This window comes from Bufo bufo, chromosome 7 (genome assembly GCF_905171765.1).
Source record: "Bufo bufo chromosome 7, aBufBuf1.1, whole genome shotgun sequence".
Lineage (NCBI taxonomy): Eukaryota > Metazoa > Chordata > Amphibia > Anura > Bufonidae > Bufo > Bufo bufo.
The window spans coordinates 222,912,272-223,034,167 of record NC_053395.1 but is presented as its reverse complement, the minus strand read 5'-3'; the positions used below and the strand labels follow the sequence as shown (position 1 = coordinate 223,034,167).

The 121,896-nt window shown below is 47.5% G+C and overlaps 2 protein-coding genes and 1 long non-coding RNA gene across 4 annotated transcripts; 2 read left to right on the top strand and 1 right to left on the bottom strand.

Moving 5' to 3' along the window:
* Positions 1 to 1,113: 1,113 nt before the first annotated feature.
* LOC121008623 (probable hydrolase PNKD) lies at positions 1,114 to 47,819 on the bottom strand. Its single transcript, XM_040441283.1, has 9 exons — positions 47,628 to 47,819; positions 23,230 to 23,345; positions 20,993 to 21,105; positions 10,215 to 10,273; positions 8,897 to 8,989; positions 7,726 to 7,889; positions 3,144 to 3,230; positions 2,334 to 2,449; positions 1,114 to 1,881 (listed from the first exon to the last, which is right to left on the bottom strand). The coding sequence occupies exons 1-9, from the start codon at positions 47,771 to 47,773 to the stop codon at positions 1,708 to 1,710; spliced, it is 1,068 nt and encodes a 355-aa protein (XP_040297217.1). The 5' UTR covers positions 47,774 to 47,819; the 3' UTR covers positions 1,114 to 1,707.
* Positions 47,820 to 73,260: 25,441 nt separating this feature from the next.
* On the top strand, positions 73,261 to 103,648 carry TMBIM1 (transmembrane BAX inhibitor motif containing 1). 2 transcript variants are annotated; one of them, XM_040441285.1, is made up of 12 exons: positions 73,261 to 73,403; positions 90,217 to 90,564; positions 90,888 to 90,976; positions 94,670 to 94,734; positions 95,415 to 95,468; positions 95,548 to 95,598; positions 97,457 to 97,496; positions 99,860 to 99,897; positions 101,307 to 101,394; positions 101,694 to 101,789; positions 102,767 to 102,820; positions 103,350 to 103,648. In XM_040441285.1, the coding sequence occupies exons 2-12, from the start codon at positions 90,246 to 90,248 to the stop codon at positions 103,494 to 103,496; spliced, it is 1,041 nt and encodes a 346-aa protein (XP_040297219.1). In that variant the 5' UTR covers positions 73,261 to 73,403; positions 90,217 to 90,245; the 3' UTR covers positions 103,497 to 103,648. The 2 variants fall into 2 exon arrangements, with proteins under 2 accessions (XP_040297219.1, XP_040297220.1); XM_040441286.1 differs by having other exon boundaries at positions 73,297 to 73,431.
* A 106-nt stretch (positions 103,649 to 103,754) lies between these two features.
* LOC121008631 lies at positions 103,755 to 104,695 on the top strand. The gene is made up of 2 exons (XR_005780612.1): positions 103,755 to 103,967; positions 104,023 to 104,695. It is a non-coding gene; the product is annotated as an uncharacterized LOC121008631 (long non-coding RNA).
* The last annotated feature ends 17,201 nt before the right edge of the window (positions 104,696 to 121,896 follow it).

Sequence of the window (121,896 nt, the reverse complement as noted above, 5' to 3'; positions counted from 1 at the left end):
GTAGATACATATATGATACCAGCCAGGGATGCTCAACCTGCGGCCCTCCAGCTGTTGCAAAACTACAACTCCCAGCATGCCTGGACAGCCTAAAGCCATTGGGCATAGTTGTAGCTGGAGGGCCGTAGGCTGAGCATCCTTGTTCTAGAGCTTCCTGCAGACAATGCAACAGACGTAATGTAATTGTAACGTACACATGGATTCTGGAGCAATTGGAAATGTAAAGGCTTGTCAAGGCTTTCAAGAAATAAACAGCGCCGCCCCTGTCCACGGGCCGTGTCTGGTATTACAGGTCGGCCGTATTCACTTTTACTGGCATGATACAATCCAAAGACAGGAGTGGCGCCGTTTTTTTCAAATCCTGGACAACCACTTCAAATTTCTGTCGGTAGATGCACTTTTGGGCTCGTACACCCTAAAACACAATTACAGTGACCAGTATTTATTCTCATCTACGATTCACATTTTAGGGAAGAACGTACGACGAAAAACACTATATTCCCCCCACCCCAAAATTCACCCAATGTAAGGGGCCACTAAACCTGAAGATGGCACCTTATAAAAGTACAGCAGTATTATAAGGGAAGCTCTCCCCTATGGGTGTAAATATCACAGGAGACAGGTGGCGGAGTAGTAATCATGGGGGGCAGGGCCGGGATGAGAACAGGGGACAAGAGACTGCAGTGAACCAAACAGAGAATATCAATTGGCTGACAACAGAAAGAAATAACTTTCAGGGATGAGACAGACTATAGGTTAAAGAGGACCCGTCACCTCTCCGGATATGTCTGTTTTAATAGCTTCATGCATTCCCCTTGTAATAACAATTCTGGAGCATCTATTCTTATGGCTCTATGTTGTGCCGTTCCTTTATTATTTCTACTAGAAGTTATGAATGAATTGCTATCAGTCTGCAGTAAGGGTACAGAGGGGCGGTAACATGTTGGGGGGGTGTCCCTGCACAGACTGACTCTATCCAATCAGTGCTGCCATTTTTAGACTGTGCAGACACACCCCCAACTGGTTACCGCCCCTTTGTACCCTTACTGCAGACTGCTAGCAATTCATTCATAACTTCTAGTAGAAATAATAGAGGAATGGTACAACATAGAGACGTAAGAATAGAGGCTCCGGAATTGTTATTACATGGGGAATGCATGAAGCTATTAAAACAGACATGTCAGGGGAGAGGTCCTCTTTATGTGGCAGGGGGGATATTTAAAGTAATGTATATTACAATATAGAATTATCTACTTTACTGGGTGTCAAAATATACTAAAATTCTACACCAGGGGCAGCCGTAGCGCTAGGCACGCCCTTCCAAGAGGATCCAGGTTCCTTCTCTCTCTTTAGTGTCCTGAAGAAGCCACTTCGGTCACATATGGTGGAGGATGCGGACACTGCCGTACATCCATTACACGTGCAGGCATCACGCCAGCGCCGCATCCCACAGTCCTCTGCACCACCCAAGTCTTAGTGTTTCTTCCTAGAAAATAATACACTACTGATCTGTGCCAAAACAAACAAACCAAAAAACTACTAATACACAAATGTGAAGATCTGCCGAGGTTTTAGTCTTGCGCAGTCGCGGTCTCAATCCTCCTTTCTACGGACAGATGGGATTATTAGGGGACAAAGTGAAATCCGATCCTCCAGACGCACAGTTTCCAGTTCGCGGTCCATTTTCCCAGCGGGGAAGTCAGGTGATTATCTGCCTTTAAATAGGTCTTTCCTCCTTCGAACTTCTTCTAGGACCCGAGAACGGAAACGACTCCACTCCTCGGCAGCTCCTCGCTGGAGGTCGAGGGCCACATGCAAGTCCCTACAGTGAGTGCGCAGGAAGGGGTTGTACTCCTTCTCTTCTCCGAGGGTCGACGGACACTGGAGGCACAAAAAAAGTCCATCATTAGTGTCTGAGCAAAGTAACATCTCGAGTTACATCCAGAGCAGCAATCAAAAATCTTCTGGCTTCCTTTTAGCTACAATTTTCTGCTGGTTCAGTGTCTGCACAAAGCATGGCGGACTATGGAGGCCAGCAGAATTCTGAATACAGCTCTGGTTGTGACTAGAGAACAACATGATAGATCTTGAGGCAAATAGACTTAGCTGGATCCTAAAAACAAGAATGCCCCCTATAATGGGGATCACAACAACCCCTCCCCACTTACCTAAACCTACCAGCAGTTCTCCAATCTACAGTCCTATATCACACATGGGACTATAGAGACGTCTCAGTCCATCCTATGATACTTAATATTGGACACATGCACCTTACTGACCCTGTAAAATCTCCAAAAATCTCAGCATCCCCCCCTCGCGCCTCTGTTACCCACCGTGCATTTCTTCTCCAATCTCTGCTGAACCACCCACTGGAACTTCTTGTCCCGCACCGCGTTATCAGGCTCCACCACGGCGGCAAACATGAGGTTGTCTGCAGCGTACTCATGACCTGGAAGAGGAGACCAATATCAGGATCACACTTTTTGCTTTACAATGCCTCACCGTCTTCCACATCTCAGCTTGCTGCCAGTGAATTGACCTGTACCGATGTAGTCCTGTTCACACAGCCAAGTTCAAAACTGTGTGCACAACTGCATTTTTCTGCAACAGATCTCCAAATTAGTTGCCTCGCCATTAAATTCCGTTTTCTGGCAGTCACCACTAGGGGGAGCTCACTGCATACAGACTTCAATGAGCTCCCCCTAGTGGCAACCGCAGGCAGACCAAGTTCTGCCATTTATCTCTACAGCTGTGGAATGGATTCGGCGGTCTTTTAAAAAAAATAAAAAATAATATTGGTGGCCCGTCCATTATACAGATCCATAATAAAAATTAATTAGCACTTCAGTTTGCATCCAAATATGAAAAGGAGTGTAAAAGTGGAAGATACAATATAAGGGAAAATGAAACAGTAAGATCTGGAGACTGATCTTTCCTATAACGTGATGGTCATATGGTATTTTTTTTTAAGTTGCTGTCATGTTATACTTTGACCACTAGGTGTCATGAAAGCTCTATGTTTCTTTTCTGGATTTTCCAGCCCAGACAGATTATCCAGACTCTTCAGAGCCGGGAATATTCAGGACAGAATCTTCCATAATGGGCATTTTTGTTCAGAACATTTAACCCCGCAGTGCACCCACCAGGCCAGAGCAACGTGCTGTCATTCAGAGAGGCCACAGTATCCAGAGATGCCAGCATGGTGCCCGCCGAGCCCTCGAACATTCTCCCTGCAAAGACACAAACAAAAAAGGCGGCTGAGCACAGAAACCTCACACGCCCCGACGTCCCGCATCATAACAAAGGGAAAGCCAGCAGTTTTTATAAAGCAGATGGGAATATTGCTGCCACCACTAGCACCATCATGGGGCTTGTCACCCAGCTTTTCTAGAGACAGATCTATGAATTGTACATTGACATTTTTATTCTGCTCGTCAAGTACTAGACACAAGGGCTACATAATGCCAGCCATAGAGATTTTCACTCCCCCTCCCCCACACAGAGGCACAAGAGGTGCCACCCAGCTTTCCCAAACTCCTGAACCAACCAAGCAATGCAATGATATATCGGCCATATTCCACTTCATTGCTACACAGATCTGGAATTCAGGATCCTGAGAAAGTTGGGTGGAAAGGACTTCAGTGCTGTCGAAGCTGCCATGTTGGTGGTCACCCAGCTTTCCCGGATATTACATTTGTCACCACCTGACGGCAGAATCTCATTCTCCAGGTACCTCAGAGGGGAGAGCGTCTACAACAAGATCATGGGAGGCATCTGAAGCCGTTCCCTGCTGACAATAGCTGGGTCAGCGCACAGCAGGACGGATCGGGGGTCTCCATGGCAACGGCAAGAAATGTCGGATTTGTCAGGGTTTTGTCCTGGCTTCCTATGGCTAAGGTTTCATTGAATCCTCGGGCTGACGATTCAATTTGCGTCTCCACATTCCTTCACGTAATCCGCGGCTAATGATCCCTGCGCGGAGACAAAGGAGTCGCAGACGCATATCGCCCGCTTCTACACATAATGGCCGCCTGCGCCGTGTCTGGAGACGACGGGAATTAAGTAAATTAGATACGTGGGCGTCTTCCTCCAGAAAAAAAAGCAAAGTAACAATGTAACAAAATATAAGTTCCTATCGTATCTCCCACCTAAAGGTCCAGGTTCCTGATCAGCGCATTTTCCGTAAGAAATACGGAAGTTTAGGAATGTGGCGAGGCTGACAACTCTTCGGAAGATCTTCCGCTTCCACATTTATTCAGTGCTGAAACTGAAAATGTGCCTTTCAGGAACCTGGTAAAGCTGGGGAGAACTCTCTCGCAGAGATACATTGTGTTACATAGTTACTTTAGTTGAAAAATAAATAAATAATAATGCAACATTTCAGAGGACGGCCCCCAGCTTTCTGTGCTATGCTCCCAGTCTGTCGCTCCCTGTTGTCAGCCATGTCAATGTCATTTATAGCTTCTTGTTGTCAGCGATGTCAATGTCATCTATTGCTCCCGGTTGTCAGCAGCATCATGCTGAGGAAAGACAACGGGATGAGCGACAGGAAGCGCAGAATCCTCCCTGCCCCCCATGATCACTACGTGCCGAGACCTTTATATCATACGGGGGGAGTGCTCCTCTTAGAACGCTGCTGGGCTATTATAAGCCGTCGTCTTTGAGGTTACTGTCCCTTTAAAAGTCAGTCACTTAAGTGGCAGCTGAAGTGTTTTTCTTCTCGCTGCCCCGAGGTCAGTGGAGACGTGGCAGCCATGGGAACATCAAGACGGATTAATCCCGACCTCGATTCCACTGAAGGAAGGGATTAGGATTTACGTCCGAGGCAAAAACAAGCTGCAGAAATAACCCCCCTGAGCCGCCCCCTAATCTGTGGGAGAGGGTTATGAAAAAATACTAAAAAAAGAGTAACAAGAAAAAATTACCTAGTGTCAAACGATGTTAGCTCTGCTACATTACAAAACCGCTACAGCCAATCATTCCAGTTTATCTACTGGAGCTTGAGATAGTCTGCAATCCGAACTCCTGTCACAAGAGAGGATCAGGTAGCCGAGCGGTCTCTACTCCATGCTTTACACTGCAGCACTTCTTCTCCAGCGAGGCACATGGTGTGCAGGAATTCAGTGCACGGAGAGGTGATTTCTATTACAGCCAAAGACCAAATGATTATAAACGGCAAGTCGCTAAATCTCCAGTAGATGGCGGCACACAGACTGAGGGGAGGAGCTGCAATAAGGAGGAGGAGCCTGGAGATCTCTAACCATCAGAGCCCGTGATTGGGGTTATAACAGAGGACGGGGAAGAGGGGAGGAGAGGGGTGCAGCTGAAACCTATGACTGGCTGAGAGTACAGCAGGAAGAGCCCACCCCCTGTGTAAGAATGGAGGACCTCCAATGTCCCTGCACCGTGCGCTGCATGGAAAAAAAAGCACAAAACCAGACATCTGCCAGAATTCAGGGCAGCAGAGTGCGGCGGGCTACAGGAGCCCACTTAGGTTTCAGGACGGTCAGAATAAAAGGGCTCGTCCAGGAATCTAAAAACATGGCTGCTTTGATCCAGAAACAGTGCCACCGCAGTCTACAGGTGGAGTGCGGTATTACAGCTCAGTTTACATCAGTGGGGCTGAGCTGCAGTACTGACACAAGCTGCGGACGCTGGAAGAAAGGAGCTGTGTATTATTAATCCTGGGCTAGTAGATTTGCAGAATTTTCACAGCATTTGTCGCCCTTAACAATAAAGAAACCCAATCCTCATCGGGCCCCGAGGCATTACCGATCCCCAGTAATCAGATTAGGCGCGCTGCCTGCTGGCACAAACTGCGGTGGAGCCGGCGGCAGAAGAAAAGCACTGGAGACGTTCCAAGTGTCCGAGCACAGGAAGCCTGAGCCATATTATCAAAGTGTACATGAAATAACTGCATGTAATGAGGAGCTGCGACGCCTCCTGCTGGATCAGGTGCTGCATTACATAGGACTGACCTGCATGCAAATATCGACACGTACGGTCAACGTTCACAACCTGCAGGGCGAAGCCAGAGTAGCAAATCACTGACTGATCAGTACATTCTCACACAGAATACCCACTGCTACCACAGCTGCTGCAGAACCTCCTTCCAAAAAAATAATGCAGTAGCAGCTAGTGTGTGCGTCCTGCAGTCATACACTGGCCCAGCTGCTGCAGAACATCTTTTCCAAGAAGAAAAGAGGACTTTGTGTCAATCACTGTAGATGTGCTTGGACCGCCCCCCCCCCCCCCCCCTGGAGAGAGGCGGCAGCGGCCGGACCGCGCCCCCCCCTGGAGAGAGGCGGCAGCGGCCGGACCGCGCCCCCCCCCTGGAGAGAGGCGGCAGCGGCCGGACCGCGCCCCCCCCTGGAGAGAGGCGGCAGCGGCCGGACCGCGCCCCCCCCTGGAGAGAGGCGGCAGCGGCCGGGCCGCGCCCCCCCCTGGAGAGAGGCGGCAGCGGCTGGACCGCGCCCCCCCCTGGAGAGAGGCGGCAGCGGCTGGACCGCGCCCCCCCCTGGAGAGAGGCGGCAGCGGCTGGACCGCGCCCCCCCCTGGAGAGAGGCGGCAGCGGCTGGACCGCGCCCCCCCCTGGAGAGAGGCGGCAGCGGCTGGACCGCGCCCCCCCCTGGAGAGAGGCGGCAGCGGCTGGACCGCGCCCCCCCCTGGAGAGAGGCGGCAGCGGCTGGACCGCGCCCCCCCCTGGAGAGAGGCGGCAGCGGCTGGACCGCGCCCCCCCCTGGAGAGAGGCGGCAGCGGCTGGACCGCGCCCCCCCCTGGGGAGAGGCGGCAGCGGCTGGACCGCGCCCCCCCCCTGGAGAGAGGCGGCAGCGGCTGGACCGCGCCCCCCCCTGGAGAGAGGCGGCAGCGGCTGGACCGCGCCCCCCCCTGGAGAGAGGCGGCAGCGGCTGGACCGCGCCCCCCCCTGGAGAGAGGCGGCAGCGGCTGGACCGCGCCCCCCCCTGGAGAGAGGCGGCAGCGGCTGGACCGCGCCCCCCCCTGGAGAGAGGCGGCAGCGGCTGGACCGCGCCCCCCCCTGGAGAGAGGCGGCAGCGGCTGGACCGCGCCCCCCCCTGGAGAGAGGCGGCAGCGGCTGGACCGCGCCCCCCCCTGGAGAGAGGCGGCAGCGGCTGGACCGCGCCCCCCCCCCTGGAGAGAGGCGGCAGCGGCTGGACCGCGCCCCCCCCTGGAGAGAGGCGGCAGCGGCTGGACCGCGCCCCCCCCCTGGAGAGAGGCGGCAGCGGCTGGACCGCGCCCCCCCCCTGGAGAGAGGTGGCAGCGGCCGGACTGCATCCCCCCTGGAGAGAGGAGGCAGCGGCCGAACCGAGCCCCCCCTGGAGAGAGGAGGCAGCGGCCGGACCGAGCCCCCCCTGGAGAGAGGAGGCAGCGGCCGGACCGAGCCCCCCCTGGAGAGAGGAGGCAGCGGCCGGACCGCGCCCCCCCCCCCCCCCCTGGAGAGAGGCGGCAGCGGCCGGACCGAGCCCCCCCTGGAGAGAGGAGGCAGCGGCCGGACCGAGCCCCCCCTGGAGAGAGGAGGCAGTGGCCGGACCGCGCCCCCCCCCCCCCCCCGGAGAGAGGCGGTGGACCGCGCCCCCCCTGGAGAGAGGCGGCAGCGGCCGGACTACGCAAATTATATATAATTTTTTTTTATTTTAACAGTAAACTATCTTTAAAATACTTCCAGGTTTAATTACCACCAAACCAAACAGATAGACTCTGACGTACCGCAGCCGGCGAGGAAGAGGAGGTCCCCAGAGAACAGACAATCCGGCCCGTCTCCAGATTTCCCATCCAGCACGTAAATCATGTGACCAACGGTGTGACCCGGAGTGAAGAACGCCTGAAACTGCAGCCGCCCGATCGTCAGCTGGTCCCTGTCAGACAGAGGGCTGAGAAGAAAGAAGGGAGAGAGTCAGAGGGCACCACAGAGGAAACGCGCGGAAAAGGGGGAGGATTAAGGGCCTGGGGCGAGCGTCCAGCAGCCGCTTCTTTCAGGGGTCACTGATTCTTGTTTGCTGCATTTTTACACAGAAGTTTTCTCAAAGTTGGCGTCACGGCAGCCAATCAGAGCGGAGCCGAAATGTGCACCGCTCTGGAAATATAAAAGCTGCACTGTGATTGGCTGCTATCGCTGATCACCAATATGGCCGCCACTACAGATCCCAGGAAGGCTGATCACTAAGTGCGTCAGGGATTTTTGGGGAAAATTCTGGGAGTTACTGAAAGCATTAAATGGTGAATATTTCTTAATGGTTCCTATTGTAATAAATAAATAAAAAAGGGACAAAAATAAGTCCTAAAAAACTTTATGCAACAGAATAAAACCTAGCAGCCACTCTGCTGGGACCGCAGCCAGCCGCCATGACACATCTAGTGACTGAACCCCTCCCTTCACCTCCGAGGCTGTGCTCACATGTTGGGTTTTCTGCCGTGGTTTTTCCAAATTGCATCATATTTGCTCCGGCTTTGCAGCAATCTCGAAAAAAAAACTGCAGTAAAACCCGCACCACAGTGTGAACATGATCCTAGGACTGTGAGCCCCTCCCAATAACCTGCAACTATTTAAAGGGATATTCTAATTTTAAGCATTTATGGCATATTCTGCAGATAAGACAGGAAAGCCATATTAAAAGTGTCGATGGCGTGGTTAATGCATATGCCATGACGGACCCCCACCGCTCCGGAGAGTGAAGGAGACACAGCGCTAGTGCATTTTCTATGCACAGTGGATGGCGACGCTGCAATACCCTGCAAAGCCAGGTGGTAGGGGGAGGCGCTGTGCTGAACCAACTCCAGTCATTCTCAGAGATCGGAGCCCCGCCAAACATAAAGGGGGAGGGGGTCACATCTCGGTGACTGGAGTCCATATGGACCAAAGAGACAGAAAATTCCGTACTGCGTCAGTTCTGGAATGTCGTCACAGGAATTCCCGTACACCCGGCAGGTTCGGTACAGCTTCTTCAGAGCTTTATTGCCCCCGCTGTGATCCCTGAAATAAGAAGACAAAAAAGAGCAAACGATTTAGAGGAGGTGAGTGGACAGATCCTAAAAAAGGGTACCTGTCATCAGCCACAATGTTCCCAGAATTCTCCCCCCCCCCCATGCCGTTATTATATCCCATCTCCAGGGACTGACACCCGCTCCTCTTGCCTCATTATTATACGGTGCTCTGGCCCTTTAAATCTGGGGGGGGGGGTGGGAGAATTGATTTAACGCTGAGTAAAAAGCTAAACTCCTGTGTGTGATGCGTTACATGCAATGGGAGCCGCTGTCTGGATCTTCCCTAAATTCCCCTTATCAGTGACGGTAAATGAAGCGGAACGACTGGACTTTCTGGTTCCAGGACGCTGATCATTATAAACCTATTATTTAGGAAAAATCCCAATTGCTGACGGCTCGACTGCCGGGAACAGATCCTGGACCCGGGATGCATCATTTATTACTCCACAATGGGAAATTGGGAAATGAGGCGCCTGGGTTCTCCCCTGCGGCTCACAGCACGGCTCAAGTATTTCAAGTGGAGGGTTCATGGGATAATGTAAGGTGTATTCAATAAAGAGAGTCCAGGCCTGTGCCAGGGAGGGTGCGGCAAGCGGGCACGGTGCCAAGGCATAGAATTCTCATAAAGTAAAAGGGAAAAGTCAGCAGGGGACACCCGCCAGCGCCAGGGACAGGCCGCAGGGGACACCCGCCAGCGCCAGGGACTGGCCGCAGGGGACACCCGCCAGCGCCAGGGACAGGCCGCAGGGGACACCCGCCAGCGCCAGGGACTGGCCGCAGGGGACACCCGCCAGCGCCAGGGACTGGCCGCAGGGGACACCCGCCAGCGCCAGGGACTGGCCGCAGGGGACTCCCGCCAGCGCCAGGGACTGGCCGCAGGGGACACCCGCCAGCGCCAGGGACTGGGCGCAGGGGACACCCGCCACCGACAGGGACTGGCTGCAGAGGCAAGAGAGCCCTTAAATATACAATACTGCCAGTGCTACATGCAGCCATGCAAAATAATACATTTCTGGCAGCCACCACTAGGGGGAGCTCATGCATACAATGCAGTACTGAAGCAGTGTACCCCGTGATGGCATCAACTATAAAGACAAGATGACATTTTTTTCATCTAGTAGAAGTTTACATGGGAACTCAAGGATTTACATAAAAACAAACAAATAAAACTATAGAAATAAATTAAAATCATTATAAACTCTGGTGATTCGTACCAGTGTTTATGTGTACACAAGATGGCTTCCAGCATCACGCCTTCCCGCTCCACGTAGTTCTGTAAAAAAAATAAATCAATTAGGATTTTATATTATTTATGACTACCGTATATTAGTATCCGTGGACTTAGATCCAAATTCAATTCGTCATGAAGCTGAATCTCCGTGCGCTTCGTGGTAACAAATCAGTTTTTCCTAAATCGGTGGCTGAAAATAAAAAAAAGGACACTCCCCTCATCCACTTGCTCGCGAAGAGGCCGTCCGCTTCCATCTTGATTAAAGAAAACCCGCCAAAGGACCTGCGGCGAACGAGATGACGTCTTCACACTCACTGCAGGTCCTTTGGTGGGTTTTCTTCAATCAAGATGGGAGCAGACGGCCTCTCCGTGAGCAAGTGGATGAGATTTTTTTTTTTTTTTTAAACCCCTGAAAGGCTTAATGGGAGTCACAGATGCCACGTTCAGTGTTGAACGTGGCATCTGAGGGGTTAAATGACGAGGGGGTGGCACCGTCGTCGTTCCTTATCAATGCGCCCGCTCCATACAAAGGAAAGCGATTCGGCACAAAGTAATTCGTCCAATTTCTTGTTGAAGTTCGGTCTAATTTTTCGAGACTTCGCTCATCTCTGGACTATATTACTATGTCCCTTTAGTGCAGAGGCTCCTACAAAACTATTAACCCCCATCCCCAAAAATTTTTTATTTTAATTTAACTCTGATACGAAAACAGTCAAGTCCTTCTTTTGTCACCTCTCACATCCTAGTTTTGCAGCGATACAGGGAAATGGATACAAATCAGATTTGCCATTCAGGACTCTAGGAAAGTTGGGTGGCGTAGGATTGGCATTACACCCAGCTTTCTAAGAAACGGGTGAAGAAAATATTTCACCAAAGAGGGGGTCTCTGGGGCGACCTGATATCGTGGCTATATTCGGCTAGGAGGTGGGGTGCTCTTAAATTGAAAATTTTTATACTTGCTCGGACTGATTGACAGATGAAATGCAGCCCTTTAAAATCGCACCCCTCACCCCAAAACATCCATTAGCGGGGGAGCACATCAACGGCCGCTTTCATCGCCATCTCCTGTCTGGTGCTCCATTGATCTCAGCCTCCTTTCATGTGCTGCTCGGTGGCGGGCCTCTTCCTGCAGGAGATGTCTATGGCTTTGTGTTTATACTGATTAAAATTCTGGGAGAGGCGGCAGCATCTTCCCGTCCAAGAATAACAGCGGAGCCGGGGTGTCACTCAGCCGCTCCAGAGATCACAGCGCAGGAACAGGTTCATTTAGGGGAAAAAAACAAAAACCTTGCCGCTTCCTCCCCCAGCGCTGGAGACAATATCCAGATTACCGCACGCAGGATGATACATTTCATCAACTCGTACGGTAACAACCCGCAACAATACATGACGCGCTGACAGACGCGGCACATGATTATTCCTGCGCCTTCACAGAGCTCTGAATGGTAGGGGATGTTCCCAAGGTAAATCCTCGGAACGAAGACAATGGCATCTGTTAATGCAAAAAGCGTTAGTAATAGACTCCATTAGTGCGACAACTTGAGAACTTTCCTCAAGTTGAACCCATTACTGGCATTAGTACAGATGTAGCAGAGCCAACTCTGTAATTATGTCGATATCGCCAGTTATTATGTTCTCTACATGAAAGGAACAGTACAGCGGCACCCCAGCACTGCTACATCTGTAAGAGGACTGCCCTATTCCTGCCATCTGCAAATGTAATACTAGGTAAGTATCAAATAGAAGCACCATGTACGTTTTCAAGACCCTGCTGCAAGATGCGTTAACCCAGGCATGGTGGCCTCAAAGGAAGGCTGAGTATAGCTATGAGACTCTTTTACACGATCGGATGCCGTTTGTGGAATCCTTTGAGTGAAAGAGAGCCAAGCCCCATTCAGGACAGCAGAGACACGGAGTGTAGCTGGCCAGCTAAAACCTGTCCTAGGTTGCTGATATAGCTTATATGTTTAAACAGCTAGACCTGCCAATAACCTTAATACAGTTCCTATGTTTGTGTGTTAAAGACAAAAGCAGAGTTATTTACAGTGACTTCATGTTTGGATGTCATATAACTGTTATATATATTGTGTTCACAGAAGCAGAAAAGATAATATGTCTTTAAGATTCATTATATAATGTAAGGTAAGCTCAATGACACAGCAGAAACAACATAAAGCAAAGAGTTAAACTGTTGTTGCTGGGCAGGAGGAGTTTTGACCAATCAAAGCCAGCCTCACACACAGCCTGTGTGGGGAAATCCCCCTAGAAGGAGCTGCTAGAATCATTATTCACCAGAGAGAGAAGCTGAACAGACATTCACTCCACTAAGAGCTGTGTTTTATGGAAGCAAAGAGGCCAAAATAGGTATTTAAAGCAGTTATATAATGTTCCTACTGTTAATATAGTGATTAGAACTGTATACTGAACCAGTTATATGTGTGTTTACTTACAGTTCCACCAACTGCAAACTACAAATACCATACAAACAATTGCAACCATTCAAATTCCATATTGCAATCCAAATTGCATAATACCATACCAGATCATACTCAACCAATCTGCAAATAGTTACTGTTAACTGCATACTGCAAATTGCGACCAAATTCAGCAAGTGAACTATTAGTTAGACCACAGATATACCTCTCAGAGAGATCATAAAGTGCTTAAATAACTTACAGTGAGAGTACAGATACTCAACAGAGAAATATATCCACCATTTTATGTTGAATGACAAGATTGAACAGTTGAACCACCATCTTATGCATACCGCCATTTTGTGAAATCTTTTCAACACGTGTTATGTACATGGACTATCTGCTGCGGAGGCGGCAGTGTTATATATGAAGAAAAGTTGAAGTTAATAAAGAAGTTATTTCAAGCATTTGATGTGCTCTTTAAACCTACTGTTTCTATAGAACGGCGCTAGAGGAATTACAGAGTAATAGCCAGTCTGGTTAGACTAAGAGTCAGAGATATCAGAATTCTTCTAATGCCACAGCGCAAAAGGCACTTCATAGTGCTGCGCCTGCCACACGCAGCATTAACATGACTGATAATGCTCTTTGCCTCTCTGTGATCTTTTTACTACAAAATCACAATGAGATAAAGTTGTCACCGTGATTTTGTAGTAAAAAGATCATAGAGAGGCAAAGAGCATTATCAGTCAAGTGAATGCTCCGTGTCTCTGCTGTCCAGAGCGGGGCTTGGCTCTCTTTAACTCAGCGGATTACCCGCACGGCATCCACTCGTGTGAAAGAGCCCTTACTGATCTGACTTTCCCCAAAGGTAAAGCAGTATCTTGCAGCCACTTATCTCCCTCCATAAAAATAATATATCAGGTTGGCATCGCCGACTATCATGTCAGGCCAGCCCGAATCTAAGCTACAGCTAGACACTATGATACAGAAGATACAATGTATCACCGCCCCAGGACAGGATCTTCCGTTGGTTCATAAAACGTCAGATTCTCGGGAACTATAGAAGATAAAATCTAAAAAACACTGCACTTCTACTACTTAATAAAGAGAACAATGAGTCATTGGATCTGGAAGAAAAGCAGATAAGAATTGCCCAACCTCTAGTCTTAGCGGTTTGAATATAAAGATTTCTGGGAAAAACATTACTAAACAGCTAAAAAAAGACCATTAACCGCATCAAGTATCAACCCATCTGTGCTCCTGCATTTCAGATTCTTGGCAACTTCCATCTAGAAGGGTTTTCAACCTTTTAAGAAGTCAAAAACTAAATAACCGAACCGCTTCAATGAAGCATGAAAAAACACAGATGGATGAGGCAAAAACCATTTACTAAATAGGGTACTATTTCATATACCGGTATTCATTCCATCCTATAGTATATATTTACTAAACCAATACTACTTTCTATAATCCCTCCCCTCATGAAGAATATAACTACTATAATACTGGCTCCTATGTACAAGAATATAACTACTATAATACTGCCTCCTATGTACAAGAATATAACTACTATAATACTGCCTCCTATGTACAAGAATATAACTACTATAATACTGCTCCTATGTACAAGAATATAACTACTATAATACTGCCTCCTATGTACAAGAATATAACTACTATAATACTGCTCCTATGTACAAGAATATAACTACTATAATACTGCCTCCTATGTACAAGAATATAACTACTATAATACTGCTCCTATGTACAGGAATATAACTACTATAACACTGCTCCAATGTACAAGAATATAACTACTATAACACTGCTCCTATGTACAAGAATATAACTACTATAATACTGCCTCCTATGTACAAGAATATAACCACTATAATACTGCTCCTATGTACAAGAATATAACTACTATAATACTGCTCCTATGTACAAGAATGTAACTACTATAATACTGCTCCTATGTACAAGAATATAACTACTATAATACTGCTCCTATGTACAAGAATATAACTACTATAATACTGCTCCTATGTACAAGAATATAACTACTATAATACTGCTCCTATGTACAAGAATATAACTACTATAATACTGCTCCTATGTACAAGAATATAACTACTATAATACTGCTCCTATGTACAAGAATATAACTACTATAATACTGCCTCCTATGTACAAGAATATAACTACTATAATACTGCTCCTATGTACAGGAATATAACTACTATAATACTGCTCCTATGTACAAGAATATAACTACTATAATACTGCTCCTATGTACAAGAATATAACTACTATAATACTGCTCCTATGTACAAGAATATAACTACTATAATACTGCTCCTATGTACAAGAATATAACTGCTATAATACTGCTACTATGTACAAGAATATAACTACTATAATACTGCCTCCTATGTACAAGAATATAACTACTATAATACTGCCTCCTATGTACAAGAATATAACTACTATAATACTGCTCCTATGTACAAGAATATAACTACTATAATACTGCCTCCTATGTACAAGAATATAACTACTATAATACTGCTCCTATGTACAGGAATATAACTACTATAATACTGCTCCAATGTACAAGAATATAACTACTATAACACTGCTCCTATGTACAAGAATATAACTACTATAATACTGCCTCCTATGTACAAGAATATAACCACTATAATACTGCTCCTATGTACAAGAATATAACTACTATAATACTGCTCCTATGTACAAGAATGTAACTACTATAATACTGCTCCTATGTACAAGAATATAACTACTATAATACTGATCCTATGTACAAGAATATAACTACTATAATACTGCTCCTATGTACAGGAATATAACTACTAGAATACTGCTCCTATGTACAAGAATATAACTACTATAATACTGCTCCTATGTACAAGAATATAACTACTATAATACTGCTCCTATGTACAAGAATATAACTACTATAATACTGCTCCTATGTACAAGAATATGACTACTATAATACTGCTCCTATGTACAAGAATATAACTACTATAATACTGCTCCTATGTACAGGAATATAACTACTATAATACTGCTCCTATGTACAAGAATATAACTACTATAATACTGCTCCTATGTACAAGAATATAACTACTATAATACTGCCTCCTATGTACAAGAATATAACTACTATAATACTGCTCCTATGTACAGGAATATAACTACTATAATACTGCTCCTATGTACAAGAATATAACTACTATAATACTGCCTCCTATGTACAAGAATATAACTACTATAATACTGCTCCTATGTACAAGAATATAACTACTATAATACTGCCTCCTATGTACAAGAATATAACTACTATAATACTGCTCCTATGTACAAGAATATAACTACTATAATACTGCCTCCTATGTACAAGAATATAACTACTATAATACTGCTCCTATGTACAGGAATATAACTACTATAATACTGCTCCAATGTACAAGAATATAACTACTATAACACTGCTCCTATGTACAAGAATATAACTACTATAATACTGCCTCCTATGTACAAGAATATAACCACTATAATACTGCTCCTATGTACAAGAATATAACTACTATAATACTGCTCCTATGTACAAGAATGTAACTACTATAATACTGCTCCTATGTACAAGAATATAACTACTATAATACTGCTCCTATGTACAAGAATATAACTACTATAATACTGCTCCTATGTACAAGAATATAACTACTATAATACTGCTCCTATGTACAAGAATATAACTACTATAATACTGCTCCTATGTACAAGAATATAACTACTATAATACTGCTCCTATGTACAAGAATATAACTACTATAATACTGCCTCCTATGTACAAGAATATAACTACTATAATACTGCTCCTATGTACAGGAATATAACTACTATAATACTGCTCCTATGTACAAGAATATAACTACTATAATACTGCCTCCTATGTACAAGAATATAACTACTATAATACTGCTCCTATGTACAAGAATATAACTACTATAATACTGCTCCTATGTACAAGAATATAACTGCTATAATACTGCTACTATGTACAAGAATATAACTACTATAATACTGCCTCCTATGTACAAGAATATAACTACTATAATACTGCCTCCTATGTTCAAGAATATAACTACTATAATACTGCTCCTATGTACAAGAATATAACTACTATAATACTGCCTCCTATGTACAAGAATATAACTACTATAATACTGCTCCTATGTACAGGAATATAACTACTATAACACTGCTCCAATGTACAAGAATATAACTACTATAACACTGCTCCTATGTACAAGAATATAACTACTATAATACTGCCTCCTATGTACAAGAATATAACCACTATAATACTGCTCCTATGTACAAGAATATAACTACTATAATACTGCTCCTATGTACAAGAATGTAACTACTATAATACTGCTCCTATGTACAAGAATATAACTACTATAATACTGATCCTATGTACAAGAATATAACTACTATAATACTGCTCCTATGTACAAGAATATAACTACTATAATACTGCTCCTATGTACAGGAATATAACTACTATAATACTGCTCCTATGTACAAGAATATAACTACTATAATACTGCTCCTATGTACAAGAATATAACTACTATAATACTGCCTCCTATGTACAAGAATATAACTACTATAATACTGCTCCTATGTACAGGAATATAACTACTATAATACTGCTCCTATGTACAAGAATATAACTACTATAATACTGCCTCCTATGTACAAGAATATAACTACTATAATACTGCTCCTATGTACAAGAATATAACTACTATAATACTGCTCCTATGTACAAGAATATAACTGCTATAATACTGCTACTATGTACAAGAATATAACTACTATAATACTGCCTCCTATGTACAAGAATATAACTACTATAATACTGCCTCCTATGTACAAGAATATAACTACTATAATACTGCTCCTATGTACAAGAATATAACTACTATAATACTGCCTCCTATGTACAAGAATATAACTACTATAATACTGCTCCTATGTACAAGAATATAACTGCTATAATACTGCTCCTATGTACAGGGATATAACTACTATAATACTGCTCCTATGTACAAGAATATAACTACTATAATACTGCTCCTATGTACAAGAATATAACTACTATAATACCGCTCCTATGTACAGGGATATAACTACTATAATACTGCTCCTATGTACAGGGATATAACTACTATAATACTGCTCCAATGTACAAGAATATAACTACTATAATACTGCTCCTATGTACAAGAATATAACTACTATAATACTGCTCCTATGTACAAGAATATAACTACTATAATACTACCTCCTATGTACAAGAGTATAACTACTATAATACTGCTCCTATGTACAAGAATATAACTACTATAATACTGCTCCTATGTATAAGAATATAACTACTATAATACTGCTCCTATGTACAAGAATATAACTACTATAATACTGCTCCTATGTACAAGAATATAACTACTATAATACTGCTCCTATGTACAAGAATATAACTACTATAATACTACCTCCTATGTACAAGAGTATAACTACTATAATACTGCTCCTATGTACAGGGATATAACTACTATAATACTGCTCCTATGTACAGGGATATAACTACTATAATACTGCTCCAATGTACAAGAATATAACTACTATAATACTGCTCCTATGTACAAGAATATAACTACTATAATACTGCTCCTATGTACAAGAATATAACTACTGTAATACTGCTCCTATGTACAAGAATATAACTACTATAATACTGCTCCAATGTACAAGAATATAACTACTATAATACTGCTCCTATGTACAAGAATATAACTACTATAATACTGCTCCTATGTACAAGAATATAACTACTATAATACTACCTCCTATGTACAAGAGTATAACTACTATAATACTGCTCCTATGTACAAGAATATAACTACTATAATACTGCTCCTATGTATAAGAATATAACTACTATAATACTGCTCCTATGTACAAGAATATAACTACTATAATACTGCTCCTATGTACAAGAATATAACTACTATAATACTGCTCCTATGTACAAGAATATAACTACTATAATACTACCTCCTATGTACAAGAGTATAACTACTATAATACTGCTCCTATGTACAGGGATATAACTACTATAATACTGCTCCTATGTACAGGGATATAACTACTATAATACTGCTCCAATGTACAAGAATATAACTACTATAATACTGCTCCTATGTACAAGAATATAACTACTATAATACTGCTCCTATGTACAAGAATATAACTACTGTAATACTGCTCCTATGTACAAGAATATAAGTACTATAATACTGCTCCTATGTACAAGAATATAACTACTATAATACTGCTCCTATGTACAAGAATATAACTATTATAATACTGCTCCTATGTATAAGAATATAACACTGCAGTGAATTTGCTCTTTAAAGGGTTTCTATCACTTCGTATGACATATTTAGCTGTCAGACACTAGCGATCTGCTAGTGTCTGCTCTGGCCAACCATCCTACTATAATCACTTGTGGGGCAGCGGTTTTGCTAAAAAACTAACTTTTATAAATATGCTAATGAGCCTCTAGGTGCTATGTGGGCGTCATTAGCACCTAGAGGCTCCGTCTACCTTCATACACAGCCGCCGCCCAGCGCGTCCCTCCAGCCCGCCCATGTCCTCCTCCGTGTGACGCAGCGGCCGAATTCTCGCGCATGCGCTGTGCGCGGCTGTATTCGGCGCATTTGAGATGTCTGAGCTCGGAGCGGTCAGACATTCAATGCGCATGCGCGGATGTATTCGGCGCATGCGCATTGAATGTCTGACCGCTCCGAGCTCACATCTCAAATGCGCCGAATACAGCCGCGCACGGCGCATGCGCGAGAACTCGTCCGCTGCGTCACACGGAGGAGGACATGGGCGGGCTGGAGGGACGCGCTGGGCGGCGGCTGTGTATGAAGGTAGACGGAGCCTCTAGGTGCTAATGACGCCCACATAGCACCTAGAGGCTCATTAGCATATTTATAAAAGTTAGTTTTTTAGCAAAACCGCTGCCCCACAAGTGATTATAGTAGGATGGTTGGCCAGAGCAGACACTAGCAGATCGCTAGTGTCTGACAGCTAATTATGTCATACGAAGTGATAGAAACCCTTTAAGTATGAAAAAAAAAACATTTTGAAATCTGTTTTGACATTTACTTCTGCCTCCCGATTACCACACGACAGCCGTTGTCATCTGCTCATCACATAACACATGACTCTCAATCACTGGGGGCAATGTTATCTCTATAAACATCCTGTATTGTTATTTGTATGGTGCTGATTAAATCACTATTGTCCTAGACTCAATGCCATGAATTTTCCGGCATATAAGGGGTTAAAACAATTTGCAGAAACAATGCAGATTCTTTCAATCCTCTACTGAAAACATAGCCGCTCACTTTCCCTTTTTGTTACGCCGCGTGTGATTTTCCGAGCTCTGAGCTTTGAACTCTATTGTTTTCCAAGCCCCTAAAGACTGGGATTGAACTGATATTAGAGAGAAATCCCTGTCTGGACTCAACCCAAACCTCACTGTGGGTGCAACCTCAGCACCTCGAGCAGAGAAAGGGCAGAGAGCAGCGAGGGCCGGACAGATGGACGCACCGATATTAATTCCCTGGCGTCCTAACATATGAAATCATTTAAATGGACTGTACGTGCCGTCATAATCCATAAATATATAACTTTAAAAAAAACATACTCTCCATTCACATCCAGAGCTGCTTTCAAAATTCTACTGGTTAGCTGTAACTATATAACTGAGCTCCCAAAATGCACTGGTCTCAGGTAACAGTTAAAGGGGTTTATCCAACCCCTATAATGACCCCCCAGTGCCCGGGCCCCTCGTATACATTATACTTACCTGCATCCAGGAACCCGCGTCGCTCCGGATCCCTGCATGGCATCTCCCCATAGCTCAGATTAAAACATCCGGTGACAGGGGGAGAGAAGCCAATAGCAGGCCGCGACGGGGACGAGCCTCCCTAGCATCGCAGGGAGATGCAGAGGTGGCCGTGCAGGGATCCGGAGCGATGCGCATGCCAGGCAGCAGGTAAGTATAATGCATACGAAGGGCCTGGGCATTGGGGGGAGAGGGTCATTATAGAGGTTGGATAACCCCTTTAAGTAGTAGAAATCTGAGTTTGGCTGTGCCTCCTGAGGAAATTCTGCAATCACAGTTTGTGGACATGAGCATGCCTGTTAAAATGCCTCTCAAACTTACCTGTACAGCAATGGGGTCAGACGGGTCCACTGCCACCGCCAGGTTAGATGTCGTGTCGATGACCAGGTAGCTGTAGTTATCAGACAGTACAGGGATGGGCACCACTTTAACACCTTAGAAACAAAGCAGGTAGAGGAGGGTTGGTCACATAAGAAAAGTCTGAATTTATAGGCTGAATGTACGTAGATTAGGAACCGCCATGGGCACGGTGCATATGCCTTCATATCCCTACACCAGCTTCTCCTTTTTTATAATACAAATTATTACTTCTCTTTTTCCTCTAGGAAAACATAACCGTTTTACAGTTTTGTTCTCTTATTAAAGGGGTTGTCTGGGATGCGCTCCTTTGCCCTGCGCTGGATCACGCAGGGCAAGGGCTCTTTTATTTACAATAACACACTGCTGGGCGGAGGCTTCCACCCAGCAGTGTGTTCGGTGACGTCACCAGCTCTGATGGGCTGCTTTATAGGCTAGGGCAGCGCTAAAGCCCACCCATCAGTGCCGGTGATGTCACCGGGCTCACTGCTGGGCGAAAGCCTCCGCCTGGCAGCCGTCACCGGAACTCGCAGGGCAAAGGAGAGTATCGGAGCATGAACTGCTCCAATGCTCAAGTCAGGGGGGCTGGCTGGGTGAAAATGGGGATATGTCCAGGTTCACCCCTTTAAAGGGCAAATTATTATGTCAATCAAATATGAGAATTTTGTATCAATAGAATTAACCACTGTATGTCCCTTCATGCGTTAACTGAACGGTGGGCAAAGTCCTAACTATAGAAATGATCTCCAAGGAGTGATTCGGCTCTATGAACACAGGAGTTATCCAGTAATTTGTCTCTCTTGGATGTTCCTGACTACTGGATGCTCTTACTACATTGACGCATGTTGTCGCCCATCTTATTTTGTTCTGAATAGAGGCTATGGAAACCATTTAGGTTATTACTGTTTACCTTAAGCCCCTTTAAGAGCGCTGCTCTGATGGCTCAGTCTGCAGCCCTGGTCTCCTGACAGCTCAAATTACGATGAAACTGTTAAGACTTGGGCTTAAATGAGTGTTTATGAGCTGTTAGAAAACCAGATATAAGGGTTACAGATTGAGCCATCAGAGCGGCTTTCATGATGTGAATTGCAAAAAAAAAGTGCAAGGATTCTGTCTGTCGCAAGCGTCTCCAAAGGGAGAAATGGCTTCACCTTAACCTTCTGAGCTAGGAGGCTTCACAAGTGAACAAGTGCCTACTCCTACCCAAAGTTTAGGGTGATGCATATGTGCTCCGGCATAGGCTTGACTCCAAGGGTCACACATACCTTCTAAGGCACAACATACACTTCAGACTTTTATTACTGGCTCCGATCCAGTGGCGGCTCCGATACTTAGTAACCTCTAATAAATTAAATGTTTCAAAACAATGTGTGAAAGGACATCAAAAATCCTCCAGCGCCACTGAAACCACAGCACACACCGCCGGCTGCACCCCGGCCTCATCTCCACACAGTGCGCTGCACGGTTCACAGACCGCCCCGGCCCTCGCTGTTTACGTGAATTGTTTTTCAGGTTCTACATTAATCATTAACCTCACATAACAGGCAGGCAAATAATGTCCGAGCTTTACATACCAAGCATACCCTCAGAGCATACGATGCAGAAATGTTGCAATCACCATCCGCCGGTGGGACAATTAATTTTACAGTTAATTTTGCAACTCGAACGTGACTTTGCAGTTTTTGGGCTTCCTCTGCATGTAACATAACTGAGGAGGGCGACGGTGCACCGGCGTATTATAGGGGTTGTCTGAGAGGAGGGTCTGCTTTATTACGGAAAAACAGCACCACTAGGACCCCCAGCTTTCATGAAATGGGGGACCCCTACCCTGCAGGGCCTTCTGAAATGAATACAGAAGAAGGTCGAGCACGCACACTGCTTCTCCATTCATCTCTATGAGACTCCTGGAGATAGCACTCAGCTATTTCCATCAGGTGTGGGTGCTCAACCTGCAGCTCCTTTCATTTTGGGGGAGCTCTTCGGGGTATGGGGACCCTGTTCTTGTGACTGGTGAGTGTCCCAGCACTTAGGATAGTGGCTAACTACATATTACCGGAATACCCCTTTAAGGTGATTAACATGCAACAAACTTTTACACGACAGTCAGCATCACATTCGCTACGACCAGGTGGCAGCACTGATGTGATGAAGGGAACATTCATAAAGCTCCTCTGTATCCATACACCGCAACCATTACCTACCACTAAACACTATGGCTTGGGTGGACGAGTGCCCCTGAGGGTAGCGCTCTCGGGCCTTCTTCAGCTGTCTCTTGTAGAACAGATAGCCAAGTCTGGTGCGGGTGTACAAGCCATACCTGAAACGGACAGAAGGACATACGTTAGAGCGCATCTCATCATTGGATTCAAACATACTTTGTGTTTCCATTCATTAAACATTTTCAAGATCTCAATCTTGCTGCTGGGCTGTTACAATGTATCAGTATCACCTGAGCGATATGGCTTCCTCAAACAGCTGAGCGGTGTGGGACCCCCACGATTACATACTGATGTCCTGTCCGGAGTATAGGCCATCAGTACAAAAAAGGTGGAAAGACCCTTTAAATATATCAACCGAACAAACTGCTGTCTTGTCCTGGACTTCCGGCTTACAGCTCTAACTCTAAGCTGATACATTGTAACAAAACTTTGGCGTGAGTAGAAACTCACTATTATGTCTGATGAATTCTGCTTAGATGAGCTCATAAGCCTCAGGTTAGTCCTGATCCTAGCACCCCCACCGATTAGGCTGCGGATCCCATGCAGTCACTCCTTTGGGGCTGTGATGTCACATCCATCGGTCTTTCGGTAGCTCAGTCCCATTCAAGTGAAAGGGACTGAGCTGCAATTCCCAACACAGCCACTATACAATGTGTGGCGCTGTGCTTAGTATACAGCACTTGCTCAAGTTCTGCAACCCCTTCCAAAAGTTTATCTTAGTCTGACCCCCTCCGATCCGATACTGATTATCTATACCGAGGACAGGCCATCAATAGTGTAAATCCAGGTCCTAAGCATGAGCGCTTCTGACGGCCCCGTGTTTCTGGTCTCTGCAGTTATCCAAGTGCAGATGAACAAATGAAAAAAATAAAATAAATCTGAACACTCGCGGTATCATCAAAAAATCTTTACATTGACACGTGTTCTGCAGCCGCCCCCCCTTCCGGCCAGCGACATACATGTACATGTAGCAGAGTGCAATGAGTCTTCTTTTCCTCTTATCCTCCAGGGGAGAGGGGGGGAAGGGGGCGCAGCGGTGCAACATCCCGACCCCTGCACAATGTTATATTGTGACGGGGGATGTGATGCGTTATGCAATTGTTCAATTGTTTGGCTCAATGAAGGAGAAATGTGACGGGGACGGAGGCCGGCTCGTTCCCACGCAGCTGCACAATGTGTCACACAATCCCGCGCGTCGTACGGATCCCGCACAAAGTGACATGAAACCCCAAAAAACACTTTCTGTAAAATGCAATACTGTAGGCAACTTTCTGACAGACTTCATTCCTCATCATTTCCTACATCTCTGCTTGCTGTTCCAGAATAGTCACATTCTCATCTAAATCCAGAGGCTGAGCTCTGTATACGCCTAAGGCCCCTTTCACACGAGCGAGTTTGTCTAAGGGTTCATTCACACGTCCGCAAAATGGGTCCGCATCCGTTCCGCAATTTTGCGGAACGGGTGCAGACCCATTCATTTTCAATGGGGCCGGAATGTGCTGTCCGCATCCGCATTTCCGCATCTGTGCTTCCGTTTCCGCAAAAAAATAGAACATGTCCTATTCTTGTCTACAATTGTGGACAAGATTAGGCATTTTCTATTATAGTGTCGGCGATGTGCGGTCCGCAAATTTTGGAATGTTCAGCTCACAGAGAACCATCTACACTGGATACAACTGTAACAAACCATCAGCTGTGAAAACTGTTAGGCCCCTTTCACATGAGCGAGTTTTCCGCGCGGGTGCAATGCGTGACGTGAACAGTCGTGTGAAAGAGGCCTTTTAGGCCTGTAGTGGTTTTAAAAACTCAGCAAAAATGTTTCCTTTCGCTGACATGCAGCACAGATCTTGAAAAAGTTGAGGAACTGTAACATCAAGCTGGAGAGGCTTTTACTGTAAAATAAAATATTTAAAAAAAGACAGAAATTAGACGATTTTATATAGATAAAGTTTATGTTCTGCAACTTTCTACAGATCTCTACTTGCTGTCACTGAATCGCAACAAGCTTGTTGACACCTACTGGGTGAACCTACATATCAGCGGCCCATGGTGGATCAGTGCCCTCTTTTAATCAGCTCCTCGTACTGTAGATGCGAGCAGGATGTTTATTTCAGTACAAGAAAGTCAATTTCCATCCACTGAAAGCAAGCAGAGATCTTGAAAAAGGTGAGGAACTGAAACTGAGACTAGATTAGAAAACTGCAGAATTTCAGATTAAACAGAGTTAACGCTACTCTGGCAAGAAAGGGTTAACTTGTGTCAAAAATCAGTTCTGATGTTTCAAGGGTACAGATGAGAAACGCATGGGACTGGGGAGAAATCTGCGCTCGGCGGCGTCTGGCTGCTCGCCATCTCATGGCGGTTCCTCCGCCCCCCCCCCACAGGATTTAATTAACACGAAATTTCAATTACTATTTTGCAGATAACGTCCCTGCAGGAAGAAAACGGAGCGAGCAACACAGCTCCGGGGAAAAGCTGCCAGGGAACAGGCAGAGGCCATCACGTCTGATGCTGCAGAGCTGCGCTCCCTGCAGACACAGCTCTGTATGTGTGATGTGCCCCCCTCCCCCACCATCTAAACCCATGCAAGCAATATAATCCGAGCTGTAAGATACTTTACCGTGCAGAACGAGGAGCATGCGGCAATCAGACATCTGGCTGGGTTTCTATGACCAGGTTGCGGAATGCGGGGCTTCAAGGGAGGCTCCACATGTGAACAGGGTTCAGTCGCTAAATACTCCGCTTTCTACATCTAATATAGTTGCATTGAATTGCATTCTCCAGTCACAGTCAAAGCTGCACCCAGAATCCTCTTGGTTGCCTCTTAAGCACTGTGCACACTTCGCAGGTTGGAGTCGCAGCAAATTAGCTGCAAATAGTGTGGACCCTGCCTTAAAGGGCATCTGTCAGCAGTTTTGTGCCTATGACACCGGCTGACCTGTTACATGTGCACTCGGCAGCTGAAGGCATCTGTGTTGGTCCCGTGTTCATATGTGCCCGCATTGCTGAGAAAAGTGATGTTTTGATTGTATGCAAATGAGCCTCTAGGAGCAACGGGGGCGTTACCGTTACACCTAAAAGGCTCCATTTTACCAGCAAAAGCTGCGCCCTACTTCGCTTGCTTAAGAGGGTCCGATGTTATGACGCATTCACGGCCTGGCCCGGTCAAAGTGAAGAGACCCCGGCAGTTGCAGAGAGAGTTGAGACTCTCTCAAGTGTAATGGTAACGCCCCCGTTGCTCCTAGAGGCTCATTTGCATATGTTAAAACATCATTTTTCTCAGCAATGCGGGCACATATGAACACGGGACCAACACGGATGCCTTCAGCTGCCAAGTGCACAGGTAACAGGCATAAAACTGCTGACAGATGCCCTTAAAAGCTTAGTGCTGTGCACACTACATCTCCTCCAATGCATCGCAGCAGGACAATCTTTGTGAAGACAGGGGAAGGGGAATGCAATGATTAACGGAGGTCCGGCAGGCCAAGGGTTAAAAGAAATGCACAGAGAATGTTGAATGCAGCTTTGGGAGTGAGTGGAGTACAAAGACTTGGCAGCAGTCACACAATGTAACCTCTCATCCATCTACTTCTGACAGCTTGCCCCTCTATGGATGACGGAGTATCTCGCCGCCCTGCCCACATCCGGACCTGGGCATCCCAGAGCCGGGTACAGCGCCAAGGCTCGAGGCGACGGGTGTTACCGGACTGCAGTGGAAGGAGCTGGCAATAAACAATGTGCCCATCACAAAAGAGGGTCCCAGTGCCAGCAATGAAAAAAAACAAAAAAAACACGTAGCGGCCGCAGCGGGCACAGGTTCCCTGGGTCCAGGATGTCGCTGCTTAACATATGGGAAGGGGGGGGGGGGGGGGAAGGGTCCCTGGTACATAAAAGCTAAATTACTATGCAACTTTCTAATATACTTTGTGCGTCTAGTATCACCATTTCAAAGATCTCTGCTTGCTGTCAGTGAATTGAATAATCAAGTACACAGACCTACAGTAGTCCTGCTCACCCAGAGGCAGTTTGTTACAGTGTATCAGTGCAGTGTGGACGAACACACGTATCCAAACCACGGCCACGTGCAGCTGCATGTTTTTGCCACGTGGGCTTGGCTTGGCCGCGTGCAGTCGGTCGCACTGTGTGGTCTCACCCTTAAATCGTTTAAAAACCTAAAAATTAAAATTAAAAAAAAGTAAGGCGCAGCTTTTTTTTTTTTTTTTTTTTTTACCAGAACAGCCCTTTAAGAGCCAGACATAACAGTAAAGGTCACGGCCATTAAACTGATCTCCAAAATGGGGGCCCGCACTCTTTGTATAGCCAGGGGCCCCACAATGCGCTCTCCCAGGGTTAGACACCAAGTCTCGGGGCGGGGGGCTCTTCATTATACTTCCCCTGAGATTTGGAAAGGCGCCGCTCCCCCCCCCCCCCCCCCCCGCCGGCAGCAGACGATTTCTGGAAGCGTTTAGGAGTCATTATCCGCGCACAACGAGTGACAGGAGATAAAGCGTTATCACCGCGGCCCAGGGCTCATCTCTTCTCCACACAAGCCGCTTATCGGATTTCACCAGCCATTAACTCTTAAGGTTACCTGCAAACGGGTACAGGCGGTCTTACAAAAATTCTGTGCGGATTTCACGCGGTCAGTTCAAATTGCAAAAAAGATTTGGGGAGATTTATCAAAACTGGTGTAAAGGAAAACTTTAGGCTACCTTCACACGGGATCCGTCACGGATCAGCAAAAACGCTTCCGTCATAACAATACAACCGCCTGCATCCGGAACGGAACAGATCCGGGTGTATTAGGTCTTCTATAGCCACGACGGATCCGTCTCTAAAACTATTGGAAGTCAATGGGGGACGGATCCGTTTTCTATTGCTCCATATTGTGTCAGTGAAAACGGATCCGTCCCCATTGACTTCCATTGTAAGTCAGGACGGATCCGTTTGGCTTCGCATCGCCAGGCGGACACCAAAACGCTACAGGCAGCGTTTTGGTGTTCGCATCCAGAGCGGAATGGAGGCGGAACGGAGCCAAACTGATCCATTCTGACCGGATGCATTCTGAAAGTAGCCTTATTCTATCCGCGATGGGGACGCAACCAAACGAAACGGAACGCATTCTGGTGCACTCCGTTTTGTCCCGCATTTCTCCCGCTATTGAGATCCTATGACGGATCTCAATAGCGGAAAGGGAAAGCGCAGGTGTGAGAGTAGCCTTAGTTACCCACAGCAACCAATCAGATTCCATCTTTCTCTTTGGAAAATGACAGGATCAATCTGATTGGCGGCTGCGGGTCACCAAGTCCGTTTTCCTTTGAAACGGTTTTATATAAATCTCCTCCATAGGGATTCAGTGCGATTTTACAGCAATAAACCGCAATTTGACTGAACAGACCTTTAGAAACATTGGGGGTCATTTACTAAGCGCACCATGCCCCTTGGTTTGGCGTAAAAAAAGTTGCAAGACCACGTTTTGATACTTTTTTTTAATGCCTGTGTCTTGTGCCGTCCTCACGCCTTGCGAGTAGCGGGGCTTGGCTGGAGCCAGGTCTGGAAGCAGCTGTACAAGTGGAGTGAAACGCGCTTCTGTCAGGGGCGGGGGTGTAGTCTTCACTCCTAATCGATGGCGAGATGCCCACCTCGGCTTTAAAGATTGTATTAGGGAAGTGCACAAATAGCAATTCCATAGTTGTATAAGAAGGACTCCCCAAGTGGTAGAAACCTGCAGAGGACAGACATCGTCTCCACAGTCCCGCAGGTGAAGGCAGCCTGTATTCTGTGCTACCGTCATAAGAGCGGGGCGGCGCCATTTATGCAACTCCCTAGTAGATCCAAATTGGGAGCCAACATTAAGCATTGGGTGCCTAAAATCACAGCGAGCGGGGGCGCGGACCTGCAGAAAAGAAGGCAGGGCAACGACCCAGGAGGTCATGATCCAAAAAGCAGCCAGTGTAGAGGGGGCTCCGCGCACACGTGGAGAGGCGCTTCCGTGTACTTTTGGGGGGCGATTCTCGGCAGAGCGGGTGCGGGGTATAAGCGGTCACATGACTTGGCCTAATCTGATTTTGAATGTATCGCTCTCTCATGACCTGAGTCGGGAGTCGCCGCCGTGTAGGTCTTCAGTCCGGCCTCGGGGAACGGTCGGCGGTATTTTCTTTGGGTCCCGCGCGGCCGTTCTTATCGGGATTTCATTGTCCTACATGTCCTGAGGACGATGAGCTCATAATTACTTCAGCTAAAAGCAACACGGAGAACATGGGAAAGGAAGATAAGCAAATGAGGACGACGAGAGGATGACATAATGGACGGAAATTTAACGCCTCGGCGTCCAGCGGGAGCCCTTAAAGGGGTCTTCTGATTAATGCAACTAACGCCTGATGACTAGATATCAAAAATCTGGCAACTTTCTAGGGCACTCCGGGGGGTAAGCGGAATTTTGCGTAAAAATTTGCCACTGTCTTCAACATATGCCTCTCGTCTCTCTTATCAAAATGAGCGGGAGGGCGAGACTTTACTATACGGAACCCAGAAACCGGAGCTCACGACCGCCACACACCTGCTTTTCTAGCACACTGCTATAAGTCTGCCGCACCTTATTCCAGCGCCATTCAATGCATCCCCCTTTTTGAGTTGTAATTTTTTACCCTTTTCAGGATCTCTGCTTGCTGTCAGTAATTGGAAAATGAACACTTCTCACAGGCAGCAGAGACTTCGCTACAATTGTATCCAATCAATGCATTCCTCTATCCCAATAGAAGATTGTACAAGGGGATGACTGTTCAGGTCTAGTCATCCAGTAGCTGTAGGTAGGTGGCACCCCAGGATACAACTTACCTGGCTCTTAGATTTCAGCTGCAGGTCGGAATTCAATAGGCGAGAGCTCATCTCGCGGTGGCATGTTACTCCTAGATGCAGGTTTCTAAACCACGTCGGGCGCGGATCTGATGAGTTCTGGAATTATGCACAGCAATCTGAATAAAAACCCTGCGGTGTGAACAGACCCTTAGGGCTCATGCGCACGACCGTTGCCTCGCCGCGGCCGTATAACGGCAGGTCCTCAATACATGGGTCACCGGCCGCGTGCATTTCGCATCACGGATGCAGAACAGAACGGAACCACGGAACGGAAGCACTACGGAGTGCTTTCTGGGGTAACGTTCCGTGCCTCCGCACCGCAAAAAGAAAGATAGAACATGCTCTATCTTTTTGCGGAAGGGAGGGAGGGATCACGGACCCATTCAAGTGAATGGGTCCGCGATCCCCATGCGGCTGGGCCACGGTCAGTGCCCGTGCATTGCGGACCGCAATTTGCGGTCCACAGACTCCACAGCACGAGCTCCACACAGTCGTGTGAACGGGCCCTAATGCTGTACGGAAACAGTTTTAAAAACGAAGTGTTTGAACAAAATCGACTTCGGATCTATGATCCGAAGCTCAAATCGCTTAAAGCTACTTTCACACTAGCGTTAGAAGAATCCGGCAGGCAGTTCCGTCGCCAGAACTGACTGCCTGCCTGATCCGGAAATCCGTTTGCAAACGGTTATCATTTGTTTCCGGATCCATCTGACAAATGCATTGAAGTACCGGATCCGTCTCTCCGGTTTCATCTGGAAAAAAACGGATCTGGTATTTATTTTCTTTCACATTTTTAAAGGTCTGCGCATGTGGCAATTTCATGAACACTTGGTACCGAATCCGGCATTAATACATTTCAATGTTCCGGAATTTTGGCAAGCTGCGGTATTTTCTCCGGCCAAATACCGTAAAAGGGACGGAACGGAAGACATCCTGATGCATCCTGAACGGATCGCTCTCCATTCAGAATGCATTAGGACAAAACTGATGCGTTTTTTTCCGGTATTGAGCCCCGAGGACGGAACTTAATACCGGAAAACGCTAGTGTGAAAGTACCCTAAGCCTACTGGTTTACTTTTCATCATTTGCAACTTTTTTTGTACTAAAAGTAGCTCTTTCCTGGAGACAGGTGACTTTGTAAAAATGTTAATTTTTTAAAGTAAATTAGACCAATCGAAGTGAATAAGAACCTGTCATACTGAAAAACAACCAGTAGAGGTCAGACTAAGGGCCCATTCACATGGCTGTATGAACGGAATTTTGCGGAACGGGTGCGGACCCATTCATTTTAATAGACCGTAGTTCTGTTCCGTGGCCCCGCCAAAAAAGATAGAACAATTGCGGACAAGAATAGGCATTTTCTATGATCGTGCCGGCCGTGTGCGGTCCGCAAATTGTGGAATGCACACGGGGCGGCATCCGTGTTTTGTGGATCAGCAAAAAACTATAGTCGTCTGAATGACACTCCTCGTCTATTTCATCAACGGCTGTGCGATAATAAATACTCAGCGAAAGAAAGCCGAATGAAAACCGCCAGTCTAAGTTTATGGGAAAAACAGGCGCGCTTGATAAATGTTTTTATTTTCACGCATCAGTTCTGCGTTGCGTGAAAAAAGCAGCATGTTGCGTTTTTCACGCAGCCCCGGCCCCATAGACGGGAATGGGGCTTCAGTGAAAAACGGATGTAACCTGGATACAGTCCGAGTGCAAAGCGTTTTTCACTTATGGTTGCTCGGAGATGTTGTTTGTAAATCTTCCGTTTTTTTACGTGCGTGAAAAATGCATCAAAACGCATTGCACTCGTGTGGAAAATACTGAACGCAATCGCAGACAAAACTGACTGAACCTGCTTGCAAAATGGTGCGAGTTTCACTAAACGCACCCGGACCTAATCCGTCACGCTCGTGTGAAAGAGGCCTAAAAGCGCAGTCAGCACAGCTCCAGAACCGGCCGCAGCACGCGCAGACTGTCACTATCCTGCGCACACCTGCCGAGGCTCCGGCGGAGCTGCTCGACACAAAGAGGAAGAGTTTTACTGTATTGCAGGAATTAACCTTTGCCCTCGGCGGCTCTGTTAATCGCTCGTTTGTTTCAGAGCAGGAAAAACAGATGATATAATCGCTCCTGGGGCCATAACAATGAGAGGCGGAGGCGGCCTCCGCACACAGGTGCGCCGCGCTGGAGACGCACACCATCACCTCCTGTACGGCATGTGGGTTGTCGCCCAGCTTTACCAGACCCCTGAAAGGCAGAGGCCGCACAGTCCAGACTCAGTACGGGCTCTGGGCACCAGGGTTTGACTCCTGTAACGTGGAGAGGAAACACTGGCATCGCTGTACAATCAGCCTCACAGGCGCGTACGTTCTGTGCTCACAGCGCAGCGAGCGCCAGCCTGTAATTAAATCTCACTTGGCACAGCCAACCCCCTGATCAGACCGATGACAGATCAATCTGCTGCCTCATCCGGCCCCTAAACCTCCGCTGCTACATTTAATGATCAGGGAAGGGGAGGCGCAGCTCTGAAGATAGGAATACAAAACAAGGTCGATGCATTTGACCAAAGGCTTCACTGTAAGCAAACTGGAGTCCAATGGACCGACTGTAACTACTGACTGCAGCTCTGGAGTATAATGCAGGATGTAACTCAGGATCAGTACAGGATAAGTAATGTATGTACACAGTGACTGCACCAGCAGAATAGTGAGTGCAGCTCTGGAGTATAATACAGGATGTAACTCAGGATCAGTACAGGATAAGTAATATAATGTATGCACACAGTGACTCCACCAGCAGAATAGTGAGTGCAGCTCTGGAGGATAATACAGGATGTAACTCAGGATAGGTACAGGATAAGTAATGTAATGTATGTAGACAGTGACTGCACCAGCAGAATAGTGAGTGCAGCTCTGGAGTATAATACAGGATGTAACTCAGGATCAGTACAGGATAAGTAATGTATGTACACAGTGACTGCGCCAGCAGAATAGTGAGTGCAGCTCTGGAGTATAATACAGGATGTAACTCAGGATCGGTACAGGATAAGTAATGTAATGTATGTACACAGTGACTGCACCAGCAGAATAGTGAGTGCAGCTCTGGAGTATAATGCAGGATGTAACTCAGGATCAGTACAGGATAAGTAATGTATGTACACAGTGACTGCACCAGCAGAATAGTGAGTGCAGCTCTGGAGTATAATACAGGATGTAACTCAGGATCAGTACAGGATAAGTAATGTATGTACACAGTGACTGCACCAGCAGAATAGTGAGTGCAGCTCTGGAGTATAATACAGGATGTAACTCAGGATCAGTACAGGATAAGTAATGTATGTACACAGTGACTGCACCAGCAGAATAGTGAGTGCAGCTCTGGAGTATAATACAGGATGTAACTCATGATCAGTACAGGATAAGTAATGTATGTACACAGTGACTGCACCAGCAGAATAGTGAGTGCAGCTCTGGCGTATAATACAGGATGTAACTCAGGATCAGTACAGGAAAAGTAATGTATGTACAGTGACTGCACCAGCAGAATAGTGAGTGCAGCTCTGGAGTATAATACAGGATGTAACTCAGGATCGGTACAGGATAAGTAATGTAATGTATGTACACAGTGACTGCACCAGCAGAATAGTGAGTGCAGCTCTGGAGTATAATACAGGATGTAACTCAGGATCAGTACAGGATAAGTAATGTAATGTATGTACACAGTGACTGCACCAGCAGAATAGTGAGTGCAGCTCTGGAGTATAATACAAGATGTAACTCAGGATCAGTACAGGATAAGTAATGTAATGTAATGTATGTACACAGTGACTGCACCAGCAGAATAGTGAGTGCAGCTCTGGAGTATAATACAGGATGTAACTCAGGATCAGTACAGGATAAGTAATGTAATGTATGAATACAGTGACTCCACCAGCAGAATAGTGAGTACAGCTCTGGAGTATAATACAGGATGTAACTCAGGATCAGTACAGGATAAGTAATGTCATGTATGTACACAGTGACTCCACCAGCAGAATAGTGAGTGCAGCTCTGGAGTATAATACAGGATGTAACTCAGGATCAGTACAGGATAAGTAATGTAATGTATGTATACAGTGACTCCACCAGCAGAATAGTGAGTACAGCTCTAGAGTATAATACAGGATGTAACTCAGGATTAGTACAGGATAAGTAATGTATGTACACAGTGACTGCACCAGCAGAATAGTGAGTGCAGCTCTGGAGTATAATACAGGATGTAACTCATGATCAGTACAGGATAAGTAATGTATGTACACAGTGACTGCACCAGCAGAATAGTGAGTGCAGCTCTGGCGTATAATACAGGATGTAACTCAGGATCAGTACAGGAAAAGTAATGTATGTACAGTGACTGCACCAGCAGAATAGTGAGTGCAGCTCTGGAGTATAATACAGGATGTAACTCAGGATCAGTACAGGATAAGTAATGTAATGTATGTATACAGTGACTCCACCAGCAGAATAGTGAGTACAGCTCTAGAGTATAATACAGGATGTAACTCAGGATCAGTACAGGATAAGTAATGTATGTACAAATATATTCTACTTTTTACAAAAGATCAGATACATGAAGCAGGTAATTAACCCACAAATGACCTATAATGACACTTACTAGTGAGCATTGGGTTGATAGACGCAAAATGTCATATAAAACCCACCCATTGGCGACTGCGATGATGAAAAGGAATCTTTCAAACAAACAGTCTTTGGTCTTTTATTTATGCTCAGATGCTTTGTTCAGATCACGTAAAACTTAACTACAATCCACCTGTTGTGTTCTTATCGAGAATACAGGAACTCTTTAAGCAGCCATATCCTGAAATTGTTCCCGGCCACACAGCGGGGTCCGTCTGTACTTGACCTCGGTGCCTCCTCCCTCCCTGATAAAGAATCAGCCAGTACTGAAAACATCGCTTTCATGTCAGATATCAAACAACTGTGCGGCCAAAACCCCAATACACAAGTCTCGCTCTGTTCTCTCTGATATCAACCGCAAAACACTGTACAGACACTGTGCGGTAACTGAGGAGAGCATGTTACACAATCCCATCATGTGCTACATCTACAGCACACAGCGAAGCTCTGCAGAACCATCAACTGCTACTCAATGGATTATTATACAGATGAAAAGGGCAACCAAAGATATGGAAATACTGTTCTTCATGTAGGTCCATACACTAACCATAGGGGGCAGTATTATAATAGTTCTATTCTTGTACATAGGAGCAGTATTATAGTAGTTATATTCTTGTACATAGAAGCAGTATTATAGTAGTTATATTCCTGTACATAGGAGCAGTATTATAGTAGTTATATTCTTTTACATAGGAGCAGTATTATAGTAGTTATATTCTTGTACATAGAAGCAGTATTATAGTAGTTATATTCCTGTACATAGGAGGCAGTATTATAGTAGTTATATTCTTGTACATAGGAGCAGTATTATAGTAGTTATATTCTTGTACATAGGAGCAGTATTATAGTAGTTATATTCTTGTACATAGGAGGCAGTATTATAGTAGTTATATTCTTGTACATAGGAGCGGTATTATAGTAGTTATATTCTTGTACATAGGAGGCAGTATTATAGTAGTTATATTCTTGTACATAGAAGCAGTATTATAGTAGTTATATTCTTGTACATAGGAGGCAGTATTATAGTAGTTATATTCTTGTACATAGGAGCAGTATTATAGTAGTTATATTCTTTTACATAGGAGCAGTATTATAGTAGTTATATTCTTGTACATAGGAGCAGTATTATAGTAGTTATATTCTTGTACATAGGAGGTAGTATTATAGTAGTTATATTCTTGTACATAGGAGGCAGTATTATAGTAGTTATATTCTTGTACATAGGAGCAGTATTATAGTAGTTATATTCTTGTACATAGAAGCAGTATTATAGTAGTTATATTCTTGTACATAGGAGCAGTATTATAGTAGTTATATTCTTGTACATAGGAGCAGTATTATAGTAGTTATATTCTTGTACATAGGAGGCAGTATTATAGTAGTTATATTCTTGTACATAGGAGGCAGTATTATAGTAGTTATATTCTTGTACATAGGAGGCAGTATTATAGTAGTTATATTCTTGTACATAGGACCAGTATTATAGTAGTTATATTTGTGTACATAGGAGCAGTATTATAGTAGTTATATTCTTGTACATAGGAGCAGTATTATAGTAGCTATATTCTTGTACATAGGAAGCAGTATTATAGTAGTTATATTCTTGTATATAGGAGGCAGTATTATAGTAGTTATATTCTTGTACATAGGAGGCAGTATTATAGTAGTTATATTCTTGTACATAGGAGCAGTATTATAGTAGTTATATTCCTGTACACAGGAGCAGTATTATAGTAGTTATATTCTTGTACACAGGAGCAGTATTATAGTAGTTATATTCTTGTACATATATTGTAGTATTATGGTATATTCTTGCACATGATATCCAGTGAAGCTGCCCTTCAGTCTTCTTGTATGTGAACTCTATGGGCCAGATATATCATTAGGCTAAGTCACTTTTGTGGAGTCAAAAAGTCGCAAAAAAATGCGCAAATCAAGATTTTGCGACTTTTTTGCGACTTTTTGAAGGCAAGCGCTAAGCACTCCAGTTTTGAGAAAATGGGCGTTTTGGCTTATGCAAATGATTGGCAAGTCAAATTTACTATAGCGACTTTTTAAAAAAGTCGCAAAAAAGTCGCAAAAAAGTCCCAATTTCACTCCAGCGAGGACCATGCTTATCTTATGAGACTTTTTAATAGAACATGCGACTTTTTCATGAAAACGTGCGACTTTTTCATTAAGATGTGCGACTTTTGTAAAGCTGCTTACTGACGGATAAACTGCTACCGTCAAACCACATTTATTATAGTCTTAAAGGGCCGATCATAAATCTGACTTGGCTAAAACTGACTTTAGCCATATGTGAAAGTGGAGTGAGCTGTCAGAGTAATGATACATCTGGCCCTATGTTCCTCCATCTGTAAGTGACAGTCAAGTAGTTACAAAGTCACTGAACACTTCCTGTAGATACTAATGGTCACTGGATACTTAATAACAGGGCATCAGGCAGAGCATTCCCACTCATGTTAATGACAGGTCCAGTCACACAGGAATCTGGAGATCGACGTTCAGTCACCACCAAGTGTTATGTGTTTCGTCGTCACTCGGACTTCTCACCAAACTACCACCTTACATCACTCCTGCTCATCAGGAAATATCATGGTCAGTTATAACCCCCCTCCCCCACACGTCACCACCAGGGATTGTCTGCAGTGTGCACTTGTACCTGTCTAGAAGCTTACACATCGGGGACAAGAAGTCGTCGGACCCGCGCCACTGGACCAGAGCAGATGCGCGCTTTTTTTTTTTACTTTAGGTACTATAAGTTATGGCTGCTGATCCAAGTAGCTGCGCAATCACAGAGGCAGCAGCCGGGTACATATGCCCATGCCACAGAACGACTAGGAAACGGACAACGCATGAAGATGTCCGCTCACTGCCCCCCCCCCCCCCCCCCCGCTGCCCCCCCCCCCACCGTGACCTTCCGAGACTGCGGCTTCATCCCCCATCACAGAAGATGAGCGACGACGGCAATCAGAGGAAATCCCATTCTGCGGTTTCATAATGATTTCCAGAAGTTTTCAACAAGTACCAAAAATTCACCCCGCTATCCCCCCCCCCCCCATATAGACGACTACCAATAGCATTAATACACAAGAAAACCAGCACTTTACACAGGAAAAGTCCATTAATTCAGCAACCGAGGGTCCAGAAATCCTGCTATTCTAAGCTGTAATAAAAACGTCGTGGAAAGCAGTGTGCATCTCCAGCGCAAGGGAAGTACATGCCGTACAGAGGAGCATAAATGTCCAATAAACCAGCACCTCCGCTGCTCTTCACATGCCGGATTATCAGAACACGGGTATAATGCGTCAAAAAGATCTAAGACGAGGAGCCTGCCGGGTCTTGCAGCCATAATATGCATGCTCAGAGCATTCTCCACCGCGGGCATGATGTCACCACCTGCATGGTTGCAAAACAGCTCGAAACCTTTAAGTCCTGCCCCGGGACCACCACCGAAACACCTGGGAAACTCCCACAAAACACCGACTTTTTGGTTAATCTGCACAAACCCCGCTCCCTCCTGTAAACTGCTGGCAACTACTCCCACTGCGGTACCGACGCTCGGTAAAGCGGCTACCGATCCGTACAAGTGGATGAGACGAGGAAAAAATCCACAGCGGAAACCGACCTGCGGGGCGCATTTTTGCAGAAATCTATCATGTATTTCACTCGTTTTGCAATAGTTAGGGGGAAATCCCTGACAAATCTAGGGTTGCATCGGGTATTGAACTATTGATACTTTTGTACCCAGATCGATTTGATACTGGGAACTGCCATTTTACGATACTAGGCTGCGCTATTGCGCGCACCATGTTATCCTGAACCGTCCCAGTGGAGAAGGAGGGAGTCCCTGACCACTGCCCCCGGTGAGAACAGAGAGGAGGAGGGGAGGAACCGTGGCCACTGCGCCACCAATTAATATAATTTATGCCTGAATACAAACGTAGGCTGCGGGTGTCGGCCATAACAATACCCGGCCTCTATGACTGCGTGCTGCGAACCGTGGCAATTAACCCTTCAGGTGCAGCACCCCTCCCCTCCTACTCCCCCCTCTTCTCAGTATTCGGGCTCATGCACACGACCGTATGTATTTTGCAGTCTGCAAAAAATACCGATGACGTCCGTGTGCATTCTGTAATTTGCGGAATGGAACAGCTGGCCCTTCATAGAACAGTGCTATACTTGTCTTGTCCGTAATGCGGATAATAGGACAAGTTCTACGGAAATACGTACATAAGGAAACGGAATGCACATGGAGTAACTTCCATTTTTTTTGCGAGCCCGTTGATGTTAATGGTTCCGCATACGGTCGGCAAAAAAAAATAACAGAAGGGACACGGAAAGAAAATACGTTTTTTTGTGCATGAGCCCTTATATTAATTGCCCCCCATCCACAGTTTTAGGGCTCGTTCAGGCCGTGCAATAGACGGGCACCGTCCATGGGGCAGGCGCATGGGAATCGCAGACTCATTCATTTTAATGGGTCCGCGATCCTTCCATTCCGCAAAAAGATAGATCTTGCTCTATCTTTTTGCGGTGCGGAAGCACGGAACAGAACCCCAGGAAGCACTCCGTAGTGTTCCGTTCCACATCTCGGGATTTGCGGACCCATTGAAATGAATTGGTCCGCATCCGTGATGCAGAATGGCCACGGAACGGCAAATGCAGTCCGCAATACGCGTTAGTGTGAACAAGCCCTTATAGTCATTGGTGGCAGTGGCCCCGGGGTCCCCCCTCCTCATCCATTAGTGGTGCTTAATTATTTTCGTGTGGTATCGAATGGTATCGAGTATCGCAATACTTTATTATGGTATCGAAATCTAATCAAAATTTTGGCATCGTGACAACCCTAGACAAATCTGCACCAAAATTCACGCATGAGGATTCTGACACTATTCCACTATTCTAAGGCCTCCTGCACACGGCCGTTTTTTTTTCCCCGTTTACTGGCCGTTTTTTGCGTTCCGTATACGGAACCATTCATTTCAATGGTTCCGCAAAAAAACGGGATGTACTCCGTATGCATTCCGTTTCCGTTTTTCCGTTCCGTTTTAACATAGAACATGTCCTATTATTGCCCGCAAATCACGGTCCGTGGCTCCATTCAAGTCAATGGGTCCGCAAAAAAAAGGAACACATACGGAAATGCATCCGTATGTCTTCCGTTTCCGTTCCGTTTTTTGCTGAACCATCTATTGAAAATGTTATGCCCAGCCCAATTTTATCTATGTAATTACTGTATACTGTATATGCCATACGGAAAAAACGGAACGGAAAAACGGAACAGAAACGGAAACACAACGGAAACAAAAAACGGAACAACGGATCCGTGAAAAACGGACCGCAAAACACTGAAAAAGCCATACGGTCGTGTGCAATAAGCCTAACTCTGTGAAAAAAAAAAAAGAAAAAGATAAACCCGCCCTCGTGGCCGTACGATAAACAAAATCCACACCAAAAAACCCAGAAATAAGGCATCCGAGACCCGCCCAATGGTGGCCTCGTTGCAGCCAATCACAGCATGCCTTTCATGCCTTGTACAGGCAGATCAGACTGGTTGCTATGGGCAACAAAGTGAATTTTCATAAATGAAACATTGTAGCTTTTCTGGCAAAATAAACTCTGCAAGTTCTGAACTGGTAAAAAAAAATGGAAAAAAAATAAAACCTGCTGTTATGTCACAAAATGTTGACTTCGCTCCCATCATGAGCTCTATGACTGACAGTTTTAGCTTTTAAGGAAGTAAAAAAAAAAAAGTTAAGAACGGTGAGCGATTGAAACAAGAAGAAAATCTGTTCCTTTAAGGGGTTTTCCAGTGTCATGTAAATACAGCTTAATCCCGACAGACGGGAACGCTCTGCAACTTTCTAACAGGCTTTGAATTACTCACTTTTTTCAAGTTCCCTGCTTGTTGTCAGTGATAAAAAACATTCTTATTTATACCCGGAGATCAGGAGCCCCTCTGATCTCGCTACAATGTATCAGCGCAGGTAAACGCTGGAGAATTGTGCCGCTGTTGGGTTTAATCCACAGAGGCCTATTTACTAACACACTGTAACACACTGCAGCTGTGCGATGTAAACAATACTGTGTTCCCATTCACTGACAACAAGCAGAAAACATGAAATTTGTGAGGAATTGAAACAGTAGGGTAGAAATTCTTTGCTGAAATGTATATGCACCGATGATTAACTCTATACAGGCTCCATGATGGTTTTACATGACTGACTTAGGTTACGATGAGCAATAGAAACACGTGACATCCCGCTGCAATCTACCGCCATCACAGAGCTGCGCTTGAGGTTTTCTTCTCTATTCAGGTCTAAAGTAGGGCTGAAACGATCATCCGATTAAATCGAGTAATTCGAGACAAAAAAATCCTCGATGCTAATTTTTTGCATCGAAGATTCGTTTGTCATGTGACCACGGAGCGGGAGTGAAGCGCTTGCTATTACTCCCGCTCTGTGGTCTCCCGCTGCGCTTGGAATACTCACCTTTCCAGCAGGGGGCCTCCGGACACGCCACAGCACGTCCACACGTGACCTGGCGCGCTGCGTGATGTCAGGCACAGGATGGAGTGTCGGCGGCGCCCCTGCTGGAGAGGTGAGTTGGTGAAATCGAGGGGGTGGGGGCGCGACTAAGGCCGGGCGCCCGGAGTGCACAGCGTCATAACAACCAATGTCCTGTGCAATCCAGGTGTCAGGAGGAGCAGGGCAGCAGAGACTATGGCCCAATGGGAAGGGGGGGGGAGACTATGGCCCAATGGGAAGGGGGGGGAGACGACGGCCCAATGGGAAGGGGGGGGAGACGACGGCCCAATGGGAAGGGGGGGGGGAGACGACGGCCCAATGGGAAGGGGGGGGGAGACGACGGCCCAATGGGAAGGGGGGGGGGGGACGACGGCCCAATGGGAAGGGGGGGGGAGACGACGGCCCAATGGGAAGGGGGGGGAGACGACGGCCCAATGGGAAGGGGGGGGGAGACGACGGCCCAATGGGAAGGGGGGGGGGAGACGACGGCCCAATGGGAAGGGGGGGGAGACGACGGCCCAATGGGAAGGGGGGGGAGACGACGGCCCAATGGGAAGGGGGGGGAGACGACGGCCCAATGGGAAGGGGGGGGAGACGACGGCCCAATGGGGGGCGGGGAGACGATGGCCCAATGGGGGGCGGGGAGACGATGGCACAATGGGGGGGAGATGATGGCACAATGGGGGGCGACGAAGACGATGGAGTGTCGGCGGCGCCCCTGCTGGAAAGGTAAGTTGGTGAAACAGAGGGGGTGGGGGCGCGACTAAGGCCGGGCGCCCGGAGTGCACAGCGTCATAACAACCAATGACGCTGTGCAATCTGGGTGTCAGGAGGAGCAGGGCAGCAGAGACTTTGGCACAATAGGGGGGTCAGATGATGGCACAATGGGGGGAACTGATGCACTTGGGCTGATCGCACAGTGGGGAATGAAGGGTGGTGGGGACTGATGGCAGGGGGTCTAATGAGTTTTTGTAAAGGAAAACAGTCTATTAATGCATTTTTTTCTTATTAGATTACTCGATTATTCGTAAAAAATTATCGATAGAATACTCGATTACTAAAATAATCGTTTACTGCAGCCCTAGTCTAAAGCTAAAACCATTGCATTGTGGGAGCTCAGATACCAAGAAAGTATTAGTTCACAAATCTGACAACTTATTATTTAAAGAGGACCTCTCTCCTCTCCTGAAATGTCCCCATGTAATAATAATTCTGCAGTGTCTATTCTTATGACTCTATGTTGTGGCATTCCTCTATTATTCCTGCTACAAATAAATTGGCAGCAGCTTGTAGTAAAGATACTTCTGAGTGTTAGGCTACTTTCACACTAGCGTTCGGGTGTCCGCTCGAGCGCACCGTTTGAAGGGGCTCACGAGCGGCCCCGAACGCATCCGTCTGGCCCCAATGCATTCTCAGTGGAGGCGGATCCACTGAGAATGCATCCGCCTGCCAGCGTTCAGCCTCCGCTCCGCTCAGTGAGCGGACACCTGAACGCTGCTTGCAGCGTTCGGGTGTCCGCCTGGCCGTGCGGAGGCGAGCGGATCCGTCCAGACTTACAATGTAAGTCAATGGGGACGGATCCGCTTGAAGATGACACAATATGGCTCAATCTTCAAGCGGATCCGTTCCCCATTGACTTTCAATGTAAAGTCTGAACGGATCCGCTCAGACAACTTTCACACTTAGAAAATTTTCTAAGTTTTAATGCAGACGCATCCGTTCTGAACGCTAGTGTGAAAGTAGCCTTACCAGTACTGTTGAATGTCCACCACAGTCCCTCCTGCGCCCCCCTCTCCGCCGCAGTCCCTTCTGCGCCCCCCTCTCCGCCGCAGTCCCTTCTGCGCCCCCCTCTCCGCCGCAGTCCCTTCTGCGCCCCCCTCTCCGCCGCAGTCCCTCCTGCGCCCCCCTCTCCGCCGCAGTCCCTCCTGCGCCCCCCTCTCCGCCGCAGTCCCTCCTGCGCCCCCCTCTCCGCCGCAGTCCCTCCTGCGCCCCCCTCTCCGCCGCAGTCCCTCCTGCGCCCCCCTCTCTGCCGCAGTCCCTCCTGCGCCCCCCTCTCTGCCGCAGTGCCTCCTGCGCCCCCCTCTCCGCCGCAGTCCCACCTGCGCCCCCCCTCCGCCGCTGTCCCACCTGCGCCCCCCTCTCCGCCGCAGTCCCTCCTGCGCCCCCCTCTCCGCCGCAGTCCCTCCTGCGCCCCCCTCTCCGCCGCAGTCGCCACTGACACTATTCTCGGCATAATTTACTGTTTGCACTGGCGCACCTTGTACGGTGCATTCTATGAATGGACACTTTGAACGCAAAAAAAAAAAAACAACATCACATACGAGAGAGCTATGAGAAGACTGGTCCTAGGAGCTTACAATCTGATGGCATGCAGCTGTCAGCCGATGGTTTACCCCTCCACCTTCCTGTACAAACGGGTGTGATTATTTTAGCAACCAGGTTTTTCTATTGCCACAGTGCTTCAATAATGAAAGGTGAAGCAACTCTGCAATCTGATTGAACTAAAAATCTCCTGCCGTTTTGTGTTTTCAGCTCCTGTGCAGACCGATGTGTGTGGACCCCCACCAGTGACAAAGTGATGGCATGTCTGGGCGATATGCCAGCAATTGATAAGAACAGAAAACCCCTTTATATGCAGAGGATTCTGTAGAAAAGGTTTTCAGTTTCTGGGTGTAAACGAAAAGGGTTCTATTCATCGACAGCAAGCGGTTCAATGAAACAGTACAGAAGGGCAAGTATTCTTTTGCTACAATATAAAGTTTAATCAAAGTACGATTAGAAAGTCTGCCACTTTATTATAAGCTTTGCCTTCCTTCCAATGTGCTCAAGATCTCTGCTTGCTGTCAGTGAATGGGAAGATTTGTTCTTCACATCCAGATTCTGAGAAACGGTCCTGCTGCATTAAGAGGTGTGCTCTGAGGCACTGGATCTACCTGCTGGGTGAAAACAGGGCACAGTATGGATGTGGACAGCTACAGTTCCCATTTACTGACAGCAAGCAGAGTGTAAACGACACCCAATTTCCTTATCTCGGATATGGCCTACAAAAACCACACAGAGGAGGCGGGTGTTCTGAGGCTCTCACACCACTGCTGAGTCACGGGAGGTGAGAACATAGCTCTGCAGAGGGTGCTGACAACACCTCTCATCATTTCACGGCAGATCATTAGCAACGAAGCCTCACGAGCCCTGGGAAGGTTCATCTCTGATTTGGCTGGTTAACCCTGTGTGAGCCAAAGAGGAAGTGAAAATCCTGCCAGGTTGGTTTGTATCAACACATCCGAGAACCAAACCACTCTCCTATCTGTTCATCCTGAGCCTTCTGGTTCATGAACACCAGAACTACAGGGAAAACAGGATTCCATCCAGGCCATTTATTAATCCCAAATGGCACAATGGTATAATACAGGATGTGGGGGATTCAGCCAGCACAACCCTGTATGCAGGTGCACATATGGCGAAATACACATACAAACGCAAAAACACAGATGCAACCAGCACTCTGCAACCAGCACTCTGCAACCAGCACTCTGCAACCAGCACTCTGCAACCAGCACTCTGCAACCAGCACTCTGCCCTGCCTCTATGCTGGATGTTGAATGAGGCATTGGTGTACATTTTGGCCAAAGCATAATAAGCCACTCACCACGTCAAGGTCGCCTCCATGAGTGGTCCCTAACACTGGTACCTACCTGTTATGGGCCATGACAGCCACACAAAGTCCAGGGAGCGCAGGTACAGCATGAACGCCAGGCACACTCTGCTTTTAACCCCGTCCGGTGCCGTGACAGCTGTATGTACACAGTGACTGCACCAGTAGAATAGTGAGTGCAGCTCTGGAGTATAATACAGGATGTAACTCAGGATCAGTACAGGATAAGTAATGTAATGTACACAGTGACTGCACCAGCTGAATAGTGAGTGCAGCTCTGGAGTATAATACAGGATGTAACTCAGGATCAGTACAGGATAAGTAATGTATGTACACAGTGACTGCACCAGCAGAATAGTGAGTGCAGCTCTGGAGTATAATACAGGATGTAACTCAGGATCGGTACAGGGTAAGTAATGTAATGTATGTACACAGTGACTGCACCAGCAGAATAGTGAGTGCAGCTCTGGAGTATAATACAGGATGTAACTCAGGATCGGTACAGGGTAAGTAATGTAATGTATGTACACAGTGACTGCACCAGCAGAATAGTGAGTGCAGCTCTGGAGTATAATGCAGGATGTAACTCAGGATCTGTACAGGATAAGTAATGTAATGTATGTACACAGTGACTGCACCAGCAGAATAGTGAGTGCAGCTCTGGAGTATAATACAGGATGTAACTCAGGATCGGTACAGGGTAAGTAATGTAATGTATGTACACAGTGACTGCACCAGCAGAATAGTGAGTGCAGATCTGGAGTATAATACAGGATGTAACTCAGGATCAGTACAGGATAAGTGATGTATGTACACAGTGACTGCACCAGCAGAATAGTTAGTGCAGCTCTGGAGTATAATACAGGATGTAACTCAGGATCAGTACAGGATAAGTAATGTATGTACACAGTGACTGCACCAGCAGAATAGTGAGTGCAGCTCTGGAGTATAATACAGGATGTAACTCAGGATCAGTACAGGATAAGTAATGTATGTACACAGTGACTGCACCAGCAGAATAGCGAGTGCAGCTCTGGAGTATAATACAGGATGTAACTCAGGATCAGTACAGGATAAGAAATGTAATGTAATGTATGTACACAGTGACTGCACCAGCAGAATAGTGAGTGCAGCTCTGGAGTATAATCAGTGGATATCCCATTCTGACTCTCACCCCCAGTTCACACACGGCTGTGGTTTCACAATCATGGTGTGACATGACAATGCGCTCTCTGTCTGGCAGATCATCGCTCCCTTCTCATATTAACCCTTCAGTCTGCTGCTCCGGACATAGCCAAGTCTTGCTGATGACTACAGGTCTGGTCATCCCATGAGTCAGGCTCAATACTGGACAATCTGCAGAACATTGCGATCCTAGCAGTCACCTAGAAGAACATCTCATTCTGCAGAACATTGCGATCCCAACAGTCACCTACGAGAACGTCTCATTTAGAGATGACTCTCCTGCATAACGGGACGGATTCGTTTTGCAGCCCATAGACTTATATTATGACTGAATGAATAACGGAATACCTCTAAAGGCGTTCCGTCATAGAATCGCGTTATGGTCCGTGGTAACGCAATTCATGTTTTGCCAATAAACAAATCGCAAACGAATTTCATAAGCGGAATTCGCTCATCTCTAATCATCACCACGGCCATTAAAAGCAACGGCAGCATCTTACCAGCTGCCAGGAGATAAGGCTGGTTCCTGACATTCTGCAGAACATTGCAACACTCTTATTAGTGTTTCCAAAGGCAGCAGATTTCACCTAATGAAAAACATGTATTCTGCAGAACATCGCAATGTAAAACCTGCCGCTTATCACTGCCTATCAGCGTTCTGCAGAACATTACACCATATCAGCTGTCGGTGTCCAGCACGGCGTGCACGTATAAGCCGCAGAACGTTGCTCTTTGATGGACTACGGCAGCCTAACACTACCTGAACGCCATCTGCAGAGCATCGCTCCATTCTATAGCCCAGTACTGCCAGAATGCAATCTGCATGCATCCCGCAGAGCGTTACTCCTCACGATCAGACATACGTTGCTTGGCTATATTCTGCAGAACGTCGCTCTTTACTACCGGTTACATCGGACAGAGCGTCGCACCATACTGATCGCCCTAGCTCAGCACTGTTTACATGCAGGCAGAGCATCGCGCCTCGGCTCAGCAGTCAAGCATCAAAACAAGCAATTACCCAATATTTCACGCATGATCCTAAGGAAGTGGCGGGGGAGGAGGAGGAGGGGGGGCACCCCTCTGCCCATCGCATTCACCACTAGACCCTAAAATCTGCCGCTGATCTGGGACAATTGGCGCCGTGACGCCGTCCGTCCGACGCGATGTGATGCAATATAACTGCGTTCACACAGCGCCATCCAAAGCGATTTTTTAATGAAGACTGCGGCGATAAAGGTTATCGTATCGCCATGACACGTCCAACGTTCCATTTTTTTTTTGCCTAAAAATTATTATAAGGGAATAAATAAATCAGGTGATTACGCCAATATTTTTCAATTTAACCCACAAAAAAATTTAAATAAATAAACTGCGGCAATTAACAAAACATCGCAGCAGAATTCAGCAGCAGCAGCATGCAGTGATCTGTGACCCGCCGGGCGGACCTTGACCCCACAGCTCCCATCCTCCCCCCGCACTCACGCGATCCTGAAGAACGGCTTCTCGGTGCGGGCCATGAGTGCCCGCGGGAGGCAGGAGCAGCCCGGGAGCCGGCGGAGCAGCAGCGCGAGCCCGCAGCAGGAGCAGCAGACGGCGGCCGCGGCCAGGAGCAGCAGCAGCGCCGGCATGACACTCCTCCTCCAGGTGACCGCGCCACGCCCACTCCCAGGACTCGCGGAGCCACGCCCCTCCCCCGGGCAGAGAGTGCGGCTCCCGGCGGCTGGAGAGAGAACGACCTCTGGAGGACAAAAGTGGTAAACACGTGAATGGGCGACTGCGGCTATTATTATTATTCTCAGGGTCGATGATGATTCTTATATTGATTATTATTTTATACATTAGTGAAGCACGCCCCCTGAAGTGATTTACATAACCACGCCCCAGCGAACGCTTCTGCTACAGCAAGTCTGCTTCTGTATGAACTGTGTGATGATGGCGGCCTCTAGTGGTGAAAGTGGGTATAAACCCGCACTAATTATTATTGTATTATTATTATTATTATTATTTATCATTACTATTTTTATTATTATTATTATTATTATTATTATTATTACTACAGTTTGTAGTAGTATTATTTATATTATTATTTCAGTTATTGCAATTATTAGTTTTTATTATTGTTTCAGATATTGGCATGGCACAGGACTTTTATGGTAGCGCTCACCTTTACTGTTCCAGACAGTCATTCTTCTAGATGTCTCAAGAGAGTCTGAATGGGGCTTCATCAGAGAAAATAAATAATAATTCCTGTGCTTCCTGCAGATTGTCAGTCTGCCCTTGTTCAGGGACCGGGTTTGGGGTGGCCCCAACACTACGCTGGGTCCCTCGGACACCGTTGAGGTGTCACCATGTGTTGCTGCTCTCTGGAAGGGATGATAAAGCAAGGTGCACCCCAATGGGAAATAAGTCCAGAGAGTCAGGGTCTGCAGTAAACCAGGGTGCTTCTTTACTGGACGGATTCAAGTGCAAAACAATACAATCAGTGCACTGAGCTGGCTCCTCCTGGGCAGAAGAAGGTTCTGTCCTCAGGAAAGGCCTGAGCTAGCTGTCCCTCTCTCTCTTTCAGAAGGCTGGTACCCTGGGTCTGTGGCTCAGTGGTCCGGCTGGTTCCCTGGTCAAAGGGCTGGTGAACCAGGGTCTGTGTGTCACGGTATTGTTGTTGTTCGACATGACACGTGTGCCGTGCATGTTGGCTGCCAGGGGCAACGTGTTGTTGCAGCATGTTTTTAGCTTCCTCCTTTCTCCTGGTTCTTTCCCTGTCTGGTACTGGTGGGGTTAACTACCTGGCTGGGTGTGGCCACTAGGGGTTCATATTGCCTGTGGCTTTCAGGATGGAGTCAGTTGTACTCCAGCCTTTGTTGGTGCTGGAGCTATGCTCCTGTCCTGGGTGTTCTATCTGCCTACCTAGTGGGACATCGATGTCTTCCCGTTTTCTATGTCCCTTCACTCTCAGTTTTATGGTATTGTATTGTTTATGTATGAATGGGTGTTGTGATGTCTTGTTTGGTGCTTCATGTCTGGTCTGTCTATGGTGTATGCTCAGTCCTGCATGGATTCTAGACATCTCCCTGTGTATCTGTGCCTTTGGTGAGAGAGCCCCAGGGTTCCCCAGAGGGGGAACTACAAATCAGTAAGCAGCTCTGCCTGGTGCCTTCATGCATCCTGTCCGCATGGGGGTCCAGGCAGTTACTGGTGTGCTGGTTCCTATGTTAGGTGTTTGTACTGTGTCCTGTTTGGTGTGTGGGCTCCAGTGCATATGCACGGGTTCCAGTCGTGGGGCTGAGGCAGGTGTGTTGTTCTGGTTCTTACCTGCCGATCCAGTAGCTGTTCACGGTCTCCTCTTTTCCCTGCATCTAGGCCGCATCTTGAAGAAACAGGTTGTCTCACGCCCTTTTATTATCTGTAGGGATCTTCAGGGATTCCAGGGTCCGAGGTTCCTGGGTATGAGTCGTCCTACCATCTGGGTCCGCTCATACGGTGTGAGGAGTCAGGGCCAGGATTAGGGTGGCTGTAGGAGGTGACCTTCTCCCTTTTTCCCGTCTCCAGGCCTAACTGTTATCTCCGTTTCCCTACGGTGTTCGGTGGGGAGTTTCCCCCACTCCCCACCGTGATACTGTGACTCAGTATCCCAGTCTGAGCGGTATCTTCTAGTCACTAGTGCAGACTGGCAGAGTCTCCTCTTCCAAGCAATGGTCCCTAACTGCATAACACTAGGGGCTCTGACTGCTCTCCTTTATATATAGTTTCTAGCTGAACTAGTGAGTGAAGTGGAGAATCACAGCCTAAACAGAAACAATGTTGCGATTTCAGCCTGTCATAGACTTGAATTGAGTCTCAATACAAGTCAATGGGAATGACTAAACAGTTTCCAGACAAAAACAACTCCCTAGACAGAGCTAAACCAGACAGTCAAAAAGTCACTGTGTCATGGCGCGGTGTGGGTGGTAAACTCCACACCGAATACAGGAGGGAATGGAAAAGGTACTAGGCCTGCAAACTACGGAAAGGTCACCACCTAGTGATTCCCTAAACCAAGCCCTAACTGCTATCAGTATTGATAGAGATGTGAGTATCATTCTATATTTTGTATCTCTAGGACTGAGTAACTGTATGATTTTTAAGTAGTTGCTTTAAGCTGCTTGTTCCTTATCTTAACTGCCTCCCCTCCCCCTTTACTTCAAGCTGTCTATTTGTGCAACACTGAAGCAAGAACGGAGGGGGATCAAAGCTGCAAGAGGCCCCTGACTTCTCCCACAGATGTGTGAAGAGTGATGTATAGACTGTAGAAGAATGCTTGAGCCAATTACTTAGCTAGATGATTCACACATATATTCAGTGCCTAAAAAAAAAGCACCTCCTTGAAGTGTCATATATGACGTAAGCAGTATTAATGTTAGTATGACGCCATTATACCATGGCGCCGGTGCACAGATGTTTACATTAATTCACATACCAAAGTTTGTAAGATAGTGCACAATGCGCAGACTCCAAGTGTTATCTCTTTTTTTCTTATCTCTTTTTCCTTCTTAGCCAATTAAATAATGGCAGGACGACCCCCCCCCCCCCCGCCCCCCGAAGATGTAAAAACTGCATTACTCATTGTAATAAACATAGAGACTGTCTTTAAACTGCCTTTGTGTCAGTGTATGTGTCACGGATGATGTTGCAGATAGCTGGAACTTATGAATAAACGTCCGACTGGCTTGATCCCAAACTAAGGAGCATATAGGTGAGCCCTATAAAACCCTAAGAGCTCTCCCTGACTGCTATGCCCATGCAAGGGTCTGTATGGTAGACGATTGCATGCCCCACATACCTAAGACTGTGTGACACCTGAAAACCCTATAATAGTGAGGGGACACGACCACCGGCTTCCTGCACTTAATACGGAGGGAGTCAGGGTCACCTAGAATCAAGCCAGCAAGGAAACACAATACATGAAAAGCCTTATCTGAGTAAACAGCAGCCGCAGCCTCCAGCAGTGAACACTTCATCCAGGAAGTAGTATAAACCGCAAAGTGAGGCAGTATAGGAGGGAATATAAAGGGAGACGATTAGTCTAAAAATGGGTGACACCTGGGAGAAGGAAAGGAGATGACAAAGTGAAACCAAAACAAAGAACATCATGCAAGAGGTAGAGAAGGACGTCTGCCAGACCTTCTCACAGAACTGGCGGTGACAGTATGTTTCTGCCACGTGTGGATATTAACCCCTTGCGGTACCTTGATACCTTGATTTGGAGCACCAGAGTGTATCTTAAATGCTTCAAGTGGAACCAGCTTCAACAGTATGAACAGACCTCGATGGTAGGAATGTTCATACGCAGGAACCTAGAGCCCTATTTAAACCTGAAGGGCCCTGGAAATAGTGTCAGGACAAAAGAGGACCTGTTCCTTCCCAGCTGAAGGAACAGGAGACTCCCTGAGGCCTAATACCCAAAAAAATGTGAATATGACAAACTAGAAATAGGAAAAAGACACTTGACTCCGAAGTACGCGGATTAGCAGGAACTCAGAGGAGAACCAAATACCAGCACTTCCACAACCAGAAAGGAGCTATCAACCACAGAGCATGAAATAGAGGAGTTGGAATGACCACTTAAGCTACACCTGAGACAAGAGGTGTGGTCATAACCAGCAACACAGAAACAAGTGAAACCAAAGAGGCTGTCAGATCACATCACGTGCCTCCAGTCTCTTAGATCTTCTGACCCCTGTCACGGGAGAGACCGTGACACACTGTGTCTGTTTTTTTCCCTCCAAAACTCAGCTCTGCATAGTCCCTTAAAGGCTATGTACACCTTTGGGGGCATTTTTTTAAATTATTATTGCATTGTACTTATTTGGAGCTAAAAATAATTTTTTCAATTGGTCTCTATTAAAAATATTGAGCCCTTTTCTCTGTACAGAGCTGAGATGCTCTACTAGCAGGATCTGAATTTTTTCTCTCTCCTGTCAGGCAGCTCAGCTGACGGCTGCTTATCTCTGATCTCTGACCTTATAAACACTCATTATAGCTCAATCTTTTTCTTACTGATAAGAATGTGGCTTAAATAAGTGTTTATGACTAGAGATGGCCTTACGGTTCACCCTGTGGTCGTTTCACAGCGAACTTTGCTCGTTCGCGAATCACCGAACATGCGAACATATGGAGATGTTCACATGTGCCATATTCTTTTCCATTGCGCCCAGTGGTGTATCTTGGTTTTGTGCTGCCCTAGGCGAGACTAAACTCGGGCACCCCCCAATATAAATTTGACCCCCCCCCCCTTCCTGTCAAGGCCAAACCCCTTTCTCTCTAAACCCCACCCCTTCCTATGTGCCATCCACAGATCCCCCTCCCCTAAACAGTGCCATCCACAGATCCCCCTCCCCTAAACAGTGCCATCCACAGATCCCCCTCCCCTAAACAGTGCCATCCACAGATCCCCCCTCCCCTAAACAGTGCCATCCACAGATCCCCCTCCCCTAAATAGTGCCATCAACAGATCCCCCTCCCCTAAACAGTGCCATCCACAGATCCCCCTCCCCTAAACAGTGCCATCCACAGATCCCCCTCCCCTAAACAGTGCCATCCACAGATCCCCCCCTAAACAGTGCCATCCACAGATCCCCCTCCCCTAAACAGTGCCATCCACATATCCCCCTCCCCTAAACAGTGCCATCCACAGATCCCCCTCCCCTAAACAGCTGTTATCACCTGTACTTTGACAAAGACACAGAGTAGTGTCGAAACGCTCGTCACATATGGGTGACGAATAAAGAAAGCTTTTCTTCATTATTGGAATTACGGAGTGCTGGTCTTTCTATTGCAAGTATCTGGGGAATCAACCTATCGACCGTGCACCTGGACCCCGACTGAAGCACAGTGCCGCCCACTCGTTCCTAATTGACTCCCCCCTAAACAGTGACATCCACAGATCTCCCCCTAAACAGTGACATCCACAGATCTCCCCTAAACAGTGCCATCCACAGATCTCCCCCCTAAACAGTGCCATCCACAGATCCCCCTCCCCGACGCTCACAGGAGCACATTTATAAACTAATCAGTAACTTTAACTTTAATCATTGCTCATTGCTGATCTCTTGTTGTATTTATAGTATAAATAGGCAGAGTCATCACTAGACGACTCACGCCTGTTTATGAATATAAATTATTGAGATTACCCAAAATAGCAATAATTAATATTTCCCTTAACAGCTATCGATAGGTGGGTGTGATATACTGAGGGGTGTGATATACTTATAATATACTTTCAAACATAGAAAGTATATAGTGCATTTGTATTGTGCAACAGTTGTGTGCGGTTCTGCTGCGATATCGCAGCTATATAGAGGGACAAGCGCTATTGGAAGAACTATTTGCAACGGGTGTGATATACCTGTTGCCCCCCAAAAAAACTGATTGAGGCCTGCGATACACCTGTTTCCGCAAAATACTGATTAAGGGGTTTGATATCACTGCTTCCACAAAATACGGATTGAGGGGTGCGATATACCTGCTTCCACCAAATATTGATTAAGGGGATTGATATACCTACTGTAACGGATCTCCTGGAACCCCAACCTGGTACCTCCAGTGCTTCCCGAGGACTCCAAGCACTCCGCTCGACACCTATACCACCACAGGAACCGCTCAGATGCCACAAACACAGTCAAATCGCCATGGGGTTTAAGTTTTGCATGGGCTGATGAGAGGGCCCATAATCCTGGGGCAAGAGGCTGGCAACCAGGCCCCTCCAAAACCAGGTGGCGAGGTTATTTTTGCCACACATCTCCCCCTCCCAGGGAAGACTAACCAGATACCCAACCTCACGCCGGTCGGTACCTGAGTTAGTCTGGCAGCCCACCCACAACCAAATACTGGACCTGTTGAATTTGGTAGCCTGTCTCTGTCCAGTGAGTCCACCAAGGTTATGTTGGTAGCTGGTACTCCCGGTCTCTGTGTTGCTCCCTGGCTTGGAGTGGAGGTTGCTTTGTGGGCAGGGATCAGCGGTACTCTGCCCTGGTGCCAGCGTTACCATGGAAGAAGCCTGGTTGGAGCCTGGTTGTTGGAGGGGGAGACCGACTGTCTCCCCTTTGGATACCCAGCTCTGCTGCTGGAGGGGGAGACCGACTGTCCCTACCCCCTGTGCTGTAAGTGCAGAGACCACGGTCCCATCTGCACTGTTGTGGGGCTTACTGTCTCCCCCTGGTGCGTTAAGCTGTTGCTGGGGAGAGGGGTTAACGAGCTCCTCTCCCATACATACTTCCAGCCGATAGGGAGGGCGACCGACCGTCTCCGCTCCCAATACAGTGTCCTGCTGCTGGAGAAAGGAGACTGGGCTCTCTATTCCCTGCTGGACACTCTGCTGCTGGGGGACAGGACCGACTGTCTCTGCCCCCTGTAACTCCGCCTGCCGCTGGGGAATGGAGATTGGGCTCCCAATTCCCTGCAGGAGCAGTGGAGAGACCTCGGTCCCATCTCCACCGGCCACCTGGGGTTCTTCCCAGTAAACATACCCAATATCCTCCCAGCTGAAGGTCTCTGGACCTGGGTCTGACACTCTGCTCTCCTGCTGAGCCTTCTCACTGGAGTGGGACAGCTGCTGGTAGCCCTGTTCCAGCTCCATCTCCCGGGTCACCAGGGGGACCAGGTCCTGCTCAATCTCATGAGTGTCGTCCCAGTCATACCTGCTCTCCCGCCACTCAAAGAGGTCCCTGAACCGGGCTTGTGTAGGGCTCCCAAACTCCAGCTCTGAAAAAGTCTCCCATAACAAGCCAGGACCATCAAACTCCTCTCTCTCCGGCTTGTCATGCTCAGCTGTCCTGGGTAGGTACTGTGCCCCATACCACCAGAGCGCCTGGTAGGCATCTTCCAGCCACAGCTCCTGCCATGCTAGGAGTTCCAATTCCTTTACCCATTCCTCCCGGGGCTGCTCTCCCAGGAAGGGCATCTGCAGGGCTACTCGCTTCTGCAACCGCTGGTCTTCCGTGGGGAGTCTCTCGTCCCGCATATATTCCACAATACGCAGTACCTGGTACCAGATGCCTTTGCAGACTGCATCTCGGTCATCCATGACACCCTCATCGTACTCCACTGCTGTTTCCATTCTGGTGCTGTCAGGGTCGCTGTACTAGGACATGCGTTGCCCTCAAATTGTAAAATCCATGGAATGGTCTCTCCTGTAGCTGTCCTTCTGGCTGTGGGAACGATCCCGCCGCTTGCCACCAATGTAATGGATCTCCTGGCACCCCGACCGGGTACCTCCAGTGCCTCCCGAGGACTCCAAGCACTCCGCTCGACACCTATACCACCACAGGAACCAGGAACAGGAACAGCTCTTACAAGAGCTAGGAGTAATAGCCAGGGGAGTATACACGTATAGCAATCCCCACACACATGAGACGAGGCTCTATGTTGAGTGTAAAACAGGAACACTTTATTGAGGGCTACCCGCCCGTATTTATGCAGGTCCCCATCTGGTGTACACGCCCCTAGGGGACCAGAAGGAAGACTGTGACACAGGACAGATACGTAGCACTCAGGATACACAGACACAACACATCCCCACAATGCATCATGGTTTCCTCCTCTCTGCCCTGGAAACATCCGAGGAGCAATTCAATTATCTCTCAGGACAAAGGGAAATCACCAATACACATGTGGGAACAACAGGACAGGAATCACCACCCAAACACACAATGTCACACCCTCACAGCAAACACAGACATTTAACATATTCCCAGATAGCTCAAGTCTGAGTGCATATCATTAGGTGAATAGCACTCAGAATACACAAATACAATAAAATTAGCTATCTGGGTACCATCACATAACATACAATACAATTACACAGACAGATGGTTCTGTCACACACCTCAAAACCCCACATGTCCCCATATGGCTTGGATCTGAGCGTTCAGATGCCACAAAAACAGTCAAATCGCCATGGGGTTTAAGTTTTGCATGGGCTGATGAGAGGGCCCATAATCCTGGGGCAAGAGGCTGGCAACCAGGCCCCTCCAAAACCCAGTGGCGAGGTTATTTTCGCCACACACCTACTTCCACAAATTACTGATTAAGGGGATTGATATACCTGCTTCCACAAATTACTGATTAAGGGGATTGATATACCTGCTTCCACAAAATACTGAATAAGGGGTTCGATATAACTGCTTCCACAAAATACATATTGAGGGGTGCGAAATACCTGCTTCCACCAAATACTGATTAAGGGGTTTATATTTACCTGTTTTCACAAAATACTGATTAAGAAATTGATATACCTGTTTCCACAAAATAATACCGATATAAGACCAACGTTGATGCCCATACCAAAACTACAATGAGTCAATACAACACATGTTGCGGCAATATAAAGGGGATCAACTATTATAGAGTACAAAAAGGTACCAGCTCCTTTAACAAAACAACGACCTACAAGAATCGAAGCCAAAGGTACAGATGCAAAAAAGTTTTATAAACTTTATTGAATAACATGATTACATACATATAAGACTTTACGTTAAAAAGAAGTAGCAGCAGGAAAAAAACACCATCCCGGTGGTACACTACATGAAAAATAGTGGTATAGTATATATGCCAATCGCAAATCTCTGAATATTCTCCTGTATGAATATGTTCAATATCCCTGAATGAGACAAGAAAGTCACTACCAGGGAAGTGACCACAGTCAGAACTGCAAAAGGTAGCTGGACCATGTGGAAACTAGTGTAACCATGGCACCTTGCAGAGTGCTGACCAAAAACAATAATGACATATATCAGAGAGACTTACCAAACAAGTAGTGTATCCGACCTGGGATGGTGGCTTTTTCCTGCTGCTACTTCTTTTTAACGTAACGTCTTATATGTATGTAATCATGTTATTCAATAAAGCTTATACACTTTTTTGCATCTGTACCTTTGGCTTCGATTCTTGTAGGTCGCTGCTTCCACAAAATACTGATTAAGGGGTTTGATATACCTGCTTCCACAAAATACAGATTGAGGGGTTTGATATACCTGCTTCCACAAAATACAGATTGAGGGGTTTGATATACCTGCTTCCACAAAATACAGATTGAGGGGTGCGATATACCTGCTTCCACAAAATACAGATTGAGGGGTTTGATATACCTGCTTCCACAAAATACAGATTGAGGGGTGCGATATACCTGCTTCCACAAAATACTGATTAAGGTGATTGATATACCGGCTTCCACCAAATACTGATTGAGGCCTGCGATATACCTTCTTCCACAAATACTGCTCTTCTCTAGGGACTTTGTCACAGGGTAATTTTGAAAATGACAGGCAGAGGAAGAGGCAGGCCGTTCCGAAGGGGTGGTAGGGGTCGGGCAGGTGCACCAGGCCGGAGCCTAAGTGGGAAGTTGGAGAAGGTGCGTGCGATTACGTCAAAGGACGCACTAGAGTTGGTTGAGTGGCTCACTCAGCCTTCCGCTTCTACACCCTCCTCATCCTCTGTATCTGCACCCTCCTCACTCTCTGTTGTGTGCACCCCCAAAGACACCACCACCATAGCGTCTCCACTTGAGTCAGAGGAATTATTTTCCCATCCATTCCCAGACCTTACCGATGCGCAGCCATTCTTGGCATCAGATGAGGAAGAGGAGGTAGCAACGGTCTCCACCCAGCGGTCTGACGGTACCCAGATCAGCCCAAGGAGGGTGGTCCCCGCTGTTGCATCCTACTCAGAGATCTCTGTCAGTGGTGGTGAAGGTGACGATGACGTGTCGATGGACGTCACGTGGGTGCCCACAAGAGAGGAAGAGGAGGGGAGTACAGAGGGAGAGACGGAGCAGCAGATAGGGAGGAGAAGGAGGAGAAGCAGGCAGAACTCGCAGTGCACAGGAGGCAAAAAGCAGACGGAAAATGTATCTGGAGCAAGCCATCCACCATGCACGGTCACATCTGGCACTCCCAGGACGCCGGCACATGGCTCTGCAGTGTGGGCTTTTTTCAACATGTCAGCTGCTGACAATAGTGTTGCCATCTGCAGCCTGTGCTGTCAACGCATAAGTCGTGTTAAGCCTAACACTCACCTAGGGACGACCGCCTTAAGAAGGCACCTGGCCTCCCGTCACCGAGCCCAGTGGGAGCAACGCCGTCAGAACCCACAAAGCCACACCCGGCGCTCCACAAAGCCACACTCCAGGCGCTCCACGTCCTGCCTCTTCTCCTTCTCCTCTCTCCTCCCATTTGTCCTCCACTCCACCTTCCACCATACCGTCGTCGCGTTCATCTGGCAGAAGGCAGGCTTCCGTGGCCCAAATGTTCGAGCATAAAAAGTTGATGACGCCGGATAACCCTCTTGCCCAATGGCTGACCGCTGGCTTGTCGGAACTGCTAGCCCGCCAACTACTGCCATATAAACTGGTGGACTCAGAGACCTTTTGAAAATTTGTGGCCATTGGCACACCGCAATAGAAAGTCTCCGGAAGGAAATATTTCTCCCAGAAGGGCATCCCAGAGCTATATGGCCACGTTCAGGGGCAAGTGAATGTATCTCTGGCACACAGTGTCGGTGCCAAGATACATCTGACCACAGACACGTGGTCTAGCAAACACGGGCAGGGAAGGTTCATAACTTTTACTGCCCACTGGGTGAAGCTTCTGACGGCCGTCAAACATGTTCTTTTCCCCACTGGTATCAGCACTCCTTCCCATTCGGCCCAGGTGCTTTTAATTAGCAGGAGTCTGCATAAGGGTATACATTCAAACTCTCAGTTGGGGTTCCTGAGAGTGTGTAATAGGGTAAGTTTTACACCTGTTCGCATGGTGCAGTACTGCGCGACGGCCATTTTTGCTTTGGTGCTGTCCTGGTGGGTTGGTGGGGCCCAGTGCCAAGGTGGTTTTGCCAGACAGTGGGGCGCTGTTTGACCACTGGGTCCTGCTGCCCGCTGGTGGTCGCCGTGCAGTGCTGCACCAAATTTTGGTTAGGGTCCCATTCAAAGAGGCAACCTTGTCGTGGTGAGTGGGCCTATGCTTTTTAATCAAATTGTATACTATTGCCTCATGTACAGTATTTAGCATAGAGGTAGGTATACGATATATGGCGCTGAGAAGTGATGTTAATTATGCTGAGAAGCAGTTAGATAAAAGCATAGTATTGAGGATGTGCGATCCAGTTCTTTTTCTTATATTTTATATTATGTAACCCGTGGTACCCGTGTGGATTTGGTGTTACCGCCACGGATTGCATGCAGGCCTGCCTCTTCTTCTCCTACTCCATCCTCTGTCTCCTCCTCGGCTGACTCCTTCTTTTCCGCTGTGCCCCCCCAAGCTCCCCAGAACCTATTTGACGTGCCAGGTGAGACGTGGCCATGCTGTGCTGCGGCTGTTGTGCCTGGAAGCCAAGAGCCACACCGGTCCTGCACTCCTTTCAGCTCTGCGGTCACAGGTCGATCAGTGGCCGACCCTGCTTAATTTGACAGTTGGTAAAGTGGTGTGCGACAACGTTGCCAATCTGCTGAGCGCGCTGAAACAGGGCAAAATGACACACGTGCCGTGCATGGCACACGTCCTGAACTTAGTCGTGCAGCGATTCGTTGCCAAATACCCCGGGGTCCAGGACGTCCTGCGGCAGGCCAGGAAACTCTGACCATTTTAGAAGATCTTACACTGCCATGGCTCACCTTGCTGATGTTCAGCGGTGACACCACCTGCCCGTCAGACGTCTGATTTGTGACTGCCCGACGCGCTGGAACTCCACCATGTTTATGCTTGATAGGCTGCTCCAGCAGCAACGTGCCGTTAACAACTACCTGTATGAACTCTGCGGCAGGACAGGTTCTGGGAGCTTGGTTTTTTTCCCACTTCGCCAGTGGCTCCTCATGCGCGACGCATGCAGACTTCTGCGGCCATTTGATGAGATCACCAAAATGGTCAATCGCAACCAGGGCGCCATCAGTGACATCAAACCTTACGCCTTCTTTCTGGAGCGTGCATTGTGTCCTGTCATTGATCAAGCCGTCGAGGAGCAGGAAGATGAGGAAGTCGCAATGCTGGATGAATTCCCAGGAGGAGCTAATCCATCTGAGACAAGTCAACAACAGGAGTCTGAAGAGGAGTCAGAGGAGGATGGTGTCTGGGGGGAGGAGGAGGAGCAAGAAGAGCAGGCTTTGAGGGGGACTTTAAACTTTTCTGGGATCCCTGGTGTTGTCGGTGGCTGGAGGAAGGAGACAGAGGATGACATTCTCCTGGGCGATGAGCAGGAGCCAGGGCGCTCCACCGCTTCCAATTTAGTGCAAATGGGGGCCTTCATGCTCCAGTGTTTGAAGAGGGATCCCCGTATTAAAAGCATAAAGGGCAAGGACCAGTACTGAGGGGCAACATACTTAGACCCCCGGTACAAACACAAAATGGCGGACATGTTACCAGCATCACAGAGGGCTGTCAGTATGCAGCATTTCCAGGCCTTCCTGTGAGAGATGCTGCATTGCGCTGGCAGAGGAATTTCCACCCACAGAGAAACAGTTGCGGGTACCAATCCTACCGCGCATGCAAGAAGAGGGCGGTTTGAAGATGTGTTGGTCACTTCGGATATGAGATCATTCTTGCAGCCAACCCATCGACAGCCGCCCTCCGGATCCAGCCTCAGGGAACACCTGGACCGACAGGTGTCCAACTATATCGGGTTAACGGCCAATGTGGACGCTCTGAGAAGCAAGGAACCCCTGGACTACTGGGTGTGCAGGCTTGACCTGTGGCCAGAGCTGGCACAATTTGCCATGGAACTCTTGGCTTGCCCCTCGTCGATTGTCCTGTCCGAAAGGACGTTCAGCGCAGCAGGGGGAACGTGACCGATAAGCGCACTCGCCTAGCTCACAACAGTGTGGACTACCTCACATTTCTAAAAATGAATGAGGCATGGATCTCGGAGGAATTCAGCACCTGTGACGACCACAGGTAATTGAATTTCCTCATGCCAGCCCACACATATCCACCACCACCCAGAACAAAGAATGGTCCTTGTCTTATGTATAAAAGGCCTTTTATACGTCACGGATCAGTGGATCCGTAAAAATCATACGGACATCTGAATGCAGCCTTACAGGGGGGTGATCAATGACAGGGGGGTGATCAATGACAGGGGGGTGATCAGGGAGTCTATATGGGGTGATCACGCCCCTGTAAGGCTCCATTCAGATGTCCGTATGTGTTTTGCGGATCCGATCCATGTATCAGTGGATCCGTAAAAATCATACGGACATCTGAATGCAGCCTTACAGGGGGGTGGACAATGACAGGGGGGTGATCAGGGAGTCTATATGGGGTGATCACCCCCCTGTAAGGCTCCATTCAGATGTCCGTATGTGTTTTGCGGATCCGCTCCATGTATCAGTGGATCCATAAAAATCATACGGACATCTGAATGCAGCCTTACAGGGGGGTGATCAATGACAGGGGGGTGATCAATGACAGGGGGGTGATCAGGGAGTCTATATGGGGTGATCACCCCCCTGTAAGGCTCCATTCAGATGTCCGTATGTGTTTTGCGGATCCGATCCATGTATCAGTGGATCCGTAAAAATCATACGGACATCTGAATGCAGCCTTACAGGGGGGTGATCAATGACAGGGGGGTGATCAGGGAGTCTATATGGTGTGATCACCCCCCTGTAAGGCTCCATTCAGATGTCCGTATGTGTTTTGCGGATCCGATCCATGTATCAGTGGATCCGTAAAAATCATACGGACATCTGAATGCAGCCTTACAGGGGGGTGATCAATGACAGGGGGGTGATCAGGGAGTCTATATGGTGTGATCACCCCCCTGTAAGGCTCCATTCAGATGTCCGTATGTGTTTTGCGGATCCGATCCATGTATCAGTGGATCCATAAAAATCATACGGACATCTGAATGCAGCCTTACAGGGGGGTGATCAATGACAAGGGGGTGATCAATGACAGGGGGGTGATCAATGACAGGGGGGTGATCAGGGAGTCTATATGGGGTGATCACCCCCCTGTAAGGCTCCATTCAGATGTCCGTATGTGTTTTGTGGATCCGATCCATGTATCAGTGGATCCATAAATATCATACGGACATCTGAATGCAGCCTTACAGGGGGGTGATCAATGACAGGGGGGTGATCAATGACAGGGGGGTGATCAATGACAGGGGGGTGATCAATGACAGGGGGGTGATCAATGACAGGGGGGTGATCAGGGAGTCTATATGGGGTGATCACCCCCCTGTAAGGCTCCATTCAGATGTCCGTATGTGTTTTGCGGATCCGATCCATGTATCAGTGGATCCGTAAAAATCATACGGACATCTGAATGCAGCCTTACAGGGGGGTGATCAATGACAGGGGGGTGATCAATGACAGGGGGGTGATCAGGGAGTCTATATGGTGTGATCACCCCCCTGTAAGGCTCTATTCAGATGTCCGTATGTGTTTTGCGGATCCGATCCATGTATCAGTGGATCCGTAAAAATCATACGGACATCTGAATGCAGCCTTACAGGGGGGTGATCAATGACAGGGGGGTGATCAGGGAGTCTATATGGGGTGATCACCCCCCTGTAAGGCTCCATTCGGATGTCCGTATGTGTTTTGCGGATCCGATCCATGTATCAGTGGATCTGTAAAAATCATACGGACATCTGAATGCAGCCTTACAGGGGGGTGATCAATGACAGGGGGGTGATCAATGACAGGGGGGTGATCAGGGAGTCTATATGGGGTGATCACCCCCCTGTAAGGCTCCATTCAGATGTCCGTATGTGTTTTGCGGATCCGATCCATGTATCAGTGGATCCGTAAAAATCATACGGACATCTGAATGCAGCCTTACAGGGGGTGATCAATGACAGGGGGGTGATCAGGGAGTCTATATGGGGTGATCACCCCCCTGTAAGGCTCCATTCAGATGTCCGTATGTGTTTTGCGGATCCGATCCATGTATCAGTGGATCCATAAAAATCATACGGACATCTGAATGCAGCCTTACAGGGGGGTGATCAATGACAGGGGGGTGATCAGGGAGTCTATATGGTGTGATCACCCCCCTGTAAGGCTCCATTCAGATGTCCGTATGTGTTTTGTGGATCCGATCCATGTATCAGTGGATCCGTAAAAATCATACGGACATCTGAATGCAGCCTTAAAGGGGGGTGATCAATGACAGGGGGGTGATCAATGACAGGGGGGTGATCAGGGAGTCTATATGGGGTGATCACCCCCCTGTAAGGCTCCATTCAGATGTCCGTATGTGTTTTGCGGATCCGATCCATGTATCAGTGGATCCGTAAAAATCATACGGACATCTGAATGCAGCCTTAAAGGGGGGTGATCAATGACAGGGGGGTGATCAATGACAGGGGGGTGATCAGGGAGTCTATATGGTGTGATCACCCCCCTGTAAGGCTCCATTCAGATGTCCGTATATGTTTTGCGGATCCGATCCATGTATCAGTGGATCCGTAAAAATCATACGGACATCTGAATGCAGCCTTACAGGGGGGTGATTAATGACAGGGGGGTGATCAATGACAGGGGGGTGATCAGGGAGTCTATATGGGGTGATCACCCCCCTGTAAGGCTCCATTCAGATGTCCGTATGTGTTTTGCGGATCCGATCCATGTATCAGTGGATCCGTAAAAATCATACGGACATCTGAATGCAGCCTTACAGGGGGGTGATCAATGACAGGGGGGTGATCAATGACAGGGGGGTGATCAGGGAGTCTATATGGGGTGATCCCCCCCGTCATTGATCACGCCCCTGTAAGGCTCCATTCAGACGTCCGTATGCGTTTTGCGGATCCGATCCATCTATCAGTGGATCCGTAAAAATCATACGGACCTCTGAATAGAGCTTTACAGGGGGGTGATCAATGACAGGGGGGTGATCAATGACAAGGGGGTGATCAGGGAGTCTATATGGGGTGATCAGGGGTGATCAGGGGTTCATAAGGGGTTAATAAGTGACAGGGGGGGGTGTAGTGTAGTGGTGTTTGGTGCTACATATTACTGAGCTACCTGTGTCCTCTGGTGGTCGATCCAAACAAAAGGGACCACCAGAGGACCAGGTAGCAGGTATATTGGACGCTGTTATCAAAACAGCGTCTAATATACCTGTTAGGGGTTAAAAAAAATCACATCTCCAGCCTGCCAGCGAACGATCGCCGCTGGCAGGCTGGATATCCACTCGCTTACCTTCCGATCCTGTGAACGCGCGCGCCTGTGTGCGCGTGTTCACAGGAAATCTCGCGTCTCGCGAGATGACGCATATATGCGTGACTCTGCGCAGGGCTGCCGCCTCCGGAACGCGATCCTGCGTTAGGCTGTCCGGAGGCGGTTAAAAGCCATCTTCCATTCATCCCCTTCCTTGATTCTGACCACTAACTTGGAGAACACCTTGGCACCAACAATCTGGTTAAACAAATCAGGAATCAAAGGAAGAGGGTAAGGATCATGGACAGTAATCCGATTGAGCTCACGGAAATCCAGACATGGCCGAAGACCTCGGTCCATTTTTTTAACAAAGAAAAACCGTGCTGCCACAGGAGACTTGGAAGGTCGTATGTGTCCTTTAGCTAAACTCTCGGCAATATACTCTCTCATGGCCGTTCTTTCGGATCTAGAAAGGTGATACAATCTAGATTTTGGCGATTTAGCTCCGGGAATAAGGTTGATAGGAGGACAATCATATTCTCGATGCGGAGGTAAATCCTGGCATCCACTCTCAGAAATTACATCGGCAAAATCAGATATAAAAGAGGGTAATGTCTTAGTAGTTAAAACAGAAAAAGTTGCATTCAGACAATTGTCACTGCAATAATCACCCCAATCCAGAATCGTCTAGCTTGCCAATCGATGGTTGGATTGTGCTTGCTTAACCACGGTAATTCCAGAACCACAGAAGCAGGGAGACCCTCCAACACAAAACACGAGATAAAATCCTGATGAAAGTCACCCACTCTTAATCTGATATCATGCACCACTTGAGATAAAGACTTCTGAGTTAGAGGTGCAGAATCAATAGCAAAAATGAAAATGTTTTTCTCTAATGCACTCGGTGACAACCCGAGCATAAGGACGAACTGAGCATCAATCAGGTTCACCCCGGCCCCGCTGCCGATAAACACCTCAATCCCCACAGTTTTTGACTCTAGCGCCACCTCAGCAGTCAGGAGAAATTGGGTAATTCCAGCCAAAGACAAATGCACATTCTCTGACTCTCCTCTCACCGCTACAAGAGTCAGATGGGAATTAAATGTCCCTCTTTTTTCTTTTTGCCATAGAATGTGTGGACATACTCTGATAAAATGTCCCTTCTGTCCGCAGAAAAAACACACTCCCTTCCTATTACCAGTATGCTGAAAACTCACTGAAAAACTGCTGAAAACTCACTGAAAAAAGTGGCCTGAACGGGTGGAAATGCTCCAAACCTAGACACTGTAGCGTGTCTATAACGTATGCTTAAAGCCCGATCCAAGAGTAGCTCCCCCTAACTGCATAGGTTCGTCCCCAGACATAAACCCAGGAGTATCTTCACCCAAAGTGTCAGAGGAGGACGATACAACATGTGATAGTACGTCCTGAGAGTGGGGGCGCCTAGATTTTTCTCTCAGGCGTCTATCAATGGGTATAGCCAGAGACATGGCAGCCTCCAGAGACACTGGGGTTTCATGAAAGGCCAAGGCGTCCTTCAGCGTCTCTGATAACCCTTGACAAATGGCTATGGAGGGCAGAATCGTTCCACTCCATATCCTTAGCACGCCTCCTAAACTCGCAGCAATATATCTCAGTGGAACGATCACCCTGACGAAGGCCGCGCCGCTTGGTTTCGGCCCGGGATGTCTGATCCGGATCATCATAGATAAGACCCAAAGCTTTGAAAAATGTATCTACTGACCGGAGAGAAAAAGCCCATGAATGCGCATCCCCCTTAAGCAAGGAAATAACCTCACCGACCGCTGTTTCTCATCCCCAGATGAGTGTGGACGTAGCCTAAAATACAGTTTGCACGCCTCCCTAAACAAAATGAAATTATCACGTCCCCCAGAGAATCTGTGTGGGAGAGCAACTTTAGGCTCCAGATAGGCCTGGTCTCCACCACCACCACCAGGACCAACAGCCTATGGTCTCTGTATCTGCGAGACGGTTGTGCAGAGGTCAGCTACCTCCAAAGATAGCCCCTGCAGCTGACCTGCCAGTGGAGCAATAGGATCCATGGCTGCACACAAACAAACAAAAAGTTTATTATGAAGCAACGGGGAAAAGGCAGCCCTGAAGGAATCACACTGCCAGACTTTTATGACATCTGTTTAATGTGCCAAACCGTTGCCAACATGTTTCACTGAATTGTGTGAATCTGGTTCTTTGAACTGTTCTAAATGTTAATTTCTTAAAATGACTAATAAAGACGTAAAAAAATAAATAAAACAAAATTACGGTTTTGGCGGTTTATAATGTCACGCTTCAGTGTGGGAGGGAAACACCACACCGAACATAGGAGGGAAGGGGAGAACAAGTAATCAGGCCTGAGAACTAGGGAAGGAAGATGGACACCTCCTAGTGAAAACCCTAACCAAAACCCTGACTGACTACCAGTATGAACAGACCCTAGAGGTAGGTGAGTTCATACACAGGAATACCTAGAGTCCTATCTAGCCTTATAGGACCCTGGTACTAATGGCAGGGATGAGACATCCTGTTCCTCCAAAAGGAAGGACAAGCAGGAGTCTCCTTCAGGCCTAATACAAACAATAGGGAAATGCAACACACAGAACCCAAACAAAATACAAAAGGCAAAGGGAAGACTTAACTTCAAAGAGGCTATGGAAGCACCAGGAACTCAGCCGAGATCCAACCACAAACAATCCACAGGCACAGAAGCTATAAACCGCACAGCATAGTGGGAGAAGCAGCTATAAATAAGGAAAGTTAAAAGACCATATTAGCAACACCTGGAGGCAAGGGGTGCGGCCATTACCAGAAACAACACAGACGCCTATTGATCCACAAGGAAAACCTGTCAGATCAAACCACGTGTTGCCAGTCTCACCGATCTCCTGCCACTCACTGTCGCCAGGACGTCCGTATGACTCGCTATGTCCGTGACACTCTCCTCATGTAGCAGACATCACCACAGCTTCCTCCCCCAGGACTTCTCTTCACTGCTGAGCCCTCCTCTCCTGCACTGGTCACACTATGGTGACATCATCACAGGTCCTTTTCAGCTACTGCATTTAGAACTGATCACATGGACTGTGATGTCATCACAGGTCCTTCAGCTCTTGCAGGGCATTAGATTCAATTGTATTGCCGTCCTGAGGACTTACAGTTGTATCTAGCAGGCAGGACATCCGGGGCCTGAGACAAAACATCAGGGGCCCAGGCCCCGAAAGTTTTTTAATACCTAGCAACGCCCCTGCCCAACAGTATCCCTGGTTTAATAGGATTGATCCTGCTGACAGGGGCTCTTTAAGGGATTCCACTAGTCAACATTTTGCAGATGTCATCGGTCGGATTCACAAATTCTTGAAATCTTTGTAAGGAAGCGACACAAGTTATATATTTTTTTAATGATAATGGACACATCACATTTATTACACGGGACCTTCTGCTAATAAATCTTCAGTGTCCAAGATGTTTACATGACATCATCGCTCTCGGTTTATGTGCGGTGTCATTGGTTTGTGAGTCCTCCATGTGTTATGCTGTGCAGCGGTGGCTCAGGAGCGCGCTCTGGTGGACTCTGCACAAAATGTGATCCCAACAGCTATTTATAGAGGGAACAGCAAATTAACCCCTTCAGGGTGCCGTCCCACGTAGTGGCCGCCATGTGGCATCATCTTAATACTCGGTTACTCATTGCTGTTTGCTAATGGCTGTGCCGTTTACCGAAAGTACATGGGGCCAGAAACGAACAGCAACTAGTTACCATAAGCAACCTGCATCTCCTGACCGCACTGCGCGCGCAGTCGCACAAGGACCACTATGTGCAGCAGCAGCACCCTGAGGACGCAGCTTTTTTTTTTTTTGCTGCGTTCTGAGATCAATAACTTTTTCACTTCTCTCTCAATGCAGCCGTATGAGGGCTTGATTTTTGCGGGGCAAATTGTTTTTTTGAATGGCGCCATTTAATGTTTTTTTTTTTGTGGGGGAATGGAAATAAAAAAGTCCCTTTAGGGTAAATGCACACATTCAGGTTTTATGTGCGGAGAATCAGCACTGAAATCCGTAGGTGTTCGCGGACAATCCACATCAATTGGTGCGGATTTACATGCAGATTTTCCGCATGCGGATTTTTCTCTCCCCATTGAAGTGAATGTAGAAAATCCGGTCAGGAAAAATAACAAAAATTGACATCTTGATTTTAAAATCCGCACCGCAGGTCAAAACCTGCACGACAAAAATCTCCATCGTGTGCATTGAGAATTTCAAATTCTCATAGAATACAATGTGCGTGATGTACGCAACTCCGTGCGGAAAATCCACACACAATCCTGATCTTGTGTATTTGAGTGCAGATTTTCCGCGCAGATTTTCGTGCGGAAAATCCGCACCGTAGGTCATGTATATTGTATTCTATGAGAATTTGAAATCCGCAGCATGTCAATTTATTTTATTTTTTCCATTCACTTCAATGGGGAGAGTAAAATCCGTAAGCGGAAAATCTGCATGTAAATCCGCACCAATCGATGTGCATTGACCGCACAGATTTCCTTCAAAACATGTGCGCACGTAAATCCTGATCGTGTGCATTTAGCCTCAAGGTTACCTCCTGCGGTCTGGTCTCACTATAATCCAGCAGGGTCTTTGAGCGTTCCCCTCATGTGCCCTCCCTTCTGCCCCCTCTCCATGCCCCCCCCCTCCCCCACACAGCAGGGAATGCTGGGAACTACAGTTGGATGGGATTGAGGAGACGCAGTCAGTGTTGCTCCTCCTGAGGCAGTTCTTTTAGAGTTGTAGTCAAGGAGGAAGGAAAGTGTCAGCAAGTAGGAGGTGACCGCTGCACAATGACCACCACCCGCGCTGGTTTTGTACATCACAAGGATCTCCACCCAGAACATTTCTGTCACAGTTCACACAGATATTTTGCTGCTATTATCCTCGTCCGACCTCGGCTTCCCCCGGATCATTTCCCTGTGAGGCGAAGATAACCTCCATATCTGCCATCACCTGAAATAACACGGGCTCTGTACAGTTTCCAGTCGTCTTTCGTCCTGGGGATGCCTCCCTTCCATTGTGCGCCTCGCTACTTTCCGGGAGTTTGGCGCAGGGATCCAGCCGCATCTGCTCGTTTGTGCAGGAACTCGCAGTGACGCCTCTTTATGTGCCGGGGGCTCGGAGCGCTGATCCTCCTGATTTCAAGGATTAGTCAACTATATTTAGACTCAAGTGCAGATCAGTGCACAGGATCAAATGCTCCGTCCGCCCAGTGATTATATCAATTGCTTTACGGAGGGTCTTATTTAAAAGGGCCTTCATTTTGGACAATCTTTACTTTTTAGAGGGGCCCATTGACAGTAAGCTGATCACAAAGTGTCTTACGAGTCTGGGACCTCCAGCGATCAGCTGTGATTTGTACCGCAATTTGCGCTCTGCAATGCACGGGCACCGGCCGCGTGAATCCCATATTACAGCGTGGACCCATTCACTTGAACGTGTCCGCAATTTTGGGCAAAAGATAGGACATGTCTAGGGATGAGCGAATCGACTCCGGATGAAACATCCGAAGTCGATTCGCATAAAACTTCGTTTCAATACTGTACGGAGTGAGCTCTGGAGTATAATACAGGATGTAACTCAGGATCAGTACAGGATAAGTAATGTAATGTATGTACACAGTGACTGCACCAGCAGAATAGTGAGTGCAGCTCTGGAGTATAATACAGGATGTAACTCAGGATCGGTACAGGATAAGTAATGTATGTACACAGTGACTGCACCAGCAGAATAGTGAGTGCAGCTCTGGAGTATAATACAGGATGTAACTCAGGATCAGTACAGGATAAGTAATGTATGTACACAGTGACTGCACCAGCAGAATAGTGAGTGCAGCTCTGGAGTATAATACATGATGTAACTCAGGATCAGTACAGGATAAGTAATGTATGTACACAGTGACTGCACCAGCAGAATAGTGAGTGCAGCTCTGGAGTATAATACAGGATGTAACTCAGGATCAGTACAGGATAAGTAATGTATGTACACAGTGACTCCACCAGCAGAATAGTGAGTGCAGCTCTGGAGTATAATACAGGATGTAACTCAGGATCAGTACAGGATAAGTAATGTATGTACACAGTGACTGCACCAGCAGAATAGTGAGTGCAGCTCTGGAGTATAATACAGGATGTAACCCAGGATCAGTACAGGATAAGTAATGTATGTACACAGTGACTGCACCAGCAGAATAGTGAGTGCAGCTCTGGAGTATAATACAGGATGTAACTCAGGATCAGTACAGGATAAGTAATGTAATGTATGTACACAGTGACTGCACCAGCAGAATAATGAGTGCAGCTCTGGAGGATAATACAGGATGTAACTCAGGATCAGTACAGGATAAGTAATGTATGTACACAGTGACTGCACCCGCAGAATAGTGAGTGCAGCTCTGGAGTATGATACAGGATAAAACTCAGGATCAGTACAGGATAAGTAATGTAATGTATGTACACAGTGACTGCACCAGCAGAATAGTGAGTGCAGCTCTGGAGTATAATACAGGATGTAACTCAGGATCAGTACAGGATAAGTAATGTATGTACACAGTGACTGCACCAGCAGAATAGTGAGTGCAGCTCTGGAGTATAATACAGGATGTAACTCAGGATCAGTACAGGATAAGTAATGTATGTACACAGTGACTCCACCAGCAGAATAGTGAGTGCAGCTCTGGAGTATAATACAGGATGTAACTCAGGATGAGTACAGGATAAGTAATGTTATATATGTACACAGTGACTGCACCAGCAGAATAGTGAGTGCAGCTCTGGAGTATAATACAGGATGTAACTCAGGATCAGTACAGGATAAGTAATGTAATGTATGTACACAGTGACTGCACCAGCAGAATAGTGAGTGCAGCTCTGGAGTATAATACAGGATGTAACTCGGGATCAGTACAGGATAAGTAATGTATGTACACAGTGACTGCACCAGCAGAATAGTGAGTGCAGCTCTGGAGTAATATACAGGATGTAACTCAGGATCAGTACAGGATAAGTAATGTAATTAGGGATGAGCGAATTGACTTCGGATGAAACATCCGAAGTCGATTTGCATAAAACTTTGTTTCAATACTGTACGAAGCGAGCGCTCCGTACAGTATTAGAATGTATTGGCTCCGATGAGCCAAAGTTAATAACTTCAGAAATTGATTTATACTGTAAAAGAAACATTTCCCGAACTCGGGTTTGGTTCCAAGTGGTACCTTGCTCCGTACAGTATTGAAACAAAGTTTTATGCGAATCGACTTCGGACGTTTCATCTGAAGTCGATTCGCTCATCCCTAGACATGTCCTATCTTTTGTGGTGCGGAGGCACGGACCAAAAAGCCCACATGCCCCCACTCCATACCATGCCGTATCTTGAGGATTATGGATTTATTCAAGTCAATGGGTCATATGAGAATGCACCCTAAGTGTTCAGTAGCTCTGCAGCACCACTCACAGGGGATATGAAATATTACACATTGTCCATTCACACCATAGCATTCACTGTTCCCCATAGTAACCTGCCCCAGTAGTCGGAGCACAGCTCCATTAGTGCCCTGGGTCTTGCTGGACCGGCGGATGGCAGGTGCATTACACGTATCAGCTGCAGAACTATTTGGATACAATTTGCATGACGTCCTGCAAGGGTCCATTCACACGTCTGTGTGTGTTTTGTGGACCGCACATCGCCGGCATTCTCATAGAAAATGCCTTTTCTTGTCCGCAATTGCGGACCCATTCATTTTGTATGGAGCAGCACGATGTGCTGGGACTGGCACCTATCTCCTGAAAGTAGTGGAGGGCGCACTGCATATGCGCAGCCGCCCTACATTCATTTTCTATGGGGCCGCTGAAAATAGCTGAGCACTGGCTCGGCTATTTCCATCGAGCCCATAGAAGTGAATTGGAGCGGCGGCCGGTCATGCGCGGTTCGCTCCCATTCACTTCTACGGGGAGCCGGCTTGGTGGTGGTCGGACCAGAGTCCTCGAGCCACCACTTTGCGGGGCTCCGTTCTCGATATAGGTGCGGGACCCGCACCTATAAGACAATGGGAGCATATCCTAGCGATATGCCCCCATTGTCTATGAGACAACCCCTTTAAGCTATTGTGAAACTACAATTTTCAGCAGGCGCCATTCACCTATATGGCAGAACAGTTGAGCAAACGTGCCTGCTGGGAGTTGTGGTTTTACAGCAGTTGGGGGTTGCTCATTACTTTGGTTTCAGATGAACAAGGAATCACTTCAAGGCGAGAGCAGTCCCGGCAATGAGACCCCATTACTCATGGAAGGCACCTCAGGGCACAGGTAAGGCTATGTTCACACAATGGATTATGGCATGGATTCCGTGCCAAACAGAATGCAGATCCTCTGACTTCACGCAGCACATTTCTTTTTACTCGCTTGCAGTTTTAAAAGAGACACTGCAGAAAGAAAAAAAAGTGACCCGTCCACTCCTAAAACAGAATCCGCATCCAGCGCTCCCTTTAAAATGAGCAGGATGAAAAACCGTGTCAAAACCACAACAAAAAACAGGCGAAAAACCCATGTCGGAATAAAAACAGCATCCTAAAAAAACAAGGAAGATTCTGCATCAGGTTTTTTTTCAGCACAGAAAAAACTGTGTGAACATACCCTAAAGCCTCATTCACACGTCAGTGTTCGGTCAGTGATTTCCATCAGTGATTTTGAGCCAAATCCAGGTGCGGCTCTAAACACCGGACAGGTGCAGATCTCTCCCTTATACCTGACGTCTGCGGAGGCTCCACTACTATTTTTGGCTCACAATCACTGATCAAAACACTGATGTGTGAATGAGGCTTAACTTTAACTTTTTTCTTGTCACTGTAGTGCAGGCATCTTCCAGTATGTAGAGGGTTAATGATGTGACTTGCAATACCCAGAGCGGCCTGGCAGAGGGCGCTGCGGTCACACATCCTAGGTTTGGCATTTGTAGTGGAGTAGGGAGTGTTGAGAAAGTCTTTTCCATCCACACCCAACACTTAATTCCTGAGTTCTAGACTAGTCAGGTCAGAAATCCCCGGGCAGGAGGATACGACGGAAGCTGAGGTAGGAGAGCGGCGCCTTAATACGTGGGGTAGGGGGGTGCAGGGGGCATAAACCTTGTATCTACCGCAAGATGTTACATGGCAATGTGTTTACACTGCATTGTGTGGCAGGTGGGCAGAGGGGGAGGGGGTCTGCTGCCAGCATGGGACGCTCTTATATGAGGCCTCTTTCACACGAACGTGTGCGCTCCAAAGCCGCATTTGCGGATCCGCAATCCACGGGCACCTTTCCGTGTGCATTCCGCATCACGGGTGCGGACCCATTCACTTCAATGGGTCTGCAAATCCGGATATGTGGAATGGTGCGGAACAGAACCCTACGGAAGCACTACGGAGTGCTTCCGTGGGGTTTCGTCCCGTACTTCCGTTCCACAACATGTCCTATCTTTTTGCAGAATGGCCGGATCGCGGACCCATTAAAGTGAATGGGTCCGCGATCCGCTGCAGCTGCCCCACGGTGGGTGTTCGTGCATTGCAGGAGGCCTAAGACTGTAAGCGTCTGGGGCGAGGGTCCGTATACTGTGCTACCATTGGGATCAGTTTGCTGTGTGTGTTTTTATAAGTATGGGGGGGTACAAGACCCAAAATCAACCCCCCCCCCCCCACCACCACTGTCTCCACCGCTATTTTGTTTCCATTCACTTTATCTATACGGATCACGCCTATATATGATATGTAGCTATGTATTTATATACCTAGATGCAGTACTTAAAGGGGAAGTCCACTTCTACTAACCACAGCCTGGCTGACTACCTAAAGAGTTAAGAGTTCCCCCAAGTCTTCTCATTGTGGCCCTTAAGAGCTGATCCCGGGGGCCACATCTGTCTGTGTCATTGCTTCCTTGTGTGCAGCTCTCGGGTCACACACATATCAATGTTTATATACAAGGCTCATCCGTACACGTATACAGTATCTGCGGTTGCCATTGAGGTGGCTGGTCCAATAGGCTTTAGCAGGAAAAATAAAAGGGGACTTCCCCTTTAAGAGGCGGCAGAGCTCCAGCTGCCTTCTGCTGTGGGTATTAACAGGGTATCTATTTAAAAAACAGAAGATACTTTGTTGCTTTCTCACCATTTAAAAAACAAACTGTATCAGAAATCTGTCTAGAGTCAGTAGATCTGAAGTACAGATGTAGCAGAGCTGGATGAGCTCCGACCCTACACTCAGCATCTGTGTAATGTAGGATCTACGTTGTGTTTTGACGTTTTTAATTATGTTTTAGTTATTTTTTTAGCCTGATATAATGCAGAGAAACAGTAAAAAAGCAGCTGTTGGAGCCTAGTCAGATACCATTTTCTTCTAATTCGGCCTCATACACAGGACAGTATCCATTTAATGCACCGCCTTATGGAGGCATCAAAAGGGCGCGCCAAATGCCCATGGCTCCCTTCTAAGGAGACTGTAGGTACCGTCACTGTACAGGCTCCATGCGTTCCGCTTTGACTGTTACCGCAGGTACCGCGGACGACCAAGACTTTTACCTTGTCGTAATGGGCCATAGCAATATTTACAGTGCAGCCATGATGTCATTATATTACACGATTGCAGGCACAAGTCGTCCCTTGTACGCATCATGTGACATAAGTGACATCACAAGTAAAGGTTGTAGTTTACATCATTATGGGGAAGCTTTACAGGACATCTGACATAAGAGACATAACCTATTAATACACAGAATGAATAACCTGTGGAGCCTGAAACCCCAGTGTAACATCAGACGCCGAATCTGTGCTGCCGAGGTCAACTAATCCTTATATAATACCGATGACATCAGCGGCGCTGCGTGTGAATAGTGACCTGGTTACTGGTCATGTGATCTATAGGAGCAGCATTATAGTAGTTATATCCTTGTACATAGGAGGAAGTATTATAGTAGTTATATTCTTGTACATAGGAGCAGTATTATAGTAGTTCTATTCTTGTACACAGGAGCAGTATTATAGTAGTTATATTCTTGTACATAGGAGGCAGTATTATAGTAGTTATATTCTTGTACATAGGAGCAGTTTTATAGTAGTTATATTCTTGTACATAGGAGGCAGTATTATAGTAGTTATATTCTTGTACATAGGGGCAGTATTATAGTAGTTCTATTCCTGTACATAGGAGCAGTATTATAGTAGTTATATTCTTGTACACAGGAGCAGTATTATAGTAGTTATATTCTTGTACATAGGAGCAGTATTATAGTAGTTATATTCTTGTACATAAGAGCAGTATTATAGTAGTTATATTCTTGTACATAGGGGCAGTATTATAGTAGTTATATTCCTGTACATAGGAGCAGTATTATAGTAGTTATATTCTTGTACATAGGAGCAGTATTATAGTAGTTATATTCTTGTACATAGATGCAGTATTATAGTAGTTATATTCTTGTACATAGATGCAGTATTATAGTAGTTATATTCTTGTACATAGGAGCAGTATTATAGTAGTTATATTCTTGTACATAGGAGCAGTATTATAGTAGTTATATTCCTGTACATATGAGCAGTATTATAGTAGTTATATTCTTGTACACAGGAGCAGTATTATAGTAGTTATATTCTTGTACACAGGAGCAGTATTATAGTAGTTATATTCTTGTACATAGGAGCAGTATTATAGTAGTTATATTCTTGTACATAGGAGCAGTATTATAGTAGTTCTATTCCTGTACATAGGAGGCAGTATTATAGTAGTTATATTCTTGTACATAGGAGCAGTATTATAGTAGTTATATTCTTGTACATAGGGGCAGTATTATAGTAGTTATATTCCTGTACATAGGAGCAGTATTATAGTAGTTATATTCTTGTACATAGGAGGCAGTATTATAGTAGTTATACTCTTGTACATAGGAGCAGTATTATAGTAGTTATATTCTTGTACATAGGGGCAGTATTATAGTAGTTATATTCTTGTACATAGAAGCAGTATTATAGTAGTTATATTCTTGTACATAGGAGCAGTATTATAGTAGTTATATTCTTGTACATAGGAGGCAGTATTATAGTAGTTATATTCTTGTACATAGGAGCAGTATTATAGTAGTTATATTCTTGTACATAGGAGCAGTATTATAGTAGTTATACTCTTGTACATAGGAGCAGTATTATAGTAGTTATATTCTTGTACATAGGAGGCAGTATTATAGTAGTTATATTCTTGTACATAGAGCAGTATTATAGTAGTTATATTCTTGTACATAGGAGGCAGTATTATAGTAGTTATATTCTTGCTCATAGGGGCAGTATTATAGTAGTTATATTCTTGCTCATAGGAGGCAGTATTATAGTAGTTATATTCTTGCACATAGGAGGCAGTATTATAGTAGTTATATTCTTGCACATAGGAGCAGTATTATAGTAGTTATATTCTTGTACATAGGAGGCAGTATTATAGTAGTTATATTCTTGTACATAGGAGCAGTATTATAGTAGTTATATTCTTGTACATAGGAGCAGTATTATAGTAGTTATATTCTTGTACATAGGAGGCAGTATTATAGTAGTTATATTCTTGTACATAGGAGCAGTATTATAGTAGTTATATTCTTGTACATAGGAGCAGTATTATAGTAGTTATATTCTTGTACATAAGAGGCAGTATTATAGTAGTTATATTATTGTACATAGGAGCAGTATTATAGTAGTTATATTCTTGTACATAGGAGGCAGTATTATAGTAGTTATATTCTTGTACATGGGGGCAGTATTATAGTAGTTATATTCTTGTACATAGGAGCAGTATTATAGTAGTTATATTCTTGTACACAGGAGCAGTATTATAGTAGTTATATTCTTGTACATAGGAGGCAGTATTATAGTAGTTATATTCTTGTACATAGGGGGTAGTATTATGGTATATTCTTGCACATGATATCCAGTGAATCAGTCTTCTCCTTATATATATTCTATGTTCATGTTCCTTGATTTATTGACTGAAATACAATGTAATCAACTTTTTAGAATTCTTCTGGATCTCTGTTTGTTACTTTCTCATGTGGTTCTATCATGTGATATTGCGGTGGAGTCCATCAATAGGATGTTTGGTGCGGTATACATATAATCTCAGAGAGTCAGACGTACAGTAAATATTTATTATTGGTTTCCTGGTGAGAACCCGAGGAGGTGACGCCACATAATCCACGTCACACATTTTTACTCATAAAAAGGGAAACTTCAAGAAAGGTCAAGCACAGCAACAAAAATATGAATCAGATTTGATACATTAGATCAGCACTTGTCCTGCATTCATAGATGTCACATTGTAGTTCATTTATATTTACATCTTCGATGCTCCGAATGTCTTGAGGGAAAATCACAACCAGCTGCTTTATACAATATTTGGCATCACAATTGCAATTTCCCAAAGGAGCAGCTCTTGGAGGTTTTCCTAGCGCTGCGGCTTTAAGAAGAACATCAGAAACCATCTCTAGTAAAATGTGAGAATTCGTATCTGTGCCCTCGTGTGAACCCGACCCAATTTGACTGGTAGAATACACATGCTTGGCAAAGACTACTGCGTCGTCGAAACGTTGCTGCTTTGATTGGTCTTTTTTGTACATTTGTCATGGACTAACTATTAATAAAGAATTTCTAATAATAAAATGTATTTATATAGCGCCACCATAATCCGCGGCGCTTTACAAATTCATAGGGTTCATGTACAAAACAAAACTAGCTGGCTAATATACAACTGAAACACTAGGAGTCAGGAGCTTGCAATCTATGAGGAATTGGGGAGACACATAAAGTAGTGAATTGTGATAAGTAGGATTTGAGCCATTAGTGGCGCCGGCCGATCTGCTTCGGGTTTGGGACTACTAGAGGATTATGGAGGAAGATGCTGCCGTCACCTACTCTCTGACCATCTTGTGGATGCGTCATGGATATCTAGGACCCAGAAAACCTGTTTGAGATGGGAGAATCCCCTTTAAGGCGACTGCTCATGGAGATCATGGTTTCCGTCACATTGCTGCGACCTCCCGTCCCTCTTCTAGTTACTGTACTGTTTTGGCTGCTCCTCGTTTCCCTTCGTACAAGTGGAGGTTTGTTGGTGCGCCGTTGCTCGGAGCGGAGTACACTGGCTTCTTGTTGTAGGTGCGGTTACTGAAGGGTGCGGTGCGTCTGCTGCACATATAAACACGCTCGGGGCAGGCAGACCTCTTTCCGGATTCGCTGAATGGAGCTGGTTCTGCCAGGAGGAGTATTCTGAGTACTTACTGGAGGTGCAGTTCCTGTTCACTGCCAGGTCAAGAGGGGAAAACAATGAGAAGGGGGAGCTATGCTACATAGGGCACCGTATGGCGAGGGATCCAGCTTTCATCTGTATATCACGGTTTATCTAATATACTCTGTATATCACGGTTTGGTGTCAGTGAATGGAAACATTGTTAGCATGCATAAGCTGAAAACCCATCCTGATCATATCTGACGCAGGTCATAGAGTCAAAACGAGCTGTCTTTTCTAAGATATCATGCACATGTGTCATTTGCACGAGACCTGCTCACACAGCTGAAGTGTTGTTACATTGTATTAGTCTAGTTCAATGATCAGCAACCTCCAGCTGTTCAGAAACGACAACTACCAGAATGCTTCATTCACTTCTATAGGAGTTAAAAGAGGAGCCGGGCATGTTTGCATGCTGGGAGTTGTAGTTTCACGGCAGCTGGCATGCTGAAGGTGGCTGATCCCCTGGTCTAGGCAGCTCTCTATTAAAGCAGAAGTCAATGGCTGCGTAAGGCTCTGTTCACATCTGTGTCATGGTTTGCGCTGGAAACAGGAAACAGGATGCAGTGTCGGATCCATCGCTTATCCGCCCCTACTGACTCATATAATGGGTTCGGTTGTAGTGTCTGTCGCATTGAGAAGACCAGCAACGCATGCTGCACTGCCGAGAACTGTGATGGCGCCTTCCGATGCAGATGTGAACAGGCCATACTGGAGGCCAGAAACATTTTAGCTTCTGCTTTGTTTTCTCCAGAAACTCTTGCACTGGGCTGTCTGTTATTGACTTGCGCTGCAATACCGGGTTCAGCCATGGGTGAGAGTGGCGCTGTTTACGCGGACCATTTAATGCCACCTCTCTAACTTGGATGTCTCCCACATATTCTACACTCCTATTGTTTTTCTGGGGTATTTTTGCTTCTGGGTTATTGTCAGGATTTTTGACTTGGCCGTTAGCAGGGTCCTGTGTACAGTTTACGGCGGTACCAGGCAGCGCACTGCATGTTCAGATGGACTGGTACAGGACGGACATTCTTTTCTTTTCAGCAAATAAAGTAAACCTGAACATTCCAAAAACCGATGGGTATTAGTAGGTGGGAAGGTCACGCGGCATGAATATATAAAACGCGTGTGGTACGCGCTGGTCTCTGATGTCTTATCACTACCTGCTCCAACCTGTGGCTCTTCTGCTGTGCAAAACTACAACCCCCAGCATGCTGTGATGGCCTCAGGCAGGGGCGTACATACAGGGGTCGCACTTGCGACCGGGCCCGGTGTTCTGCCACTTTTCTATACCCGGACAAAAGTCTATACCCGGAAGTGATGTAGCTGCACCGGAAGTGACGTGGACGCGTTGGAATCAGCTGGAGGAGGGGGTGTGCGCGCTGCGCAAGCGCATTCGGCTAAAGTATAGTAATCTGGCAGAACGCCGCGAGCCCGCAATCTACATTAATTTGTACCCTCGCGGGCTCGCTTTGCTCGCCACGCATCGGGCTCGGCCTCGTTGCGCTCGGCATTTGCTAAAACTGACTCTATGCCGCCATTGATGGTAAAGAAAGAGATGATGGATAGTAAAGAAATGGAGGGCTGGGAAAATGCAGGGGCGTTCTGCCAGATTAACATACTTTAGCCGAATGCGCTTTCGCAGCGCGCACACCCCCTCCTCCAGCTGACTCCAACGCGTCCACGTGACTTCCGGTGCAGCTACATCACTTCCGGGTATAGAAAAGTGTCAGAACACCGGTCCGGCTTTCAGAGTGAGGGCTGAGAGTTGGGCAATGTATGTAAAGTTATGGCTGGTGACTTGTGCTATGAAGTAATGGGGGTCTTTCTGTTGTCTTGGGGTGCAGCTCTTTTGTGTAGGCACTTCTATTGAGCTTCTAGTATATGCTTGGATGTAGCAGAGCTGGTTTTGTCATGCATTTCTTTTGCCTTCATATGGTAATATACTTCATTGGCCTATCAATGGCTTTATAACTAACTCTGCTATATTTTACCATATGAAGGCAAAAGAAATGCATGACAAAACCAGCTCTGCTACATAATGTAGCAGAACTGGTTTTACGTGGGAAATGCATTGCTGGTACCTGATGCTGACACCTGCAGTTCTAGGTAAAAGTACATAGTTACGGTTGAGGCCATTTGTTAACTCTGCTACATCTGCTTATAAAGGGATGAACAGACTGCGCACATTGGGGTATACCTTCTCGTTCTTGCATTAGTCTTCAGCCTGTGGCTTTCTAGACCTGGTGGAAGTACAAATTTAGGCTTGCTGCTGTCTGGTGATGCTGGGAGTTGTAGTTGGGGCGTACATACAGGGGTCGCAGTTGCGCGCGCTTACGTGACGTCACAGTGTTATCAGCGCTGCAGGTCCGGCAGGAAGTTGGGAACAGAGGAGCGCGGGAGCCACTTCTAGTCCGCCACTGCCCACTTGCCCGTAGTCTGACTCTATACTACAGTCACTCCCCCCACCTCGCCTCGTCCTCTCTGCCAGCCTGAGCCAGGCCCCGGAGCAGCGCTCATTCATCCAGCCAGAGCCCACACCGAGCCCGGCCAGCCTCCAGCGTTCAGCCTTGCCAGTTGCCACAGACTTTCAGCCTGAGCCAGGTCAGGTAAGAGTTACTATCTGGCCTTGGTATGTTCTGTATATTATTATATGTGAGCTGGCCTGGTATATTTAGATGTATAACTTATACCAGCTGCACATATATAATCATATAAGGAGATACCTAGGTTATATCATCAGCGTGGTGCACTATATGGCGGCGGGTTGGGGGGGCGTTGACGGGGAGGGGGCCCCCACGGATCAGTTTCGCAGCGGGGCCCCATGGATTGTGTGTATGCCACTGGCCGCAGGCTGTACTGTAGCAGTCACTTGACCATTATTTCCCTCCTGCAACAGGCGCATTTGATACTTTAACAATGTTACTTTGTTTCTTCTTTGTATATGGAATATAAATGGAGGAATTTTTGAGTTTGTTCAAAAGTTCATTCCTGGAATGGTCCTGCGTCACACCCCGATCACATTCTTCCGTGGTGACTTCTCGATTATGTGTTCAGTCTTAAAGAAACACCACATTTATCTAATTATTATTTGTTTTGAGTTGTCAGAGAAGACACCAGTATTATAAATGGCCCATGGTTGCTTGTGGCCCATTGGGGTCTTTGCAATGGGGCTCAGGAGCCTTAAAGGGATTCTGTCAGCTGGACTTTAGTAACGGAGCTTTTGACATCACCACATCAGTCTCCTCGATCTGTTTTAATATACACCAGTATTACTGCCATCTGTCTTGTCATTTTACCCAAAAAATTGCTTTTATTAATATGCTAATTACCTCAGTAATGTGCCCAGCCGCGTCCATCCTCTAGAAGCCCAGCACCGCCTCACTGCTAATTATTCACTCCTCTCATCGCCGATGGTGCGCCGTAATCTCGCGCATGCGCCCTGGATTCACTCCACTGGTCAGTGCCCACGAGCGAAGTGCACAGACAGCTGGCGCATGCGCACTTCGTTCGCTGAGGCTGCTGCCAGGACACCGCGCGGGCGCTGACCAGTGGATCCAGGGCGCATGCGCAAGATTACAGCGCGCCATCGGCGATGAGAGAATAATTAGCAGTGGGGCGGTGCTGGGCTCCTAGAGAATGGACGCGGCTGGGCACAAACGGCCAGAGGGACAGCCCCTTGGGCACATTACTGAGGTAATTAGCATATTAACAATAAAAATATAATAAAAAAAATTGCTTTTAACAAAATGACAAGACAGATGGCAGTAATAATACTGGTGTATTTTAAAACAAATCGAGGAGACTGATGTGATGATGTCAAAAGCTCCGTTACTAAAGTCCAGCTGACAGAATCCCTTTAAAAGGATAATGTCTGTAAAGCGCTGTGGAATATAGTAGCGCTATATAAGTGCATAAAATAAATAAATAAAGGGCATCTGTCAGCAGTTTTGTACCTATGACACCGGCTGACCTGTTACATGTGCGCTCGGCAGCTGAAGACGTCTGTGTTGGTCCCATGTTCATATGTGCGACATTGCTGAGAAAAGTGATGTTTTAATATATGCAAATGAGCCTCTAGGAGCAACGGGTTCAGCTCTGTAATGACAAAGCCCCCACTCGTTTGCATATATTATAAAACATCAGTTTCATAGGTACAAATCTGCTGACAGATGCCCTTTAGAGCGGTTGCAGTTCCTATCCCCAGGATAGGTGATCAATGTCTGGTCGGTGGGGGTCCAGACGAGCGCTGCTTCCTCCTCATTACACTGCGCCTCATCTCCCTTGCAGCAATGGTGCAGTGTAATTACAAGTACTTGCTCTGTTCAAGTGAATGGAGCGAGTACTTGTAATTGCACTGCGCCACCAAGACGAAGGGCAGTGTAATGAAGAGGATGTAACGCTAGCACGGAGCGCCGCCTCCTCTTCATGTAGCTGATCGGCGGGGGGGCTGGGAGTCGGACCCTCGCCGATCTGATATTGATGACCCCTCCTGAACATAGATCACCAATATAAGGCTACTTTCACACCAGCGTTTCTATTTTCCGGTATGGAGATCCGTCATAGGGTCTCAAAACCGGAAAAAAAAACTCTTCAGTTTTGTCCCCATTTATTGTCAATGAGGACAAAATGTAACTGAGCAGAACGGAGTCACCAAAATGCATTCCGTTCTGTTCTTGTACCGGAGAGTGAACCGCATCATGCTGCGGTTTGCTTTCTGTCCTGGGATGTGGAGCAATGCGGATCCATCATGACTCACAATGCAAGTCAATGGGGACAGATCCGTTTTCTCTGCCACAATAGAAAACTGATCCGTCCCCCATTGACTTTAAGTGGAGTTCATGGCGGATCCGTCTTGGCTATGTTATAGATTATACAACCGATCCGTTCATAACGGATGCAGACGTTTGTATCATCAGTAACGGAAGTGTTTTTGCTGAACCCTGCCGGATCCAGCAAAAACGCTAGTGTGAAAGTCGCCTAATACATTCCTATGGGAAAAAAATGCCGGATCCGGCATTCAGGCAAGTCTTCCGTTTTTTTGGCCGGAGATAAAACCGTAGCATGCCGCGGTTTTATCTTTTGCCTGATCAGTCAAAAAGACTGAACTGAAGACATCCTGATGCATCCTAAACGGATTACTCTCCATTTAGAACGCATGGGGATAAAACTGATCAGTTCATTTCCGGCACTGAAAGACGCAAGTGTGAAAGTACCCTTAGTGCCGGATCCGTCCTTCCGGTCTGCGCATGTGTAGACCGAAAAAAAGGTGAGAAAAATAAATGCTAGATCTGTTTTGCCGGATGACACCGGAAAGACGGATCCGGCATTCCAATGCATTTTTCTGACTGATCAGGCATTTTTAAGACAAATCAGTTGGCATACGTTTTGCCGGATCACTCTACCGCAAGTGTGAAAGTAGCCTAAGGCCCCTTTCACACGGGCGAGTATTCCGCGCGGATGCGATGCGGGTGGTGAACGCATTGGACCCGCACTGAATACCGACCCATTCATTTCTATGGGGCTGTTCACATGAGCGGTGATTTTCACGCATCACTTGTGCGTTGCGTGAAAATCGCAGCATGCTCCTCTTTGTATGTTTTTCACGTAACTCAGGCCCCATAGAAATGAATGGGGTTGCGTGAAAATCGCAAGCATCCGCAAGCAGGTGCGGATGTGGTGCGATTTTCACGCACGGTTGCTAGGAGACGATCGGGATGGAGACCCGATCATTATTATTTCCCCTTATAACATGGTTATAAGGGGAAATAATAGCATTCTGAATACAGAATGCTTAGTACAATAGGGCTGGAGGGGTTAAAAATAAATAAAAAAATTATTTAACTCACCTTAATACACTTGTTCGCGAAGCCGGCATCTCTTCTGTCTTCATTTTAGCTGTGTTGAGGAACAGGACCTGTGGTGACGTCACTTCGCTCATCACATGGTCCGTCACATGATCCATCACCATGGTAAAAGATCATGTGAAGGATCATGTGATGACCGGAGTGACGTCACCACAGGTCCAGTTCTACAAAAGAGACAGACGAGAAGCCGGGCTTTGCGATCAAGTGGACTAAGGTGAGTTAAATTATTTTTTATTTTTTTTAATCCCTCCAGCGCTATTTTACTTTGCATTCTGTATTCAGAATGCTATTATTTTCCCTTATAACCACAGAGTGTACATACATTACTTATCCTGTACTGATCCTGAGTTACATCCTGTATTATACTCCAGAGCTGCACTCACTATTCTGCTGGTGCAGTCACTGTGTACATACATTACTTATCCTGTACTGATCCTGAGTTACATCCTGTATTATACTCCAGAGCTGCACTCACTATTCTGCTGGTGCAGTCACTGTGTACATACATTACTTATCCTGTACTGATCCTGAGTTACATCCTGTATTATACTCCAGAGCTGCACTCACTATTCTGCTGGTGCAGTCACTGTGTACATACATTACTTATCCTGTACTGATCCTGAGTTACATCCTGTATTATACTCCAGAGCTGCACTCACTATTCTGCTGGTGCAGTCACTGTGTACATACATTACATTACTTATCCTGTACTGATCCCGAGTTACATCCTATATTATACTCCAGAGCTGCACTCACTATTCTGCTGGTGCAGTCACTGTGTACATACATTACTTATCCTGTACTGATCCTGAGTTACATCCTGTATTATACTCCAGAGCTGCACTCGCTATTCTGCTGGTGCAGTCACTGTGTACATACATTACTTATCCTGTGCTGATCCTGAGTTACATCCTGTATTATACTCCAGAGCTGCACTCACTATTCTGCTGGTGGAGTCACTGTGTACATACATTACTTATCTTGTACTGATCCTGAGTTACATCCTGTATTATACTCCAGAGCTGCACTCACTATTCTGCTGGTGCAGTCACTGTGTACATAAATTTCATTACTTATCCTGTACTGATCCTGAGTTACATCCTGTATTATACTCCAGAGCTGCACTCACTATTCTGCTGGTAGAGTAACATGCATTACATTACTATTCCTGATTTAGATTCTGCATGTTTCAGGGCTGAAATCTTTCAGCATTCCTTACTTGTTCACAGGGGCAGGTTGGGAACTTAAAGTGGCCCTGGGAAAAAAAAACCTAAAAGTGGCCTCATGTTGTAGGTGGGTCCAAATTGACAGAAGACCGGACAAAATAAGTAGGCGGGACCAGTAATACCGTAGTGCATCGCAGAATATCGCCCCAGCAGAACCAAATACCACAGGGCAGCACAAAATACTGCCGCCCCCAACCACAGTATTCAACTGTATCGCAGTTGAGTTCAGGAGGGCACCTTTGGCCGTTGAACATCAGATCATTATATACCTCACCTGTGGCCATCAAGAGGGTTTGAGTGCTCCCCTGGGCATTGGCCCACCGGGAAACTTCTCTGTAGGGTCTATGGTCAATCCGCCCCTGCTTGTTCAATGTCTACACAGAGATTGCTCTGGTGACTTGCATTCTGGTAAGGGCCATCATTACAGCAAGCTCTGTACATTTGATGTATGGAAAATAAATTTCCTGCCTGCATTTTTAGGAGCTTCACTAGGATGCTAGTATGGAGTCTACCATACATCTACCATGTACTGTTTCCAATGGCAGTAAAATTGTGAGTGCAGCTCTGAGGTATACTGCAGATTGTGGAAAGCTTGCTGCTGATTGCTGCTAGACAGTTTTCAGGTATTTAAGGTTGGGCACTTTAAACTCCATCCTCACTGTGTCAATTTTCTCTTTCACCTTCACTGATTTTGAGTTCTTTCTTATATTCTTCTCCATTTATACCCAAAGTGAAGACATTTTACTGACTGGAGAATCTGGTGGTGCTGCCATCAGGATTTTGACTTTGCTTCCTGTGTGATTGGAGAAGAGCTCCCCCTTAACCGGGGGGGGGGGGGGGGGGGGGTCATTATTTGTGACTCACAATCTCTCTTCCCCAGCCTGTTCTGTCAGAAGCTCCTGAGTCATATATCAGGGAAGTCCTGGCTGTCAGTTATTAGTTTAACCCCTGATAGTCTGTCCTGCCTTGGCAGACGAGTTCTGTAGTTTCCTTAGTCATTCTGTGTCAGCGATGTTTACTATTCAGGAAAAAAAGATACAAAATAAGAATTTGTATCAATGTATAATCATTGTGCCTGGAGATTTATGAAGAGTCCCCGCATAACGATGTATCATACACAGATCCCCAATATGTATGAGTGTTTCCCCCCCCTTTAGCAATGTGTCACCCACGGATCCCCCTCCCCTAGCGGAATGTCACCCACGGATCCCCCTCCCCTAGCGGAATGTCACCCACAGATCCCCCCCCTAGCGGAATGTCACCCACGGATCCCCCCCCCCCTAGCGGAATGTCACCCACGGATCCCCCCCCCCTAGCGGAATGTCACCCATGGATCCCCCCCCCTAGCGGTATGTCACCCACGGATCCCCCCCCCCCTAGCAGTGTGTCACTCACGGATCCCCCCCCCTAGCGGTGTGTCACCCATGGATCCCCCCCCTAGCGGTGTGTCACCCATGGATCCCCCCCCTAGCGGTGTGTCACCCACGGTTCCCCCAGATCCCCCCCCTAGCGGTGTGTCACCCATCGTTTCCCCCAGATCCCCCCCCTAGCGGTGTGTCATCCACGTAAAACCCCCCCCAGCGGTGTGTCACCCACGGATTTCCCCCCCCCCCCCCAAAGGTGTGTCACCCACGGATCCCCCTCTAGTGGTGTGTCATTCATTCCTGTATGAGGGCGACACCAGATCTGTGCCAGGAAGAGACTGTACGTACAACTCCGGCATTGTTTCGACATGATAATGACACCAGGGAACAACTCGTTACGTTACAGTTCACTGCCTCATAGCACATTGCTCATTCTAGTGAATGCTCTGATTAGTGAAAAAAATGTCAGGAACACAAGCAGCAAGATCCTCCCCGGTGTGCCTTGCGGTCAGAGAGCTCCTCCCCGGTGTGCCCTGCGGTCAGAGAGCTCCTCCCCGGTGTGCCTTGCGGTCAGAGAGCTCCTCCCCGGTGTGCCTTGCGGTCCGAGAGCTCCTCCCCGGTGTGCCTTGCGGTCCGAGAGCTCCTCCCCGGTGTGCCTTGCGGTCCGAGAGCTCCTCCCCGGTGTGCCTTGCGGTCCGAGAGCTCCTCCCCGGTGTGCCTTGCGGTCCGAGAGCTCCTCCCAGGTGTGCCTTGCGGTCCGAGAGCTCCTCCCCGGTGTGCCTTGCGGTCCGAGAGCTCCTCCCCGGTGTGCCTTGCGGTCCGAGAGCTCCTCCCCGGTGTGCCTTGCGGTCAGAGAGCTCCTCCCCGGTGTGCCTTGCGGTCAGAGAGCTCCTCCCCGGTGTGCCTTGCGGTCAGAGAGCTCCTCCCCGGTGTGCCTTGCGGTCAGAGAGCTCCTCCCCGGTGTGCCTTGCGGTCAGAGAGCTCCTCCCCGGTGTGCCTTGCGGTCCTGGAAATCTCACAGAAACTTTGAGATGTTAGAGCATATGGGTGCGTTGATTTGGGGAGTGCAGCTCAATATTTCCTATGATTTTGCAGGTAGTATGAGAGGGTGAAGGACTGTCGGTATGGAAGTGACTCTTTATACATTACCACCTCAGGCCCTATGACCCTGGGGCCCGGTGTGAGCCCTGTTCCCATACCTATAGGCTCAGTACTGCTGCAGGCATTGCTTCTCTGTGTTGTGTGTTGATCTGCATGTGATTGTACATGTTGTCTGTGACCGTGCTCAGGGCTCCCGCCGCCTCGTATCTGCCTCATTCACATTCTTGTCATTAATTCTGGGAAGTTTATATATAACCATCTCCATAAGAAGCCTGGGATTGGTTCGGCGCCATCTCCAGCCCCCTGTGCACAGGGAAGCAGCAAGACTTGTCGTCTAGAGGACTGCACGGCCCAGAATCGGACCTCAATGTATACTCGCATGTAGCAGTGCTGGCTTTGTCAGGATGTAGCAGTGCTGGCTTTGTCAGGATGTAGCAGTGCTGGCTTTGTCAGGATGTAGCAGTGCTGGCTTTTTCAGGATGTAGCAGTGCGGAGTTCGTCTTTGACACACGTCCCTGGAATCTCATTGTGTTATCTCTGTCGTGTGTGCCAATATTTATACCAGTGGAGATGAACTCGTACAACCATTATTGTGTGCATGGTACTAAGACCTCGGGAAATGTCTTGCATCCTTCTTATCAGATTGAATTTCTTACTCGGTCCTGATTAAATATAGTTTCCTGTAAATTATCAAGAAGAAGGAGCAGAAATTGTCGCTTATCACATGACTGATCAGACGTAGGGTTTGTCTGTAGTCTGTACCCATGGAGATGCACAGTACTGCATGAGAGCTGTAGACACAAAGCTGTAGACTTTAAAGGCTATGTACACCTTCAGAGGCAATTTTTTGTTCATGACTGCATTTTACTCATTTTTGGTTAAAAAAAACACTTTTTCAATTGGCCTTTGTCACAGAATGGCTCAACATTTTTTATAAAGAGCTGATTTTCTCCATGTGACTAGTACTTTCACTTTCACTCTGTGCCGGTGTTCCGTGATATTTCCCCTACCCATGAAATTTCCCTACCCTCGTCACCTCCTGTTGTGACGCGGCCGCACCGGACATGGCGTTCCCAGCTTTGGAAGGAGGTGTGCCGCGCAGGCACACAACGACGGGATAGGGAAATTTCACACCAGAGTTGGGGAGAAGGGGCCACCTAATGCGCTTGTGCCTTGCCTCTCAGCTCGCTCCAGATGATCAGACAACGCGCGTGCGCAGTGAGTGGTAGGGAGATTTAACAGAACAAATGGCCATCAGATCTCCCTACCCCCACACTGCGCAGGCACGGTCATTGGATGGATGTTCGGTATAAGAGATCTCCCTGTCCGCTGGTGCGCACGCGCGGTGTATCCCGAGAAGAAAAGTAAGCCGCGCTTGTGCACTGGCCTGTAATTTTTCCCTACCCTCTAACTGCTGGGGAGGCTCCCGGCGCATGCGCAGTGTCAGCTGGTGTCCAGCTGAGAGGTAAGGCGCAAGCGCATTATGTGGCCCCTTCTCCCCAACTCTGGTGTGAAATTTCCCTACCCCGTTGTTGTACACCTGCGCGGCGCTGCACACCTCCTTCCAAAGCTGGGAACATCATGTCCTGTGCACCCGCGTCACAACAGGAAGTGACGAGGGTAGGGAAACTTCACGGGTAGGGAAATATCACGGAACACCAGTCATCTAATAACCCTCATCTGTAAATTACTGAAAGGTCATAAACACTTATTTAAGTCACATTCTTATCAGTAAGATAAGTCTTTAATGAGTGTTTATAAAGTCAGAGAGCAGAGATAAGAGTTCGTCTGCTCCCCAGATGACAGAAAAGAGAGAAAATCCAGAGGCTGCTTCTAGAGCATCTCAGCTCTGTACAGAAAAAAGTACTCCATATTTTTAATAAAGAACAATTGAAAAATATATAAAATAAAATATATTTTTAGCTCAAAAGGAGTACAATGCAATAATAATAATAATAAAAATGCCCCCAAAGGAGTACATAGCCTTAAAAAAATAATAAATATAATAAAAATAAAAATTCCTTCTCTTCTTCCTTTAGGAGTGAAGTTTGGTGATTGACTTGCAGCCATGTCCTATCCCAGTGCCCCTCCGCCGTACAATGATCGAGACCCATTAAATCAACCTGGTGGATACCCTCAACCTGGTGGATACCCTCAACCTGGTGGATACCCTCAACCTGGTGGATACCCTCAACCTGGTGGATATCCTCCTAGTGGTTACCCACAGCCAGGAGGCTATCCTCCCCCATATGGACCGCCTGGTGATTTCTACGGACAGCCTCAACCTGGCGGGTACCCTCAGCCTGGGGGTTATCCAGAACCTGGACGTAATGAGCCTCCCAAGCCGGTGGTGATGCCAATGCTTCCGAATATCCCACTCAACCCAGGTAAGATGTGCTGGGGCAGATTTTGCATTTCTGGGGGCTTCCTTTGCCTGGACACTTCTTCTACTGCACTACGGCTATACCGGCAGTATGTCGAGCATTTGCTTGGTTTGCATGGTGGTAAAGTCCACCCCTGTATGTATGCTGATGTATGGGGTGGTTCTTCTCTGCCCATTTCTATAACCAGATTGGGGTAAAAATGGCAGAAGACACAGGAGGAGGACTTGTTGGCCCAGTGCTTACCACTTATGCCATTAGGGTGAGATGTACCGGACCACAAGTAACTTTTTGACCAGTTATGATAATTTTTGTCATCTCACACGTAGGTGATTCCAGTATATACAACACAACTGACGGGGAAGGGCAGTTTGGTTCCTGGGATGACAAAGCCGTACGTCACTCGTTCCTCCGCAAGGTGAGCTTGGGTCATAATTAACGTTATCTACCAGGGAATGAGAAGCCGAGGTGGGGTGCAGAGAATGACCCCTAATGGCGGCTTCTGCTGTATAAACACATTGATAATAAATGTATCTAAAGTGCAAGATATTAAATGTGTCTACATGATTTTAGGTCATCTTGATGAAAAGCTCAAACAAAGCCTGTGTTGTCTGATCCTGGGGTCATATGTTACTCCACTCCCTCTTCCTGATAATCTACAGACGACAAAGAGACCAGAGTAACACATGACTGCAGCACCTGACTACACCGGGTTTGTTTGTAGTCTGTAACCATGGAGACACAATAGTCTATATAGAAGCTGTATACATATAATGGAAGGATATTTTTAATCAAGACTGTTGGAAAAGTTGCTTCATTTTTCACAGGCTTTTGAGTAATAAACAAATTTGGTTGCAAAAGTCTACAATTCCTAGTGTATAAAATATTAGATTAATTAAATAATAATTTAGCTTCCTCTAAATGCAAATTGAAGTATCTGTGTAATATATTAAAAGGAAATGAGTAATTGCATAATTTAGTAATTGAAGGGGTTGTCCAGGATAAGGCTCCATTCACATGTCCGCAAATGGGTCCGCAACCGTTCCGCAATTTTGCAGAACGGGTGCGGACCCATTCATTTTCTATGGGGATGGAATGGATGCGGACAGCACACAGTGTGCTGTCAGCATCCGCATTTGCGGAGCGCGGCCCCGATCTTCAGGTCCGCAGCTCCGCAAAAGATAGAACATGTCCTATTCTTGTCCGCAGCTTGCGGACAAGAATAGGCATTTCTATAGGGGTGCCGGGCGGGTGTGTTGCGGATCTGCAATTTGCGGGTCCGCAACACACCACGGACGTGTGAATGGAGCCTAAGAGAACATTGCTGCTTTCTTCCAAACATAGCGCCACCACTGTCTATAGGTTATGTCTGGTATTGCAGCTCTGCTCCATAGAAGTCCTGTGGACAAGAGCGGTACCGTTTTATGAAGCCGGTAGTCCCGTTTTGTAGATCCTGGACAACCCTTAAGCATGCTCAGACCTGATGGTGTCAGGTTCAGGCAGGGGTGCACCACAAATGAGGCCAGGTGAGGCGATTGCCTTAGGCAGCACCAGGTGGAGGCAAGAGGGGGGCAGCGGAAGAGCCATGGGCAATGAGCGCTTTCATTGTGGCAAAGGGGTTAGGTTAAGAAATTGGCATTTGGGGCGGGGGCGATGTTTACGTTTTCGCCTCAGGCAGCAGAAAGGCTAGGTGCACCCCTGGGTCCACGGACTGTGCTGGTGGTGGGGGCTGGCGCTTCATGGTCACCATGTGTGTCATCATATCGCATTGTAAGGTCTGATCCGATTAGTTGCAATGCCTCGATATTTTACCATCTGTATTACGGCTTCAAGATCCAGACGCCCCCATCTGATGTGAGCGGAACTTGGATCACCGTAGGGTTCAATCTGAGCCCAGATCTGTAGAATTACTGGGGGTCCGGGTTCCATGACCATAACACACTGCGGAATACGGCTTTAGGCCTCCTGCACACGACCGTTGTGTGCACCCGTGGCCGTTGTGCCGTTTTCCGTTTTTTTTTCGCGGACCCATTGACGGAAAATGCACCGTTTTGCAGCCGAGACCGTGATCCGTGTATCCTGTCCGTCAAAAAAATATGACCTGTCCTATTTTTTGGACGGACAACGGTTCACGGACCCATTCAAGGCAATGGGTCCGTGAAAGAACACGGATGCACACAAGATTGGCATCCGTTTCCGTGATCCGTGGCCGTAGGTTACTTTAATACAGACGGATCCAAAGATCCGTCTGCATAAAAGCTTTTTCAGATCTAAGTTTTCACTTCGTGAAAACTCAGATCCGACAGTATATTCTAACACAGAAGCGTTCCCATGGTGATGGGGACGCTTCTAGTTAGAATACACTACAAACTGTGTACAAGACTGCCCCCTGCTGCCTGGCAGCACCCGATCTCTTACAGGGGGCCGTGATCAGCACAATTAACCCCTTCAGGTGCGGCACCTGAAGGGGTTAATTGTACTATCATATCCCCCTGTAAGAGATCAGGGCTGCCAGGCAGCAGGGGGCAGACCCCCCCCCCCCTCCCCAGTTTGAATATCATTGGTGGCCAGTGCGGCCCCCCCCCCTCTATTGTAATAATAGGTTGGTGGCCAGTGCGACCCCCCCCTCCCTCTATTGTAATAATTCGTTGGTGGCACAGTGTGCGCCCCCCATCGGCCCCCCCTCCCTCTATAGCATTAACAACATTGGTGGCCAGTGTGTGGCCTCCCATCTCCCCCCCCCATCATTGGTGGCAGCGGAGTTCCGATCGGAGTCCCAGTTTAATCGCTGGGGCTCCGATCGGTAACCATGGCAACCAGGACGCTACTACAGTCCTGGTTGCCATGGTTACTTAGCAATAGTACAATAGTAGAAGATTCATACTTACCTGCTGCTGCGATGTTCGTGTCCGGCCGGGAGCTCCACCTACTGGTAAGTGACAGGTCTGTGCGGCGCATTGCTAAATGAACTGTCACTTCCCAGTAGGAGGAGCTCCCGGCCGGACACAGACATTGCAGCTCCCAGGTAAGTATGAATCTTTTACTATTGTATTATTGCTAGTAACCCGCTGCCACCAATGATCGGGGGGGAGATGGGAGGCCGCACACTGGCCACCAATGTTGTTAATGCTATAGAGGGAGGGGGGCCGATGGGGGGCGCACACTGTGCCACCAACGATTTATTACAATAGAGGGAGGAAGGGGGGGGGCGCACACTGTGCCACCAACGAATTATTACAATAGAGGGAGGAAGGGGGGGGGCGGGGGGGGCGCACACTGTGCCACCAACGAATTATTACAATAGAGGGAGGAAGGGGGGGGGCCGCACTGGCCACCAATGATATTTAAACTGGGGAGGGGGGGGGGGGGGTCTGCCCCCTGCTGCCTGGCAGCCCTGATCTCTTACAGGGGGATATGATAGTACAATTAACCCCTTCAGGTGCGGCACCTGAGGGGTTAATTGTGCTGATCACGGCCCCCTGTAAGAGATCGGATGCTGCTAGGCAGCAGGGGGCAGTCATGTACACAGTTGTAGTATATTCTAACTAGAGGCGTCCCCATCACCATGGGAACACCTCTGTGTTAGAATATACTGTCGGAAATGAGGTTTCACGATCTAACTCATATCCGACAGTATATTCTAACATAGAGGCGTTCCCATGGTGATGGGGACGCTTCAAGTTAAAATATACCATCGGATTGGAGAAAACTCCGATCCGATGGTATAAAAGGGACTCCAGACTTTACATTGAAAGTCAATAGGGACGGATCCGTTTGAAATGGCACCATATTGTGTCAACGTCAAACGGATCCGTCCCCATTGACTTGCATTGTAATTCAGGACAGATCCGTTGGGCTCCGCACGGCCAGGCGGACACCAAAACGACTTTTTTTTCATGTCCGTGGATCCTCCAAAAATCAAGGAAGACCCACGGACGAAAAAACGGTCACGGATCACGGAAAAACGGGACCCCGTTTTGCGGACCGTGAAAATATACTGTCGTGTGCAATAAGCCTTATACTGTACAGTCAGGAGACTGGCTGTACATGGACTCATTGCATTCACCGCGCTATGTTGTCTGACCCCCAACCTCATGTCCATGTCTTTCAGGTATACTCCATCATTGCGCTGCAGTTACTGGTCACGGTGGGAATTGTCGCCATCTTCACCTACGTGTAGGTTTCATCTCCTATCGGATAAGGTGTCCAGCGCCATATCCCATCCCATTCTCTTCCTGTGTCCTTGTGAAGAGGATTTATAGACATTTATTTTATTATTGCATTCTAATCATTTTTGGCTAAAATAATTTTTTATTTGCTTATTATTAACAATTTTCGCCAGTTTTTTCTCTACAGGCTTCGCTTTCAGTGCCTCTGCCCACCACTGCTTTCTGCTTCCCGCTGAATCCGTCAGAGAGCTGCTCTGATGGCTCGATCTGCAGCTCTTATCTGTACTTTACAAGCAGCTCATAAACACTCATTATAGCTGAAATCGTATCAATTAGAATGTAGTGTTTATGAGCCGTCAGGGGTTTAGGGATAAGGGATGCAGCTGTCGGACGGATTCACTGTGAAGCAGAAAGCAGTCGTCTGTAGATTCGCTGGAACTGGGAGCTGTGGAGTAAATAACTTTTATCCCAAAATGAGTAGACTGCAATAATGAAAAAATATTGCCCCAAAGGTGTCTATAGCTTTTAATGGTTTAGCCCCATTTAGCCCCAAATATGGGCAATCCCGTAAATATGTGTCTAACTTACATTGTGACCCCCGGGGCTGGGACTGATGGGACTGATGTATTCTGTGCTCTGCAGATTGCACTAATGTTTGTAATTGTCCTCTGTGTGTGTCTTGTGCAGGGAGCCCTTGTCCAAGTTTGTAAGAAAGAATCCGGCTGTTTACTATGTATCCTAGTGAGTATACATCTCTCCTCATCGCATATGTCCTGTATGCCCGATAGCAGGGACTTCATTCTACTCTTCTACTCCACAGTGCGGTGTTCTTTGTTACATACATTGTTCTGGCCTGCTGTCAGGGGCCAAGGTGAGTCTCCGATCACATTTTCAAGCTTTTATATTCAGTATATACACTACAGAGCTGCACTCACTATTCTGCTGGTGGAGTCACTGTGTACATACATTACTTATCCTGTACTGATCCAGAGTTACATCCTGTATTATACTCCAGAGCTGCACTCGCTATTCTGCTGGTGCAGTCACTGTGTAGATACATTTTTTATCCTGTACTGATCCTGAGTTACATCCTGTATTATACTCCAGAGCTGCACTCACTATTCTGCTGGTGCAGTCACTGTGTACATACATTACTTATCCTGTACTGATCCTGAGTTACATCCTGTATTATACTCCAGAGCTGCACTCACTATTCTGCTGGTGCAGTCACTGTGTACATACATTACATTACTTATCCTGTACTGATCCTGAGTTACATCCTGTATTATACTCCAGAGATGCACTCACTATTCTGCTGGTGCAGTCACTGTGTACATACATTACTTATCCTGTACTGATCCTGAGTTACATCCTGTATTATACTCCAGAGCTGCACTCACTATTCTGCTGGTGGAGTCACTGTGTACATACATTATATTACTTATCCTGTACTGATCCTGAGTTACATCCTGTATTATACTCCAGAGCTGCACTCACTATTCTGCTGGTGCAGTCACTGTGTACATACATTACTTATCCTGTACTGATCCTGAGTTACATCCTGTATTATACTCCAGAGCTGCACTCACTATTCTGCTGGTGCAGTCACTGTGTACATACATTACTTATCCTGTACTGATCCTGAGTTACATCCTGTATTATACTCCAGAGCTGCACTCACTATTCTGCTGGTGCAGTCACTGTGTACATACATTACATTACTTATCCTGTACTGATCCTGAGTTACATCCTGTATTATACTCCAGAGATGCACTCACTATTCTGCTGGTGCAGTCACTGTGTACATACATTACTTATCCTGTACTGATCCTGAGTTACATCCTGTATTATACTCCAGAGCTGCACTCACTATTCTGCTGGTGGAGTCACTGTGTACATACATTATATTACTTATCCTGTACTGATCCTGAGTTACATCCTGTATTATACTCCAGAGCTGCACTCACTATTCTGCTGGTGCAGTCACTGTGTACATACATTACTTATCCTGTACTGATCCTGAGTTACATCCTGTATTATACTCCAGAGCTGCACTCACTATTCTGCTGGTGCAGTCACTGTGTACATACATTACATTACTTATCTGAGAAAGGGGGGAACTAGCTCTCCTTAGGGAGGGAGCACCTTAATCAGTGCGAGGAGACTTATAGGCCATACATGCTCCTCTGGAATTCTGGGAGGGAAGGAATGTAAATGAGCTCTTAACAAGAATTCCAGAGGAGCATGTATGGCCCATAAGTCTCCTCACACTGATTTAAGGTGCTCCCTCCCTAAGGAGAGTTAGTTCCCCCCTTGCTCTGACCCAGGCCTCTCACCCAGTTAAGCCAGTGCTCTCTGCTCTGCACTGATGAGGGGCAATCACCCTGAAACAGCTGTCTGCAGATGAGGTGCTGGCTTATTTTATATCCAAGTCATCTTTGAAGGCCTATTCTAATAGCTGAACATTGACTTATAGGATAGCTGCCTTACATCTGGTGGCATTAGAGGCAGAGCTTGTTAAGAGCTTATTTGCATTCCTTCCCTCCCATTACTTATCCTGTACTGATCCTGAGAAGAAATACGAAAATTTTATTGAATAACACAGTGGCTATGCTCAATTTTTTATTACATGTAATTACAAAAGTATTCAGATCCAGGGGCTGGTGTGAAAACTGTAGAATATTTTTAGTGGGACAATCCCTTTAATGCTGCATCTGCTTTATCTGCAGGAGACGCTTCCCATGGAACGTGATTCTTCTGACCTTATTTGTGAGTATGGCTGTGGCAAGTAGGGAAAGCAGGGGCCCAACAAGTAGCTATGGGGCCCCAGAGTGATGGCAGCAGAAATCACTTTCAAGAAATGAATTGGTTATTATCTGTCACGCTCACGGCCGGGGCAAGGATTTATTTTTGCCGCCCTAGGCAAGATAAAAATTGCCGCCCCCCCCCCCCCCCCCCCCCTTATCAGATTATCTGCCCATATCATGTTCCACCCCTTTCTCAGCTTTTAAATTAAAAGAACTCCTATGTTTCCCTTGGGGTTAATCTCCAGCTTCTTGTAGCCGTCTCTTTTTGCGGAACGGAATGTACGGCCCCGATCCGGAATTGCGGACCCGGATCCGCAATTCCGATCCTGAAAAAAATAGAACATGTCCTATTCTTGTCCGCAATAGTGCCGGCAATGTGCGGTCCGCAAAGTGCGGACCGCACATTGCCGCTGTCTGTGTTTTGTGGATCCGCAAAACACACACGGATGTGTGAATGGACCCTAAATGTGAGGTAAATTATTTTCCAATGCAGTATTAATAGCTAAACAATTACATGATAAACATATTGCATTGTCTACTGACCACCAGGACAATAAGATGATCTGGACTCTGGCTGCAGTCTGGCTCTGGGGACTCCCTTGTCACTCTATCCCCCCCCTCCCTCCTTTGTCACTCTCTCCCCCCCCTCCCTTGTCACTCTCTCCCCCCCCCCCCTCCCTTGTCACACTCATTATTCCCCCCCCCTCCCTTGTCACTCTCATTATTTCCACCCCCCTCCCTTGTCACTCTCATTATCCCCCCCCTCCCTTGTCACTCTCTCCCCCCCCCCTCCCTTGTCACACTTATTATTCCCCCCTCTCCCTTGTCACTCATTATTTCCACCCCCTCCCTTGTCACTCTCATTATTTCCACCCCCCCTCTCCCTTGTCACTCTCATTATTTCCACCCCCCCTCCCTTGTCACTCTCATTATTTCCACCCCCCCTCTCCCTTGTCACTCTCATTATTTCCACCCCCCCCCCCTCCCTTGTCACTCTCATTATTTCCACCCCCCTCTCCCTTGTCACTCTCATTATTTCCACCCCCCCTCCCTTGTCACTCTCATTATTTCCACCCCCCCTCTCCCTTGTCACTCTCATTATTTCCACCCCCCCCTCCCTTGTCACTCTCATTATTTCCACCCCCCCTCTCCCTTGTCACTCTCATTATTTCCACCATCCCCCCCCTCCCTTTTCACTCTCATTATTTCCACCCCCCTCCCCCCTTGTCACTCTTATTCTACCCCCACGCCCCACCTCTAGTGTAGCGTGGCCGAGCTCCTGTACCGCGGACCGAACACACCTCGGCCACGCTACATTAACAACAGCACAGAGCAGGCGCAGGCAGGATTCTTTAGAGCGGCAAGCGCTCAGCCTCAGCCGCTCAGGCGGCGCCGCATGAGGGGCGCCGCCGGCCGCCCGAACTTATATAAGCAACTTTTTTTTTTTTTCTACCGCAGCGGGCGCCGGGCGCCCCCTGCTAAATGGCGCCCTAGGCGACTGCCTCAGTCGCCTTACTGGTGGCGCCGGCCCTGGTCACGCTTCGGTGTGGGAGGGAAACACCACATCAAGCATAGGAGGTAAGGGGGAACAGGGAATCAGGCCTGAGAACTAGGGAAGGAAGATGGACACCTCCTAGTGAAAACCCTAACCAAAATCCTGACTGACTACCAGTATGAACAGACCCCAGAGGTAGGTGAGTTCATACTCAGAAATACCTAGAATCCTATCTAGCCCTATAGGACCCTGGTACTAATGCAGGGACGAGACAACGTGTTCATCCAAAAGGAAGGGCGAACAGGAGTCTCCTTCAGGCCTAATACAAACAATAGGGAAATGCAACACACAGAACTCAAACAAAATACAAAAGGGAAAGGAAAGACTTAACTTCAAAGAGGCAATGGAAGCACCAGGAACTCAGCCGAGATCCACACACCAGCTCTCCACAAATCAAACAGAATCTATAAACCGCACAGCATTGTGGGAGAAGCAACTATAAATAGAGAAGGTTAAATGACCCTGATAGCCACACCTGGGGAAAGAAGGGGCGGCGAGCACCAGACACAACACAGACGTCATTTGATCCAAACGGAAAACATGTCAGATCAAACCAGGTGTTGCCAGTCTCACCGATCTCCTGCCACCTGTCGCGGGAATGTCCATGACATTATCATGGCCGTCCCTCTAACCTTGGTGTCCTTTTCTCACTTCTTGACCCCACATGTGCTCTGAATTTGCCCCCCTCCCCCACCATCTTGATTCCTGCCCCTCCTCCGTGATAACTTCAGTTGATGCAAATTATGTCATAAAATATTCTCTTTCCACAGACGCTCGCCATGTCTTTTATGGCTGGTACAATTGCAAGGTAAGTGACGTGTCGCTATTACGTTCAAACTGACATAAACCGCATTTGGGGGGGTTGTGGATTTTGTGGACCTACGGTAACTGGTGGTTGCTGTGGCGGATTAAGTAGACCATAGTCCCAGGACTGTTCCCCCTTGCCTCCCTTTGTTTTCTGTTGCCACCCTGCCACACCATGTCTGTAGTCAACATCACTTTGTTTTCTTCTCCATCTGGCCCAGACCGCCATGATGACTTCTCCTGAAGAGTGCAGAGTTTACTGCCGAGATCTTTGGCTCTTTCGCTTCCGCAGACATCCCCAACCTCTATAGAAACAGAAATAAAAACTGACCCCAGACCAGAACCCTAAATAAGAACCCAGGTCAAAGCCCAGAATAAATACAGCCCCCAGACCCACTAAAGTAATACACTCCCTAAAGTAAAGCCTCCCTACACAGACCCAGAAACAGACCGCTTAAACGCAGACTCTCAAATCAGGCCCTCTAAATTCATACCCCAGACCAGACCCCTAAATTTAGGCCCCAGACTCCGAGTACAAACCCCTTACCCATAGACTTAAACTGCTGCTGTAAAGCAAGACCTCTGTGTTGTAAATATACAGTAAAGCATTTGTTAAAGGGACAGAGAAGCCTGCAGCCTGGTTCCCCTCCCATGAAAGGGTAGAAAAATGTCTTCTCTTAAAGTAGCATTATACCAAGAGCCTCTTGTCTCTCCTTATTCCATCTGACGTCGAGTGTGATCTTTTGTTCCCTGTTATCAGCCACTTTAAGCTGAAGGGAACTTTGCCTGCCCCCCATGATTACTACTTTTCCCCTTAGAACCTGCAGAAACGACTGTATGATGTCCTGTAAATGGGGGTGAGCGAGATCTTCACCTCCTCTAAGATGGGGACCTCTATAGTACTGAGGAGACGTCCTGAAGAAGACGCAAAGCTGTCTCGCACCACAGTAACCAAAGTGGCGCTATACAGATACATTTTATTGACTAGCTCACTGGCTATAAATACATGTAATTACAAAGTATTTAGATGCAGGTGCTGAACAATATTTTTTTGGTGGCACAACCCCTTTAAGGGCAGCAACAAAGAGCGTGACTCTCTCTGGAGGACCTGGAATGTCTACAGACATCCTATAGATTTCAATGGGACCGGTGAAATGCTTAATTTCCCCTGTGGTGGCGCTGTAGGGATATTGGGTTCCCCCAACAGGTGACAATTGACTGCTGGGAGTCCACGACTCCTCATCATCAGCTTTCTAAGAAAAAGTGAACAAACCCATTGAAATATCTACATGACTTGGGGTCCAAAACCTCCATTCTTTACACTGCTGGTTGCATGGCTTCTCATTACCAAAAAGATGACTATCCATGTAATGGCCAAGGGGTTAATCACTGTGATTTTTATTTTATTTTCAGTTTCTACAGCTCAAAGGCCGTGCTGATCAGCCTGGGAATCACGGCCATCGTCACCATCGCTGTGACCGTCTTCTGTTTCCAGACTAAGGTCCGAATGCCCTCAGAACCCTCATGTTCAGTAGTTCTTTCCTGCTTAAAGGGGTTGTCCACTGTTAGGAAAACATGGCCGCTTTCTTCCAGAAACAGCGCCACCCCTGCCTGCAGGTTGTGTGTGGTATTCACTTAAATAGAGCTGCAGTACCAGACACAACCTATGCACAGGGGTGGAGCTGTTTCTTGGGGAAAGCAGACGTGTTTTTCTAACCCAGGACAATCCCTTTAAGAAGCCCTTTAATAATGGCTTTTCATTTTGATTTTGATTTTTTTTTCTTCTGCCGCCTCTGACAGGTGGACTTCACTTCCTGCGCTGGACTCTTCTCTGTGCTGGGAATCGTCCTCTTCATCACGGGCATCGTGACCGCCATCGTCCTGTCATTTAAATACGTGAGTACGGCTCTGAAGGCTTGTAATTCTGCCATGTCCTGATGATCTGTGTGCTGCTCGACTTCTGCTGTAATAAGCAGCTCTGGGATTTTGCTGATTGCTCCCTGCGGTCGCCTCTAATGGCGTCTTGAAGAAGCTCACCGGTGGCACGCAAACAGGAAACGAGCCGGGGTCATGAACGCTGACAGGGTTTCTACAAGACATTGAGTATTTGAAATTAGCAGTCATGAAAAATATAGGATATGGTGTGTATATAATGAGCACCACCTGCTGGGCACATAGGGAATCGCAACAGGAGTTTTTTGGTATAATTTCCCTAAATAGAATAATATAGGATGTTGTATATACTGTATATAAACAGCGCCACATGCTGGACAGATAGGGAATCGCCACAAGAGTTTTATTTTATTTTTTTGTAGAATTTCCAAAAATAAAATAATATAGGATATTGTATATATAAATTGCGCCACCCGCTGGGCAGATAGGGAATCGCCACAAAAAGTTTTCCATAAACTTTTTAAAAAATTGAATAATATAAAATAATACAAGATGCGGTTTTCTCCTCTGACCAAAGCCTTCGATTGTGTCCTGTCTTGGCTATTCAGGATGAGGAATCCGCAATTTAATGGGTTGTCCAAATTTAGAAAAACGTGGCTGCTTTCTTTCAAAAAACAGCGCCACACTGTTCCATAGGTTGTGTCTGGTATTGAGGGTGAGCTGTAATACTACAGACAACCTGTGGACGAGGGTGGCGCTGATTATGTAAGAAAGCAGTTATGTTTTACCAATTCCCTTTAATTCGTTTAAAGGGTAACCTGCCCCTATATATTGAGTCTACAGCAATTCAATACATATCTAGTTTTAGACTTCCTCCCTTTAAGAGCCGGATTATTCTGACTGGTGTGTAGCAGATAGTGGGGGTTGTAGTACCAGGCTGTCCCTGCTGTAAGCTGATCTTCTGTCCTTGTCTTGTGCAGATATACTGGCTACATATGCTGTACGCTGCTATCGGGGCGGTCGTCTTCACTTTGGTTAGTATTATCATTTCCGTTTTCTTTCCTTCGCATTCGCGCTCCCAGGCGGTGTGGCGTCACGTGGCTTTCCACAAACCCTGAATGGTTTAGATATGTACACGGAGACCTTAAAAGGGTTGTCTGATGGGATTGCCCTTTTTTTCTATATGGGACAGAATGGGTTAAAAAAAATAATAATTGCATTACTCACCTCCCCGATCCCCCACCGCTGCCGATATCAGGTCCCCCACGTTCGAGGCGTGTCTCTGCCGTGGCCAGAGGGGACCCGATAAGCGTTGGAACGGCACAGGTGGGGATCAGTGAGGTGAGCATTGTTTTTTTTTTAACCCTTACTGCTCCATACATATACATATATAACCTTGCCAGACACTCCCTTTTAGATGGCATCAAAAATGCACAGTGTAGCTCTGATTTGTATGCTATTTAGGGCCTGTAGAAAAAGATCTCGTAAATTACGTTGTTTTGTTTTATTTTTTTTATTCCACGGTCCAATCATCTCATTTCTTTTACCCCGTCTCCATGACAGTTCCTGGCCTACGACACCCAACTGGTGATCGGAAATCGGAAGCACACTATCAACCCGGAGGAGTACGTGTACGGCGCCATGAAGATCTACACCGACATCGTCTACATCTTCCTTAACCTGCTGCAGATTGTGGGGAGCAGGACGTAGAAGGACCTCCCGCCTCGGAGTGGTCACCGCTAGGGATGAGCGAATTGACTTCGGATGAAACATCCGAAGTTGATTCGCATAAAACTTAGTTTCGATACTGTACGGAGCAGGAGCCCCGTACAGTATTAGAATGTATTGGCTCCACTTGGAACCGAACCTGAGTTTGGGAAATTGTTTGTTTTTTTACAGTACAAATTAATTTATGAAGTCCTTGCGCGAAGTCTTGCGAGAGCAATAACTTCGGCTCACCGGAGCCAATACATTCTAATACTGTACAGTATTAGAACGAAGTCGAAGTATTTCATCCGAAGTCTATTCGCTCATCCCTATGATCGCCCCGAAAGGGATTTAATTTTATTTCTGATTGATTACAACCAGTTCCTTTTTGTATCCAGCTCATGGGCCCCAAAACACAATAGGTCACAGGGGCCCCTTTTTTCTATCCGGTGCATGGACCCCAAAGTAGAATAGGTTCCAGGGGCCCTTTTTTTATTTGTACCTGGCTAATGGGCCTGAAGTAGACTAGGTCCCAGGGGCCCCTTTAAACCTAAGAGGTGCAAAATGTAAATCCCACAAATCCCCAGTAGCTTTAAGCCCTCATCTAGCAAGCAATTCAAGCTTCGATTCAACCATTTTTTTTTGTTTGTTTTATCAGTTTCTAGGAAAGTTGGGTGACATCACCGCTTGCACTGGTTGTTAATATGTACTCGCGTAGCATTAAAGGGATTGTCCAGAAACAGCGCTACACACCCACCTGCAGGTTATTTGGGGCATTGCGCTCAATAGAGTTGGCATACAATACCCGGCACAACCTGCAGCTGGGAGTGGCGCTGTTTTACCAAAGTAAACAGCCATATTTTTTTTTTTTTACGGAACCTGGAGAACTGGACAAGTTAGACATTCAGGATCCTGGAAAAGCTGGGTGAAATTTAAATATTTAAACAACTTGCCAGATGAGGACCCCTTAAAGATGTGGGGCGTCTGGGATATTGTTAAAGGGGAAATGCTCTTTAGTTTGTTTACAAAGGACTGCTAGGAAGAGGACAAAGGGGGGCAGCAGACCTCAGAGAAAGGCGACACCCGCCCCCGACTTTCAATGAAGGGTTGTCAGATTATGAGTAATCCAAAGAAAGGAATAGGGAAGGGGGGGGGGGGGGCGCTTCCTCATTTTTGAAAGGTCACATATTCTCCTTTCTAGTGCACCCTTTTCATATACCGGCAGAGAAAAAAAATAAGTTTTCCAGAGCAGCGCCCCCTGCTGGTTGTGATGTATAGGTCAAGCATTGCCGATGTATATTCATATATTTTTTTAACTGCCATTTATTCTGTATCGTTGTATGATATTTACGGAGAAAAACTGTTTATCCCTGTACATAGAGAAGGTCTGGAACACGCTGCACATTACAACATGCTGACTGATACTTTGTTTCTGCTACTTTGTATACAACTGCTTAACAAATATAGACAGGATAGAGATAAAAGAAGAATGGGGGGGGGGGGTCTATTGTTCTCGGTTATCAGCCCGCAATGTTCTAGAAGGGTTCCAGACCCCTCCCGGCCCCCCATGATCACTACCTTACATGTGACTGATATCAGCCGCTCCCCTTATAACGCTGCCCTGCACTATTATAAGCTGCTGATTTAAGGGTAAGTGGCCCTTTAAGGTTTGCCCTACATTTGGGCATCCATGCAGAGCTCCATTGTGCATTGGGCCGGGTTTACACAGGGTGTTTTTTTTTTTTTTCTTTGTGGCGGCCCGTTGGGGCAGGCCGCGGGTTGAGAACATGCACCGCGAGCTAAAGAAGCTGCACAGTTTTCAAATGCTAAGAATATATATTTTTTAAATCTATCATGTGGACCCCCTGGGCTACTGCACTGAACTAAAAACTGCACTGTGTGAACACGCGCTTAATGTCAGCTCTGTAAAAGTGCAGGGCAGGGGAGTGGCACACTGAGCATGCCCACTGGAAGGGGTTAACTTGTAAATAAAGACGACTTTTTACGGCACCGGATTGTGGCTCGTGTTTTATCCGTCAAGCAAGATGAAAGTCCGACATCAACCCCCTGCCTCAGAGAGCGTGACGAGTGGCGGCCAACCGCGTATGAGGCCTCCTGACTGTCCCCCAATGGCAGATGTCTGAGAAGATTAGGAGCGGGCAGTTGGATTTCAACATACCCGATCCTTTTGTTTTCAGGGAGATGAGACTCCTCTGGCAGTTGCTATCTCCCCTTCCACAACACATGCATACTCAGCCGGGCATGCATGTGTTTGTTTTTTTTTGGGGGGGGGGGGGGGTGGATCAAAAGAGGTAGGTGTCGCCAGAATAAGTGGTCCAGCTGACAGATGAATCATGTGTGGCTAGCCTCCTGCTGCTGCTGTTTCTTCCCTCATGCTTTACACTGCAGCTCAGCTCATTTAGGAAAAAGCTGTGATCGATGTATTGTCTGCAATCAATTAATAGGCCTGATCTAGTAAATTACAGGCTGCCAAATTAAAGGAGTATTTCGATTATCTGGATAGGAGATTAGATTGGTTAGACTGGTAGAGGTCTGACTGCTGGGACCCCCAGTGATCACGGTCAAATAAATGGAGCGGTGGTCGAGCACGCTCCCTGCTGCTCCATTCATCTCTATGGGACTTCTGGAGATAGCCGAGCGCTGTATTCTCCTATATGTCCGGCATAATCTGATGCAAAAGTGAAAGATCCCGAATATTGTCGTGATCGGCGTGAGGTCAGAGGGCGAGCCCTTCCTCATTTGTGCATCTGTGATGTGAGTCATTTAAAAAGCACCCAGGAACCAGCGCAGCCACTGTGGCACGCAAATCTTTCTGTATTGTCATGCTAACCAGTCTTTCCAGTGCTGCGCCTATAGATTTTTATTGTTCTCTCCTCTCACAGGCGGCAGCTTTGTTGCAAAACTTTCTGTCCCTTTCATCTCATTGGGTTTTGCATAAATCTGTGCACCCGCTACAGAAACCCGACCTGCAGGTACATGGAGTGGATTTTACAGGTGCAGGAATTTCTGCAGAAGATCTGCCGCGTGTACTACTGCGGTCTGGTACAAACGGATCAAGTTCCCTTTTCTAAAATTAGAAAAAATGTTTTGAAAATATAAAGAAAACACAAATATTAAACGGAAACGCTCAATTGTACATATAATAATAAACAATTAAAAAGATAAACATACCAGGAATCGCTGCATCCGAAAATGACCAAACTAATAAAATTAAAAAATATTTATCCCGCTGGGAATAAAAATAAAAATGGCTGATTTGCTGTTTTTTTGTCGTCCCCCCCCCCCCCTCCAAACAAATTGAATAAAAGGTGATCTAAAAGTTGTACAAAAAAAAGACATCTAGCCCTGCAAACAGCTCCGTAGACGGAAATATAAGAAGTCATTGGTGTCAGAATATGACGGATGCAAAGAAAAAGTGTTTTTAAAGGTTGAATTTTTCTTTATTAGTAAAACAAAATACCACTATATAAATTTGGTATCGGCATAATCCTCCAGTACAAGCTACTTGGCTGCTACTTGTGTAATTTATCTACAGGCTGGGCCCACCTCTAGACCTGGAATGAGTGGTGTGTATTATAGATTTCGGTGGCCTATTTTTCTATTGCTGGTTCTATGGCATCGTACTGCCAGAATTGATGTTGTCTGTGCCAAAACATTAGAAACTCCTTCAAAGTGACTTTTTTTTTTTTTTAAGTTTACCACCTAAGCCAAGGGGCAGCAACCTCCGGCACCCCAGCTGCTGTGAAACTACAATTCCCAGCATGCACACTTGCTCTGCTGTTAATGTTACTCCAATAGAAGTTATAAGAGAACTGTGGGAGTTTCAGCACATTTGGAGTGCTGGTGGTTGCTGATCTCTGCCCTGAGCTATTTGTCTTTGGGAAATTCTGATATTTTAAGCTTTTGGCTTTTGTGTTTAAAATAAATGAAAATAATTTGAGTGTGTTCGTATATTTTATGCAACCCCCCAAAAAATGCTATAGTAAATATAGCTAAAATGAATAACTATTGTGACACAGTGAGGGGTTGTGTCTGGCAAGGCAGGTATTTTCCTTCCAGCATGTGCGGCTGGGCTGGTTTCCAGCCAGGTGAGGTCCAATACCGGACTGGAGTTTAAGTGCCGGTCCGGGTTTTGGCAGCACCTGGCTGTCCTTAAATAGGCAGCTGGGCTCAGCAGAGATGTCTCTGCTTTTGGGATCTGAGGCTTTGTGTCGTGCTGGAGGGCTGAGATCCGCATGCTGGGGAAACAGGCCCCCTAAAGCCTGCTGTGGACTACTGGAGGCAGAACTGCCAGCAAGGTGGCTTGTGTTATAAGAACTTTCCATTGTGTGTGAATTAACACCAAGACTGCAAAGTTACTGCTGTTTTATGCAGTTGCCTCAAGTGTAAATAAACACTGACGTTTTGAGTTAAGAACTTGTATTTTGCCTCTGTACTGCGCCCGCTTACCCTATTTACTAGAGCGAAACCCCACAATTGGTGGACGATGCGGGCCAGAGCAGTGAGGCTGGAGTGAACGCCAATATTTTTCATTTTTGCATTTTTCAGCCACGGTTGTATGTCGTACATTAAACCAGCTGTATTACAACCATTGCCCCACGACAAAATGGAGGCTGTTGTGAAGGCCCTCATGGAGGCTAATCTGCAGCAGCGTGAGGCTAATAAGCAGCAGCAGGAGACTAACCAGCTGCTGCTACAACACGTGATGGCTTTGCAGACAGCAGGAGCAACCCCGAGCGTTCACGATGGCCGGAAAGCAGTCCGTGCCGCGATTCCTAAGATGACCCCCGCAGACGACATCGAAACCTACCTGGCGATGTACAAGAAAGTGGCCATCAGGGAAAAGCTACCCCGTGACCAGTGGGCCGAGGTCGTCGCTCCATTCCTGGCATCCAATTCACATCCAAATACCCCAGCGGGTGTATTTCGACTTGCCGGACGATCAAGCGGCCCACTACCAAAAAGTAAAGGGTGAGATTTTGGCAAGACGGGGTGAATGTGTTGGTCCGGGCCCAGCGGGTGCATCAGTGGGGGTTAAAGCCGGCTGAGCCGGGAAGACCCAGTATTATGATTTACTCCACCTCTTGCAAAAGTGGCTACAGCCTAATGTGCTGAGTCCCACGGCTATGCTGGATAGACTATTGGCTGATAGGTTCTGGGGGGCGCTGCCGCCCCCTCTCCAGCACTGGATCGGCCAGGTGTCTCCTGACAACGCCCTGGAAATGGTGGACCTGGTGGAGCGCTACGAAGCTACTAAGACTGTTACGGGGGTTATTTTGGGAATGGGGCAAACCCTGTGAATCTCCATCCCCGACCCGGCGACTTGTACCAACCAAACCCACCCGTGGTGTACTCTCTAGGGACCCGGCTCCTATAGTCTGCTGGCGGTGTCAAGAGCCGGGCCATGTAAGAGCTGACTGTCCCCATCAGGTGGAACCCATGGAGCTCTGTAAGTTGCTGGACATAAAACAACTACAGACGTCCGTTTACCATCCGCAAACTGACGATCTGGTAGAACGGCTTAACCAAACATGAAAAAATATGTTGAAAAAGGGTGGTGTCTAAAGATGGGAAGGACTGGGACCTCCTTCTGCCCTATCTCATGTTCGCAGTGCGAGAGGTGCCCCAGGCCTCTACTGGGTTCTCGCCCTTTGTACTGCTATATGGCGGACACCCTCGCGGTCTCTTGTACGTGGCCAAAGAGTGTGGGAACAACAACCCACTCCACATAAAAGTGTCATTGAGTACGTTACCCAGATGCAAGATCGGATAGAGACAGTCAGGCAAGGGATTCAGCCACTTCCCTCAGGTTCTCCAGATCCAGTTGTTAAAATGACAGCGGCAGCTGGAGAGGAGCGCGTCCATTCCATAGTTTAGCTCCTTAGGCTTTTTAATGGTTGGGTGGTATGTGTGTGTCGTGTATAGATGGTGTGGAATATATATGGTGTATGTATATGTAAACATGACGTGCATCTGCCGTTTTGAGTAGAGAACCTGTAAAAAATTTGAATCCCACCCTGGAGACAGTGTTGCCTCTTGTTAGGGAGCATATGGAGGCAGCTCTTGGGTCCGGATCTATAACCCGGGCGATCAGGTTTTGGTTCTGGTGCCGACCGTGGACAGTAAGTTCCTGGCTAGGTGGCAGGGGCCCTACAAGGTACTCGTGAAAATTGGAGATGTAAACTACAAGGTACACCAGCCAGGGCGGCGAAAGCCGGAGCAGGTTCACCATGTGAATTTACTCAAACCGTGGAAAGATAGGGAGACCGGTACTGACGACAGCCCGCGGACGGGTTTTCTAGGAGAAGAGGTACCGACCCCTCTGTCTGATGCAAGAGAGGCGGCTGCCACAGTGAAGATTGCTGACAGCCTCTCCTCTAAACAGACTCAGGAGGCCAGGGAGTTCGTTAGTCGGAACGCGGATGTGTTCTCGGACCTCCCTGGACGCACTTCCATAATCCAGCATGACATTGTCACTGAGCTTCGGGCAAAAGTCCAATTAAAACCATACCGGGTGCCCGAGGCTCGGCGATAAGCCATATCGGAGGAGGTGCAGCTAATGTTGAAGCTAGACGTCATTGAAGAGTTAAAAAGTGAGTGGGCCAGTCCTATAGTATTGATACCCAAGCCGGACGGGACGTTGCGGTTTTGTAATGACTTTCGAAAACGTAACGAGGTTTCCAAATTCGATGCGTATCCCATGCCCCGGGTGGATGAGCTCATCGAGAGGTTAGAACAAGCCCGGTATTTTTCTGTTTTGGACCTCACGAAAGGATACTGGGAGGTGCCCTTAAGGGTCCATTCACACGTCTGTGTGTTTTGCGGATCCACGGATAAGCAAAACACGGACATCGGCGATGTGCCTTCCGCATTTTGCAGACCGCACATCGCTGGCACTTAATAGAAAATGCCTATTCTTGTCTGCGTTCTATTTTTTTCGGGAACAGAATTGCGGACCCGGAAGTGCGTATCCGCAATTCTGGATCCGGGCAACACATCGTGCTGCCCCATTAAAAATGAATGGGTCCACAATTCCGAAATTGAGGACGTGTAAATGGACCCTAACGGAGGCTGCCAAAGAGAAAACTGCCTTCATCACACGGGAGGGGCTGTATCTATATAAGGTCTTACCCTTTGGTCTGCATGGCGCCCCTGCCACTTTTCTGCGACAAATAGTTAAGGCTGCGTGCAGCCTGTAATTGTGGGTGGAGCGACCTCCCCTACAAGCAGGAGGGCGCCCGTTCTTTGCTTGGTCTATACCTGTTCCATGACGCCACTTCCGGTCGTATCCTCCCGTGACGCCACTTCCGGTTCGGGTCCCCGTGGTTCCAGAGCGCGGCGCCTTCGGTAAGTGCTGGCTGCGGCACGGCCAGGCGGACGAGGCCTACCGGCGGCCGCGGGCGCTTCTCCCCCTGCATCGCCTACCTCCGGTCCGGACGCTCCCTGCAGTCGAGGTAGGCGCCCGGCCCTCGCACCGGGGTTCCGGTCGCGGGGCATACACGGCATCCTCAGTCGCCTCCCCCTCCAGGTACTGGGCTCCACCGGAGCAGGCGTCGCTGACAAGGGGCGGTTCGGCTGTCATAGGGGCGGCATCGAGCGCCGCGGTTCAGGCGGGGATCGGGATTCCTTGCTGGCCGATTTGGCCCTGCCAGGGTCCTGACCACCGCCTGGCTTCCAGTGAAGGGGGGGGGGGGTCCCGTTTCTTAGACCGGCAGCATGCACCGCTTCTCGATCCCTGCGGGTCGGCGGCTGGTTGTCTGCCTGGTAGCTGCTGCCCTTAAACCCCCGCACTGGAAAAACAAAAGAACAAAACATATATTGTGTTGTTAAGGATCTGGTTATCCATGTGTCGGTATTGTCATAGGTCTGGCGTTTCACGGTGTCACGCCGGTGGCATGTTCCCTGTTCGGCTCTGGCATCTGGTTCCCAGTCGCAAGATGGCAGGCATCCCCTGATTCGCTCAGGTGCCATGTTTCCCCGGCCCACGCGGGTGCAGGTATTCCCTGATTTGCTCAGGCCTGTGCACTCCCTGTTTCGCTCAGGTCCAGTATATTTCCTGAGTCGCTCAGTGTCACGTATCCCCTGATTCGCTCAGGTGCATGTATTCCTGAAATTACTCTGGTGTCATTTATCACGAAGGGTTTAGGTGCAATACATTTCCATAACGCTCTGGCGTCATGCATTCCCCGAATCATTCAGGCATCACGTGTTTTTCTCCTGATTCTCTAGGTGTCATGTATTCCCTGAATCGCTCTCATGTTACGTGTTTTATTTTTCATGTTTATTTTTATTTTTCCCTGGTTTATTTAGGTGTCCGGTATTCCCTGAATCGCTCAGGTGTCCAGCGTTCCCTAAATCACTCAGGTGTTATGTATTCCCTGAATCGCTCAGGTGTCCTGTACTCCCTGAATCGCTCAGGTGTCGTGTTCCCTGAATCACTCAGGTGTCCTGTATTCCCTGAATCGCTCAGGTGTCCTGTACTCCCTGAATCGCTCAGGTGTCCTGTACTCCCTGAATCACTCAGGTGTCCTGTACTCCCTGAATCGCTCAGGTGTCCTGTACTCCCTGAATCGCTCAGGTGTCCTGTACTCCCTGAATCGCTCAGGTGTCCTGTACTCCCTGAATCGCTCAGGTGTCCTGTACTCCCTGAATCGCTCAGGTGTCGTGTTCCCTGAATCGCTCACGTGTTATGTCTCCCCTGAATCGCTCACGTGTTATGTCTCCCCTGAATCGCGCAGGCGTTATGTCTTCCCGGATCCCTGAATCGATCAAGTGTCATGTTTTTCCTCAAATCGCAGGTGTCATGTTCCTGGAATCGCAGGTGTCATGTTTTTCCCCAAATCGCAGGGTCATGTTCCCGGAATCGCAGGTGTCATGTCTTCCCTGAATCGCTCAGGCGTCGTGTTTTTCTCCAAGTTGCAGGTGTCATTTACCCAAGAATCGCAGGTGTCATGTCTTCCCTGAATCGCTCAGGGTTATGTTTTTTTCCAATTCACAGATGTCATGTTCCCAAAATCGCATGTGCCATGTCTTCCCTAAGTGACTCAGGGGTCAGGTCCCCTGAATCGCTCTGGTGTTTTGCCTCCCCTTAGTCACTTAGGGGTAATGTTCCCTGAATCGCTCAGGTCTGGTGTGTTCCCTGAATCGCTCAGGTCTGGTGTGTTCCCTGAATCGCTCAGGTCTGGTGTGTTCCCTGAATCGCTCAGGTCTGGTGTGTTCCCTGAATCGCTCAGGTCTGGTGTGTTCCCTGAATCGCTCAGGTCTGGTGTGCTCCCTGAATCGCTCAGGTGTCTGGTGTGCTCCCTGAATCGCTCAGGTGTCATGTATTTCCCTGAATCGCTCAGGTGCCATGTTCTCCCTGATTCGGGTTTTGTTTCCTTCCTCTTCCAGGTCGGTTGTTCACAGATTGCATATTTTCCTGAACAGTCTGGTTATGTATATCCCTGATTCACTCAGGTCAGGTTGGCCTGATCACCTCAGGCTTCTGTTTTCCCTGGTCTCCCAGTGGGTAGGTAGTGGCCAGGTCCAACCAGGTTCAAGGTACTGCCGACCCACCCAGGTGTCCGTCATCTTCATGAAGTTGTATGTAATTGCCTGCTTTGCTTAGGATTCCATGTTGCCTGAACCGCTCAGGATTCAGTGCATCGCCGGAATTACGCGGGTTCCATGCATCAGCCTGTAGCGCTCAGGGGTTTGTTCAGCAGCGTCCGGCTGGTTCCTGGTTACCTGATTCGTGTCCGGCGTGTCTGGATTCCTGGTTCCGCAGGTTTGTTGCATGCAGCGCGACTTCGGGCTCTGATTCTGGCTGTCCAGGGTCACCCAGCAGTTGGCCATGGTGCCCAGGCTGCATCCTGGTTCTCCGTCGCCTCTTTCCAGTGCCACCAGATCGCACCTCTTTCGATCCATCAATTGTTTCCTGGATCGCTTGGGTTCATGCATTTCCCTGAATCGCTCAGGTTCATGTATTTACCTGGATCACTCGGGTTTTATGTTTCCAGAATCGCCCGGGTTCATGTTTTCTGGATCGCTCAGGTTTATGTACAGTAGGTGTTTGTGAGATTGTGCTTTTAGCACGACAGCGTCGCGCTGATACTCGGCAACATGGTGCCGAGATCTCGCACTCACTGGAATAGTGACAGCACATCCCAGCAAGCGCGTCATAGAAGCGACGGGAGATCCGACTTGGATTCCCGCCAATTCTACACGTGTGCGGCGTTTGTTATGAATCCTGAGGGGGAAGTCCCCGCCGGATTTTAAATAAAAATCCGGCCTGGGTCCCCCCCTCAGGAGCATACCGGGCCCTTAGGTCTGTTATGGGTTGTAAGGAGAGCCCCCCCTACGCCGAAAAAAATGGCGTAGGGGGTCCCTCTACAATCCATACCAGACCCGTATCCAAAGCACGCTACCCGGCCAGCCAAGAAGGGAGTGGGGACGAGCGAGCGCCCCGCCCCGCCCCCCCCCCCTCCTGAGCCGTACCAGGCTGCATGCCCTCAACATGGGGGGGTTGGGTGCTCTGGGGCAGGGGGCACACTGCGGCCCCCCCACCTCAGAGCACCCTGTCCCCATGTTGATGAGGACAGGGCCCCTTCCCGACAACCCTGGCCGTTGGTTGTCGGGGTATGCGGGCGGGAGGCTTATCGGAATCTGGGAGCCCCCTTTAATAAGGGGGCCCCCAGATACCGGCCCCCCACCCTAAGTGAATGAGTATGGGGTACATCGTACCCCTACCCATTCACCTGCAAGAAAAGTGGTAAAAACACAAATAAACCACACAGTGTATTAAAATATTTTATTTTTCTGCTCCGGAGGCCGCCCCCTGTCTTCTTTATTAGCTCTTTTACCAGGGGGGGCTCTTCTTCTTTTTCCGCTATCCCGACGGGTCTTCTCCGCTATCCGGGGGGTCTTCTCAACTCTCCGGGGTTCTCCTTCTGTCTTCTCCTTCTGTCTTGTTGACTCGGCGCACCCCGGTTCTTTGTCTCGCGAGACGAAGAACCGGGGTGCGCCGAGTCTCGCGAGACGAAGAACCGGGGTGCGCCGAGTCAACAAGACAGAAGGAGAAGACAGAAGGAGAACCCCGGAGAGTTGAGAAGACCCCCCCGGATAGCGGAGAAGACAGAAGGAGAACCCCGGAGAGTTGAGAAGACCCCCCGGATAGCGGAGAAGACAGAAGGAGAACCCCGGAGAGTTGAGAAGACCCCCCGGATAGCGGAGAAGACCCGTCGGGATAGCGGAAGAAGAAGAGCCCCCCCCCTGGTAAAAGAGCTAATAAAGAAGACAGGGGGCGGCCTCCGGAGCAGAAAAATAAAATATTTTAATACACTGTGTGGTTTATTTGTGTTTTTACCACTTTTCTTGCAGGTGAATGGGTAGGGGTACGATGTACCCCATACTCATTCACTTAGGGTGGGGGGCCGGTATCTGGGGGCCCCCTTATTAAAGGGGGCTCCCAGATTCCGATAAGCCTCCCGCCCGCATACCCCGACAACCAACGGCCAGGGTTGTCGGGAAGGGGCCCTGTCCTCATCAACATGGGGACAGGGTGCTCTGAGGTGGGGGGGCCGCAGTGCGCCCCCTGCCCCAGAGCACCCAACCCCCCCATGTTGAGGGCATGCAGCCTGGTACGGCTCAGGAGGGGGGGGGCGCTCGCTCGTCCCCACTCCCTTCCTGGCTGGCCGGGTAGCGTGCTTTGGATACGGGTCTGGTATGGATTGTAGGGGGGGCTCTCCTTACAACCCATAACAGACCTAAGGGCCCGGTATGCTCCTGAGGGGGGGACCCAGGCCGGATTTTTATTTAAAATCCGGCGGGGACTTCCCCCTCAGGATTCATAACAAACGCCGCACACGTGTAGAATTGGCGGGAATCCAAGTCGGATCTCCCGTCGCTTCTATGACGGCTCTGTCTCCATCGCGGCAAGCCAGCTCGGCGCTGGCTCCCGCGATGGGGCTCGTAGGTGCTCAATCTCGCCGAGAAAGAGAGCGAGATTGACACAAAATCGGGTTCACCTACTGTATGTGCTCAAGTCACTCAGGTTTTACGTTTTCCCCGAATCACTGAGGTCAGGTGTTTCCCTGAATCGCTCAGGTTTAGGTATTTTCCTGAATCGCTCAGGTTTAGGTATTTTCCTGAATCGCTCAGGTTTAGGTATTTCCCTGAATCACTCAGGTTTGTATTTTCCTGTCTCTTTCAGGTTGGCGGTATTTCCAGGTCGCATGTTTTTCCTGATTCACCCAGGTTACGTATTTCCCTGAATCACTCAGGTTTTGTATTTTCCTGTCTCTTTCAGGTTGGCGGTATTTCCAGGTTGTGTGTTTTTTCTTGATTCACTCAGGTTACGTATTCCCTGAATCGCTCAGGTCCTTTTTCCCACAGGTTGTTCGCATTTGCCTGATTCTCTCAGCTCCTTTTCCTACAGGTTGTTCGCATTTGCCTGAATCGCTCAGGTCTTTTTCCCGCAGGTTGTTCGCAGTTGCCTGAATCGCTCAGGTCTTTTGTCCCACAGGTTGTACGCAGTTGCCTGAATAGCTCAGGTCTTTTTCCCGCAGGTTGTTCGCATTTGCCTGATTCGCTCAGGTCTTTTCCCCGCAGGTTGTTTGCATTTGCCTGATTTGCTCAGGTCCTTTTCCCACAGGTTGTTCGCATTTGCCTGAATCACTCAGGTCTTTTCCCACTGGTGGTACACATTTGCCTGAATCACTCGGGATCCGATATATTTGCCTGAAACGCTCTGGGTTTTTTCAGCAGTATCCAGTGGTTCCTGTTTATCCGGTTCGGGTTCCTCATGTTTGAATCCCTGATTGCATTGGATCCGGGTCATCACGGGGGTTTGGACATGGTCATCCATTATCTCGACAACTGTGGTTACATCAGGTATTGTACTCTGCTCCCACTCAAGCGGCATTCTTGTGTTCATTGCTACGTCATGGTTTTGCTCAATCTCACCTGGTCAGTCTGCACCCTGATTCCTGATCGTCAAGGGACCTCAGGGCCTCCCCTCGGGCTGGGCTAGTTGCTCCAGCTTTTCGCCAGGCTTGAGGCCCCCGTAGCGGCCGCCAAGCTGGCTAAGATCCAGGCCGCCGTTTCATCCGCGGCTTCTTCCAGGGTCCTGTCCAAGTGGGAACTCCAGTCCCTGTTAGGGTTCCTCACGTTTTTCATGGCTTTATAGCCCATTGCCACACGCACCGCCACCTGTCATTTAACACCATCAAGCTGTATTTGGCCAGCATTCAACACCATCGGATGCTCGGCGACCCCTCTGCCAAATCCTTTTTCGTATCGGGCCATCAAAGCCACCCTCAGCGTTAGCGCGGCGGTCCAGGTGCGTAGGCAACCAGTGTCAGGCGAGTTTTTTCCGCAGATTGTCTGTAGCCCTAGACGGTCTCCCTTTTGGGCACTCAGCAAGCATCATCATCACCAAGCAGCCATGTACCTAGGGTCTCTGGGTTGTTTGACCCGGGGAGTTCACCTGCGGCACTGTCAACCGAGCGACCCTGCTCAGGCGACATCTCGCCTGGCATTCGGTCCACTTCATACTGTCCATCCCAGCCACCAAGTCCAATCAGGCTGGTCCTCCCACCGAGGTAGAGTTCTTCCCTACGGCCAACTGTTGGTGTCCCGTCAAGGCGCTCCAAGAGCTTCTGGCCTCACTCCAGTCTCCCGCGTTAGACGACCCGTTGCTCCCAATTAACGGTAGGCCCCCCCCTTCTTCGGCCCAGTTTGTCTCCAATATCCGCACCCTGGCGGCAGGGTTGGGGTTCAACCCTAGCACGGTATCCGGGCACTCCTCTCGCGTAGGGGCCGCTTCCGCAGCATCCAGTCATCAGGTACCGGCACACGTCACCCGCAAGGTGGGTCGTTAGCGGTCGTCCTGCTACGCAAGGTACATTCCCAATCCGCTAGTTGAGATTGTCAGAGCCGTTCGTTCTTTGGGCTTTATGGGTTCCATGATGCTCCAATAAATACATTGCACCCTACTCCGGGCCGGTTCTCTTTGCCCACTTATCTAGGCCTTACCTCGTCACTGGCACCGGACACACTCCAGCCAGTTGGTTCAGGGCAGTACTTAGGCATGCCTACTCTGTTCCTCGATTAGCTCCTACCACAAATAGTTAAGGCTGCGTGCAGCCTGTAATTGTGGCTGGAGCGACCTCCCCTATTTAAACCCCCTGGTACAAGCAGGAGGGCACCCGTTCTTTGACCCTCCCTCCCATCCCCTTTTTCATTCACTCCTCCTGGGTGGCCCACTTATCTAGGCCTTACCTCGTCACTGGCACCGGGCACACTCCAGCCAATTGGTTCAGGGCAGTACTTAGGCATGCCTACTCTGTTCCTCAATTAGCTCCTACCACAAATGGACATTGCTCTTCGTCCACATCGTCGGTACACCTCGGCTTACCTGGACTATATAATTGTCATCCTCAGTACCAACTGGGAAAGTCCCCTGCCCAAAGTGCAGGCCATAGTGGACTTTCTTTGGAAAGCTGGCCTAACCGCAAACCAAAAAAAATGTGCGATAGGGTTAGAAGAGACTAAGTACCTGGGGTATGTAATTGGGTGCGGAGTCATCAAACCCCAAGTGAACAAAATAGAGGCGATACGGAACTGGCCCCGACCTGTCACCACTAGGAAAGTCATTCCTGTGAATGGTGGGCTATTAAATGAGGTTTGTTCCCCACTTTGCTACATTAGCCGTGCCATTGACAGGACTCTAGAAGGGACACAAGTCAGTGATGGTTCTCTGGGATGATCAGGCGGAAGAGGCTTTCTCCGCTTTGAAGTTGGCCCTGTGTGGGTCACCAGTTTTGGTGACGCCCGACTTCAAGAGGGAGTTCGTGGTACAAACCGATGCCTTCGAAGTAGGCCTCGGTGATGTACGGTCTCAGGAAGTCAACGGGGAGGAGCATCTCGTTGTCTTCCTAAGCCGCAAGCTCACCCCAGCCGAGACCAGGTACGGTATATTGGAGAGAGATTGCCTGGCCATCAAGTGGGCACTCAAGTCTCTCTGCTACTATTTGTTGGGGAGAAGGTTCCGTCTGGTGACCGACCACCTCCCTCTCAAGTGGATAAGCCAGGCCAAGGAGAGGAATGCCCGGGTGTGATCAATACCAGACCTCATGCCCGCTTGACGTCACCTACGTCAAGCTCACGAGACGCAGTATGGTCACTTGTTACCAAAGCGTGACGTTACGCCCTCCAGAGGAGCAGGTAAGGTCAGCTCGGTACAGTTTACACAGACACCTCCTGTCCACGCGTGCACAGAGAGGCAACAAGCTGAGAGAGCCTGGTCACTGCCAGTGAAAAAGCGCTTTCTCAGCCTGGGAAATCTGCCACCAGCTTCTCGTTTGATATAAGCCCGTTCCGCTAACGGGATTATATAGGGTTAGAAACCAACCCGCGGTAGCTTATAACTAGGCCAAAACATGTGTAACATCCCAGAGTTATGTTACTAAACACTTTTACCCCGCTACATCCTGTTAAGTGCATTTATCTTGTCATCTGGTATAATTTAATATCACATCCTCAATAATGTGCATTATTCTAAGCCTGTTATGTATATTTGCTGTAATTTCCATGTACACCAGCAGGTGGCAGCAATGTTTAGCAGGACCTTAGCAACAGTTTAGTATTTCTAGACTGGAATAGTACATTCCAGTTTAGCTCCCCCCTCTTTGAGGAGGTGTGGAATGTTCCCACATCCTGCCTCATGGGGAGGGAAGGAAGTTTAGTGAGTGTACCAGCTACCCCAGCTAGGGGAAGGCTGTGTTAGTAGGAGCTCCCAGAAATAGGGATCCCAAGCCAGGATCGTGCCTCGGCTGAGACCAAAGATCACCCTTTCCAGTCTGAGCCTTCAGCCTCAACTGGTTGACAAGCAAGCAGCACCTCCAGATCTCCAGGACGAGCCATTCCCTGTGAGCAGAACTGTGAGTAACTATCCAGAGACCAGGAGAAGCCAAATTCCTCCTCAGCTAGTCCATCCCATACCAAGCAGAAGATAGACCGAGCAGAAGACAGATTCCTGCCATATTCTCCAGGCACATAGTGTAGAAGCAGAAGAGATATTGATCCCTACCATACATTGCCAAATACCTGCTGGGACCTAAGAGACTAATGCTGTATCTCGTATGGATTCAAGCTGCATTCAGTAAAGACAAGTTGGATTATATTACAAGTCTGGATCTCATTTACTACTACTAAAATCCTCCATTACTCCTACTAGCAACACTCATTTATTGCAAGTGAGCCCCGATCCATTGATGTTTTTAGGATTGGCTAAAAACATCAATATATCATCTGCGAACAGGGTGTGTTTAACTGTATGTTTACCTATTGATATGCTACTTTTTCTTCCCCCCCCCCCTATTTTTTACCAATTTTTTTTACTTTATTTGGAGAAAATTTAAGTTTTTGTTTATTTTTACTTGAAACCTTTAATTTTTTTTTGGGGGGGGGGAAACTTTTTTTTTTCAGCTTTATTTTTACTTTCTTTTTTGTCCCACTTTGGGACTTCAACTTTTGGGGGTCTGATCCCTTTTACAATGCATTACAACACTTCTGTATTGGAATGCATTGGCTGTATGAGTAATACTGTGTGTATTACTCATACAGCTTCCGGCCTGTGAGATCCAGGGGGCTGGATCTCACAGGCTCGTCACCGGAGGTAAAAGCCGCAAACCGCAGGTCGGAACAGGACCCCCCCTAGCATTTAGCCACGGTGCCTGCTCAATGATTTGAGCAGGCACCGGGTTCCGATCACTGCCCGCCGCGAGGCAGTGATCGGAAATACACAGGGCATACAGGTACGCCCTGTGTCCTTAAGTACAAGGACATCAGGGCGTACCTGTACGCCCTGTGTTCGTAACAGGTTAAATTATATATTTATATTTAAGGGCACACTAGATGACACAATATACATAGAGAATATCTACAGTGGTCTGAGGTTACAAATACAGGTGATATAGATACAACAGGGTTAAGCAGAACAAGAGTCAGTTACCGGGTAAGATGAAAGTTCCTTTGGGTTATAATGGTGGAATAATCCTTGGCTGCAGTCACGTGGGGGCAGTGAGGTCAGCTGGTTCCTGGTCTCTCCAAACACATTGGCACGATGTGACCCCCTTCAGAAAAGACCCCGCCCGCTGGCTTGCATGGGCTTATGACCTGTAGCCGGCTGCTCCTTTCCCCGCCTATGGGTAGGGTCCACCCCTCCTTCTCTAGTGCTGGCAGCAAATGACCCATAAAACCCCTTAGGGCTCATAGCCCCAGACCAGAATGTTGCAGGAAGATGGTTCAGGGCCTGCCTGGGTTCTGGCTACTAGAGTCCATACATGGTGCCGCTATGTGGTTTCTGTGGGGAGATATGTATATCTCCCCTCCTGAGCATCCTAGCCTCAAGCCAGGACCACGTGGACATTTGGCTTTGCCCCAGGATCGTAAAAAGATAACCAAATTATGCCTGGGATGGACAGATGGTTCATAATTACTTATGAAATGTAGGTGCCAACATGTCTGGGAGGTATCATTGATCCTGGGCAAGGGCTGAGACCCCCTGCTGGGAGTTTTCCTGCAAGATTAGCTTTCCTCCAAAATGGCTGGTTGAGGTGTGACTTTATCCACCTGGGGCCTCCTTGAAGCCTGGAACCCTGGGGCTTCCTCCCTTTCTAGCTGACAATCAGATGGCTGGGGGGTAGGAACATATTTTGCATGTACACTGACTGTGTACAAGCCAAAAAGTGAATCAAATGACAATCAGGGCTGCCAATAAATGATAATCCATATTCCTCACACCGGGTCACCAGATGGTTTTTGTCTCTGCAAAACAAAAGTTCTTGGTAGAACAGAGAGCAGGCGGGTTGCAGGGAAACGCGGATTCCCAGGTGCATTGTTTGGCGCGTGTCCACCCCCTCAGGGTTGAACAAAGGGGGAAGGGGGGGGGATGTGACACAGTGAGGGGTTGTGTCTGGCAAGGCGGGTATTTTCCTCCCACCATGTGCGGCTGGGCTGGTTTCCAGCCAGGTGAGGTCAAATACCGGACCGGAGTTTAAGTGCCGATCCGGGTTTTGGCAGCACCTGGCTGTCCTTAAGTAGGCAGCTGGGCTCAGCAGAGAGGTCTCTGTTTTGGGATCTGAGGCTTTGTGCTGTGCTGGAGGGCTGAGATCCAGACGCTGGGGAAACAGGCCCCCTAAAGCCTGCTGTGGACTACTGGAGGCAGAACCGCCAGCAAGGTGACTTGTGTTATATGAACTTTCCATTGTGTGTGAATTAACACCAAGACTGCAAAGTTACTGCTGTTTTGTGCAATTGCCTCAAGTGTGAATAAACACTGATGTTTTGAGTTAAGAACTTGTATTTTGCCTCTGTACTGCGCCCGCTTACCCTATCTACC

Coding starts and splice junctions, on each gene's coding strand:
- LOC121008623 (XM_040441283.1), bottom strand. CDS start 47,773: ATGCCGGCGCTGCTGCTGCTCCTGGCCGCGGCCGCCGTCTGCTGCTCC. Junction 8,990..10,214: donor TTGTGTACACATAAACACTG/GTACGAATCACC, acceptor TTCTTATTTCAG/GGATCACAGCGGGGGCAATA. Junction 1,882..2,333: donor GATTGGAGAAGAAATGCACG/GTGGGTAACAGA, acceptor TTGTGCCTCCAG/TGTCCGTCGACCCTCGGAGA.
- TMBIM1 (XM_040441285.1), top strand. CDS start 90,246: ATGTCCTATCCCAGTGCCCCTCCGCCGTACAATGATCGAGACCCATTA. Junction 90,977..94,669: donor GTCACTCGTTCCTCCGCAAG/GTGAGCTTGGGT, acceptor CATGTCTTTCAG/GTATACTCCATCATTGCGCT. Junction 101,395..101,693: donor TCTTCTGTTTCCAGACTAAG/GTCCGAATGCCC, acceptor CGCCTCTGACAG/GTGGACTTCACTTCCTGCGC.